Genomic DNA, 121,896 nt, shown 5'->3' with positions numbered 1-121,896 from the left:
CGATCTTCCGACTCAAATGCCATCACCATGGCCAGTACCCGAGCTTTCACAAGACTCTGCAGCAGGAGCTTGTCAGGTAACCCTCTCAGGAATCCACCGTGGATCATTTTCGTTTTCTGGGAAAACACAAACTGATCCTCACCCCCATATAAGGACAGGATCTGGGCCTTGCCACTGACCAGTCAAGGGATCCTTCCACATCATGTAACCCTTCTGCTTCTGAGACGGATTCCAATGACGATCTGCAGCAGACCATCCTTCAGCATCCAATATTAGAAAATTTAAGATAGGGCCTGGTGGCGTGGCCTAGTGGCTAAAGTCCTCGCCTTGAACGCCCCGGGATCCCATATGGGCGCCTGTTCTAATCCCGGCAGCTCCACTTCCCATCCAGCTCCCTGCTTGTGACCTGGGAAACCAGTCGAGGACGACCCCAGGCTTTGGGACCCTGCACCCGCGTGGGAGACCCGGAAGAGGTTCCAGGTTCCTGGCTTCAGATCGGCGCGCATCGGCCGTTGCGGCTCACTTGGGGAGTGAGTCATCGGACAGAAGATCTTCCTCTCTCTCTCTCCTCCTCTCTGTATATCTGACTTTGTAATAAAATGAATAAATCTTTTTAAAAAAAAAAGAAAAAAAAGAAAATTTAAGATAAATAATACAAGGTTCAAATGATCTCAGGGAGTGCTCTACTCCCCCTTTTTTGTTTTAATAAGATAATCCTTAATAGTACGGTTGGCATGTTCCACAATACCTTGTCCTTGAGGTTTATAAGGAATACCTGTAATTAGTTGTATATGGTAGGGGGCAGCAAAATCACGAAACTTACTGCTAATATAGCAAGGGCCATTATCAGTTTTGATAACTTTGGGAGTTCCCAAGATGGAAAAACGTGCATAGCAATGGGCTAGAGCATGTCTAACTTATACCCCTGTCTGAGGAGTAGCTAGAATAAATCCAGAACACGTATGGATAGTAACATGCACATACTTTAGTGTCCTAAACTCGGGGATGTGTGTCACGTTCATTTGCCAGACATGATTAGGCAACAATCCTCGGGGATTTATACCATAATGGGAAACAGGCAGAACTTGAGGGCACACTGAGCATTGCTTCACAATCATTCTGGCTTGTTCCTTGGTCAAGCTAAAGCACAAACGAAGGGTGTCAGAATTCAGGTGACACATAGCATGTGTCTTTTGTGCTTCCTCAAGGGCCGAGACTACCAATTTAGTGGCAGTGTCTGCAGCCGCATTTCCTGATGTCAAGGACCCAGGCAAACCTGAATGGGCTCGAATATGAGTCACAAAGAATTTATCTTTGCAGGCCCAAATACAGGCTTAAATTTTTGCAAATAGAGATGCTGCCGCAGAGTGGGAAGAAGTCTGGCCTGCAGTCTCCAGCACGGGAAGGGAATGGGCAACATACCCACTATCAGAATACAAATTAAAGGGCTGCATGGAAAATGTTTGAAAGGTTGCAAGAATTGCCACCAATTAAACAACCTGTGCAGAGACAAAAGACGTGTGGGTGGTGGTAACCTGGCCATCTATTACAAAAGCTGCCTGACCATTAGACGACCCATCAGTGAAAACAGTTAAAGCTTCTGGCAGTGGTTGAAGAGTGTCACAAGTGGAAAAACAACAGGGTGCAAAATTAAAAACTGTACAATGGGGTCCTTGGGATAGTGGTTGTCAAAATTAACATTTAAAGTGCTCAAAAGTATTGCTCATGTTTCTTCCATATTTGGCAACCACAAAAGCCACTTCTGAGCGTATGGAATGATAATGGTATCTGGGGCCTTCTCAAAATGTCTTAGGCTGCTCTTTGTGGCCTTCTGTATCAACTCTGCTATGACCAAATAGTAAGGCACAATTGTCTTAGCAGGAGAAATGTGAAAATGTTCCCACAATATAGGCCCCTGTTGATAAAATACCCCCATAGACATATATGAGGATGCTATAACAATAAATAAAAGCGGGGCACTGTAATCAATCCTGGTCAGATGGACTTGTTCAATAGCCATCTCAGCCTGGCGTAGGGTCTGACATCTCTCCACAGTCAGCGCCCTAGGGGATGCTGGAGAGGAGTCACCTTTTAAGATATCAAACAAAGTTTTCAAATCTGCATTAGTTTCAAACTGGGTCTCGTCCAATTAATGTCCCCTAACAATTTTTGAAAATCATTAAGAGTTTGCAACTTTTCTGTGGCTATGGAAATTCGGGGAGGTTTAATACAATTCTGAAAAAGTTGAAATCCCAAATAATTAAACGGAGAAATAAGTTGTATTTTGTCTGGGGCTGTAGCTAATCTTGCCTCAGCTGAAGAGAGAGACGCTGAAGTTGCACCTGTAAATCTTTCACAGCTGCGCCCAGATTTGATGGCGCCGATGGCACAGGCAGCGCACAGGGCTCCATACCTGGTCAAAAGAGATTTTTGGTCGGCACATGCTCTATGAGCACATGCTCTACCGGTGGAGGATCCTCGGAAGACTCACTTCCATTCTCTTCCCCTTCCTGCTCCTCAGAAGAGAACCGCGAATATTCTTCATGTAGTTTCTCCAGACTTAGTCTGGTCTGGGGTTCCTTTTTTATGCTGGTTTGCGGTTCCCTTCCCCTTCTTATGGATAATTTTTCAAGGAATGGTTGCACCTCCGCTTGAGGGGATGACAAAGTATTTTTTACTAAGTGCCAGAGGAAAAAAGGTGGCTACAAGGAGAGCAAACCATGGGGATACGTCGCAGACAGTTTCAACAAACCAATTCCCCTGTCCCGGGCTGAACCCATTCCTCACCATAAGTGGGCCCCATGACCTGAGTCAAGCTACCCGAGCCCTGTCAGATCCCCCATCCCTGGGACTCACATGCCCAGTCCCCACTGGGTCCAGGCTGGCATGACTCTCCTCACCTCAGCATCTGCAGTCTCGTTGCACAGCCTGGCCTACTCTAGTCTGCCCTCTGTTCCAGCTCCTGCTGGTGGGTGCTGCAGCCTATCCCTGCCCAGCCTGATTGCTGTCCCAGTCCTAATGTGAACTGGCTGGTGTTGAGGCCCGATCTGGCTCCTCCTGCTCCCTGCTCTGGTTCTCAGATCTGCCGGTGGGTGCTATGTGCTGGCCTAGACTGGTCTGTCCCCAGACCCGACCCACATGTATTCTGGCACGTAATGTAATCTGCCGTTGTCTGGACTGCTCCTTGTCTTGCTTCCTATGCTCACCTTTATGGACTGTGTCCCAAGAAGGAGTTTCCCAAGCTCCTCTATTGAGTCTCCTCCCAGTGGCAGTTCTCATGCACACCAGTGAGTTGTTGGTCCAGGATGACTTTGTCCACCTCTTGTTCTGACAAGAACAGTGGCCTTGCTCAACCAGCCACATCCATTCTGGTTCCCTTTGTTGGTTGTGCCCAGTGCTATTTTACCTGGTCCATGCCCAGACACATAGATTGCAGTTCCACAGGGGTGAGCCCACATTGCCCCCACAGATTCTGCTATCAGACCCACTTCTCTCACTCTTGTTCTCCCCTCCTAACCAATTTGCGATCAGCTCTTTACTTACATACACATGTCGTGGACTTGTCTATGGAAATCCCTCAGCTGTAATTCCTAACCTGGGCATAAAAACCACAGGTCATCTCCCATTGCCACCTGTGTAATCCTGTTTTCCCCCTGTACATCAAGACCCTCTAACCATGAGGGTGCACCTCCAGGTGGCCTGAGAGGCTTTGCCCAGCACTTTTGGTGCCCAGGCTGCCAGGCTACAGGGACCCGTGTAGATTAAAAAAATCTAACCTCCAGGATAGGGTGGTCCAGGAAGCTCGCTGAACATCCCTTTCCCCAAGAGATCCAGTGTGCTCAGCTATATGTACCTGTGCTGGGTTTGAAAAGCCTCCAGGCAGGGGGTCTTGTAGGCCCACTTCATGTGCTCCAAACTTTTTCTGTTAGAGCAGATCCTGGGAGGCCATTATCACAGTTCAAGTAACTGAAACCCTGAACTGAGGGAGACCTGCACTGACCTGCAGGCTCCTGGCTTCAGCCAGATCCCATCTTCATAACTCCAGGGACTGGGGAGTGTGAACCAGCGAATGACAGTTCTCTTTCTCTCTGGAATAAACAAGTTAAACATTTTTTAAGGTTTTTTAAAATTTATCGTATAATTTTGTATCGTCTGGGATTCCCCTCCCCCCACATTTCACCCCCTGACTGATTTTTCCCATAATATCACAACTCTTCATAAGGAGTTGCAATTCCATCAATCTGCTATTTAAGTGTGCCCTGACCTTGCTGGTACAGACAATGAAATTAAACATTTTTAAAAAAAGAGGCTAACAGGGCCCTGCGCGATAGCGTAGTGGTTAAAGTCCTCGCCTTGCACGCGCCGGGATCCCATATGGGCGCCGTTTCTAATCCCGGAGGCCCCACTTCCCATCCAGCTCCCTGCTTGTGACCTGGGAAAGCAGTCAAGGATGGCCCAAAGCCTTGGGATCCTGCACCCACGTGGGAGACCTGGAAGAGTTCCTGGCTCCTGGCTTCAGATTGGCTCAGCTCCAGCCATTGTGGCAGCTTGGGGAGTGAACCATCGGACGGAAGATCTTCCTCTCTGTCTCCTCCTCTCTGTATATCCGCCTTTCCAGTAAAAAAAATAAATAAATAAATCTTTAAACAACAAAGAAAAAATAAAATAAGCAACAGGATTCAGAGAAAATGTTTATACAAAATAAATGATAGGACCAGTGCGATAACTCAATGGCTAAATTCCTACAAGCACAGGCATTCCATATGGGTCCCAGTTCATGTCCCAGCTGCTCCACTTCCCATTCAGCTCCCTGATTGTGGCCTGGGAATGCAGTAGAGGATGGCCTAATGCCTTGCAAGCCTGCACCCAAGTGGGAGACCCAGAAGAGGTTCCTGACTTCAGATTGACACAGCTCCAGCCATTGAAGCCACTTGGGGAGTGAACTGGCAGATGAAAGATCTTCCTCTGTCTCTCCTCTTTGTGTATCCGACTTTCCAATAGAAATAAAATTAAAAATGTTAAAAAAAAAAAAAAGCTAGAAGGAGAAGAGCCATGTAATGTTTTGTCATTGCACTTAAGCTGTAGGAGACAGACCAGCCTGTGGCCAGGCATGGGGTTTCCCTTGGCAGGAAGTAGATACTGCTGCTGCCAATCAGCCTGAGATCTGCATCTCCAGACGGGATACGGGAGATTGAAAAAAGAGAGGTCAGGCTGAGGGAAAAGATGATTTACTTTAGGCCTCCCCCATTTGGACCTGGACATGCAGATTTTAATGTGTGGGAAGGAGAGTCCCCAATTGTCCACCCAGTTGGAAGAAAAAGATATCTGCCCCTGTGGGGAGATTGGAAACTAGGTCAAGCTTTTATCACCAACACTCTGACATTTCTTCGTGGCTTAGAAACACTAGCATGTATTTGTCTCAAGCATTGGATGGGTTCACAGATCTAGATTGGATTCAGCCAGGCCAGGTCTGAACCCACGCTTCAGGTTGGGGTGTCGTCTATGCCACATCTAATTCTAGGACCCAGGTTCATCAGGCATTAGCTGCTTGGGGATTCCAGAAACACTTGTGATATCCTTTTTATAAGATTGCCCTACCCGGAACCAACTGGCACGCTGTCACTTCTGCCTACATCCCATTGGACAAAATGAATCATATGGGCAAACCCACCATCAATGAGATGGAGCCTGTGAACTCACAAATCCATGTGCTACATACTTTTAAATTATTTATTTATTTTTAAAAATTAATTTACTTTTATTGGAAAGGCAGATTTGCAGAGAGAAGGAGAGACAGCATGAAAGATCTTCTATCTGCTGTTTCACTTCCCAAATGGCCGCAATGACTGGAGATGAGCCAATCTGAAGCCAGGAGCTAATTCCTGGTCTCCCACGTGGGTGCAGGGTTCCAAGACTTTAGGTCATCCTTTGTCGCTTTCCCAGGTCACAAGCAGGGAGTTGGATGGGAAGTGAAGCAGCCAGAACATGAAACAGCACCATATGGGATCCTGGCTGTTGCAAGAGGAGGATTAGCTAACTGAGCCATAACGCCAGGCCCAAATTATTGTTAATAGTAATCAGATTGCTTTTAGCTTCAAGTCTCAAAGAACTTAAGTCAAATAGCTTATACATCACATAACTACCTTTTTATCTTATAAATGATAAATAGCTCTTTCCTAGAGTAATTCTGCAGAGAAAAGGTGTCTTCAAAGACAGATACTCATTAGGGATCAACATTTCATGATTAAAATGCTGCTTGGGATGCCTTTATCTTATATGGGAGCCCTTGGGTTTGAGTCTGGTAGTAAAGTCTAGTAGTACCTTAGGAGGCAGCAGATAATGGCTCAGGTAGGTTCTGTGGCCCTGCCACTCATGTGGGAGATTCAGAAGTTCCTGGCTCCTGGCTTCAGCCTGGCAAAACCCCAGCCACTGCAGACATTTTAGGGAGTAAATAGATGGATGGAACATCTCTCTCTAGGTCTGCCTCTCAAGCAAATACAACTAAATGCATACATATACACATAAAAAATAAATAAACAAAACTTTAAAAGATTTGCTTATTGGAAAGGCATATATACAGAAAGAAGGAGAAACAGAGAAACAGATCTTTCACCCACTGGTTCACTTCCCAAGTGGCCGCAACAGCTGGAGCTGGGCCAGTCTGAAGCCAGGAGCCAGGAACTTCCTCTGGGTCTCCCATGCTGGTACAGGGTCCTTGACTACTTTCTCAGGCCACAAGCAGGGAGCTGCAAGGGAAGTGGAGCAACCAGGATAAGAACCAGCACCCTTATGTGGTCCTGACACATGCAAGACTGGGATTTAACCACTAGAATATTGCACTGGGCCCAACAAACAAAAAAAAAATTTTTTAAAGACACTGGATAATTCCTCCTTTCCATGCCACTCTCCTTGGGTTTGCTTTCTCATATTTGTCGCCAAGGATGATAAAACACACACTGGACACATACCAGCTGCTAAGGAAAATATTTTTTCTCTGTGTCTCTTTTCATCAACAAGTCAAACATGTCTCCAGGAAACGTCCCATCATATTGCACTGATATCACCTGATCAGATAAATCTTCTTAAATCATTAACCAGCAAAACAAGATAGCCTAGAGCAGGGTCAGTCGCCACTTAGGGCTTTTCAAATCCACCCTATGGCCTATTCCTATTCATCCCAGGAACTAAGAATATTTTAGTGTGTCTTTTTCTTTTTAACATTTTAAAAGTACTTTAGGGACTGGAATTATGGAATAGTAGATAAGCTGCCAATGTCAACGTGATGCCAACATATCATAAGGGCTTTTGAGTCCAAGAGCCTGGGCCCTTGCCTCCATGTGGGAGGCCTGGTAGAAGCTCCTTGCTTCTGATTTCAGCCCAGCACATCTCCAGCTATACAAACCATGGCGGGCATTTAAGGAGTAAACCAGCACATGGAAGATCTCTCTGTCTCTATAACTCTTTCAAATAAGTAAATAAACAAATAAAATACCTCTAAAATAGACCATAGAAGTCAAGCAGCAGGGTTTGGGCCTTGGGTTTGGGGGCAAGTGCCGCTCCTCACAGTGTGGCGGCTGTGGGGGGGTGTGCCTGCCGGGTCGGACCCAATGCTGGGGGCTCACGCCAAAGACACTGCCGCAAGGCAGTGAACGGGTCCTCGGCCTCCCCCAGGGCGGCCAGTGCCAAATATGGCACCAGGCTCTGCCTGCTGGCCACCTGGCCGGGAGCTCTAGGGTACTGGTTGTCTGAATCGCTGCTTAGGTAGCTCCAGGTTGATCCCACTGTGCTTCTGGGATCTCAGTCAATCCTTAACATTCCCAATGGCGGTAACTCCACCTTTGAAGAAATTGGTAACGGAACAGAATGTATTGGGCAGGACTGAGCAAACCTTAGCCTACTAGCAAAACTAGAAACCAGCATGGAGCACAGGTCATGCGGAGCCATGCTCTTGCACCTACTGGTCTACTTGAGTCAAGGACACTAAGCCACACTGTCTAAGGCAGAGGCCAGGACAAGTGAGGGACTGAGACTAGCTGAGTCAAAGCAACCACTGGCAGGCGCATGATCTACGGCTAGGAACAGGCCCAGTTGGGGAGGTAAGGGGACACCTTAACCGGGTTGAGGTTCCCACCAAGGGGCGCGTGTGCTGGAATCGGGTTGCGTTCTATCTAGGAAACAGTTGCAATCTCATGAGGCACTAGTGTGGGCTGGGAATGGATGCACCAGGCCAGGCCAGACCCCAACATCATCTGGTGTCCTGGAGAACCAGGGTGGATGTGGGATTGACTAGGCTGGGTCTCAACCCCCTACTGAGCCATGTGTGAGCTATATATGGGTATGGACGAGCCATGGCTGGGCTGAAACATCTAACAACAAGAACCAGAACGGGGTGAAAGCAAGCCAGGAAAAGCCACTGTTCCTGCTAAGACAGGAGGTGAACTGAGTAGGGCTGGCTCAAGGACCCCCTGGTATGCGCAAAATCTGGCATTGGGAGAGGTTCTGATGGAGGAGCCTGGGCAACTCCTCTGGCAGGACACAGTTCCTGCAGGTAAGCGCAAGAAGCATGATAGGAAACAGTCCAGAATAGGCCATGGAAAGTTTCCCACTGGCATACATTTGGCATGGGTCAGGGGCAGACCAGGCTGAATCAGTTCATGTCATACACTGGTAAATCTGAACACCAGAACAGAGTGTGGGATGAGCCGGGACTGGTCGCGACAAAACTAGTGCACACTATGGAACGCTAGGGTGAGGTTGCCTGTACTGGATTTGACTGCAGCACCCAACCAGCACACGTGAGATCCAGGAAGGGAGAGGCAGAGCCGGTGGGGGGGATTAAGGGGCTGGTTCCCTCGCCAGACAGCTACTCCCACTGGAGAGCTTGGGCTGGGATGGGGACAGACCAGACTAAGCAAGGCTGCAACACCTGTGCGCTGCATGTGGACTAGATCAGGGAAAAGCCAGGCTAGGCGGATTATTCCCGCTGGTGCAAGCATAAATTAGAGTGGGTGAGGGATGTTTGGGCTTAGCCACAGCATCAACTGGCAGAAGCTGGCACTGGGGACTAATTCTGTCAAGTCAAATCACAGAACCACCCAAAGAGTGCATAAACCGGGACTGAGAGAGACCTGGGAGGGAAATAGTGGGTTCCCCCCTCTTGGGTCACTACTCCCATGGGAGGGCATGAAAACTAAGACGGGGGCTGGGGTGGCTAGACAGAGAGGCACTCAACAACATCCGTGAGGGCTGGATGGTTGAGTTGGTTAGATGGAACTAAGCTTTAATACCCACTGACAAGTACAAGAGCCAAATAGGATGTGGGACAGACTTGGACTAGTCTGCTACACATGCTGGCAAACCAGGGTAGGGGGCGGGCCTGGTGGGGGTTATTGTGGATCGCCCCGACTAGGCTGCAGCTCTCACTGGTTGATGCAAGGGCCGAGTATGTGCTGGGCAGAACCAGGCTGGACTGCAACACCCATTGGTTCCAGTGGAAGTCAGGACTGAAAACAGAACCAACCCAGCAATTGAAACCACCAGCTGATGGGGTGACGGACTGTGCCGGGCCCTGTGCTTGCTAGAACATACAAGAATCTGCTCTGGGAATACCTCAAAGTTTCTTTGGAGATCTCCCCAATTGAACTGCTGGACTCAGAACCCTAGCCAAGAAAAGACAGAAGACAGAGCAAGTCAATCAACCACCTCAGCTATATGTTGGCAGCAAAATACTGGGCAAATGAAGACTCTATGATGGACTGTGTCAATCAGTGGATGACCTCATCGAGTGAAACTGGCAGCGATTCATAACTGGAGAACTATTAAAACCATTTGAGCAAGGATCTCAGAGCATGCCCCACATCCGGGACTTGGGGTGGGTGGGAAACTGGGTGGGGCTTCTCCCTCAATATCCCCCTTTACCTCAGATACATGATGGAAACAATATGGACATAATACTATTACCCACTTCCCTATACCCCCTGAACCTTTTTTTTTTTTTTACCGTAATTAACTATGTAAAGATTGTCAACAAAAATACAATAAAAAAAACTTTGAAGGAAAAAAAAAAACTTAAGTTCTAAAATGTTTCTCCTCTAACATATTTTAAGGCCTGTCTTTCATCACTTTCTTTTTGCTCACTCCAAATGCAACAATACCATTGCTTAACCAACTTAATTTATGCATCTGATTACAACATAAAAGTTCCAAAAGAGCACTTGAGAAACTATGATGTATACTTAATGTGTTACAGGTGGCTTCTTAGAAGAAACGCTTATTTGTTGTGTCATTAAAATGATACATCTCTAAAAAAAAAGCAAAAAAAACAAAAACAACAACAAAAAAATAAGTCAAGCAGCAGCAGCATACAGATGCCATATGCGAACTAAAAATCTAAAGTGTTCATTATTTGGCCCTTTGTAGATCCCAGCCCAGCGCAGTCATGCTTCACCATGAGGCCTGATGAAACATCCTGCTTTCGTCACATCAGCTTCATATATACAATGTCCTTGGCCACTTATCATTGTCAAAGTCAGTTAAGGAGAGGTTATTGTGCAGACATGTCAGGGTGCTATTACAGGATGTTGTTGCAGGCAGACAGTAGAGGTTTTTGAATAATCCCCAAAGGGAAAGTATATCCTTTTTTTTTTTCCATACAGTTCACATTAGGACCAGGACTGGGGCTGAACTAGATTGTAGTACCCACCATCATGAGCTGGAACTTGAGGCAGAGCCAGGCTGCAACACTCGCTGGTGGACGCTGAGGAGAGGCAGGCCATGCCAGACTGGACCACAGCATCCACCAACACATATAAGATCCAGTGGTGAGGGAGGACAATGAGACCAGAAGGAGGGCTCTGAGGACCCCACTGCTGGGTCATGAGAGCTGGTGACATGAGAGCTGGGACTGGAGGCAGACCAGACTGGGCAGAACTACAGAGCCCATGGCCTGCATGTGAGCTGGATTAGGGGGAAAGCCAGGCTGAGCTAAGCAATCATGTCCACTGGTACAGACATGAGCCAGCGTAGGTGCAGGCTGGTTGCATTTTGCACTTTGCCTCATCATCAGGTGGCAGGTGCTGGGACAGGCACCAAGTCCTGTCAGGCTAGACCACAGAACCATCTGGAAAGTGCAAGATATGAGGCTGGGAGTGGGCCTAGCAGGAAAATTGTGGGCACCCCTCTGATGGGCTATAACTCTCACCGGTGAGCATGAGAAACAGGGCTGCAGTTCCTGCCGGCATCTGTGAGGGCCAAGCATGTGCTGAGCAGGAATGGGCTGGACCACAGCATCCATGAGATGGGGCTGGGGACAGAACTGGCCAAGTAACTACAGCCACTAGTTTGTGTAGAGGCTGATGTGGGTGATGAACTAAGCCGGACCCACACTGGCTGACACACAGCAGTCAGATCCAGGGTCACCTCTGGTGAAGTTTCTTTGAGGATTTCCCAACTGGATCACTGGAATCAGAACTCTAATCATGGGGAAAAAGATCAGTGGTCTAACCATGGAGTGTATGTGTCAGAACCGGGTCTACTTGGTTGTCGAAGCTTGTACAACAGACAGCATGCCTAGATGCACATGGAGGACATGACAAGTAGGTCACTGAGGCCTGCAGAGGACGTCTAGTACCATGGAGGGCAGGACAAACTGGACAGCTCTCCCAGAAGCTTTGACAGCAAGTATCTGGGCAAGTGCAAAGTCTAAGGTGGACTGTGTCAGCCAACAGATCTTGGAAGGATTTCCTCAGCCTTGGAGCAACAAAATCAACAGCTTCTCAGAACCATCTAAATCACTTAAGCAGTAGTACCCTCAGAACATGCTCCACAACTGGGACCCTGGGATAACACTGGGCAGTTGTCCGCCCATCCCTAGGTACTGATGCAGTTTGGCTGCTGGGAATGGTCCCCTCCCCCTTTCTCCCCGCTTTTCCCAGATACTGGAAGAAAAAAGGAGATTGGAGGCAGTTGTCTGATTCACTTTTCTTCATTCCTTGACCCTTCTCACCCTAATTGGCAGTCTACATGGGCATGAATCCTTCTCAACCACGTAAACATCATCCAAAATAAAATAATTATTGAAAAATATTGAATTGATTTGTTTCTGGAAAGGCCGATTCACAGAGAGGAGAGACAATCAGAAAGATCGTCCATTGATAGGCTTTGGCCCGTCCTCTACTGCTTTCTCTGGCCTTAAATAGGGAGTTGGATGGGAAGCAGAACAGTTGAGACACAAACTTGCACCCATATGGGATCCTAGGGCTTGCAAGATGAAGACTTGGCTGATTGAGCCATCATGCTAGGCCTGGAAAAGTGCCTTGAGCCATCGTACAGTAAGATCCAGGCACCTTTCTTCTACTACAATGTCCCTCCTTTGTCTTCCGTATTGGACAGCTTATTTTAATTCCTCTGAACCTAATACCTTTTTTTTCTCCCACTGGTTGTCTTTAAAAGTATAAATTATCTTTGGTTTTCAACAGTTTTGATAATATGTGTTTATAATGTGTCTGTATTTCATCGTTTTAAACTTTTTTTTTTATATTCTCTGGATATGTGGTTTGGTATCTTTTAAAAGTTGTTATATCACCATTAATTAGTTTTGTTTGATTTAGAACTTCATGTACATAAAATCTTTGTTATTTTCTTTAGTTTCTTTCATTCAATGTTTTTGAGATTCATTCATTTTGCTTCAGGGATCTATAGCTTTTGCCTTTATAACACTGGACAGTATCTTATTGAATAAATAGGCCAAAATTTGTTTATACATTTTCCAGATGATGGATGTTTGGGTTGTTTTCAGCAGGGGCTACTGAACATAAAACATCTATAACATTTTAAAAGAGAGTACATATGAACGTAATGATTTTTAAATAAAGATTTGTTTATTTTTATTGGAAAGTCAGAATTACAAGTGGCTATAATAGCTGGAGCTCCTCCTGCAGCTCCTCCTCCTCCTGTAGGGCTGTCTCATCCGTCTGAAGCCAGGAGCCAGGAGCTTCTTCTGGGTCTCCTGCATGACTGCAGGGTCCATAGGCTTTTGGGCCATTTTCTCTTACTTTCCCAGGCCATAAGCAGGGAGCTGAATGTGAAGTGGAGCAGATGGATATCAGCCTATGCCCATATGGGTTTCTGGAGCCTTAAAGGGGGAGGATTAGCCAATTGATTCACACGCTGGGCCCCAAACAATTATATTTTTAGTAAGTTTCATTTTTATGCTCAGTACACACTTCAGCAGTTCTGTTCACACAATTATAACAGAAAATTTGAAGTAGGAAAAGTTTCTGCCTGATGGGCGTCAAAACGTTTCAGCCTACAAAAGCTGCAGACAAGAGAAGAGGTTTTTAAGCAAATTGCCAACTTGTGGGATCAAGAATGTGGTCTTTGAAGAATCTGTAACATGACTTGATCAGTACTGTCCTGAAGATAAAGCACAATCAAAGCAGTGGTTACTGATTGGCAGCCGTGATCCAGTAAAAAGAAAAAAAAAAAAAAAGCCAAAGTGGGCTAGTTTTAGGAGGCTCAAAGCATTTTGTTTATTGACCCTAAGAAGGAGAGCCATATCTGCTTATTACAGACAGTGCTTAGATAAAGCCAGACAAAGCCTCAGCATAAAAACCATGCCTGGGAAAGCTTCCCCAGAGAGTGACCATTCCTGGTCCTGCCTCCCATTAAATAAATCCAGTGTGATGAGAGTTTTTAATGGCAACTCCTTAGGCATACATCTTACAGTCCTGTTTTGGCTCCTTCCAGCTTCTTTTTGCTTTCTAATATTAGAAAAATCTTTAAAGAGCATAGTTGCTTCAATAAATAATATGAAAAACCCTTATCATAATATGATTAAACTACTAAGACCCCAGGATGGACTAACTGGTGTTATGGCTTACAAAAATGTCTTGAAATTGATGGTGCATGAGTTATTTATTGTTACATTTTAGTTACATTCCCCACCCCCATACTTTTTGAAAGCCCCTTGCTGCAGTCCTAGCTTCTGGTTATGTATGGCTCTGGCCCAGCTTCAACCATCACAGCATTTGGGGAGTGAACTGTCAGATAGGAGCTCTGTTTGACTTTTCCTCTCTGTCTCTGTATTTCCTCAACTCCTAAAGAAAGAAAAACAATTGGTTGAGTTCAGAATCCAAGAGATAGGACAAGTTTGAAAACTCTTTCTAGAAAGCACTTTAAGTATGGTTACTGTGTACCTGAAGCAGTCTAGAAACAGATATTTTTGGATATTCGATGGGGTTATGTTAAAATATAAGATATAAACAAAACAAAACAAAACACACTGAGGACCTGGCATACAGATTTCCTCCATTATGTAAGCCTAGAGCATTCCCAAAGATGGAATATGCTCAACATCCAGTCAACTTGTGTGCCATTTCCTCCTTATCTGTGGTTTCACTTTCCACAGTTTCAATTATTTATGGTCAACCACAGTCTAAAAATATTGCATTGAATTTTTTAAAAATAAACAATTCTAGAGTTTTAAACCATACGCTATCCTGAGTAGTATGATGACATCTTGCTTCAGCCAGCTTGGCACAGCCCAGGATAAAATCATCCCTTGTCTACTATTCATGCCCAATCATCAGTCATGGGCTATCTCAGTGATCAGATCTACTATCATCATATTATATTGATTGTGCTCAAATAAACCATATGTTATTCCATAGCGGCCCCAAAGCACAAAAGTAGTGCTGTTGACAATTCAGACATACCAAACACAAGCTATAAAGTGCTTCCTTCAGGTGAAGAGATAAAAGTTCTCAAATAAGTAAAGGAAAAAGTTGGGTCCAGTGTGATGGCTCTATGGTCTAATCCTTCATCTCCAAATGTTGGCATCCCATATGAGCACTGGTTTGTATCCTGGCTATTCTGTTTTCCACCCAGCCCCTTGCAAGTAGCCAGGTATCCTTAGAGGAGGATAGCTCAAGGCCTGGGAACCTGCACTCATGTTGGAGACCCAGAAAAAGCTCTTGACTCCTGACTTCAGACTGGCCCAGCCCTGTCCATTGCAGCTACTTGGGGAGTGAACCAGAGGATGGAAGATCTTTCTCTGTCTCTCCTTCTTTCTTTACATTTGCCTTTCCAATAAAAATAAATGGAATCTTTTTTTTTAAAGAAATATAGTAAAGATGCTAAGAGTTACATAATAGTATTTTCAGAGAGACCACATCGTTTTTATTACAATACATACAGTTGTTCTACTCCATTATTAGGTATTGTGATCAATTATTACTGTGCCTAATGAATAAGTTGTTATAGATAAGTACACCAGGAAAAGAACATAATATACAGGTCCATAAGGTTAGTTACCTTTGGTGGTTTCAGTCATCTTGGACACTCTGCTGAGAGGGCCACATTTGGACCCACAGAATACAATGAACACAGGAAACTGTCTCAAAGAGCAGAATCAAGGTATAGCCCTGAAATTGTATTCTATCAACAGGGCAGGGCACAGTGGGTATTTCCAATTATTGTCCAGGATCGTGCCATTGCTATGGAATAATCACTGCTGTTTATTTCCCGGTCTTCCTTTTCTGAGTTTTATTGTGGTTGTGCCACTGTTGCTTTGTCTTATATGTACAGACATGGAGGATAGCATTTGTTTTATGTCCCTGGACCATGAAAAGCCACATCCTAATGTGACAGGATTGTGCATTACCAGACATCCTGGATTTTGAGCTGACGTAGAACATTTAAATTAAAATTGCAGGAGGTCATCGCTTGGGACTAAGCTCCAAAAGATCCAGCTGAAATAATGGAGTCACTCACGCTAAATTTCCATGTCACTAAACTGATACTAAGTTATTTATCTGACCTTCTGAGAAATCAGAATTAGATAATAAGCGAACTTCACAAAGAGGTCAGTTTCCATTGACACGAAGAAATTTTCTCTGCTTTAAACTTTCATGAAAAAGATAAGCTACAGCAACTTAACGCTAACCAATAATTCATTTTTTGATTTTTCTATCTCTCCTTTGAAATTGACTGCATTTTGGTTTCTTGTTTTTGCTTCATTCAGCCCTATTTTATGATTATAAAACCTATCTGTTTTCCTCAGCTAATTGGAGATGTATTTTGCTTTATAAAATAGTGTTGCCAGTTCTGGAATTGAAAATAAAGCAAAATAAATCTAGTTTAATCATTAAGCTAGGTTTTTCTAATTCCATTCTCAGACACAACTGAACTCTTTTTCTTAGGGAGGGAGTATACTGTTCTGCAAAGAGCACAAAGTTCCAAACTTGCTATTATTAGGCTTTTTTGTTTTTTGGCCAGTGGAATGAGCTCTGATTTGATGTAGGCGATTTCTACCTCCTTTTCCTTTTTCAAAAAAAATTTATTTTATGTATGTTGGAAAGCCAGAGTTTCGGACAGAAGGGGACAGACAGAGAGAGAGAGAGAGTTTCCATTTTCTGGTTCACTCCCCAATGGCTGCAATGGTCAGAGTTGATCTGGTCCAAAACTGGGAGCCAGGAGCTTCCTCCGGGCCTTTCATATCCTCTGCTGGATAGGAAGTGGAGTAACCAGGACACGGACAGATGCCCATATAGGATGCTGGTGCCAGCAGAGGGAGGATTAACATATTAGGCTAACATAATAGCCCCTGTAACTTATTTTCTTTCTTTCTTTTTTTTTTTTAAAGATTTATTTATTTTTGTTGGAAAGTCGGATTTACAGCGTGAAGCAGACATAGAGAGAAAGATTCTCCAACCCTTGGTTCACTCCCCAAGTAGCCTCAACTGTCGGAGCTGAGCTGATTCAAAGTCAGGAGCTGGGAGCATTTTCTGCGTTTCCTGGGTGGGTGCAGGGTCCCAAGGCTTTGGGCCGTCCTCTACTGCTTTTTCCAGGCCAAAAGCAGGGAGCTGGAAGGGAAGCAGAGCAGCCAGCATACAAACCGGCACCCATATGGGATCCTGGGTGTGCAAAGCAAGTTCTTTAGCCACTAGGCTACCTTTCCGGGCCCTACTTCATCTTCTTAAAAGAAATTTCTTTTTCTGTATTTCACATTTCTCCTCTGTAACAGAGGAAACATACAATTTATCACATCTAAAGATGGCCTTTACAGCCAAGACTGTAAGAAATTGCATTCTTAGGGATATGTTCCATGGCTTAGCCTCTGCCTGCAGTGCCAGCATCCCATATGGGCATTAGGTCTGGCTGCTCCACTTCCAATCTAGTACCATGCTCATGGCGTAGGAAAGCCATAGGCCTCTGCAAATCCTGGGTCCCTGCACCCATGCGGGAGATGCAGAGGAAGCTCTTGGCTCCTGGTTTCAGATCAGCTTAGCTCTGGTAATTGTGGACATTTGAGGAGTAAGCCAGCACAAGGAAATCCTCTCTCTCTGTAATTCTACCTTTCAAATAAAATAAAAGAAATAAAGAGAAATTGCATTCTTAGGTCTTTCTATTAGGAGAGCAAAATGATAAGAAAAGCTATTTCTGCAGTAACAATTCTGTAAGTTCTACCAAAATTCTAAGCAAGTCTCCTTTCGGTGTCTTTCTGGGAATGCGTTTGGTGTGTACATTAGTGTATATAAAATGACGCATGAGAAAGGTTATTCATTACAGCATTGACTGATCAAAAATAAAGAAAAGTGAGTGTTTGTTCTAGCAGCTGAGATCCTCATAACCCCTTTTGGAGCTCCTGGGTTTGATGTTGGGGTCCCTGCTCCTGACTCCAGCAGATTCTGGGAGGTAGCAGGTATCTCATGTAATTAGATACGTGCTCACGTGGGGAAGACCTGGGTTGTGTTCCCGACTCTGGTTTCGAACCTGACTTTGGTTCCAGATGGGAGCTATTGCAGATATCCGAGGAGTGAACTAAGAGGTTGGAGCTCACTCTGTCCTCTCTCCTTTTCTTGAAAACAACAATAATATCTCACTCCCCCAACTTAAGTGTCTTATAGTAATTAATAAGTCAATTTTGCCATACCTTCAGTATGTATTGCTTTCCAAGCTGTGCAATGAATGACTTTTTAAATTGGACTAACATGGCAAGATCTTCAGAAAAAGTGAAAAATGAAATAAAACAATACAAAAAAGCAAGCAAGAACAAAAATGCAACACAAACGAGAACAGAACCATGAAAATGTTATTTTCTATGAGCCGGAGACACACAACTTTCCATTTATTTGCTTGTATTTGCACAAACTTTATAGGGATACAAGACCAATGAAATGTCATCACCTACAAAGGGCGAGTGAACATATTATTAGTCGCTCAGGTAGAACTGCTTACAGATTGAAGGTGGGTGTAAGTACCGCTGCACATCAGACAATTTCAAGACAAGTATCTGCTTGTGATGAAGTGGGAAATAGAAATAACTCTTAACAGCGCAACCCGGAGCAGAGCGAAGAAGTACTTCTTTTACTCACCGAGCCCTCAGTGGAGATGCACAAGCCACGCTCTCCCTTCAAGTTCATCAGCCAATCCCAAGTCGGAGCGTGAGAGCCAGGCCCGGGGGAGGGGCCTCGGGCGTAGGTGTCACTCAATCCCGAGGGCGGAGACAGCCCAGCCAGCCCCCTCCGCGACGCTCTGGCCCACACAGGCGCCACTCTGTGGTGTGTCGGGTTCTCTCTGGCCGTTCCTGGAGGACCGTACTCGTTTTATTTTCAGGCTGTAAGGGGCTCCCAGCAGCCCCGGCTGAGGTGGAGGAAAGATGGCGGCAGCCGTGCGCCAGGATTTGGCTCAGCTCATGAATTCCAGCGGCTCTCATAAAGATTTGGCCGGCAAGTGAGTGTTTCCCGGGAGCACGAGAGTAGAGAGCTGGCGGGAAGGAAGCCACAGACTTGTTCTTGGGTTGACCGCGGCGCTCGTGTGTGAGGCCGGCAGCTGGCCCGACCGCCAAGGGGGCGGGCCTGAAGTCAGCCGGCGAGGCGAAGGTTGCGAGCCGGAATACTGGAGGAGACCTTGTGCTGAGGCTAAGCTTGCTAGGGGTCGGGGATGGCTGTCGACTTGTTCAGTCCTCCGTGGCATCCTTAACTGGCTGCTTTGAAAATTCTGGAAATGTAGCCAGCGAGACCACGGCTCCCTGGGCCTCCGCACCTGTGTCCCTTGCTCTAGCGGCCTGGCCTCCTCCAACCACGCTGACCTCTCTTTGGGACTCTTTTCCACTTATGATTGAGGGGGAGATTTATATGCTGGGACCTCGATTATCTGATCCAGAATTGTTCGTGGAGACGGGGAGGGACGGAGGAGGTATGGACTCTCTCATGTGGGCCAGAGCCACTCCAGACCATCCTCGGTGGATGCATGTGTCTTGGCTGCTTTTGTCTGTGTGCAGAATAGTGCAATCTTTTCAGAGAACTGCATTGTTTAGGGATTTGGTCCAAGTTTTTGTAGAATACGTAGATGGCATCCCTGGTTAAAATTTGACACCTGTGCTTGGCCGGCAGGTCATTGCTCAGCAGTGTTAGTTACAGGTGGGGAGCAAGGCAGGTGTCTGCCGCCCATGTTTTCCTTGTAGATTTACCAGCACTGGTCTTTGAGAAGCATGCTTTCATTTATAGAGGATGCTTCTGAAATTAGTCCTACTATTTACATCTTGACAGTTTAATCTCCATCAATGGGATACCCCTGACTTAACATTGAATTTTCTTCTGTTTTTAAAAGTGTAGGCTGTACTGTCTTTTCTCTGGCAAATGTAAAGGCAGCTGTGTGTAACACGTTTATTCCCTTTGTGCCTCATTTTCTTACCGGGGAAAGTGACATAATGGTAGGACTTCGCTCTGAAGTGGCCCAGGACAAAGATGAGTATGTGTGTATAGGAGGGAAAATGGAGTTTATGGAAATACAGAATGAAAGTATGAATTTATTTTGGTGCAAAAGTTTTTGGGTGAATGATTTTTGTTCATAATATGTGGAAAATGTGTGCTATAAAGATTGCATGGACTTCGAAAATATTTAGCGCCCAGATAGATTCATACTTTTAATTCCATTTTTCATGAACTTTTTGAAGTACCTTTGCATCTTTATTGTCCTGTTATCACTTGGGACAGTACTTGACCCAGAGGAAAGTGTCCTGGCATTGTTGTTCGTGTGTTAAGCAGTCACTGAGTAGGCCCTGACTTCCCCAAGGGTTGGACATAAGTCGAAGACAGCTTGCTGGCTAATTCCCTTTTTCCATTTGGCTTAAAGTCACAGAGCTTGTATTTCTCCCTGTGCTTGCTTTAGTTTTGATTTTGTTGAATAAAAAGTAAGTGTGTTTGTTATTAGAAGACAGAACTTTCTAAGTACTTGTTTAATTCTGGAACTTCCATGTTACTTCCTTGGTTTAGAACTGGGGATAACCAGCAAAACCTATCTTGTAAGGTGCTTCTGTCACTTGTCACTGAACGAGAGAAAGGGATGTTCATCAACTTACTGCTTCTCAAGATTCTATGTACTGACGAGGCTGTTTGCTGTCCTGGGCTTGTGTACGGACAGTCAGTTGGCAGCTCTGCTGCCACCCCACATATCTGGCTGTTGTCGGGATTTTCCTTTCTGCACACCTCTCATTCAGTGATTTAACTAAGGCTTTCTTTTATGACTTTGAGTGGAAGCCATAAACTCCTAGGGTTCCTGGGTAGTCTCACATTTATTCTGCTGTGCTGATCTTCTCGAGGAGGGAAATGAGTCTGCAACTACATCTTTTTTTTCCCCATTAATTAATGTATTTATTTTCATCTTATTTGAAGGACAGAGAGAGACAGAGACAAATATCTTTCATTTGTGTTTTGTTTGTGTTAAAGATTTATTTGTTTTTATTGGAAAGGCAGATGTAGAGAGAGAAGAAAAGTCAGACAGAAAGATCTTCATCTGCTGGTTCACTTCCCAAGTGGCAGTGGCTGGAGCTGAGCTGATCTAAAGACAGGAGCCAGGAGCCTCTTCCAGGTCTCCTGTGCAGGTGCAGGGTCCTAAGGCTTTGGACCATCTTGTACTGCTTTACCAAGCTACAAGCAGGGATCAGGATGGGATGTAGAGCAATCAAGACATGAATCAACACTCCTATGGATTCTCAGTGTTTGTAAGGTGAGGATTTAGCCTTTGAGCCATTGAGCCATTGTGTCAGGCCCTAGATCTTTTGCTTGTTTGTTTATTCACTCTCCAGATACCTGCAGTAACCAGGGCTGGGCCAGCTGTAGGCTGCAGCCAGAAGTTCAGAATTCCATCCAAATTTCCCACTGGGGTGGCGAGGACTCACATACTTGGGCCATCATAATCAGGCACTGCCTTACCAGGTGCCAGTGAAGAGAAATCTTCATCAGAAGTGGAGTAGCAGGGACTGAGCTCACACCAGGCCCTCTGGGAACGGGGTGAGAGCTACCCAAGCTGTCGCCTCAGCTGCTGGGCCGAATAGCCACCCCATGCTGCCACCTTTTTAAGGACAAAAGTTAGAAGTGTAAAGGGCCATGGACAGAGAAAGGTATGAAGCCATCACTTTAACATTCTACCATTTGGGCTTATGGGTGACTGAGAGCCATTACCGCCTTAAGTAGCAGCAATTTTCAGAAGTAGTTAGAGCTACTTTCTGAAAATAGTCTTGGCCTTGCCCTTAGCTATATCTGTTCCTGGCTGGGTAGGAAGGTGTCAGGATGTTTATCCTCAGAACAGAATAGTTCTGCCAGCGGTATGTTTTATGAAAGAAATACTTTTGGATTGTAGCAGTGATTATAGGGTTTCAGAGCTGGGTAACAAAGGCTGCTGTATTAAAGAATGGTGGAGTACACTAGTTTCCCAAAATATTGATACTGTATGTTCCTAGGGGTTGGCCAGATATCTGTAACTGTCATTTGGTGTTAGTTGAATCTGTGAATAGACAGGAGCAGAGCTTGGTTTTGAACCTAGGGTTGCTTTTTTGTCTGTATTACAAATGCTTTTCTATAGAATCAGCACAACTGCCTAAAGTTGATAAAATAAATTAGCTGGGCCCAATTAGCTCATCTGCCCCCTGCAAGTGAAATCAGTATGAAGAACACTCAAACAACTGAAAATCTGCACACCATATGATCCAGCAATAGCACTCCTAGGAATATATCCAAAACACCTGTTACATGAGAAACCAACATGCACCCCTGTGTTCATAGCGGCACAATCAATAATTGCAAAAACTGGGAAGCAGCCGAAATGCCCATCAACAGAAGACTGGATAAGAAAGCTGTGGTTCATTTACTCCATGGAATACTACTCAGCTATTAAAAAAAAAGAAATGCAATCTTTGTGGTCAAATGGGCCCAACTGGAAGCCATTATGCTAAGGGAAATGAGCCAATCCCAAAAGGTTAGATACCACGTTTGCCTTAATTTAAGATGAAATGAGGTCAATCTGAAAAATAATACCTGTAAATTGTAATATCATTTCAATCTCTAACAGCCTTACATGCAATAAGATATTGTGATGTAATCAATGAACCAACAATCAATGTGAGTGCTGGGATTCTATAATGGTGCCTGTTCAGGTCCTGGCTGCTCCACATCTGATTCAGTTCCCTGTTTGTGGCCTGGGAAAGCAGTTGAGGATGGCCCAGTGCCTTGGTAGCCTGCACATGCATGGGAGACCTGTAAGAAGCCCCTGGCTTCAGATCAGCTCATTTCCATTTGGGGAATGAACCAGAGGGTATAAGATCTTTGTCTCTCCTCTCTGTACATCTGTCTCCTCCGCCACACACCAGTTAAATAAATCTTTAAAAAAATTTAGCCATATGAGAAGAATTTTTGCAGATTTATAGGATGTTTTTTTCTTTATTTTTTCAATTTTTAAATTTGTAGAAAAGATTTATTTATTTACTTGAAAGAGTTCCAAGAAGATATTGCGAGACAGAGATCTCTCAGCTTCTGGTTCCCTTCCTGAATGGCTGCAGCAGTTAGAGGCTGGGCCAGGTTGGGGCCAGATTGGAGTCAGGAGCTTCTGGGTCTCGCATGTGGATGCTGGAGCCCAGCCCTTGGATTATCCCCTGTATTTTCCCAGATGCATTAACAAGAAGCTTGATAGAAACAGGACCCATATGGAGTGCTGGCATCACATGTGGCACCAATCTTGTTAAGCCATGGTGCCAGCCACTTTTCGTCTTTTAATGGAGTGAGAGAGTTGAGAGAGAGGGAGGGATGGAGAGAGAGAGAGTTTTCCATTCACGAGGCCAGCAGCCAATAATTCTCTGATTCTCCCATGTAGTTGACAGAGTCCCACCTTTTGAGTCCTCTGCCTCCCAGGAAGCATCAACTGGAAACTAGATTGGATACAGAGTAGCGGGGACTCAGATTGGCATTCCCATAGGCTGCTGTTTGTGCCTTTTATGCATGGTGTTGATTGTCCCATATAAAACTTCAGAGGGGGCCACAACAGCCAGAGCAGAGCTGGTCCAAAGCCGGGATCCAGGAGATTCTTCCAAGAATTCTATGTTGGTGCAAGAGCCCAAGGCCTTGGTGCATTTTCCACTGCTTTCCCTAGGCCTTTAGCGGGGAGCTGGATGGAAGTGAAGCATCAGGGACATGAACTAATATGCACTGGAGATGCTGGTGCTGCAGGCAAAGGATTAGCTTGCTGTGCCACTGTGTCAGCCCCAGATAAGAGCTTTTTAATAATAGAGTTGTAAAAAGTGGAGAATATATGTAGACACAATGGGAGATAGACTATGTAAGTTCAAAGACCCTTTCCTAATTAGATTTTCCAGTTCTGTGTTAGCCTTGCTCCTCCACCACCACCAATGTTAGTTGGTCTCACCTCCAGACTCAAAGCTAGCACACTGATACTTACAGTTTTAAACCCTTTAAGAAGTAGATGATGTTAGTTGCATTACATGAGAGAAGGAAGGACAGAGGTGAGCTTGCAGTTGGTAAAGCCAGAACACAGCCTGTGGCCTCTTGTCTCAGTGTCCTTCACTCTGTAAACACATCTGTCTTGGCAGCGATCTGTGCCACTTTTCAGCTCATAATTTTTTTTATCTAGACTGCCAGTTTTCCTCTTCCACTCTTTTCCATTATCACAAAATTTAAATGTTTAGAAAGTAAAGAGTGACTTCACTAAGGTGTGTTTTTTTTAAATTATTATAAATTTATTTTTGATGCTGTTTGCATAGTTAAGGATGCATGCCTGTGTGGACCACTCATTAGGGTGTGGAGTGTCAAGGAATGGAGCAAAGTGGATGAGACGTCTGCCTCCAATCTCCATTTTTCTTCCTGCATTTGGAGAAAATGGGGAGGAAAGGGGAGAGGGCCAATCCCAGCAGCCCAAATATGTCACTACCCTGAGATGGGGAAGGCCACCTGATGTCATCCCAGGGTCCCAGATATGGAGCATGTTCTGAGGGTAATGCTTAAGTGGCTTCAGTAGTTTTGGGATGCTGTTGATTTTGTTGTTCCAAGGTTGAGGAAATCTTTTTAAGGTCCGTTGGCTGACACAGTCCACCTTAGACTTTCCATTTGCCCAGATACTTGCTGTCAAAGTTTTTGGGAGAGCTGTCCAGTTTGTCCTGCCCTCCTTGGTACTAGACGTCCTCTGCAGGCCTCAGTGACCTACTTGTCATGTCCTCCATGTGCATCTAGGCATGCTGTCTGTTGTACAAACTTCAACAACCAAGTAGACCCAGTTCTGACACATGCACTCCATGGTTAGACCACAGATCCCGTGATTTTCCCTGTAGATGGAGTTTAGAGTCCAGTGGTCCAGACCCTGTCTGCCGGTGTGCCTGTGTCTGCCCTCACATGTCTTTAAAAATGAAAAAAAAAAAAAAAGGCAGCTGTGCTGGCACACTAGTACAGTTAACACAAATTTGGCATTAACCAGGCCTAGGATGCTCGCCAGCTACTAGCTGCTTTTCTCCCAGCAGTGTAACACTAGCCTAGGTACAACGCAACCCAGGCAGTTGCCTACAGCTGGGGTAAAAGATGTATTTTTCTCCCCAAAATTTTGTTAGCACTTTCATAATTTTTATGATTTTTGTCCTTAATTTTTTGCAGCTTTATTATGATGTGTCTGTGGATGTGTTTTTAATGATCTATGTCAGCTCTGAGAAACTATTTACAAACCTAGTGACTTATAACAATAGTTTTTTTTTATTTAAATGAAATTCTGTAGGTTGACTGAGTTCTTTTTTCTTTTTAAGAAAAGGTTTATTGACTTATTTTATTTGAAAGACAGAGTGACAGAAAGAAGAGATTTATTCCATCTGCTGCTTCACTCTTGAGATGCCCACAACATCTGGGGTTACCCTAGGCGAAAGCCAGGAATCAGAAACTCCATCTGGGTCTCCTATGTGAGTGGCAGGGGACCAAGCACTTGAGCCGTCATCTGCTGCCTCCCAGGCATGTTGGCAGAAAGAAGTATGTGGTAACTAGTATTTTAGTGGACTCTCCAGTATGGCATGTGGGCGTCCCAAGCAGAAATTTCACCTACTATGTCACAACAGCTACCGCCAATGATTCTTTTCTGTTCCACGTGGTCTTGACTCCAAATGGACTCATACGTGTCTCTGCAGTTGCCTTCAGGAGAGGTAGGCAGCTTGGCCTCTGTGGTTTGGCTGGCCTGTTGGCTGGGGCAGTGCAGGTAATTTGGCTACATAGCTTATTGGCCAGTAGGTTAGTCTGGCCAGTAAGTTCATGCCACTGTGCTGGCCCCAGAGAGATATCTTCCACCTGCTGGTTCCCTCCCCAAATGATCACAGTGGCTGGCACTGAACCAGCCTGAATCCAGGGGCTGTGAGCTGCCTCTGGGTCTCCCACATGGGTTTAGGATCCAGCAGAAAGCTGGATCAGCAGTGGAGCAACCAGGACTCAAACTGGCACCTATATAGGGTGCTAGCACTGCGGGCAGAGGCTTAATGTGCTCGCCACTGCGCCAGCCCCAATTTTAACTCTTAAATTTTATTTATGTGCAAGGCAGAGAGATCTCATTCACTAATGCACTTACAAGTTCCTGCAAGTTGGAACAGGACGAAGACAAAGTCTAGAGTCCACAATTCAGTTTGGGTCTCAAATACTTGAGGCATCGCCTGTTGTCTCATGATCTGCATTGGCAGGATGTTGCAGTTGAGAGCGGAGGAGGTACTCAAACCTTGGCACCTCTCCTGTGGCTTGTAGATGAGCTTACCTGCTGTACTAAACATACCCCTAAAATCTACCTTTTTTTTTTTTTTTAAGATTTGTTTATTTGAAAGACACAGAGATGCAGAAAGACGTCCCATTTACTGGTTCGCTCCCCAAATGGCCACAACAGCCAAGTTTGTATCAGGCTAAATCCAGAAACCAGGAACTTCATCCTGATTTCCCACACGAGTGGTAAAGGACCAGGCACTTGGTCCGTCTTTTGAAACTTTCCCAGGTGTATTAGCAGGGATGCTGACTTAAAAATGCGGCAGCCAGGACCTGAACTGATAGTTTCATTTGGGATGCCAACATTGCAAGCGGCAGCTTAATTTGATGTGCCAAAATGCTGGCCCCTAAACTCTACTACTTGATGTGAAAAGCTGTCATGTCATGTTTCAAAGGGACCTGGAGGCAGGCAGTGAGACTACTATGGCCATTTCTTATAAATACCCCATCACATTATCCTGAATGAGCTCCCCTACTTTCTTTTTTTTTTTTATTTCTTTCTTTTTTTTTTTTTTTTAAGATTTTATTATTGGAAAGCCGGATATACAGAGAGGAGGAGAGACAGAGAGGAAGATCTTCCATCCGTTGTTTCACTCCCCAAGTGAGCCGCAACGGGCCGGTGCTGCGCCGATCCGAAGCCGGGAACCTGGAACCTCTTCCGGGTCTCCCACGCGGGTGCAGGGTCCCAATGCATTGGGCCGTCCTCGACTGCTTTCCCAGGCCACAAGCAGGGAGCTGGATGGGAAGTGGAGCTGCCGGGATTAGAACCAGCGCCCATATGGGATCCCGGGGCTTTCAAGGCGAGGACTTTAGCCGCTAGGCCACGCCGCCGGGCCCTCCCCTACTTTCTTGTATTAATGGGTTGGATTCTTTCGTCTGTCCCAGGAAGTTTTCAGCAGTTTGTCTTTATTTTAATTTTTATTTAAATATTTATTTATTTGAAAGGCAGAATGACAGCTCTTCCATCCACTGGCTCACTCGCCATATGACCATAACAAACTAGGTCTGGGCCAGGCCAAAAGCAGGAGTTAAAAACTCCATTGTGGTTTCTTACTTGAATGACAGAGGCCCGAGTACTTGGGCCATCATCTACTGCCTTCTCACATGCATTGGTAGAAACCTGGGTTGGAAGTGGAACAGCCAGGGCTCCAACTTGGGATGCTAGCTTAACCTGCTGTGCCACAATACCAACTGATGTTTGGTCTTAGTATTTTGTATTTCTGTAATTGTAGTAGTTCTTTTTTCGTCTTTTTTTAAGATTTGTTTTTTATATGAAAGGCAGATTTGGCAGATTTACAGAGAGAAGGAAACACAGAGAGATCTTCCATCCATTGGTTCACTCCCCAAATGGCTGCAATGGCCAGAGCTGAGCTGATCAAAGCCATCAGTCAGGAGCTTCTTCTGAATCTCCTGTATGGGAGCAGGGGCACAAGGACTTGAGCCTTCCTGTGCTGCTGTTCAAGTTCATAAGCAGGGAGCTGGATGGGAAGTGGAGCAGCTGGAACTAGAACTGGTACACATACGGGAAGGTGACTGAAGATTGGTGTGCTAAGCCAACATGTCAGCTTGGTTCTGTATTTCAAACTAAGTTTTTTTACGGTTCCTAGTTTTTGCCGAATCTTAAAGTGTGTCTATCTCTGTGAACATACCAATCATAATTGTACCATAATCTTGTAACTCCAGTATCTGAAGTCCCAGATCAATGCTGTCATCTGTTGCTTTTGGTGATGCTAGCTCATATTGTCATGTGCCTTATTAGTTTGTTAGGTAAATTATTTGAACTACGTATTTAAAACGCAGTGGAGATCGGGGATGCTGTTCTCTCAGAGAGGGTTTTCATTTCCTTCTACCAGGTACCACAAGTGGTCTGGGACCAAGTTCTCAGTAGGTTCGGTTTGGCGAGGTGATCTGTAGAATAGAATCTGTAACCTTACCTCCAACGTGTTCCCTCCTTTGGCAGGCAAGAAACTTGACTCTCTTTAGACCAGCTGTATTGGTGAGAAGCTGCAACTTGTCTGTCAGTGTTTCTGGCAGATAGGAAGAGATGCTCCAACCAGAGCCCACTGCTCTTCCTTCCCTGAGTCCTCCCGTGCCTCACCTGCCTCTGTAGTTGGAAGCCGTGATTCATTCTGCTGTGCTCTTCACCATTTCACTTTCCTGTTGGGGTTTTATACTGTTTATAAAAATATTTACTTATTTGTGTTTGATGTGTAGGGCAGGTTTGGGACCACCGATGATTCACTCCCCAAGTGAGCCGCCGCAACGGCTGGTGCTGCGCCAATCCAATGCCGGGAACCAGGAACCTCTTCCAGGTCTCCCACGTGAGTGCAGGGTCCCAAGGCTTTGGGCTGTCCTCGACTGCTTTCCCAGGTCACAAGCAGGGAGCTGGATGGGAAGTGGAGCTGCCGGGATTAGAACCAGCGCCCACATGGGATCCCAGGGCATTCAAGGCGAGGACTTTAGCCGCTAGGCCACGCCGCCGGGCCCTGGGACCACCCACATTTCATATTCAAGTCCCAACACCTTTTTTTTGATGTATTTATTTTTATTAGAAAGGCAGATTTTTTCCCATTTTTTAATTAAATTTATTCATTAATTACATTGTGTTGTAATTTCATAGGAACTGGGATTCTCCCCACACTTCCCCACACCCTCCCCCATGGTGGGTTCCACCACCCTGTTGTGTAATCATAGTTCAAGTTCAGTTGAGATTCCCTCTTAGCAAGCATATGCCAAGCATAGAGTCCAGCAAATTATAGTCCAGTCAAGTCCAACTACTTATTGGGGAGACCCTCTCTGGTCTGAGGGCAGAGCCAGCAGAATATCATCCTGATCAAATAAAAGCACTAACATATTATCAGCAACAATTAACATCGTTATGGAATTAATTGACATAGTATTGAGCAACCAACATGTTAAAAATAAATGCGATTTCTTAACCACATTCTGTGACCACCCCATTCACAAAAGGCAGATTTTTACAGAGAGAAAGAGACAGAGAAAGATATCTTGTCCGGGCCCGGCGGCATGGCCTAGCGGCTAAAGTCCTTGCCTTGAACGCCCCAGGATCCCATATGGGCGCCGGTTCTAATCCCAGCAGCTCCACTTCCCATCCAGCTCCCTGCTTGTGGCCTGGGAAAGCAGTTGAGGACGGCCCAAAGCTTTGGGACACTGCACACGTGTGGGAGACCCGGAGGAGGTTCCAGGTTCCCGGCTTCGGATCGGCACAGCACCAGCCCATTGCGGCTCACTTGGGGAGTGAATCATCAGATGGAAGATCTTCCTCTCTGTCTCTCCTCCTCTGTGTATATCTGGCTGTAATAAAATGAATAAATCTTTAAAACAAAATTCACACCAATTGACCAAGATGCAAAACACGGGAAAAAAAAAAAAAGATATCCTGTCCGCTGGCTCACTCCCCAAGTGGCCGCAATGGCCAGAACTGAGCTAATCCAAAGCCAGGAGCCAGAAGCTTCTTCCGGGTCTCCCACCCAGTTGCAGGATCCCAAGGCTTTGGGCTGTCCTCTACTGTTTTCCCAAGCCACAAGCAGGGAGCTGGGTGTGAAGTGGAACAACTGGAATGTGGACCTGTGCCCATATGGGATCCCAGTGCTTGCAAGGAGAAAATTTAGCTGCTGAGCTGTTGTGTCAGGCCCTTTATTTTCATTTGAAAGGCAGGGTTAGAGAGAGAGAGAGAGAGAGAGACAGAAAGAGAAATCTGTCATCTGCTGGTTACTCCCCAAGTGACTGCAATGGCCAGAGCTGGGCTGTGCTAAAGTCAGGATTCTGGAACTCTGTCCATGTCTCCAAAGTCGATGACAGGGTCCACGCACTTGGGCCACCTTCTACTGCTTTTTTGATACATTTGCTGGATTAGAAGTGGAGCAGCTGAGACTTGAACCATGCTCAAAGGGTTACCAGCTTTCCAGCTGGTGGCTTAACCTACTGTGTGTGCTACAATACTGTGCTACAATTTTATGCTGTTGAATTTTTGTTGTGTTGATTTCAGCTTTTTATGTTGGTTATTTTAAAAGGATTTTTTTTTTCAGATTTATTTTTATTTGAAAGCTAAATTTTACAGAGAGAGGAAAGACAGAGCAGAGGTCTTCCGTCTGTTGGTTCACTCCCCAAATGGCCACAATGACCAGAGCTGAGCTGGTATTTGAAGCCAGGAACTAGAAGCTTCTTCTGGGTCTCCCACGTGGGTGCAGGGTCCCAAGGCCTTGGGCCATCACTTCTGCTTTTCCAGGCCATAAGTAGTGAGCTAGATTGAAGTGGAGTGGTTGGGTCACAAACTGGTGTCAATATGGGATGCTGGCACTAGCATGTGAAAGATTAATGTGCTGTGCCACTGTGGGGGCGCTTTAAATTTTTTTCTTTTTTTTTTTTTGATGGGGGGGAAGGGAGAGTTCATCTAGTCACCTATGCTGTAAGTGGAAGACCGTTTAATGTGTAGTTGTAGCCCTCATTTTGATCCTAATTAAGGAATGTGGTGTATTTTTTGTGTATCACATGAAATTTTGCTTTTGTATTTTATTTGCCAAGAAACCAGGAATTGAACCTTTGCTCATAGACATAATAGATGCTTAATAATTTGTTGATGCTAAATGAATACAAATGTAAGGTGATTTATAATGAAATTTATCCCCTATCCTATGCTTTTTAGTTTGTTGTTTTGAATCTTTTTTTTTTTTTTAAGATTATTTTTATTTGAGAGTTACAGAGAGGGAGAAACGCAGACAGAAATCTTGCATCTGCTGGCTCACTCTTCAAATGGTTGCTGCAGCCAGAGCTGTTCTAATCTGAAGCCAGGAGCTTCTTCTAGGTCTCCCACATGAGTGCAGGGACCCAAGACCTTGTGCTGTGTTTTGTTTACCGGGGTCATTAGCAGGGAGTTGGGTCAGCAGTGGAGTAGCCAAGACTTGAAATGGCACACATATGGGATGCTGGCACTAAAGGTGGAGGTTTAAGATACCACTGTGCAGCATCAGCCCAGCTATTTTAAATCTCACGTGGTCATGGGTATTAGGTCAGATACTGCTTAGAACTGAATGTAAATAAAGAGTAAGTAGGCTGATAGCGTAATGGGTGCCCTATTCATGCAAATGCTTTGCTGGAGTTTATTTTGTATGCTTGGACACATTCAATATCTAATATTTGATTTAATTCAATCTCTAGTGTTTGGTTTATTGCCTAGTCAACATTGTACTATTGTTAGTGACTATATTCATTAAGTTCACAAGAGGAAAAGGCTTTGGGTCATGTTAGGTAGTGGATTTCTGTGTTTGTATAATAAAAAGTCAAAGGGACTATAGTTTATCTTGTAAGACAGTAGAAAGGAAATTTACATTTTACTTTAAATGCAACACTAAAAGTTTAAAGAAAAAATGATACCGTATGTTTTACAACTTAGAGTTTGATCCATTCCTTTTTATGATGGATTTGAATACTTAAAATTTGGTAAACATAACTGAAATCTAGATGAAATAACATCTTAGAATTATAAATTTAATGGTTCTTATGGACTGGGAATTAATGTGTATGTATAATGTGTGTATTACATATATGTAATGAATCAGGATAAATAGACTTGAATAAATACAATCAAAGTTAGGGTTGAAAATGAGTAAGTGCACCTTAGTGTTTGCATTGGAAAATATAGTGCCCTCTGAACATTTTTTTTCAAGAATTTTGTTTTCATTTTTTTTTTCTTCATTTTTGACAATATTTACATAGTTAGGGCAAAAAGGTTCAAGGGCTAAAGGAAAGTGGGTAAACTATTATTTCCAAATTATTATTGTTTTTTTTCCTGTATCCGGGTGTTTTCATTTTCTTTGTAAGGGGGAGAGAGAGATGTTTGATTCTCTGTTCCAATCTCCAAGTGTTTGTAACAGCCCAGGGCTAGGCCAGGCTGAAGCCTCATGAACTCAGTTGAGGTTTCCTGTGTTGATGGTGGGAACCCAAGTACTTGAACTATTACCTGATGCTTCCTAGGGTGCATATTAGCAGGAAACTGGAATCAAATGGAACCAACTCAAACTCAGCTACTCTGGTATGGAATGTGTGTAACCCAAGCAAAGTCTCAATCACCATACCAGGTGCCCACACTGAACATTATTTTTATTTGGTATTGTTTTAGGTATCGTCAGATCCTGGAAAAAGCAATTCAGTTATCTGGGGCAGAACAACTAGAAGCCTTGAAAGCTTTTGTGGAAGCAAGTAAGTGGGATGGAAATTCCTTATTTTTTGCTATGTGCCAGCTACTGTCTAAAGTCTTTTATGTAATTTTACTGCATTTAAGGTTTAAATAGCCTTGTGAGATAAATGGTATTTTAATGTTACAGTTGAGGAAACTGAAGAACAGAGAAGATTGTGTATTTTTTTTTTTTTAAGATTCCTTTATGTATTTTGAAGGAATTGGAGAGACAGAGAAAGAGCTTTCATCTGCTCGTTCACTCCCCAGATGGCTGCTGTGGCCAGCACTGGAGCCAGGTGCTTCATCCTGGTCTCACAGGGCTAGCATGGGCCCAAACACTTGGGCATCTTCTGTTGTTTTTTCCTAGGTACACTAGGTGTTGCATCAGAAGTGGGACAACAAGGACACAAGCTGGCACCCATGTTTGGGTGCTGGTGTTGCAGGTGGTGGGTTTACCTGCTGTACCACAGCACCAATCTTCCTTCCCCTGTTTAAAAAGATTTATTTATTTGAAGTACTGTTGCATACAAGAGAAGGGGAGATATCTTCCATCTTCTGGCTCATTCCCTAAGAGACCAAAACACCAGGGCTGGCGCTGCCCAAAGTTAAAAGCCAGGGGCTTCCTCTGAGTCTCTCACATGAGTGGCCCAAGTACTTTGGTCATCTTGCAGGGCCCTTAGCAGGGAGCTAGATCAGAAGCAGAGATGTTGGGACACAAATCAGCACTCACATGGGATGCTGGCATGGCTTAATCCTCCCACCACACTGCTGGCCCCAAGTTTCTTGAACTGTGTAATTGGAAGTGGACTGTGTGACATTGGTGGTTTCTTTGTTAACCAAATATAGTTAATATCTCATAGGTGTCTATAATAATGCTAACATATCTAGTATTGATTCAAGTTCATGTTTTTCAAATGTGCTCACTTATTATATTCATTTATTTGAAAGGTAGAGATAGACTGGCTGACTCCTAAATTATCTAGAACAGCAAGGGCTGGCCTAGACAGAGGTCAGGAGCCTGAGATTCAGTTCAGCTCTCCCATGTGGCTGATAGAGACACAAGTCCTCGAGCCGTCATCTTCTACCTCCCTCCCAGGGCGTGAATTATAAATGTAGTTGAACTTGGGCCCGGCGACGTGGCCTAGCGGCTAAAGTCCTCGCCTTGAATGCCCCGGGATCCCATATGGGCGCCGGTTCTAATCCCGGCAGCTCCACTTCCCATCCAGCTCCCTGCTTGTGGCCTGGGAAAGCAGTCGAGGACGGCCCAATGTATTGGGACCCTGCACCCGCGTGGGAGACCCGGAAGAGGTTCCAGGTTCCCGGCATTGGATCGGCGCAGCACCGGCCCGTTGTGGCTCACTTGGGAGTGAAACATCGGATGGAAGATCTTCCTCTCTGTCTCTCCTCCTCTCTGTATATCCGGCTTTCCAATAATAAAAATAAAATCTTTAAGAAAAAAAAAAGAAATGTAGTTGCTGGGAATCAAACCAGCCGCTGGATATGAGACACAGGTTTCCCAACCAGCAACTTAACTGCTGTGCCGCACGTCTGCCCCTTTGTTTATCATTAGGAAAGTGCACATGGCACCAAGTGTGCTGGCACTGCGTGCTTTATTTAAATTTCATTAAAATTATATCACTATTTTCTTCTTTTACTTTTCTGAAGCTGGGTGGGATGTAAGTACATAAATAAGAATCCAGTGTTTCCATGCCTTCAAGTTGTGGAAAAGTAAGAGAAAGGAACAGTATAAAAATGTCAGCTGGTGAACACAAACTTTTCCCTGACATTTCTTTTGCTTAGAGAAGTCATGGCATTTTTGCTGTTTTGGTGCAGTCAAAATATAATCAAGTAGATCAACATAAGGAAGATTATGTGACAGTGTAAAATGATTGGGGTATGGAATTCTTGGAATGTTGCATTGAAGATTACGCTAATCCAGGTTGTTTCTAGTGTTAATTTTTAGGTGAGGATTGATTGCTTTGTGCAGTTTATGACTTGCTCATGTTTTCTGTGTCTTTCTGTGAAACAAGTGGTAAATGAGAACGTGAGCCTCGTGATCTCACGGCAGTTGCTGACGGATTTCTGCACACATCTGCCTAGCCTGCCTGATGGCACAGCCAAAGAAATCTATCACTTTACCTTGGAAAAGATCCAGCCCAGAGTCATTTCATTTGAGGAGCAGGTAACAATCTACAACTGTGTGGGTTTGTTGTTGTTATTATTTCCATGATACCATTTTGTAGGTATATGGATTCTCCCTTCCTCTTACTTCCTCCCACCATTTCCCTCTGTACGATTGCAATAGATAACCCTTAAGTAATAGTTATTTAGTTTGACATTCTGCTATTTAAGTGTGTCATGGTATTGCAGGTATAAGCTGTAGTAGAAAATCTGGTATCAAGGCATATTTAACAGTTTCATTGGGACTCCTCGTGTTATTTGGGAGTGGGGTGGAGATGCATGCCGCAACATATCTTCAATTCCTAGTGTGCTTGTCTCCATTATACAGTTCATCCATGAGAATATATGTATATACTTGTTTACCAATATGTATGTCTGTTTTGTATTTTGCATGGAGGTTTAATATCAGAGAATGTACTTGGGATAGCAGCAGTTGCTTGGAGAATCTGATACTATTAAATTCTTAATGGAGATAATTGTTCAGTTTCATTTTTGATGAATATGGCAACTAGAATTTAAAAAAAAATAATGATTTTGTTTTTTGAGCAGTAGAATTACACAGAGATGAGGGAGAAACAGAAAGAGATCTTCCGCTTGCTGACTTATTCCCCAAATGGCAGCAATGGCAGTGCTTAGGCTCGGGAGAGGCCAGGAGCCAGGAGCTTCATCTGGGTCTTCTACATAGGTGCAGGGGTCCGAGCACTTAGGCCATCTTCCACTGGTTTCCCGAACACATTAGTAAGCAGCCAAATTGGCGGTGGGATACAAGCCAGAGACCATACGAGATGCCATGTCATAGGTGGTAGCTTAGCGTAACACAGTGTGTTAATCATCATTTGACAGATAAAATGTATTAAACAGGAGGATGTTGGTAGCTCCACCTGACATTTGCTCATATATTAAAATTTTATTTTTCAAGTCAAATATTCTAAAAAGTTGTGTAAAGTAAGTATAGGGGCGGCATAGTGGTGCAGCAGACTACCTCTGCCTTGTAGCATTGGCATGTGTTATGGGTACTGGTCTGTGTTCTGGCTGCTCTCTGCTTATGGCTTGGGAAGGCTGAGTAGGATGACGATGGCCCAAGTCCCTGGGCTCGTGTACCAACGTGGGAGACTCAGTAAAGATTCCTGGCTCCCAGCTTTGTATCAGTTCAGTTCCAGCCATTGTGGCCCTTTGGGGTATGAGCCAGGAAGCTCTTCTGTCTCTCCTTCACTCTGTAAAATCTGCCTTTCAAATAGGTAAATCTTAAAAAAAAAAAAAAAAGTCATTATAAAAATTGTTAGACTAAAAACTAGGGAACTACAGCATCATGTTTGTAGAAACATAAAAGCAGAATTTTTAAACATTTTGAAGCATTTAAACTTAGATATTGCCATAACTCACATTGCAGAAATATGTTATCTGTTTACTGCTTTGATGCCATATGAATGCAAAATTCATAAAGAAGTTTGGTTCCTGATAAACTTTCATTTGGTAGTCTGTTGAAAGAGAACATTGTCACAATGAACTAATTTGTCCTCTGTTTTAATTAGGGAGTTCTTGTTGAGATATTTTAACACGTGTGCCTCCTATTGCAGGTTGCTTCCATAAGGCAGCATCTTGCGTCTATATATGAGAAAGAAGAAGATTGGAGAAACGCAGCCCAAGTGTTGGTGGGAATTCCTTTGGAAACAGGACAAAAGTATACTAAATAGTGAATATTGGATGAATATATAAATATAGGATTTATATATATACACACATATAATATTATTGCTTACTCCTATTTTTATTACATGGTAATGCAAGAAACAGATAAAGACGTTAATAAATAAGTTTTGTAGTATGATAGAAGTTGATAAGTGTGACAGAGTAAAGTAAGTGGGGAAAAAGAGAGGATACTGGTATATATCATTAGACTGAGTGGTAGGCTGGTTCTTTTTTTTTTTTTTTTTTTAAAGATTTTTTTATTATTATTGGAAAGCCGGATATACAGAGAGGAGGAGAGACAGAGAGGAAGATCTTCCGTCCGATGTTTCACTCCCCAAGTGAGCCGCAACGGGCCGGTACGCGCCAATCTGATGCCAGGACCAGGAACCTCTTCCGGGTCTCCCACATGGGTGCAGGGTCCCAAAGGCTTGGGCCGTCCTCAACTGCTCTCCCAGGCCACAAGCAGGGAGCTGGATGGGAAGTGGAGACTTGACAGCGGGGAAAGGAAGTGGCTGAGGGCTGTTTGAGGGAAGTGTCTCACCAGGTTCTCAGAGGGGCGGTTAGTACAAAGGCCTTGAGATGAGGGCATGCTTTGAATGTGGGGTTTTTTTTTTTTTGTAAGATTTATTTATTTTTATTGGAAAGTCAGAGTCACAGAGAGGAGAGAGAGAAAGATCTTCCATTTACTGGCTTACACTCCGAGTAGCCGCAGTGACTGGAGCTGAGCCGATCTGAAGCCAGGAGCCAGGAGCTTCTTTGGGGTCTCCTATGTGGATTCAGGGTCCCAAGGCTTTGGGCAGTCCTTGACTGCTTTCCCAGGCCACAAGCAGGGAGCTGGTTGGGAAGCAGGGTCGCTGGGATTAGAACTGGTGCCCATATAGGATTCCCGGCGTGTTCAAGGCAAGGACTTTAGCTGCTCGGCCACTACACCAGGCCTGCCCGCTACTTTTTTTTTTTTTTTTTAGTCTTATTCATGTATGTAAAAGGCAGAGCTATGGAGAGCAAGAGAGGGAGGGAGGGAGGGAGAGGGAAATTAAAAAAAAAAAACAAAAAAACAAAAAACAAAAGGGAGAGAAAGAGATCTTCCATCTGCTGGTTCATTCTTCAAATGGCTGCAGTGGCCAGGACTGGTCAAGACTGAAGCCAGAATCTAGAAGCTTCATCTGGATCTGCCACATGGCCAAAGTTGCCCAAGCACTAGGGCCATTTTCCTCTGCTTTTCCCAGGTCATTAACAGGGAGCTGGATCAGAAGTGGAAAAGCTGGGACTCAAACTCATGTGCATTTGTGATGCAGTGCCACTACACCACACTGATCCCTAGATGGGTTAATTCTTGTCATATCTCCTGTACACTGTCCAATGTTCAGTAGCATCCAGGTCCTCTGCTCCTTAAATACCAGTAATACATGCATGTCTTCTGTGACAGTCAAAATTGTATGTAGGGGCCTGGCACGGTGGCTCAATTGGCTAAGCTTCCCCCTTTAAGTGCTTGGATCCCATGTGGGTGCCAGTTTATGTCTCAGCTGCTCCACTTCCCTTTTAGCTCCCTGGTTGAGGCCTGGAAAGGCAGTAGAGGATGGTCCAAAGCCTTAGGACCCTGCACCTGTGTGTGAAACCAGAAGAAGCTCCTGACTTCAGATCGGCTCAACTCCAACTGCGGCAGCCATTTGGGGAGTGAACCTGTGGGTGGAAGATCTTTCCCTCTGTCTCTCCTTCTCTCTGTGAATCTGCCTTTCCAACAAAAATAAATAAATGCTTTAAAATGAGATCAATCAAGTTTGGTGGGTGTTTCCCCCATCAGAATTCAGCTACATGGATTGCAGAAAAGAATAAGATAAGTAGTTAGGGTTAGTAAGAGTTGCGATTTTGAGTGACAGCAAGAGAGACAAGCATGAATGAATAACTTAAAGATAGTTTCATATGTGGGGAGGGGTGGGGGGAATCCCAGTACCTATGAAACTGTGTCACATAATGCAATGTAATTAATGAATAAAAAAAAATAGTTTCATATGCATCATAACTCTCACCAGGTAAATGGGGGATTCTTGTCCATGTTTGTTAGTAATTGTGATGAGGCAGCTATTTCTTCAGTCATTTTGCCATTTGTGCATTATTTATGAAATTATATAGTGAAACTCCTTCAAAAAGCAACCAATTTATAAAAAAAGCCTTCATCTGTAGGTGTTGAATTTTATATTCCTAGGCAATTGACAATTCTTTCTATATTTTTATGATGGTAATTTGAAAAGGCTCTTTTTAAAGAGATGTATTATTGTTAATGTCTTTTATATTTGTAGATATAAAATATGTTTATATTTAAGACGTATTTATGTACCCTGTTTTTAGGGTAGCAGAGACAGGGATAGGGATATGGGGGAGAGAGCTCTTCTGTCTGCTATGTGCTCCTCCGTGGCCACAGTGGCCAGGCTGAGGGGTAGAAATGGCTAAGTTGGGATGTGGTTAATGATCAAATGAGAAAAAGTCAATGAGACTTATTTTGTTAGTTTTTCTATAATATGCTGGGCATATTTGAATTCCTTGTGTTAAGAGAAAGTACATGAGCAAAATACATAATTTCCATCGTTTTTCTGTATTTTTTGTTATACTCTAGACAGTACAATGTGGATTATAAACTGGAGACCTACCTGAAGATCGCTCGACTGTACCTGGAGGATGATGACCCCGTGCAGGCCGAGGCCTACATAAATCGAGCATCGCTGCTGCAGAATGAGTCGACCAATGAACAGCTACAGATACATTATAAGGTACCGGCGTGGCTGCCTTGGAACTCATTGTTTATTGGAGAATCATACAATTCTTTAGATAACCTGGGACATTAGCTAAATGCTGTCATACAAGTAATTTGGAATTTGCGTGTTCATTTTTCCTTGCTATTTTCTCCTTAATTAAAACATTCTCTTCCTGTAGGTATGCTATGCACGAGTTCTTGATTATAGGAGAAAGTTCATAGAAGCTGCACAAAGGTACAATGAGCTCTCTTACAAGACAATAGTCCATGAAAGTGAAAGACTAGAGGCCTTAAAGCATGCTTTGCACTGTACCATCCTCGCATCAGCAGGTAAGCCTGTCATGTATGCTTAAACCAACAGTTATCTTTGGTTTAATAACTTCATGTTGGCTAATATTAGAAAATCTAGCAAGAAACTGTCCTACAAGGGGTGTTGATATAAAATAGTGTTGACTACTCTGGTTCTTTGGAAAGGTCGTAGGGGCCTCTTTGAAGAACTGTTGTTTTAGAGTTTGATTTTTCAACCTCCTGTTTCCTTCTAGTTATTGTCTCTAACCTGTGCCTCCCACAAGAAACTGGGTTAGATTAGTTTTGCCTATTGCTTGCTTAAATTTACTTATAAATCTTTACTTTCTAATAAGATATTTATTGGGAGCTTCTTTTTTTTTTTATTCATTAATTTCATTGTATTATGTGACACCGGGAGCTTCTTTTAGCTTTGCCATGTGGATGGCAGGAGTGCACGCATTTGGACCATCTTCTGCTGTTTTCCCAGGCACTAGAGCAGAGAACTGAATTGGTAGTGCAGTAGCTGGACCCTGAACTGGCACATATATGCGGAAGCAGCATCAGGGTGGTGCTGAGCCTGCTGTAGTACAATGCAGTGTGTTTGTAGTTGTCTGCTGAACAAGGAGAACCAGTTTTGCATGGCATTTAGAATATCTATTTAGAATGAGTCTAGCATAGATTTCTGGCTTTTAAAATAAAGTGCCACTTTTTAGATATTTCAAGAAATTTTGTTAAAGACCCTTCATTCCAAATTTATGTGATATATGTTGTTTGCTTATCTCTTAATCATATACTTCTGGTGAATTGGAAATTACCCAAAGGTTAGATTAGATTCAGGATATAATTTTTCTTTCTTTCCTTCCTTCCTTTTTTTTTTTTTTTGAAGATTTATTTATTTTTATTAGAAAGGCACATTTTACCAAGAGAAGAACATACAGAAAGATGTTCCATCCACTGATTCACTCCCCAAATGACTGCAGTGGCCAGAACTGAACCAATCTGAACTCAGGAGCCAGGAGCTTCTTCCAGGTCTCCCACATGCAGGTGCAGGGTCTCAAGGCACTGAGCCGTCCTTGATTGCTTTCCCAGGCCACAAGTGGGGAGCCGGATGGGAAGTGGAGCAGGTGGGACACGAACCAGCACCCATATGTATGGGATGCTGGCACTTGCAGGTTGGAGGATCAGCTAGTAAAGTCAATGTGATATTTTTTTTTTTTTTTTTTTTTAAGATCTAAATGTTTGTGTGGCGGAGTTACATGGGAAGATTGGGAAAGATAGAGAGATCTTTCATCTATTGGTTTACTTCGGAAGTGAGTGGCTGCTATGGTCAGTGCCAGGAGCCATGAGTTTCATCTGGGCCTTCATGTGAGTGCAGGGATCCAAATGTTTGAGTCATTTTCCAGACTATTAACAGCAAACAGGCAGGATCATAATTGGTACAGATGGGACATGAGCTAGTGTCCGTTTAGGATGTTGGTGGCACAGGTGAAAGTTTAACCCACCATGCCACAACACTGACCCCAGAATAAAAATTTTCTGGGGTGAATATTTCATAATGAAGCCATGTACTTAGAGCGCATCACAGCAGAGGTGTGAGCACAGTAGTGGTGCAGTTTAGTCATCTGGTTATGATAGACTCCATGGAAAAGGGACATTTTCTTTTGGCATTTAGTAAATAATTTATGGGGTGCTGCTTGATACTCTGTAGGAATCTTGCTTTCCACCTCTTGTGTGTGACTTGTGTGAATCATTCATTGCCCTGTAAGTTGCAGAATGGTGATTAGTAATTTTGTCGTTGCGCGTGAACTGCTCTTTTTGTTTTTCTTGGTGTCACTATGTACTCTTTTCTGTGATTTTTCTGCACACATACCAAAACTTGATGAACACCTCTGCAGAACAAGCATCCAGAACAAGAAGCAATGTATTACTGCCACCCGAAGGCCTCCTTGTTTTGTTATTTTTTTTTTTTGAAAGATTTATTTTTATTTGAAAGACAGACATAGGGCTTCGCTGTTGACTCCTGTTACGTGCAGCTCCTGCCTTTGGGTGTTTACCTACTCGAGAGCCCCTCAGTAATCCTTCAGGCAGTACTTGCAGGGCTTTCACCAGCTGTTTGCAGACTTATACGGGGCAGCAAGTCATAATTACTGTGAATAACATGTATGGACTACGGTCTAAGGCAGAATTCGTGCCATCTGATAGATCATTTTCCATTGGAGGAACTTTGAAAATATTGGGTTCTCATTTGTTTCCCCTAGGACAGCAACGTTCTCGAATGCTCGCTACTCTTTTTAAGGATGAAAGGTGCCAGCAACTTGCTGCTTATGGAATCCTAGAGAAAATGTACCTGGATAGGATCATCAGAGGAAATCAACTTCAGGAGTTTGCTGCTATGCTGATGCCTCACCAGAAAGCAACCACAGCTGATGGTAATACCCAGGTCTTACCGGTGGTTCCGAACGTTTAGGTACAGACTATTGGAAAGCAGGTCACATTGGAAATGTATTGGTGTTTTTTTTTCTATGTAACACTCTCTGATGAAAAAAGAAGTGCTCACTGAAGTGATGTGCAGCATAAAAATAGTTCTATCAGACAACCTTTGTGAAAGAATGGATTTTTTGGAGACTAAGGGAAAAACATACTATACATATAATATCCTTTTTTCAAAATTCAAGCACAGTACAATTTACTAAATGTTAAGCATCAGATTATAGCTTCTAATTGTTCAATTATATTTTAGATAGAGCAAAATTTGCCATAATCATCTGTCCTGGGTTTCTGAGTGTAAAGTGTTGCCAATAAGAAAAACAGTTCTGCCAAGAAGGAAGTCCAAAAGTGTGGTGCTCAAAGCCGCTCAGCATCTGGTGGGGGCCTTCTTGTTGCATCACACATTGTTTGAAGGCATCTCATGACCTGACAGGGTTAACTGGTGTCAGAGTTTCTGAGCTTACACTTAGAACAAAGCCACTCCTCCTGGTAACTCTTGACTCATGATGGATTAGTCTGCCCACAGAGACACCACGGTCTTAATCCAAAGGTTCTACCTTTCAAATACTGTTACCAGAGATCTTTGAGGGATTAAGTTACAAAGATTTGAGTCCTAAGATTCACAGTACTAATAATAAATGCAAATCACAGCAATGCCTAGCAAAAATGGTACTATTGTAGCCCCTCCAGCACCTCTTTTTTAAAGGTTTGTCTTATTTGAAAGGCATAGTTACAGAGAAAAAGATCTTCAACCTATTGGTTCACTCCCCAAATGGCTGCAGCTGCCCTGCTTGGCCATTCCAAAGCCAGGAATCAAGAGCTTCATCTTGGTCCCCCATGTGGTCTGAGGAACTCTACTGTTTGCACTGTACTCTGGGAGCAATAACAGGGAGCTAGCTAGGCAGGGTTAGAGTAAGGTGTTTGTGGAGTGCCTGGAAGAAGAGGGACTTGATCAAGCTGCCAGAAGAAGCTGCATGGTAACTCTGCTGCTGAATGTCTGTGCTGGGGGCAGGAAGAGGGAAGGTAGTGAAGGAGACAGTCCACCGAGACAAAACCCCACCTCTGGGGTCAGACCATTCCCCTGGCAGGTCCTTGCCAAGCACTCATCTTGTAAATACGCTATTTTCATTTCATTAGATATTAATATCATGTAAAGCATTCTTATTTTTAAGATTTTGGTCACAGGAATAAACATGAATATGAGATGACATACCTAGATATTTTCAAGGAAAAGGTGCATCTTGTTGCATGTAAAACTAGTTTCAAACTTGAAACTGTTTTATTTGTACTTTGAAGGTTCTAGCATCTTGGACAGAGCTGTTATTGAGCACAATTTACTGTCTGCAAGCAAGTTATACAATAACATTACTTTTGAGGAGCTCGGAGCTCTTTTGGAGATCCCTGCAGCTAAGGTATTTTCTTTCTGTAAACAAAAAACGTTATTTATTAAACATGTCTTACCTCTTAGCCCTGTGAGCTCATGCTAAGGATTTTTTTTTCTTTTTATATATATATCAGTAAAAAGAAAGTTAAGAGACAAAGAGAAAACTGAGGATTACGTATAAACAGTCTTACTTTTTCCTAACTAGCAAACCTTAAATTCATTGTAGTCATTCTATATTTTTCTGGTACTGAAATTTTAATTTAACATCTTCTAACAGTTCTTCTATATGTACACATCCACTACACCTTAAAAGAGGTAGAACACTCTGGGGACTACAGCTTAAGTTACAATTAAAAGATTCTTTTTAGGCTTTGAGGTATGATCGGCACAGAAATTAAATGGATATATTTTTAGTGAACATATTTTTAACAATAAATGTTAGTCACAGTTTATTTAGAAGTAGTTTATGATTGACGGTGAAGGGCCTGGCGCAGTGGCCTAGCGGCTAAAATCCTCGCCTTGAATGTGCCGGGATCCCATAAGGTCGCTGGTTCCCATCCAGCTCCCTGCCTGTGGCCTGGGAAAGCAGTTGAGAACGGCCCAAAGCCTTGGGACCCTGCACCCGCGTGGGAGACCTGGAAGAACTCCTGGCTCCCAGCTTTGGATCAGCGCAGCACCGGCCATTGCGGTCACTTGGGGAGTGAATCATCAGATGAAAGATCTTTCTCTGTCTCTCCTCCTCTCTGTATATCTGACTTTTCAATAAAAATAAATAAATCTTTAAAAAATGTTAAAAAAAAAAGAAAAGATTGACAGTGAAGATGCCTAGAACTTATGAATGACCAGGTCACATTTTCATATTTTCTTAAAAATATTACTTAAAAGAGTTCTTTGAAGTGTGAAATAATGCAGACCATGAAATAAATACAATAGGAAAAACTAAAGTTTTTTTAAAGATTTATTTATTTTATTACAGCCAGATATACACAGAGGAGGAGAGACAGAGAGGAAGATCTTCCGTCCGATGATTCACTCCCCAAGTGAGCCACAACGGGCTGGTGCGCGCCAATCCGATGCTGGGACCAGGAACCTCCTTCAGGTCTCCCACACGGGTGCAGGGTCCCAATACATTGGACCGTCCTCGACTGCTTTCCCAGGCCACAAGCAGGGAGCTGGATGGGAAGTGGAGCTGCCGGGATTAGAACCAGCGCCCATATGGGATCCTGGGGCGTTCAAGGCGAGGACTTTAGCTACTAGGCCACGCTGCCGGGCCCAAGGTTTTTTTTTTTTAATACAGTTTTTCTTTTGGAGATATGGATCCAAAAGAATTGTTTCATTCTGAACAGAGCAGAAACTTGGTAAAAGAGCTAGATTAAAAAAAAAAAAATTTATTGATTTTTTTTTAAGATTTATTAATTGTTATTACAAAGTCAGATATACAGAGAGGCGAGGAGAGACAGAGAGGAAGATCCTCCATCTGATGATTCACTCCCCAAGTGACCACAACAGCTGGTGCTGTGCTGATCCGGAGCCAGGAGCCAGGAACTTCCTCCAGGTCTCCCACACGGGTGCAGGGTCCCAAGGCCCTGGGCCATTCTTGACTGCCTTCCCAGGCCTCAAGCAGGGAGCTGGATGGGAAGTGGAGCTGCCGGGATTAGAACCAGCACCCACATGGGATCCCAGCGTGTTTAGAGCGAGGACCCCAGCCGCCAGGCCACGGCGCCGAACCCTATTTTATTGATTTGAAAAGTAGAGTTGGGCTTGGCAGCGTGGCCTAGTGGCTAAGGTCCTTGCCTTGATCCCATATGGTCGCTGGTTCTAATCCCGGCAGCTCCACTTTCTCTCTATCTCTCCACCTCTCAGTATATCTGACTTTGTAATAAAAGTAAAAATAAATCTTTAAAAAAAAAAAAAAAAGTAGAGTTGAGGGATGCGGAGATAGAGACAGAGATCTTCAGCTCACTGGATCACTCCCCAGATGGGCACTGAATGGCCGGAGCTGGGCCAGACCAAAGCAAGAGCCAAGAACTTCATCCCCGTCTCCCGTGCAGATAGAGCAGCCCTGGTTTTGGCCATCATGCATTACTGTCCCAGGCCGAGGAGCTGGATCTTCACTGCACCGGCTGGGGTCTGAACTAGCGCTTCATATGGGATGCTGCACTGCAGAGGGCGGTCTCACCTGTGACTTCACAACACCAGCCCCAGGGCTGGATTCTTATCCACAGTCTCACAGTAAAATCAGCAAGTCCCAATTAACTTCATATAATGAGGTTGTGTCCAGGACAAAAATTGAGAAACAGGCGTATTTATAAGATGGATTCTTGTAATGAATGACAAATGAAGACAATTGTAAGTTAAAGTGAATTCTCTTATCAAATGTGAATAATTGTTATACAGTACTTACAATTTCTGAAAAAAAATTTTTTTTTTAGGCAGAAAAAATAGCATCTCAAATGATAACAGAAGGACGCATGAATGGATTTATTGATCAGATTGATGGAATAGTTCACTTTGAAAGTAAGAGGTTTTGTCTGTTGTAATGAAGTGGTTAGTGAATTATTGCATGTTTATGATTAAAATATGGATTGGTAAAGTATTTTGATGCGGAGTCTTAAAAATAACTGGAATACAATTTTTTTTCAAAAGAAATAGTTTGAAATAATTTTTAAGTTCATTCATCAGTTAATGCTGCATTTTCTGTGCTAAGAAAGTTTTGAAATTCAGATTGTTGCATCATTTCATTCATTTGCTCAGCAAACATTCATTGATCCCATACCACATACTGGGCATGTGCAATGGATGGTTTACTGCCCCCTTCACAACAGCTTGTTAAACTCATGAAGTCAGGCAGGTCAGTGGATTTCTTGACTCTCTCTTGGTCCAGTGTCTTCTCAGCTCCTTACTCCCGCTACCTGCACACCCTGGACCTTGTTGTGTCTAGGACTGTCCCACTTGCAGGTTTCACTTTGAAACATCTCACTCTGACCACCACCTTTTCCCGGTCCTTTAGCATCCTGTCTCAGTTACACCATTTCAGTGCTTTTCCTTGATCGCATTGGAGCTGTGCCCTCTTGATTCTTTAACGTCCGCTGGTCAGCCAACCCTTTAGGTCCTTTTGTTACGGATACCCTACAAACACTTAGCTGCCTGTTGACTTTGTTCCAGCTACTCTCCGAACTTCACCTTGAGTGAACCCGTGCTCTGTTGAGTAGTGCTGGAGAAGGGAAGACATGGGCCGACTACTGCTGGGAGTCCCAGCTCCTAGTGCTCAGCGCTGTGTGGGATAGGGTCGTTGACATAGTCCTGTAATCCGCTCGTTTCCTTCCTTTGGCGATGACTGTGTCATGTCAGATTTTATTTTTTTTAAGTTTCTGACTGTTCCTTCTGCAGAGAACCTTACTTTCTGTTTAACAACACCAGAAAAAAAAAATCATCCATCAGTGTAAAATGTTTTTAACTTCCTCACACGAATAAGCTTCTAAATTTAAGATATGTTTTATTTCTTCTTTTTACATTGGAGTTAATTTCCATCTCTCTATCCAGTCCTTGAACTTGATTCTCTAATCCCTGTCTCATCACCCTCATGAAAAACATATTTTTTTAAAGATTTATTTTTATTGGAAAGGTAGATTTACTGAGAGAAAGAGGAACAGAGAGAAAGATCTTCCACTACTCCCCAGTGGCTGCAAATATCCAGAGCTGAGCCAATCCAAATCCAGGAACAAGGGATTTCTGTGTCTCCTTTGAGACTGCAGGGGCCAAGTACTTAAGCCATCTTGCACTGTCCACAAGCAGGGAGTTGGATTAGAAGTAGAATAGCCTGGACTCGAACCAGTGTCCATTTAGGATTCCAGCACCACAAGCAGAGACTTAATGTGTTACTCCACAGCACTGGTCCCTAGCCTTAGTAGTTTTGTTCTGATTAGAAAACAAAAATAAAAAGAGATTTTCTTTAGAATTTATTTTTCTAAAAAGAAAAGTTGTATTTATTTGAGAGTTATAGAGGCTAGCATGATGGTATACCATACTAAGGCTAATTCCATATGGGAATTACTAGTTCCAGCTGTTCACTTCTGATCCAGCTCCCCACTTACAGTGTGGGAAAGCAGCAGAAGATGGCTCAGGTTCTTGGGCCCTGTACCCAGAAGAAACCTCCCACCTTTGGATCAGCCCAGTCCTGGCCGTTGTAATCATTTGGGCTGGTGAGTCACACATGGAGATCTCTTGTTCCCTCTCCCTTTCTTTCAAGAGAGTGAGAATGAGAGAGAGAGAGAGAGACAGACAGACAGACAGACTCTGGTTCACTCCCCAGATGGCTACAGTGGCCGAGGCTGGGCCAGACTAAGCCAGACTAATATGGACTTCATCCATATTTCTCTTGCGGGTGGCAGGGTCCCAAGTATCTAGGCCATCATCTGCTGCTTTCCCCAAGCCACTAACAACTAGTTCAGCAGTGGGACATTTGACACTCAAAGCAGTGCCCATATGGGAGACCACAGGTGTAGGCCATGGTTCTACATTGCTATGTCACAACATTGACCCTTGGAATTTCTTTATATTTTAGGCGGCAAGGACTGATATTTTAATAGTGTTTTTATATATTCAGAAAATTGACGAGTTTTCCTGGGTTTTTTGTTGTTTTTTGTTTGTTTACTTTGAAAGATTTAGTTAGGGCAAGACAGTTTCAAGAGCATTCTTAAGAGCATTCTTAAGAGCATTTCTTAAGAGCATTACTGGCTCACTCTGCAGATGGCTGCAATGGCTGCTCCTGTTACCAGTTGAAGCAGGGAACTTTGCCTGCTTCTCCTGCATGGGAACAGGCCTAAGAACTTGGGCTGTCTTCTTTTTTCAAAGAAACCTCACCAGAAGTGACCCCGGACCTGATTCCTGTGTGCCAGCCGATGCAAGGTCCAGCTCTGTTACCCACATCAGCTTATACACACACTAGTGGTTGCTGTCACCTGGTCAGTTAGGTCTCCAGCCTAATTTTATACACAAACCAGTGGGTGCCATGGCCCAGCCAATCCCTGCCCACCACACACTTGGCCTTCAAACACATAAGCAGAGAACTCCAGTCTAGTTTGGGGCGGCCCTCATTGACCCCCAGCAGGCACACTTCAGCCCTGTTTCCTGTCATGATGGTACAGTTCATCCTGCATCCCATTCGGCTCTCGTATATATCAGTGATGTTGGAGCCTAGCTCAGTCTGACCAACCCCACTGTCCACCCCACATTCATGCCAGTGCGTACCACTGCTTGTCCAGCCAGGTCTGCCCCAGCCCTGTTTCCATGTTCATGGGTGGGAGCTGTAGTCCATTAGAGAGGTGCCCACAATTTCCCTACTAGACCCATTCCTAGCCCTGGATCTTGCACTTTCCAGGTGGTTGGGCAGTCTTCTGTTGTTTTTCCCAGGAATATTAGTAGGAAACTGAATGAGAAGTGGAGCAGCCAGACACAAACTGGTGCCCATATGGGATGCCATTGTTGCAGGAGGTAGCTTTATGTGCCATACCACAACCGTTCCCCTAGTTTTTCTTCTCTAATCACATATTACTGGCATAGAGAAAAAAAAATAATGGGTCCAAGATGTATTCTGTTTTTATTCTTCTATGATTAACTGTTAGATTTATCCTTGAGAGTCAAGTAGAGACAACCTTGAATATGTAACTGGTCTTGCCAAGTGGGTGGCAAAGGCTGATGCATCAGTGTTGGTGCAAAGGACCATGAGGCTGTCTTTTTGTTGTGGTGGTTGAAGTTGGCTGATTAGTTCTTTCTATTAATAATAAAAACACATATCCCAGTGTGTGTATGTTTTTAGGCTTTGTGTCATATTGTTTTTTCAGTTTTTTGAGTCCTTAAGTTAGCTTAGCTTTGGGCCTGGCACGATGGCCTAGTAGCTGAATCCTTGCCTTGCATCCAAGGGTGCCGCTCTGTCCCGGCTTCTCCACTTCCCTTCCAGAATAGAGGTTGCAAGGCCCTCAACCCACGTGGGAGACCATGGAGAAGCTCCTGGCTCCTGGCTGCAGATAAGCTCAGCTCCGGCTGTTGCGGCTGCTTGGGAAGTAGGCCAGCAGATGGAAAATCTTTCTCTGTCTCTCCTTCTCTCTGTATGCCTGTCTTTCATGAAATGAAATGATCTTTAAAAAATTAACTTAGCTTTTTTAGCCAAGGGTTTCATAATAAACTGTAATTTGAAAAAATGCAACTGCTGTATTTTGCTTTTAGCTCATATTCTTAGGAATACAAAGAAACAGTGTCAATTTTGTGCATTATTTTCTTTTTTCTTTAGCCCGGGAAGCCCTGCCAACCTGGGACAAACAGATCCAGTCCCTGTGTTTCCAGGTGAATAACCTCTTGGAGAAGATCAGCCAGACAGCCCCGGAGTGGACAGCGCAGGCCATGGAGGCGCAGATGGCCCAGTGACTCCGCAGAGCGTCTGCATTGCACACTACACGTTCCTCCTCACGCAGGGCCATTTCATTCTCTCTCCAAAGCATTTGCATCGCAACCTTAGACATTTCAACCCCTTTTATGCTGGATTCCCTTTCCAGATGGTGTTAGAGCAGAACGTACAAGCATTGAAAACAACATAGTTTCCATGTATTCAGGGTCTCTGTGCATTAAAAACGGATGTTTTGAAGGTTTTTTTTTTTTTTTTTAATGGAGTGGGTGAAATACCTGTGGCTAGAAAGTTTGGGCTTTGTGATAACTTTGTAGTCATGTAAAATTCAAAGTGCTTTGTGCCTCTCCAAATGTGATTATTCTAATAAATCAAGAGATGAGCCAAATAAAAGTAGTACTTTTTTTAGTTTATTATTTTATTTTGATAATCTTTGCATAGTTGATTAGGGCACAGGGGTCAAGGGTTACAGGAAAGTGGGTAAAACCATTGTTTCCACATTTTTTGTGTTTATCTGGGGTAAGGAGGGAGATAAAGGGAGAAGCCCCATCCAAACTCCCACCCATCTCAGGGTCCCTGACATGGGGCATGCTCTGCGGGCATTGATCAAGTGATTTGGATAGTTCAACAAATCTGAATTGCTTCCAATCTCACCATGCCAAGCACGATGAAATGTATTCAGAATCCACTGGCTGACATAGTCCACCTTAGAGTCTCTGTCTGCCCAGATTTTCACTTCCAACACTTGGCTGGGGTATGTGATCGATTTGTTCTGTCCTCTGTTGTGGTACCAGGTATCCTCTGCAGGCTCCGATGGACTGCCATATCCTCCATGTGCACCTGGATATGCTGTCCACTGCTCTGTCTGAGCCACTGAGGAGGCTCAGCTTTGACACATGCACTCCATGGTCAGACTGTGGAACCTGCAACTCTTCATGATTGGAGTTGAGATCAGCAGTTCAGTTGGAGGGCTCCTCAAAGAAACTTTGTTTGAGGTGATCCCAGACCTGATTCTTGTGTGTGCATGCCAGTACAGGGTCCAGCACAGTCTGTCGCCCCAGTCAGCTTATGCATATGCTGGTGGTTGCAATTGCTGGGTCAGTTCTGTTTCCAGCTCTGTCTTCCACACGAAACAATAGGTATTGCACTCAAGGCTGATTCTGCCCACCTCACACTCAGCCCTCACACAAACCAGCTGCAGCCTAGTTGGGGCGACTCCCAAGAACTCCCACCAGGCCTGTCCCTTACCATGGTTCCTGTGCTTGCCACTATGCACAGCAGACTAGTCCAGTCTGTCCCACATCCTATTTAACTCTTACACATGTCAATGGGCATTGAAGCCTAGTTCAACCTGATCAGCCCTACTTTCCAGCCCACACACATGCTTGCGGGTGCCATTCTTTCTAGCCACCCGTGCCGCAGTCCTGATTTTCATGCTCACCAGTGGGAGTGGTAACCTTGGTAACTCAAGAGGGAGGTGTTCACTATTTCCCTGGTGGGCCACTCCCAAATCATGCACTCTCCAGGTGATTCTGCAGTTTAACTTGACAGAATTAGCCCCCAGTGCCAGCCTGTGCCAGCTGATGCTGCGGCAAAGTCCAACCAACCCTCACCCACTCTGATTTATGCTTGCACCAGTAGGAACAATCAACCCAGCCTTGCTTTTCCCTGATCTAGCTCACATGAGGCCCACAGGTGTAGCCCTGCCTGGTCTGGTCTGCCGCTATTCCAACTACCACTCTACAGTGGGAGTGGTGATCCAGCAGGGGAGCCCTCCACATTCCCCCTAGCTACTTTGCCTCCCCCCGCTCCCCGGTTCTCATGTATGCTGGTTGGGTGCTGAGGGCTACTCTAGCATGGCCCACCTCCCCGGCGCGGCCTGCCCCCCGCCCTTCCAATTTCCGCTGACGCTGGTGGGGGTTACAGCCTAGCCCAGCCCAGCAGGTCCCTCATCTCAGCTGTAATGTGTACTAGTATGTGTTACAACCAAACCTGGCCTCCCACACTCTGTTCTGGTGCTCCTATTCGCCAGTGTGTGATGTGAACTGGTTCAGCCTGGTCTGCCCCCGGTCTATGCCAAATGTATGCTTGTGGATACCTTTCCCTGGTCTGGTCTGGGCTGCTCACTGTCTTGGTTCTTGCGCTCACCTGCAGGGGCTGTGTCCTGACAGACATTTCCCAAGCTCCATCAGAACCTCTCCCAGTGTCAGATCTTGTGCATACTGGTGGGTCCATGGGCCAGCCCTGCTTAGTCCACCTCCTGTCCTGGCGGTAACAGTGGCCTTTCCTCACTGGCCTTCAATCCATTCCAGTTCTTCTTCTTCTTTTTTTTTTTAATTTTAATCCATTCCAATTCTTACTGTTGGATGTTACAGCCCAGCCAAGGCTCATCCATACCCAGACACAGCTCACACGTACTTCTGTAGGGGCAGAGACCTAGCCTAGTCCATCCTACACCTACCCTGGTTTTCATGAGTACCAGTTGGTGCTGGAGTCTAGCCCAGTTTGGTGCGCCCAGCCTCAGTCCACACTTGCACCAAGCGAGACTGCAGCCATATCCAGACGAGAACGCAGCCCCCACTCAGGCCCCCGCACTCACCAGTGGGAACCTCAACCCAGCCAGGGTGTCCTCTTAGCTCCCCAACCAGGCCTGTTCCCAGCCATAGATCACGTGCGTGCCAGTGGTTGCTCTGACCCAGCTTGGCATAGCTCCTCACCTGTCTCAGCCTTTGCCATTGGATGCTGTGGCCTAGCATCCCTGGCTCATGCAGACCAGTAGGTGTAAGAGCCTAGCTCAGCATTGCCTGTGCTCCAGCCTGATTTCTGTTTTTGCTGGTGAACTAAGGTTTGTTCGCCCCTGCCCGATCTGCCCCCTTCCTTAACCAGCGTACACATTAGCCAGCCATTGGAGCTACTCTGCCTAGCTTGCCCGATCCCCAGACCTGGACCATGTGAGCATCAGTGAGTTGTGACTCACTAGGGGAGTTTCCCAAGTTCCCCTACTTGACCCACTCCCAGACCCAGATCTCACACATGTCAGTGGGTGTTAGGCCAGTGCCCGGCATAGTCTGCCCTTGCATTTTGGCCTTTTTTGAGCTGGTGAGTGTTGCAGCCTGGTCCACTTCACATCCTGTTTTAGGAGGCACATTCGGGTGCTGCTGCGTTGACCTGACCAGACTGTTGTTGGTTCCTTTACCCTTGAGTGATGGCAGGTTCCATGGTCACACCTAGCTCAGCCCATCACCACCCCAACTTTTGAACTAACCAGCGGGACTTGTATTTCCAAAGGGTTGGGCCCACTTATCGCCCTCAGAATCTACCCCAAGACCTGGTTATCTTACATGTTGGTTAGTGTCATGACCCCGCCATACAGGTCTCCAGCCATACCTTTCATGTGGCAGTCAGAGATACTCTATGCTAAGACCCCATCTCAGGACTCCTATGTAGGCTGGTGAATCAGTCTGGCCCAAATAGATCTTACGGGCTCTCCCCTCCAAACCACCAGGTCTCAGTGCACTCACTTGCCAGCAAGTTCCGTGACTCCGTCTCTGGGAGTCATGCAGGATTCATCCCTCACCTACACTCACATTGGTCTTATACAAGGATGTCCCTAGCCAACAATTACATACCTTAAAAACCCTAGAGCTCACCGCCTGGCAGCCAGCAGGCAGGGCCTGGTGCCACTTAGCATGCTGGCCACCCAAAGCCGAGGACTTGTTTGCCATATGGCAGCAGTAACCATGACCTTAGTCCCCAGCATTGGGTCTGGCCTGGCTCAGATACCACCCCCCGTCTGCAGTCACCACATTGCAGAAGGCTCCTTTCGCCCCAGTCCCACAACCGAACACTACCCAGACTCCAGTACTTTGTTTTTAAATTAATGTATTGATACTTTCTCCTTCCATTCTGCAGGCACTGATTTACACCAAGGGCTAGAATTCTGAAGGTAGGTCATGCCTGTTCTCTAGGCATTTGGATTCCCAGAACCACATAACTGTAACTTTAGTTCTTCGAGTTGCACAAAGTACAAAAGTCCACAAGGAGGCGCTCTCATCCAGCAAAATTACGTTTCAATGCTATTCAATACTGTTTCAATACTATTTTTGCTATGTTTCGGGGGGGGTTGATATTTTTGTTTTTATTTTCATTCATTCAAGAAAAAAGTTTTTGTTTCTCTTATTAATTTCCTCACTGACTCATAGGTTGCACAATAACATCATTTGCTTCAGGATGGTCTGATTTTCTTTCAATGGCATGTTGAGTTAGGCTATCAAATGTACTAGTTTGCATGAGTCAGGGTTGGGAGCTGACTGGGCAGGGTCAGGCTGCAGCACTCACCAGCAAGGGTTGGGACTGGGGTTGGGGGAGGGGGCAGGTCAGGCCAGGTCCCAGCATCCAGTGGCAAAGGTCAAGATGAGGAATGGGCTATGCTGAGCTGAGTCAGAGCAACCACTGGCATGCCCAAGGTCTGGGGCTGGGAATGGGCCTGGTTGGGGAGCTAAGGGGACACCCTGGGTAGGTTGTGGTTTCCACTGGTGCACATGAGAGCCAGAATGGGGGCGGTGGTCTGGGTTGGACATAGCTGTGGTGTCCCTCAGTATGAGTGTGGACGGGGTCTGGAGGGTGTCAGATTGGGCTAGGCTCCAGCACCCACTGGTGCTCATGAAAGCCAGAGTGGGTATAGAATGGGCTTGGCAAGGTTTTGGCTCCCACTGGGCCATGTGAGAGCTGTGCCAGGGCATGGACTAGGCAAGGCTGGGCTGTAACACTCAACAGTAAGAACCAGATTGGCTGTGGGCCAGTTGGGCAAGGCCTCTGTTCCTGCCATGACAGGAGGTGGATAAGTAAGCCTGAGCCAAGGACCCACTGGTGTGCTAAGATCTGCCACTGGGAGGAGACCTGGTAGGGGAGCTTGGGGAACGCCTTTGTTAGGGTACAGTCCCTGCAGGTGAGTGCAAAAACCAAAGCAAGGAGTAGCCCAGCCCAGGCCAGGATACAGTATTTGTGGCTTGGGTCTGGGGGTGGGCCAGGCTGGGCCAGTTCATAATACCCATTTGCAGATCTGAGAACCAGGATGGGGTGCGGGACAGGCTGCAGCACCAGCCAGTTCACATTAGGGATGGGACTGGGGCTGACTGTGCTGGATTGAGCGGCAGCACCCATCAGCAAATGCCAAGGTGAGAAGGGCTATGCCAGACTGGGCCACAGCACCCACCAGCACACACGATTCTGGGGATGGGGGCAGCAGGGAGTGGTAGTGTGAGCCCAATAGGCGAGAAGTAGTGACTCTCCTGCTGGGTCACTGCTTCTGCTGGTGAGCATGAGAGCTGGGACTGGGAGCAGACCAGGCTGGGCAGGGAGTTGCAACACCTGGGGCCACATGTGAACTGGGTTAGGAAGAGAGCCAAGCTGGGCTATCAGGTTGTATCCACCGGTACAGGCATGAGCCGGAGTAAGTGTAGCTGGGTTGAGTTTTGCTGCAGCATTATCTGGCACGTGCTGAGACTGGGGCAAGTCCTATCAAGCTAGACTGTAGAGCCATTTGGAGAGTGCAAGATCTGGGTAGGGAGTGGGTGCAGTGGGGGAGGTTGTGGGCACCTCTAATGGGCTGCAACTCCTGCTAGCGAGCATGGGGGTGGGCCTAGCTGGATAGGCGGTGGCACCTGCTGGTATGAGTGTGGACTGTAAGGTGGAGTTGGTTGGGTTGGGTTAGGCTTTAATGCCTAATAATATATATGAGATCTGAATGAGATGTGGGGCAGATCAGAGCATATCACTGAATATGCTGGTAGGCACAGGAACCAGAGCTGGGGGCTGGCCCAGTCAGGGTTACAGGGAATCACTGTGACTGGGCTGCAGCTTCCCCTGGTGCAAGTGAGGGGCAAGTGTGTGGTGGGCAGGGCTGGGCTGGGTCGCAGCATCCTTTGGCTTGCAGAGGAAGGAGGCAGAATAAATTGATCAACTACCCCCAGTGAAGCTTGACAGCAAATTTCTAGGTGAATGGAGGCTGAGGTGGATTATGTCAGCCAATTGACCTTGGAAGGATTTCCTCATCTTTGGAGTGGTGATATCAACAGTATCTCAGAACTATCAAAACCACCTGAACGGAGCCCTTAGAACATGCTCCACATCTCCGGTTGCTGCAGCGATTGAGAGGCTGGGTGTGGTTTCTCCACTTGTATCCCTCCCTCCCCCAAATACAAGAAGAAGAATAAGAAAATGTGTAACAATGGTCTCACATACCTTCCCCTGATCTTTGACCCATCTCACTCTGATCAACTATGAAAACATTTCAAAAATAAAAATTAAAAAGTCATTTTATATGAAAGAGACAGAAAGAAGAGATGGATATCCTCCACTGGCTGGTTCACTCTATAAATGGTTAAATGGCTGGGGCTGGACCAGGCCAGTACCTGGTATCAGACATTGTCTGTGGTACTGAAAATACGTAAAATATAAAATGGGTCACTTATTGGAGGATTTGGGTGGTGTTTTGGTAATGGAAGTTGGTGTCTGGGGCATGGCACGGTAACCCAGTGGCTAAGCCCTTGTCTTGCATGCGTCAGGATCCCATATGGACGCTGGTTCTAACCCCGGTGGCTCTGCTTCCCATCCAGCTCCCTCCCTGAGGCCTGGGAAAGCAGTCGAGGCCGGCCCAAAGCCTTGGGACCCTGCATCCACGTGGGAGACCTGAAGAAGCTCCTAGCTACAAATTGATTCAGCTTTGGCTTTTTTGGCCACTGGAGGAGGGAATCAGCATATGGAAGATCTTTCTCTTTGCCTCTCCTCTCTGTACATTTGACTTTCCAATAAAAATAAATAAATGTTAGGAGCCACAGACTTATGGGCCTTAGATTTGACATGCCTGACAGCCTGTTGCATTGCCACAGCAAGCAGGGTATTCGGCCAGAACATCCTGTGTAAAACAAGCGGAACAGAACCTCCGCCCTTGTTCCTGTTCAAATAATTAGTTCCTCCCCTGTTTCAATATAGGTGATTTAGTTCTTCCTGTTTCAATAGATAATTAGTTCCTTCCCTGGTTCAATGAAGATAATTAGTTCCAGGAAACCCTTCCTCTTTCCCTCCTCCCCTAGAGAAGAAGGTATATATATATGAGAAGTAAAATAAAGAGAGAGGCCTTCTTTTTCACCAAGTACGTGTGTCCGTATGTTTCTTGGGCTAGCAGCCCGGGGGCTAGCAGCTCGGCATTCCCAGTCCACCCTCAGGGTTTGAGCGTCATGTCCTGCAGGTCAAGACAAATCTTTAAAAAAAAAAAAAGTTGATGTTTGAGTGTGAGGAAAAGCAGATGAGTGTGACGAGATCATGGAGGCCTCAATAACATCTAAATCTCTCCCCTTGAACAAGTGAGCAGGTGATGGTGGATCTGGTGTGTAGAGAAGACCCAGGGGACCTTCAGATGGAGTTATTTAGTAGTCAGTCAAAATCTATTGAGGATCAGTAGGAAGGCGGAAACGGAAGTGCTGATTTCAGAGGCCTCTCTGGCGTAGAGAAGGCATTTGAACCCATGGAAGTAGGTGATGCTATTTCACGAAACCCAGATGTGGTAGGAGTGGCCCTGGGGGAGAACCCCACAAATTTCTCACCTGTATGGGACAAGTGAAAGAAGGGATGGAGTATTCAAGCTGGCGGTGTGCTGTGGAGTGTTCAGGCTCGCAGCGTGCCTGCCAGGTTCTGGGTACTTGATCTCACTGAGATTTCACAACACATCTAGAAAGTCTGTAGTTTTGCCTTCCCCCGTCTCCACCCCTCCCCTCAAGAAAAAAGGAAATGGACTCTTCAAGCGTTGGAAGAGAACCCAGAATTAGGAAGTGAGGTTTCACCAGGACAAGATGTTGCAGCTGGACAAAAAAAGGACATGAAACATGAAAAATTATTTCACACATTCCAACTTCAACCCAAATTAAATCAGACTTGATTTGATCATTGGATTTTTATTGCTTGCTTTGATAATTCACATTCAAAAGGGAAGGAACAAGCCCCAGATGTGCCGCTGGGAAGCAAGCTACAGTGCGCTTTTTGTATGCAGTTGCAGCAGGAAGATGAACAAGTCCAAAAGGGTTAGCTAAAAGTACCATAATTACCTGGGAATAGTTATTTGTTCTTTGTTTCTTTCTTTTTTTAAAAGAAAATCCTTTGAAAAGCAGTGTGATATAAAGGTATGAGCAGGAAGGAGAGAGATCTTCCATCCATGAATTCACGCTCCAAATGCCCACAACAGCTCGAGCTGGGCCAGGCCAAAGCTAGGAGCTAGGAACTCATCCTGGTCTCTCACATGGACAGCAGGGGCCCAAGTACTTGAGCCATCTTCCACTGCTTTCCCAGACACATCGGCAGGCAGCTGGATCAGAAGTGGAGCAGCCAGGATGTGAACTGGTGTTCCAAAATGAGATGTTGGCACCATTGCAAGTGGTGGCTTAACTGGCTATGCCACAACTCTGAAAGTTCTTAAATGAAATAATTGAGTTGGTGTGGGCTAGAGTCTCCTGCTAAGGTACTGAAGTAGGAGAAATGATGACAAGGATATTCTGGGAAGAAGAGGGAGGCATCAGGAATCTTGTTAGTAAAATGCAATTTGGCTTATAGCTTTGCACTGGATCTTAGACCAAGAAGCAGTGGTTTATAGTTAAATGTCGTTAAAATTTTTTTTTAACCCAGAAAATGTGGTAATATGAAACCTAGAACAAACTAGGCTGGACCATTTGGCAAAACTCAGAGACAATCTCATTCAAAATAATTCAAAACTTGGTTTTTATGACATGAGTATGTTCAGTGAATTCATGCTATTTCAGATGTAAAAGGCACATTGTCCATGCTGAAGATGTTTGCAGAGTTCAGCTGCTTCAGTAGGAGCTCTTAACCTAAAAGAGACAGCCAAAAGAATAAACTTAAGTTTTTTCAATCTATTTTAAATTTTTTAAAAAAGATTTATTTATTTTCATTGGAAAGGCAGATTTACAGAGAGGAGGAGAGACAGAGGGAAAGATCCTCCATCTGCTGGGTTCAATCCCCAAGTGGCTGCAATGGCCACACTTCAGCTGATCTGAAGCTAGGAGCCAGGAGCTTCTGTCAGGTCTCCATGCAGATTCAGGGTCCCAAGGCTTTGGGCTGTCCTCTACTGCTTTCCCAGGACACAAGCAGGGAGCTGGGTGGGAAGTATAGTAGCCAGGATGTGAACCAGTGCCCATATGCTAGCACGTGTGGGTGGAGGATTAACCAATGAGCCATTGTGCCAGATCCTACTTTTTATTTTTATTTAGGTTTTTTTTAAAGTTTTTTTTTATTTATTAGAAAGTCAGATACAGAGAGGAGGAGAGGAAGATCCTCCATCTGTCAATTCACTCTCCAAGCAGCCACATCGGTCAGAGTCATGCCGATCCAAAGCCAGGAGCCAGGAGACTCCTCTGGGTCTCCCACATGGGTGGAGGTTCCAAGGCTTTGGGCTGTCCTTGACTGTTTTCCCAGGCCACAAGCAGGGAGCTGGATGGGAAGCAGGACCGCAGGGATTAGAAATGGCGTCCATATGGGGTCCTGGCACATGCAAGGTAAGGACTTTAGCACTATACTACCGTGCCAGGATGGCAATTTCATTTGGATTCACGGAAAAGCTGCAAAGGTATCTCCAAGAGTTCCCATATGCCTTGCACCCAGTCTTCTTGTTAGTTAACATCTCTCTCTCTTTTTTAAAATTTATATTATTTGTATTGCAAACACAGAATTTCAGAGAAATATAGAAAGTTTTCCACCCATTGGTTCATTCCACAAATGGCTGCAATGACTAGAGCTGAGCTGATCAGCAGCCAGGGGGCAGGAGCTTCCTTCAAGTCTTTCATGTGGCTGCAGGGACCCAAACACTTAGCAGGGAACTGGAGGGGAACTGGAGCAACTGGGTCATGAACTGGCACCTATATAGGATGCCAGCTTTGCAGGCAGAATCTTAGCATGCTTATGCCATGACACCAGACCCCTAGTTAGTTTCTTACTGTAGGTTTTGTCACATGGGATGAACCAAGGTTGATTCATTCACATTCGTGTGTCTTTGGCTGAGGTCCTTTTTCTATTGCAGGGTCCCACACAAGATAACGTGTTTCACTTGGTCCTGGCATGTTGTTGGACTTTGCTACACTGTGAAATGTTGTTGTTTTTTTTCCCCAGCAAAAAGTTTCTTTGTTTTTGAAGACCTTGGCAGTTATGGGGGGGACTGGATGGTGCTTTGTGGACTGTGCCTCTGTTGTGGCCTCAATTGTGACTGGACAGGATCTATGGGATTGGGGGAGCGTGACCATGAAGGGAAAGGGTCATCTGACTGGAAGAGTTTTTGAGATTGCTCCATTGCAGAGAAGTAGTTAAAAAAAATGGTTAGGGTGATGGAATCAGAAGCTAGTTATAGGAGTGGGTGTGGACTAAGCTGCTGCTCAGTAAGCCCACATCCTATATTGGATGCTTGACTTCTGACTCAGCTTCCTGCTAATACACACTCTGGGGGACACCCATGTGGGAGACACAGATGGGCTTCCTGGTTTCTGGATTCCACTTGATCCACCCAGCCTGGGATGTTGTGAGCATTTTGGGAGTAAATGAATGAAAGGAATGTCTCTCTTTCTCTGCCTCTCAAGCAGATGAAAATAAATAAACATTTAAAAAAGGACACATTTATTTTTTTAATGGATTAATGTTTTGAAACTCATGTATATAAAGGGTCTTCAAAAAAAGTTCATGGGGCCAGTCACAATAACCTAGTGGCTAAATCCTCGCCTTGTAAGGATCTGCCAGGATCCCATATGAGAGCTGGTCTGTATCCTGGCTGCTCTACTTCCCATCCTGCTTCTTGCTTGTAGCCAAGGGAAAGCAGTAGAGGATGGTCCAAGGCCTTGGGGGCCCTGTACCTGCGTGGGAAACCCAGAAGAAGCTCCTTGTGCCTGACTTTGGATCAGCTCAGCTCGACATTGTGGCCTCTTGGGGAGTGAACCAGCAGACGCAAACCTTTCTCTTTGTCTTTCCTTTTCTCTGTAAATCTGCCTTTCAAAAAAAAAATCTTAAAGAAATTAATGGATATGAATATTCTGAAAAAAAACTATGCATAGATTTAAAATAATTTTGGACCAACAAATTTACTTCAATTTTTTTTCTTTTTTTGGGGGAGCGGGGGAGGGAGACACACACACACACACACACACACACACACACACACACACACACAGAGCTCCTGTGTGCTGGTTTCCTCCCCAGATGCCTGCAGTGGCTGGGGCCAGGAGGAGGAGGCAGAAGTTGTGAGCCAGGAACTCAACCCAGGTCTTTCATGTCACGGCAGGAATCTGAAAGTTTAGCCATCCCCTGCTGCCTCCCGGGCCTATTCTCTGATGCGGAGAGCCGGGAGCTTTTCCAGGTCGCCCATGTGGCTGTTGAAGCCCATGGACCTGAGCCATCCTCCGCTGCTTTCCCAGGCCATAAGCAGGGAGCCAGGTCAGAAGTGGAGCAACCAGGACATGAACCAGTGCCCATGTGGAATACTGGTGCTTGCAGGCAGAGTATTAGCCTGTTTAGCCATAACACTGGCACCAACACACATCCTTAAAAAACAAAACAAAAAAACCCTCCACATTTTATGCAATCACATTCATTGGTATGGCCTCATACACGATTCATTGACACTTTGGATTATTATTCAATTCAGCCTCTCTTTCTGCCTCAAATTGTTCAGTTTGACCTGGGATGGCCTTCACACCAGGTCCTCTGTCCCTTTGTCTCCATCAACTTGAACAGAAATCATTGCTCCCTTGATGTTCTCATTTCAGATACGTTCACATCTCAAGTTTTACTGGCAAGGAGTCACATGGTGTCCTGGTTGGCGAACACGAAGGACAACCACCAAAACATTTTACTTCAAACCAAGTCAAAGACTCGGTGAGATCATTGCCCTGGGGTTTGGAAGAAACCAAGGAGGTGTGATGCCAGGACTCCTGATGATACAGATACTTCTGCCAGACCGTCTCCTGTGTTTGAGTAAACAGGGTTGGACCGTGGAGCTCTACCTCGTTTCCTCATCCCGTGAGCCCGTGCTGTGTCCCATGAACAGATGAACAGACAAACTATCTCCGAAGTGGACCCTCTTCATGTGCTCAAAGCCTCATCCGGTGGCATGCCACGGCTCCAACTCATCAACGATTTACTTCGCTCATTGTTCTTCTCCTCGGACCATACACTCTAGTCCAGTTGGCCCAGCGTCCAGAAAGACATTATTGTGGGCCCTGTCTCTGTCAGGTGTCGCTAATGCTACTGCTGATCAGAAGCAACGTTCCATGTCTAGTCATGGCCATCACATCTGGGGTCAGGGGCCCTCCGTGTGCCCCATGGGACCCACCATGCACGTTCTGCGTCTGCCCTCTGTCCACCTTGTAGGCCCTCGGGGGCTTGGCCTGTGTCCCAGAGCAATAATTTTTCTGCCCTCTGTCAAAGGCAAACCTAGGAGGACATCAGAAAATGACGTTGGGGGACATTTTCTCTAGACTTGGTACTGGGGGTTGCGCCAGGTCGCTCCTGGCCTTCCAGCCATGTGGGGATTCTCTTCCCCTTATGCGTCCTTTCCGTGGTTCTGTGCCTGGGACTTCAGTCCGAAATTCAGGTAGCAGCACCTCCCCTCTGTGGGTGGGGGGCCCCAGCGGCCCTACCACATGGCCCTTGCTGGCATGGTTCTGGCAATGCCCCCGCCATTTATTTCCCTGTGCCCTCCTGACTCCTTGGCAAGCAGCCTTCAGGAAATTCTTCGATTATCCCAGTTGGAGTTTCACCAAATTCTTGCTGTGAGTGGATGCCCATTTCCTCTTTAGAATTAGAAACTACTTCTCCCAAGATAACGTCACTCGTCCTTCTCACAAGATGGAATCTTTCTCCTTTGAACACAACATGGCGCTTGGTCTGGAGGCATTTGACAAGTGCTGCCTTTTATTGGGTGGAGGTATCTAGCCCCCTTTTTGCCAGTATATGGAGACCATTAGACAGGGGAAGCAGCCTTTCGACTTTTTGTCTTCTTTGGTCTCCAGTAGGGTCTTACATGGCAGTAGGTGCAGGATACATTATTTTGGAAGTTATTGACCTCTTGAAAAAGATGACCTCCAAAGCATCATTTGTGAACCATGAAGAGTTGTCACTTGGGAAGAAGGGAGGTGTGGTATTGCAAAATATGGAAAAATGAATGTTCTTGTCCCATACTTTAGAGAACTGATAAAAGCATGTTGAGTTCTACTTAACTACTTCTTCAAGTAGCTAATTCTGAGAACAAGTAGTTTAAATGATTTGGTTACATTTCAGTTCATGGGAGCTATTATTATGGTGTAGAGGGTAAAGCCTCCTCCTGTGATGCTAACATTCTGTATGGGTGGCAGTTCTGGTTCCAGCTGCTCCATTTGCAATCCAACTCCCTGCCCTTGTGCCTGAGAAAGCAGTAGAAGATAGTCCAAGTGTCTGGGCCGCTGCACCCACTGGGAGACCTGGATGAAGTTCCTGGCTTCAGCTTGGCTCATCCCTGGATGTCACAGCCATCTAGGCAGCAACCCAGTGGTTGGAAGATCTCTCTCTCTCTCTCTCTCTCTCTTCCTCTTTCTCTATAACTCTTTCAAATAAATAAACCCTTTAAATTTGCTTTTAGATAGTGAAATTTAATATAATACTGACAAATACTCTAACTTTTATATTCATTTTCTTTAGAAAGTCATTTTCCAGGACTTCTCTGTTTAAGCCAACCTCACTGTGATAGATGTTTTATGCTACAACCAATTCCAATATTACCTTTTCTTTGTTCAGTGTTTAAATTGGTTTGCTTGTTTTACCAGAGAGCATATTTGCTACTTCTGTCTTTCACCATGCTCTGGTATTTTGTAAGGGGTAACGACTTCATTAATAGGCTAACAGAAATCTGAGAAACAGAAAATTCATCATTTCTTTGCTTATCAAAATGTGGCTTTAAATCCTAAAGCTTTGTTTCTCAAAAAAATCAAAATCAATCCTTATAGTAAAATATCACGCTGGAAGTCTTAAGTTGTTTTATCAAATTATTATTCAAAACAAGAGTAAGGTATCAAGTACTTGTTATCTTCCTAGAAATTCTGATTCTGGGCACAATGTTGGCACGGACTCACCACCAGTTCTTCAGAAGGCGTTCATGGCTCTCCTTCGGTTGATGTCTCTCTTGATTTGGCAAACAGAGCAGTAAGGACAGCAGAGGGTCACCATGTAGTCATCACAAATAGACCCCTGTTTGAAAACAGAGAAGAAATAGAGATGTGAAATTCGCTTGTCTGGAATTTAGATTTGAATTTTCAGACATCTCGAAGAGAAGCACAAGGCATTGTCTTTCGTTTGGATGGGTGCGTTGAGAGAAGTGCCTTTTTTAATGACTTAGTAAGTGTCCCTAGACTCTCTAAGTCTGAAAATGTGCCATGAAGTTCAGCCCTAGTATCAAAGTGAGGGTGACAACTCAAGGAATTTCAGAATTCTCTTCTTCCAGACCCTCCTTATCTGAGGGAGCTATTAGAAGAGCTATTCCATCAAAATGTGTAAGTAAATCAGGAAAGAGGAAGGCAGCGCTTTCTTTAGTTTCATGTAAGAGAGTGGCCTCTGGAAGTTCCCTGGTCTTGGTGGCCACAGTCCTAGGGTGAGAGGTGGGCTCCAGAAATGAAAGATAATTAGTTCAAAAGGGCAGGAGATCCGAAGAGATTACACGAGGAAGACCTCTGCTAGGTGGAATCTTTGGGCGAATGATTTAGAAACTAGACAAGAATCTGGGGTAAAGTACTCATAAATAAGTGGAGGTAGATTATGGAAAAAGACTGGTAGCTATTAATAACAGGAAAAACAAAGTTTAGGAGGAAAAGCAATTGTATTTGCTATGTGACTCAACCCTGGACTTGGATATAATAAATATAAGCAAATACTGAGTATGTAATAGCCAAACACATATAATATTGGAAGGAGTGGGTGGGAGGAGGGGGGGTGTGTGTGTGAGAGAGAGAGTAGGTAGGTAGGTAGTTCAGAAGGGAAGAAACCAGAGCTAAATTTTCCTCTTACATGCTGGGAGAGCAGCAGAAAAATCAAAATTGGAGGATGTGGAAGAAAATGCCCAAGGACTCTGCTCTGGGGAAGGAGCCAGCAGGAGAGGTTCAGGGACTTCCTTAACAAACCTTGTGTAAAGAGATTACCATAAAGAAGTATTTACTTCAGGGTATTGATGCATTTCAAAAATGAAAGCTGATGTAGACAACAGGTATAACAGGCCAGAAATTTCGAAAAATTAGGGGGTGGGGTGGGATGCAAAATAGATAGCATGGTTGTGCTGGAGATGACAGGGGGAGCCAAGGAAACAAACTGAACCAATCAGAGGCAGGGCACCGGGTCAACCCTGGGCTCAGGCAGAGGGTAGCACCTGCTGAGGTGTGGGAGGTGAGGAGATCCCATAAAACTGCTGGAGGAGCAGGGCTGGCCGGGAGCTGGGCTTATGGCTTTGCTCCCCGGGTTCAGCAGGCAAGGATCTGGCCTACACTCAGCAGGGGAACCTCATGTGGAAAGAAGGCTGTGGTCAGAGCTGTCCCCCTAATGTGTAAGGCCTTCAGACTCCCTAAGGCGCATCGCAAACCCGGAGGAAAATGGCTGACAGGCCGAGTTGTTTCATCGTAGCAAGGGAACCTAAATTACTTGCATCCATGGGGAAGGCTTCCTTGGGTCACACTTGCTAATCACTGGGGTATTTTCCTCTGCTTTGTGTTGACTAGATCTTTCCTAGTTCGTTTTGTTCCCTTTTAGATGTTTCACTGTTTTTTATCTGAGTTTGATTACTTTTACATTTTTCTATCCAAAATGTATGCTCTTAATCTAGCAATGTCAATCAGAGAGTTCTTTAGAATACTACTAATCTTCTGTTTTAGTTTCCCACACTTTGTTAAAATCAGCTGAAGCTTTAGTTTCAAATGGTTATTAATTTTTCAAGTCCCTTAGAGCATTTGAGAAACAGGATTGGGCCTTTAAACATGTCATCTCTTTTACATTTACTAGTAATTTTATAATGGGGCTAGCCTTGGAGTACAGTAGGTTAAGTTGCCAGTTGCAACTCTGGCATCCCCTATCAGAGGGTCAGTCTGAGTTCCTGTTGCTCTGCTTCCAATCCAGCTCCCTGCTCGTGCCCCTGAGAAGGCAGTAAATGATGGTCCAAACACGTGGGCTCCTGTTATCATGTGGGAGACTGGGTCCAACCCCAGCTGTTATGGCCATTTGTGGAGTGAACTAAAGGATGGAAGATCGAGCTCTTTCTCCTCCTCTTCTTCCTCCATCTCTGTAACCCTGTCTTAATCTGACCAATAAAAATGAAAATAGGGCCCGGCGGCAGTGGCCTAGTGGCTAAAGTCCTCGCCTTGAAAGCCCCGGGATCCCATATGGGCGCCGGTTCTAATCCCGGCAGCTCCACTTCCCATCCAGCTCCCTGCTTGTGGCCTGGGAAAGCAGGAGAGGACGGCCCAGTGCATTGGGACCCTGCACCCGCGTGGGAGACCTGGAAGAGGTTCCTGGTTCCCGGCATCGGATCGGCGCGCACCGGCCCGTTGCGGCTCACTTGGGGAGTGAATCATTGGACGGAAGATCTTCCTCTCTGTCTCTCCTCCTCTGTGTATATCTGGCTGTAATAAAACGAATAAATCTTTAAAAAAAAAAAATGAAAATAAAGCAACGATTTTTGCCTGCGAAGATGAAAAGAAAAATATTTCCCATTATTGGCAAATTTACATAATGCGAGTAAATTTTGTGTTGTTACAAGCTTTTTGGAGGGATATATGGTAGTCTTTTTCCAAATTTTGAATGTGCATAACTTGTAATTCAGTATTTTAAAATTCAGGGTACTATTCTATAAAAATATCAGTGTATATAGGCATAATCATAAGTATACAACTATTGATACTGAAACATTATTTAACCTTCCATCAAAGAGGAAGTGATTAAATAAATTATGTTTTAGAATACTATACAGATTTTTAAAAAATCAATATTCAGACATAAAGGTACATGGAAATAACAAGTACAGCATCGATAATCCCATTTTTAAAAATCGGGAGAAAATGAGCTCCCTAAACCTATAGCCATGTTGTTGATATTCCTATCACTTTGGCCACCTATGATATATATTTACATGTTATAGGCATAGAAGGAAACCTAAAATAAGTTGTCCAAATTCTTATTTCAATTTATCACTGGGTACTGGAATTGCACATAAAGGGATTAGATTTTCATTTTAAAAACTTTTCTAAGTTTAGATGTTATAAAATTATAACTATTTTTATAGTTAAAAATGACAAACCTGTTAAATGAAAAAAAAGAAATAATTCAAATAAATAAGTTCTTAAAACATCCTATGTATTCATTTGTTCCCTGTGATGGTTAATTTTATGTGCTGGCTTGGGTAAGTTATGTAACCAGGTATTTGCTTATCATTGTTCTAGATGTTTCTGTGAAGATGTGTTTTAGATTTTGAGGAAAGAGGATTATCCTTCACCATGTGAGTGGTTCTTCTGCACTCTGTGGAGACCCTTAATAAAGAACAACACTGACTTCCCCTGAGCAAGAAGGAATTCTGCTTGTCGATCGTCTGGGCTAGCTGGCCTACCAGGCAAGCTTTGTATTTGCTGGCCTCCACGACTGCGTAGCCAGCTCCCCGACTGTTTCTATCTTCACTCATAGGTGATTTCACAACTTTTGCACTGAAGTAAACCTTTTTTTTTTTTTTTTTTGCACTTCGTGGCTTAACTGGCTGAGCCACAATGCCTTCCCCCAACTTACCTTTTAATTCCATTTTGCACAAGTCTTTTGATCTTTCTGTGTGTGTATGGGCATATTTAGAGACATACATGTATATTCACAGACAAATATAAATGTAGACATATGCTTCTCGTGCATATATACAGGTACATATGTGTTATGTCTGCATGTGTATAGGAACACACACATATCCACCCATCCTATTGGCTCTGGTTTTTTTGCAGACTCAAACCACTATACTGTTCTATTGCACAAAGAGAAGCAGGAAATGGAATGGAATGTGGGTAATGGAAAGTGCCGGAATCAAATCCTTGTACTCTGTCTCTCTACTACTAATGCATCTTGGGACAAATCACTCTGCCTCTTAAAAGTTGTAAGTCCTCATCTTTAACCTGTTGTAGACCTATTTCCTACACAACATGACCAAGTGAGGGTCATATTGTACCTCTGGGACTCGGCAGGTTCTACCGATTCCTCTTCCATTGTGTGATGTATGTGCAGACACAAGAGCTGCTTATTGTCTAGGGCTTTTAACAAACAAGCAGACAAACAACAACAAAAATGACAAAAACATACACAAAAGTCACAGAACCAGAGAATCTAATGCTACAGGAATTGAATATAGGATTGCACGATGGTGTCTATTGCCAAGTGGCCTCCGTAGGGATAATAGTGGTTGGGAAGACGGATGCATGTATGAATGATGCGCCGTCCTAACAAACTTACAGGGATGCCGTATCGGGTCCGGAAGAGGGTCCTCATGGCCACAGAGGTTCCACAAAGGCAGCACTCATTCATGTCAGATGCGACTTGGCAGCCCAGGCATGGGAAACAGAATGTGCCACACAGACCTGGACACACAAAACCAGGGATACAGGTGACTCAACTCTGTCTCACTGCAGCTGAAGGCTATGCCACATCCATGCAGTCCCGTCACGGCCTCAGCCCCATACCCATCCATCTTCAGCGCTCCTATTGGGCCTTGCATCAGCTTCTCCCTACTGACTCCCTAGTCACTTCTGGAATGACTGCACCTTGGAGAATTCATCATGCTTCTCCTGATGCTGCTGTCCTCCATGTGTTCACCAACCCACGGAACCCATGTTCCAGACATGATCCTTTATGCCCCTACTGTGTGCACTGTGGAGCCAGTAAGAAAAGTTCTCACACAGAAATCTGCGTAGGGAGGCCAGGGGTCGCCCACAGGACCCTGGGTAGAAAACGCTGATTGAACTGAATATTGAAGGATGAATAGGCGTTTTCAAGGTGGGAAGAGGGAAAGGAGCTCCCTCTGCCCAAGGACTTTGTTAATACATTAGATTCCCAGGGTCACAGCAAACGCACAATAGTGACAGCACAATTCTTATCAACTCTTCTGTTCAAATGACATCACAAAAAGAACATATTCCATGTAGTTTGTAATTTTATTTTTTAAAATGGATTTGTTTTTATTTATTTGAATGACAAGGAGAGAGAGAGAGAGAGAGAAATCTATCAGCTATCAGTTGGCTCACTTCTCAAATGGCTCTAATGGTCAGAGCTGGGACAGAATGAAGCCAGAAGCTAGGAGCCAAGCACCTTCTTCAGATCTCCCACGGGGTGCGGGGCCCAAATACTTGGATCATCTTTTGCTGCCTTTCCCAGGCCATTAGCAAGGAGCTGGACTGAAACTGGAGCAGCTGGAGATTGTATCAGCATCCATGTGGATGCTGGCAAGAATATAATACTTCCCTTCCTCTTACCATCTCTCTCTCTCTCTCTCTCTCTCCCTTTCTCCTCCTCATCCTTGCTCCCTCCCTTCCTCCCTTTCAAAAGCGTCTCTTTGAGATAACTTGGCTGAGGTCAAGGTTCATCCAGTGGCTGGAGCCCTGGGACAGGAAGGGGATGTGGCAGGTTGGGGGTAGATGACATAAAATTGATAATGATCTGAGTTTGGGGTGCAAGTCCAGTGGGACCCTAGACATAATTCAAGATCAGGAGAATGAGGTAGGCAGTTTTGCATTTAAGAAAGTCTGCTGTGAACCAATTAAGCTCACAGTTCACAGGCATCTATTCATTGAATTGGGTGACAACATTAGAAGTGGGACCATTAGTGCTTATTGGAGTTTTCCTGGTGTTGCCTCATTGTTATCTTGATGCTCAGATGTTAAATTAATGTCTCATGATCAGCCTGGATCACCTACTGAGACAATGAGCACCAATCAACAAACCCCATTTGCTAGATAACTTTAATGGGATTCAGTTAAAAGTTCAGCTGCACAGGCAAATGAAAGATTCATGTGGTTTTCTCTCCTGGTGTAAGAATTCCGTGACTTGAGATGTGTAAGGGGTTTTCAACTTTGTTGCAGGTGAGTGGGTTTGCTTTCTGGGTGATGGGGGAACTCCGCCCCTGTATCCTCCCTGCCACACCCTTGTTACCCTGAACGCCCTTCCCCCCCCACCCCCGAGGTTACTTAGATCGCACTCAGCAAGTTTCCAAAAAAGAACTCAAGCGCGGATAGAGAGGCCCTTTTTTACCCTCAGTGTGCGGAAAACTGGCCTGGGAACATGCCAACTAGTTCTGTTCTGAGCTGGTGCTGAAATCCATGGAAGCAAACAATCCCATGTAGACAGGACATTGTGCAATCACCAAATTGAAAGCTGAGTTTAAGTCATATGCCCTAGGAACTATTTTTTAAAATATATCTACATAAAATCAAATTAAAGTTGAAATGTATCTATAGTAATAAAAAGTCTACTTGCAAATCAAGAGGCCAGGCCTCTTGCTGGAATCAGAGCCCTTCTGCTGTGTTCATGCTGGGATTTCCTTGAGAAGGAAGACCAGTGCCTGAAGACTAGAGAAGAAGGCATTTCTGCTCCGTTAAGTCCCTGTGGCAGTAGGAGGGACATTTAGCATACGCTGGCAGAGGAAGCCAGGGAGCAGTTGTCCAGGGGCGAGCCATCTGCATGTCCTACCCAGGGCTGGTCTTTCCCGCACTTACACACTCCGCAGTCGCTAAAGCAGTCGCACATGCCGGTTTGCCAGTTGGAATTCTGCAGAGCTCGCACAGGTTGCTGGGTCACCACGACCACGGGCGGCCCCTGCGGCTGCATCTCCAGGCAGTGTCCCACAGGATCGGCTCTGTCAAGGAACAAGTGGCTGTCAGTAACGGGGGTCCTCCTCAGAGGCCCTGTTTGGAAGTTCTGGACGGTGTTGGCTCAGGAGGCAGCCCAGCTGCTCAACCCCACCCCTGGGAGGACAGAAGCTCCCCAGGGGCCGGAGGGGAGAGAATTCACTGGAATGGTAAAGGTGAACAGGTGTTTCACACTGGGTAATGGGGTGGAGCCGGGTTGCTCACCAACTATTTTTAGACAGACACCTTGCATTCACTCGAGACAGGCAAATCAATGGTTAAGCTGAGTTACTGGCTGGATGGAATGTTCTCTACACCTGTGTGCCTTACTGAACTTTTTGTCTACATTAACCTCCCCACACTGGCCCTGATGCCATGCTTTCTCTTGTCCTAGGCTTATTTCTTTTCTTTTAAAGACTTTTTTTTTAATTGGAAAGGTAGATTTACAGAGAGAGATAGATAGAGAGAGAGAGACAGATCTTCCATGAGCTGGTTCACTACTCAGGTGACCACAGTGGCTGGAGCTGAGCTGATCTGAAGCCAGGAGCCAGGAGTCTAGAGCTTCTTCCAGGTCTCCCATGCGGATGCAGGGTCCCAAGGCTTTGGGTTGTCCTTGACTGCTTTCCCAGGCCACAGGTGGGGAGCTGGATGGGCAGTGGAACCGTTGGGATGTGAACCGGCGTCCATATGGTGTCCAAGTGCTTGCTAGGTGAAGATTTAGTCCTGTGCCATCACCCTGGGCCCTTATACTCATTTCTTTTTAACGTTTATTTTAATTTACTTGAAAGGAAGAGACACAGAGAAAAGTAAAATTGAGAGATCTTCCATTGGCTGATTGATTCCCCCCAAGTCCATAACAGCAAGGACAGGGTCAGTTTGAAGCCAGGAGCTGGGAACTACATTTGGGTCTCTCCCACAGCTGCAGCAGGGACCTGGATCCTCGTGTGCAGCATGGGAGGCCCAAGAGAAGTTCCTGGCTCCTGGCTTCGGATCGGCACAGTTCAGACCATTGCGGTGACTTGGGAGTGAATCATTGCATGGAAGACCTTCCTGTCTCTCCTCCTCTCTGTATATCTGCGTTTCCAACAAAAATAAAAATATATGTATTACAAAAACGAAGACTCCTGGTTTGCATGTGGGACGCTGTTGTCACAAACTGCAGCTTTACTTTCTCTACCACAACACTGAGCCCTTTAAAATTGCTTTTTGAAGAATTATTTCTTTATTTGCTTGAAAGAGTTACAGAGAGGGGGTTGAGATAGAGTCGCTTTAATTGTGGGTATTGTATAGGGAAGGACAGGGTAGCTTTTCCTGTGTAAGGCATAAAGTAAACTGGAACTCCTATGTCTTATTAACAAACTCAAATTAAAAATAACAAGTAAAGGTTAAAGATATACCGAAAGATTATGAGGTATCAGAACCAAAATCCATGTAAGAAATAAAAACTGTCAACTTTGAGATGTTACTCCAGTTTAGTCCTAGGTGATATGTTTTCTGAATTGTTTGGAATAGGGAAATTTTGAGTAAATTATGAATCAGACCAACACCTGGGAAAAAGATGTTTGTAAATCTTCCAGTTACCGATATTGTATAAAATGCCCTGTAAAACCTATTAAATCAGGGCCTAGTGCAGTAGCCTAGTGGATGAGATCCTTGCCTTGCATGTGCTGGGATCCCATATGGGCGCCGGTTCTAGTCCCAGCGGCCCCGCTTCCCATCCAGCTTCCTGTTTGTGGCCTGGGAAAGTAGTCGAGGATGGCTCAAAACCTTGGGATCCTGCACCCACATGGGAGACCCAGAAGAAGCTCCTGGCTCCTGGCTTTAGATCAGTTTAGGTTCGACCATTGTGGCCACTTGGAGAGTGAATCATCAGATGGAGGATCTTCCTCTCTGTCTCTCCTCTCTGTATATCTGACTTTCCAACAAAAATAACTAAATCTTTTAAAAATCTATTAAATCAAGAGATGGATTTTATCCTTTTGGGTTTTTTTTGGTAATGTCTTTAAATGAACATTATATAGCTGTTAGGAACAAGAGATTCTACTTTGCTGATAACTGATCCTCCTCTCAAAGATATCAGGGGGTATATGAACATAGACAGGGACTGGCATTATGGTGCAGTAGGGATGTGTCCACTTCCGATTTCTGCATCCCACATCAGAACATAGGTTCAATATCCAGCTCCTCCACTTCTGGTCCAACTCCCTGGTGAAGGCAGAGATTGATGGCCCAGGTGCTGGGGCCCCTGCCACCCACTTGGCTGTTGCAGCCCTTTGGGCAGTAGACAAGCAGATAGAGGATTTCTCCTCTCTCTCTCTCTCTGTCTCTTTTTCCCTCTCTCACTCTACATTTCAAATAAAAAATTGTTAAACAAAATGAAACGTACATGCACCTGCTCACTTGTACAATAGGAATTGCAGGAAGAATAAACTAGAAACTGACAAAATATGTGCAGAGTGAATGAGAATGGAAATGGATGAATAACAATGGACTGACCCTTCTTAACATCTTTTCTTATACAGCTTTGACTCTTCCAACCGTGCTAATGTTTCGTATATAAAGCCAGCACATACACAAAGAACCACGGTGAACCAGGATGTGGAAGAAACCCAAATGAAATGCAAATTGTTGCAAGGGAACCCATGTGTATGATAATCAATATTCTAATTGCATTGAAGAGGGAAGTGAAGGAAAGGTAACTTAGAGAACTTTGGAAAATAGGACTTTGGCTGTTACAACATCAAGGACAAAATGAACCGAGGGAACAATCACACTCATTAGTAAATTTGAACAATTTTAACAATTCTGAAACACACCTGAACAAACACAAGGGTACTTAAAGAGTTTTCAGAACAATGAACCGAAAGAGAAGTTTCTTTTGATGAAAATTCTGAAACCGTGCATAGCTGTTTCATGTCACCTGTTTTCCATGAACTTTTTAAATGCCCTCTTGCATATTATACATGAGATCAAAGTTTTCCTCTGTCTGCAGAAGAAGTTACCAATGAGGGAAAGCAGGAGCTGGAATAAAACCATTGCTGTAGGATAAGAATCAAGGTATGTGATCACACACACACACACACACACACCTTTTACACAAGGAAGTATCAGTTTCCTCATGGAGTCTTCAAGGACCACTCTGACGTTGTTGTAAGAACTACATGCCAGATGCCTGGGGAACCGAAAGTATTTACAGGAGGCACTGCATATCCAGAGGACCACACAAGGTGCTGCAGCAGCCTGAAGCAAGGCCACGACACAGGGAGGGAGCAAGAGCCAAGACCCACAGGGCAGGTCTTAACTGAGAGTCATGGGTGAGGTGGCTTGTGGCATGCAGGAAGTGTTTTTGTTTGGTAATTGGAGTGTAACTCCATTAACATGGACAGGGTGAGATGGGAGTCTTTATGCAGCTTTTGAGAACAGATGTTGGAGGAAATGGGCAGGATGGCGAAGTCTCAATGAAGCATGTCAACGCACACATGGGGCCCCAGAGATGCATGGCAAAGAGGGGAAGCTCAAAATTAGCAGGGCAGGTGCAGTACCCAGCAAGCCATGGAGGCAGGACTTAAATTTTGTAGTACAAGCAAAACACAAAGATATATAGCCCACACACGAATACACATGAGTGTGTACGTAGATTTCCTAGCCCTGTCCATAGAGGGTTTAGAGGCAATGCAAACCCAAGGTTCAATAGCACATGTTGAGCCTTTCTAGGCAGATAGTGTAAGCCACTCACTGATTGTGTGGGACACTTTGCCCGCTGGTGGAGAGCAATCCCGGAAGCCTTTGGAGTTGATTGGTGGTGGTGTGTGAGCAGAGGAATTAACATTGGCTTTTCTAACACAGCTGGTAAAACTAGTAGGATTTGAAAACCTGATGAGAAATAAGTACTGGAGCAACTCTCATTATAGTATTTCTCCTAGAAGAATCTCAGGGATTATGAATGGAAAAATTGCAACCTCACAGTGAAGAAGACTGGCAGACACGGAGCCGAATGACCAAAGTCAATGTCACCAGTAGCCGGGCGTGCAAGTGCCTGTTACTGTGAATTAAAGGTGCAATATCACTTCTGTGTAATTCCTGCTCAAAAGACACAGAAGCTGTTCATCTGTTCGTACAGGGGTCAGCCGGGCCACCCTGTAGCTGTTTGGATTCTGCCCCACCTCAGCTTCCAGCCTTGCGCACCTGGCTTTTGATCAACCGCAATTGAATGAGTGTGTTTGTGCGCGAACCTTCTCCAAAGCCCTGCTGCTGTTTGGAGAAGCCCACATTGAGGTCCTTCCTACTATAACAGCAGTGGGGAGACTTGAGCACACCAGCTGGCCTGCGGTGATCTGACTGTCTTTTTCTTTCCCACAGCGTCCCGCTCAGGAGAGCTCATCCATGTCGGTGTTTTCCCATGGGCTCCTACTAGCTTTCCCAGCAGTACAAGCCACGAGCCTCCCCCGAGGGCGAGATCCAGTCTGGGGGGAGAGAATCTGCTCACTCTCCCACAAGCTGCTGCTTGCTTAATACCCCAACGCATGAATTTCTTTGAAAGTTGGCTCCCTCCGCGCAGCAGCTTCAACAGTTTTTAACTGTCAAAGCTGCGTGCTTCTGTTTCCTTCCATGACTTTCGACTTGCCCTTTTGCGTGTGGGAATCTGGAAGAACTCAGGTGCTTCTGAGAACCTTCGCAGCCAGGAACTGAAGCAGAGCGCCTGCGGTCTCCGGAGGTTTGGAACGCTGTTACAAGTTCCTTCCCCTGGCAACAGTCACTCTCAGCTCGGGGACGGGGAAGGCTGCTGTGCCCATAGATGCTTCTAGAGGGAACTAGAATACTGATTTATGTGTGCCACCTGTGATGGATTCCGGGAGGGGGTTATTGGTAACTTCTCATGGTGGACTAATTCCTTGATGAGCCACCTCCCTAATCCCCCGCAGGAGAGGGCCCAGTGCGGTAGCATGTGCCAGGATCCCATATGACCACTGGCTCGTATCCCGACTGCTCTAATTCCCTTCCAGTTTCTTGCCTGCGGCCTGAGAAAGCAGTGGCACCCTGCTTTCCTGGAGACCAGGAAGAAACAACTGGCTTCTGGTTTCGTACTGGCCCAGCTTTGGCTGTTGCAGCCGTTTATGGAGTGAACCAGCAGGAGGAAGATAGATCCATCTGTGTCTCTCTGTGTAACTCTGCTTTTCTAGTTAAAAAAAAAAATCTTTAAAAAATTCCAAAAATCTTGTAAATGACAGCCAAGTAGAAAGCAGAAATGAATGTAAAACAGCCCTAGCTACTGCTGTTCTTTTTTGCTTCAACCATTAAGTGTCCAGTAAAATTGAATCTGAGCCCTTCAAGGTAGAAGGTTAATGGAAAGCAGAAGGGAAAAATTGGGGGCGGAAATCTCTTAAGCTCTGGGTGATGCTGCTAAGGTTTCCTGGGTCCTCGTGGATAAGCCTGGTTCCTGAGTTCATTAGTTCCCCAAATTTACTGGATATAAAGTCTGCCCCGAGAGCTGGTTTCTGGAAACCGCCATGAACACCTGCGCTGCTGTTAACTCCTGAACCTCACCGTGCTATTTGAAAGGTCCTTCTGTGGAGGCACAGCTTGGTGAACACATGCTGCCTTGCTGAGAACTGCATCAACAGAATCCCTGCTTCCCAGCAGATGTTGCCATGCCAAGGTAGGCACTCTGGACCATCCGACCCTTCCTTAGCTGCCAACACAGCTGCAAGTCCTGCCTCCTGCAGGGTTCCAGCCAGAGGCCACGCAGAGCCCCCTTGGTCATCTGTAACTGCAGCCTTTCTCCTTTCACTGCTGCTACTAACAGCTGCAGACCCAATTCAACGCAGCAAATGCTTGGGGAGCACGCACTGTGTCGGAACCTTGGGCTAGATTTGAGAAGTGTTAAGGGGATGGCTGCTGTACCCCGTCCCTGCGTGACCACACCAAGACCCGTGGGAAGAAACAACCGAAGAACAAAAATCACAAGAAGTAGAAACTGAAGGTACAAGCTTTGAAGATTTGCCAGTACCTCGCTTCAGAATTTTTTTTTCCCTGTGGAATAATTTCTATGGCAGAAAATCTTGCAGAATTTAGCTCACATTTTAATTTTGTCCGTCAACCTTCATTAGAACCACCTACAAAGTCCTCTCTCTTTAGGACAGCTTTCTACCTTATCACAATTCATATGATCAGTATATTGTATTATAGTAATCATACTAATATCAACAAATATTATTAATATCAATTAATCCAGATTTAGTTCTCAAATATTTCTTTCTAATACTGATGTTTCATTTCTTTTTTTGCTTTAATTGACACATTTCCATCTCATAATCTCTTATTTTATAAATGATCAAACCTGAGCCATGAAAGATAACATAAAAAACACCACAACTGAATTCTACTCTGCTCCTAATGAGAATTCAACGACTCTTTTCTTAATTCATTAGCTAAATCTACAAATGCCATCTCGTTGTTTCTCAGTATTTTAAATGTATAAAATATTGGCAAAACACATAGAAATTAACCCAACATTATGAATGATTGCTAAAATAAGGAGTGAAATTAAACAACAGGTTAGTAAACGTGATAGATGATATGGATTTTCTGTCAACAGCAGTATTTGGTGAGCATTTAAGGCTGAAAATGCTCACTTTGAAAACCATGACAACTAGCAAAATGTTTAGCACATACTGCTGAACTCGACTAAATTGAACAGAATTAGATAAGGAAACAGGTTTTCAGCTGAACCTCAAAATGTGCCATGTTAAGAATGAAACAAGAAAACTAGATGACTTTTAAAACTAAACATTCCCTCCCCCCACCAGCAGCCCTATGATACATTTCTGAAGTTCTGATTTTCAGAGTACTTACAATGAAGCAAGAGTTTCAGCTCAGGAAGTCTTGTGGCCTGGAAGAGAATCTAACTAGAAATGAAATCTACTTGCTTGTACAAGAAGAGCTCTGACTCTGGGTAGTACAAAGGGCAGATCCGAGCTTCTCATTGGCCAGGCCTTCCAGGCCTATGTAGTTTCTCTGATCTTCAGGATAACAATATTGTTTGGCTAATAAAGTAAATTGTTTTTCCTATATTGTATTAAGTACACTCATAGATCCTCTAAGGAAATAAGAGTTGATTCACATATGGTCTTGCTGGTTTTTACATGCCTGGAGAGTTTACAGATTTTTTTTTCTCTTTGTTTTGCTGATTTGCAAGTACTTCTCCTTTAATATAATAAATAACTTTTTTTCCCCCATTAGTTAATCTGTTTCAAAGGCAGAGTGACAGACAGAGGCAGGGATGAGGGGGCTGGGGATAGTGGGAAGGACAAAGAAAGACATATTTTCTGCCTGCTGGTTTACTTCCCCAATGGCCACAATGGCCTAGCTAAAAGACATGTTGGCTATCCGGCCTTTGAAAGTGAACTCAACAATCTGAGCTGGTGTTCTCATTTCTAAAACTGAGCCTGGCTTGATGGTTCAATGCCTAAATGGTCACTTTGCAGGCATTAGAATCCCATATGAGCGCTGGTTCATGTCCTGGCTGCTCTACTTCCCGTCCAGCTCCCTGCTTGTGGCCTGGGAAAGCAATAAAGAATGTCCAAAAGTCTTAGGACCCTGTACCTGTATGGGAGATCTGGAAGAAGCTCCTGGTTCCTAGCTTCGGAATGGCTCAGCTTCAGCCATTACAGTCATTTGGGGAATAAACCAGCAGATGGAAGATCTTCCTCTGTCTCCTCTTCTCTCTGTAAATCTGCCTTTCCAATAAAAATAAATAAATCTTAAAATAAAAATAAATTAAATAAATTAAGTCTACCCAGGGACTGGTGTTGTGAGGCAGTGGTTAAGCTGCTACCGGTGACACTGGCTTCTCATAGGGCACTGGTTTGACTACCAATTGCTCTACTTCTGAGACAGAGATGTTGGGTCTAAACTTAGGCTTTTATAACAGCCTCTCACAAGAACCAAGAACCTGCTGCTGGGTCCCATCTGTCACAGATTCTATCATTTCTCAACTGTACCACCCTAGAGAGCAGGCTTTTGGGGGCCCATAGGGAACCTGCAATGCCCAAACCAATATCCCAACTATAGCATTTTATCCCTGGCTCCCCTGAAGTTTCACGTCCACCTTAAAATGCAAAATACCTTCAATACTTTCACCTAAGAGCCCCCAAATCTTAATGTTCCAGAGTTGCCTAAATGTACAAGTGCAGAGTCTCCCATATGAAACTCAAGGCAAACTCCCTTAACTGCCAGCATCTGTTAGAAAAAGAGCTACATGGTTGGGGCCGGTGCAGTGATGTTGCAAGTTAATTCTCCGTCTGTGATTCCAGCATCTCCTATGGGTACTCGTTCATGACCTGGTTGCCCCACTTCTGATACAGCTTCCTGCTTATGGCCTGGGGAAGTGGTGGAGGATGGCTTAAGTCCTGTGTCCCCTGTACTCATGTGGGAAACCTGGAAGGAGCTCCTGGCTCCTGGCTTAGGATTTGTTCAGCCACTGTGGCTGTTTGGGGAGCCAGCCAGTGGATGAAAGATTCTCTCTCTCTCTTTTGTTTCTCTCTCCTCCCAATTCTGTCTGTAAATCTGCCCTTTAAATAAAAATGATTAATAAAACTTAAAAAAAACTAAAATTAAAAACCCATTTGAATAAGAGTAAGATACAGTGGTGGGAAAGGCATAGGGTGCACATTGTCATTCCCAGATGAGAAAATGGAGAAACAGATGGGAGAAATAGTTGGCCTAAAGAAAGTCTGAGTCCCTTCAGGGAAAGCATTAGCTTCTAAAGCTCTGTGTTTTGCCTCCAGGGAACATAGTCACAGGGACAACCCTGCTCTTGTGGCTTCTCTCTGGGACTGTATGTAGACCCCCCTAGGCTCGCCAAGGCTGGAATGGCAGATTGCTGGTCACTCTTCTTTCCCAGGTTCTACGTCGGCTCTGTTCCCACAGCTCCCCTGCAACTCTGTCTAGCCTCCCACGCTTTAGGCCGGGATGTCAGTGGCAGCTACTAGGACACTGTAACTCTTGTGTTCTGCACACCTGTAAAACCAGCATCACATGGGCAGTTTCAAGGCCAACCAAGCTGCACCAGGGACCCTTGTGCCCTGGCTGCAGCTGTGGAGTGAACAAAATGTCATCTTGGGCAAACCTATGGGCCCTGCCCACAGAACAAATCTATCCTTTCATGCCTTTGGGCCTATGATGGGAGGAATAGCCTCAAAAAACTAGCTTATTTACCAACTTTTTCCCCCTTAATGATTTACTTATTTTTTTATTGAAAAGGTAGAGTTACAGAGAGACCAGGAGAGACAGAGAGAGATCCTTCAACTGCTGTTTCACTCCCTAAATGCTGTAACAGCCAGAAAGGAGCCAGGCAGAAGCCAGGAGCCACTTCTGGATCTCCCACTTAGATGCATGGGTCCAAACACTTGGGCCTCCCTCCACTGCTTTCCCAGGTATGTTAACAGGGAGCCAGATCAGAAGTGGAGCAACCAGAACTCAAACATTATTACTCTTACAGGATGCTAGTACTGCAAGGGCAGTTTGACCTGATACAGCAAAACACCAGCCACAAAATGATAGTTCTAAGATGCTGCTGAGGCCTTTCACGAAAATGTTCTGGAATTAGTGGTGGCACAACTCTGGGGCTATATGAATCCCCACTGGGTTGACTTGCAAGGGATGACTTTATGGGATGTAAATTCTATCTCTGTTTTAAAATTATTTGTCATTTAAAGCTTTTAAAAATTCTTATTCTTAAAACAAGTGGTGGACTTTAAGTTTACATTCAATGCAATTTTCTAATCACCATCTACAATTCCTGGAACTATGAGGGCCCGTTTCTTGTGAAATGATAATCACTCATTGTCCTTCTGACCAGAAAATGGACTGTAATTATTATAAATGCTTTCATGGAAAAGTTAAAGATTTCCAGATGTGAATGAGGGTAACACATTTCAATTCTTTGACTAACTTTGACCAGATCATGTGAAAACCAGTCTCCCTCTCCTTTGCTTGCTTAGTCCAGAAGGGTTTGGTACTAAAGGTTGTTTGGGCTTGCTTTCTCTGAGATTTCAGTGAAATCACACTAATCAAACATGTATCATTAAACCTAAAGAGAACAGAATAGAAGGCTAAAGAACGTGTGCTTCAGATGTTGCCAAGTGCACCTATTTCCCTAACCAAGTATTTTCTCGGGGGAGGAAGGAAGCTAAAGACCATATGATTTCCAACTCACTTGGCAAAGAAGACACATATTGCAAAAGTCGTATCATTGGAGGTTTATTTCTTCCTAAAATACAGGATCTTTCTTATGGAAACTGAAACCCACTTACCTGCTTCCTGGCCCTCTCCCAACTAATGAAATGAAAAGAAACATGAGTTGGATTTATCACCACTTTATCTGATCCCATTGGTTTCTAATTATACTGGCCCCTTACACTCATAAAATTATTTTACCTTTCATTGACTGTAGGAGGACATTGTGACCCTAGAAGATCAGTGAGCACAGGATTACAGTTGATTGGACAATATTTGTATGATAAACAACTGAATGGGTGTGACTGATTGGATATCCTTTGCATGAGAACTGAATGACTACCTTTTGTATACCTGATGAGATATCATTTGTATAAGAACAGTTGAGTGGAAAGTAATATACAAGAGAAAAGGACTTCCAAACAAAGACATAGAAACAGTTGATGGTTTTGTTGATGAACTAAGTATCTCTACCCTAATCCTGTATGACCCTCAGTGTATAAAGTCTGATGCCACTAATAAACTACGGCTTTTGACCATCAGTCAGGGTCCACGCGTGTTATTATCGGCTCCATGCACCAAGTCCATCGCTGCGGGACAGCGACAATTGACCAAAAAGCTGTGGGTTGACACAAGTGAATGGCTGCCAAGGACAGCAAAAGAGGGGAAGGAAGTGACTGATAATACAGAACTATTCTAGAATTAGTGGTGGCACAACTCTTTTATGGAAACTGAAACCACTTACCTGCTCCCTGGCCCTATCCCAATTAATGAAATGAAAAGAAACATGAGTTCAAGGGCAGGGAAAGAAATAGCTTTTAGAGATAATTAGAAACAGGAATTTGGACGAAGCTGGGACTCTTTTGTTTCCCAATGCTGGTTCTTTAAATTGCTGACTGGCTTTGTTAGACATAGGCAGTGACCACAGGGCTCTGAGTAGAGAAAAACCACGGAAGACAGCAGGTCATTTCTTCATAGGCTGGAGTAAAAGCTGTGAAGATCCAGCGTGTGACAGCATGGGCTTGTTGGCACTTGAGGGGAAGTGCTATGAAGAAGGTGCTCTTGCCCTGTGTATCCTTCAGTCATTGTCTGTTAGCTTGGCAAGAACCTGGGATTTTGTATGTGTGTATATCTTGTCTTGTCATTTTCTTCCTTCCTTTCTGTATTTTTCCTTCTTCCTTCCTTCTTTCCTTCCTTCCTTCCTTCTTCCTTCCTTCCTTCTTTCTTTCTCCTTTTTTTTCTTAAGCTTTTAAAAAATTTTGATGATCTTTACATAGTTGATTAGGGCTCAAAGGGTCAAGGGCTACAGGAAAGTGGGTAAGACCATTGTATTCACATTCTCTTTTTTCCATCCTGTATCTGGGGGAAGGGGAGAGACAAAGGGAGAAGCCACACCCATTCACCTAAAATCCCAGGTACCCAACGTGGGGCATGCTCTGAGGGTGCTGCTCAAGTGGTTCTGATAGTTCAACTTTTCTGAATTCCTTCTAACCTCATGATTCCAAGCATGATGAAATCTCTCCAGAATTCACTGGCTGACATAATCCACCTTAATGTCTCCTCCTGCCCAGATTTTCATTGCCAACACTTGGCTGAGCTAGTTGATCAATTTGTTTTGTCCTCTGTTGTGGCACCAGGTTTCCTCTGCAGGCTCCAATGTACTACAATATCCTCCATGTGTACCTGGATGTGCTATCCACTGCTCTGTCTGAGCCACTGAGGTGGTTCAATTTTGACACATGGACTCCATGGTCAGAACATTGAACCTGCAATTCTCTTCATGGATGGGGATCTGAGTTCAGTAGTTCGATTGGGGGGATCCCCAAAGAAACTTTGTCCTAAGTGATCCCAGACCAAATTCTTGGGTATGCTTGCCAGCACAGGATCCGGCATAGTACATCACCCCTATCAGCCTATGCATATGCTGGTGGTTGCAATTGCTGGGTTAGTTATGCCTCCAGCCCTGTCTTTTACACAAACCAATGGGTGTTGGAACCCATCCTAATCCTGCCTACCACACACCTCCCAAGTAAACCAGTGGGAGCTGCAGCCTAGTCAGAGCGACCTGCAATAACCCCACTAGGCCCAATCCCTGTCCTGGTTCGCATGCTTGCCAGTATGTACAGCAGACTGGTCTAGTCTGTCCCACATCCCATTCAGCTCACCTACATATCAATGGGCATTGACGCCTAGTTCAATCCAATCAGCCTCACTATTCAGCCCATACACCTGCTGACAGGTGCCACTCTCTGCTTAACCATGCCTGCCCCAGTCCCGATTCTCATGCTCACCAGATGGAGTAGCAATCCGGGAGGGAGGTGCCCACTGTTGCCCTACTAAGCACATTCCTACTCCCAGATCATGCATTCTCTAGGTGGCTTTGCAGTTTGGCTTGACAGAATTTGCCCCCATGACAGCATCTGTTAGCTGATGCTGCAGCAGAGCCCAAACAACCCTCACCCACTCTTATACTTGCACCAGTAGAAACAATTAACCCAGCCTGGCTTTACTCTGGTCCAGCTCACATGAGGTTAACAGGTGTTGTAGCTCTGCCTGGTGTGGTCTGCCCCCATTCCAACTACCACTCTCCAGTGGGAGTGGTGATCCAGCAGTGGAGCCCTCCACATCCCTCTACCGGCTTTGCCCCCTCTCGCCGGATCTTGTGTGTGCTGGTTGGGTGCCACGGCTCAGTCTGGCATGGCCTGCCTTACCTCAGCTTTTGCCAGTGGGTGCTGTGGCCTGACCGGGCCTGGCTCACCCCCAATTCCAGCTCAGGTTGGTGGGGTTACAGCCTAACCTAGCCCAGCAGGTGCCCCATCCCAGCTGTAATGTGTACTAGTATGTGTTGCAACCAAACCTGGCCTCCCACACTCTGTTCTGGTGCTCCTATTCGCTAGTGTGTGATGTGAACTGGTTCAGCCTGGTCTACCCCCGGCCTTTGCCAAATACTTGCCTGTGGGTATCTTTCTCTGGTCTGGTCTGGGCTGCTCCCTATCATGGTTCTTGAGCTCATCTGAAGGGACTGTGTCCTGACAGAGGAGTTTCCCAAGCTCCTCCATCAGAACCTCTCCCAATGCCAGATCTCACACACACAGCTGAGTCCTTGGGCCAGCCCAACTCAGTCCACCTCCTGACCTAGCAGCAACAGTGGCCTTTCCTGACTGGCCTTCAATCCATTCTGGTTATTATTGTTGGGTGTTACAGCCCAGTCTAGCCTGATCTACACCCAGACACAGCTCATGCCCAACTTTGCAGGGACAAAACCTAGCCTAGTCCATCCTACACCTACCCTGGTCCTCAAAATCACCAGTGGATGCTGGGGTCTAGCCCAGTCTGCTACACTCAGCCCCAGTCCACACTTGTGCCAAGGGACACTGTAGCCATGTCCAGATCAGAAGACAGCTCCCATTCCAGCCCTGTGCTTACCAGTGTGAACCACAACCCATCCAGGGCGTCCCCTTAGCTCTCCAACCAGGTCTGTTCCCAGCTATGGATCTTGTACATGGCAGTGGTTGCTCTGACCCAACTTGGCCTAGTCCTTCACCTGTAATGACCTTTGCCTTTGGATGCTGTAGCCTGGTCTGACCCAGCCTACCCCAGTCCCACTACTTGCTGGTAGGTGCTATAACCTGGCCCTGCTCTGTCTGCTCCCATCCCAGGCTCATGCAACCTGGTAGGTGTGACAGTCTAGCTGAGCTTGACCTGTGCTCCAGCCTGGTTTCTGCTCTTACTGGTGAGGTAAGTTTGGCTAGGCCCTGGCTGGTCAGCCTCCCTCGAAAACTACCCCACACATTAGCCAACAGTTAGAGTTACCCTGCCCAGGCTGCCCAACACCCAGGCCTGGAACACATAATCACCAGTGGTAGCTGTGACCCCAACAGGGGAGTGTCTCAGGTTCCCCCATTGACCCACTCCTTTCCCCAGATCTCACATGCTCCAGCAGGTGCGAGGCCCTTGCCTGACATTGCCTGCCACTCCATCTTGTCTTTTGTATGAGCTGGAGGACATTGTGGCCCAACCTGCCTCACATCCTGTTTTAGGATGCATGTGAGGGTGCTGCAGCCTGGACCTGTCCAGCCTGTTTCCAGTCCCAGCACCCGTGAGTGTTGGTGGATTCCATGGTTTCTCCTAACTCACACCATCCCCACCCCAACTATTAAGCTTACCAGTGGGACTTGTATTTCAGTAGGGTTGTATCCACCTACCACCCTCAGAATCTACCCCCAGACCTGATTCTTTTGTGTGCTGGTTAGTGTCATGACCCTACCTAATGTGACCCATCCCCTGTTCTGACAGTCAGGTACTGGGATCTAGCTCTACCAGGCAGGTCCCCAGCCATAGCTTTTGTGTTGGCTGGCATGTGTTGGTCAGAAATGTTCCATGCTAACAGCCCATCTCAGGACTCCCATGTGGGCTGGTGAATCAGTTTGACCCATACTCTCCCCTGCAGACCTCCAGGTCTCAGTCTCCATGCTTGCCTGCAAGTTCAGTGACCCCATCGCTAGGAGTCTCACGGGATTCATTCCTCGCCTACATGTACATTGGCATTACCCATGGATGTCCCTAAGCAGCAATTACATATCCCAAAAACCATAGAGTTCGCTGGTGGGTGGCCAGCAGGCAGGGTCTGGCACCACTTGGCATACTGGCCCTCCAAAGCCCAGGACTTGCTCACCACACGGCAGCAGTGGTCTTGGCCAGAGTCCCAAGCATTGAGTCTGACCTGCCATACTGCTGAGGGCTCCCTCCATCCAAGGCCCAGGGTCAAACCCCTTTGTTCTTCTTTTTAAAAATTTATTTATTTTTATTGGAAAGTCAGATATACAGAGAGGAGGAAAGACAAAACTCTTCTATCTGCTGATTTACTCCTTAAAGGACCACAATGGCTGGAGCTGAAACAATCTTAATGGAGCTTGGAGCTTCCGTGTTTCCCATGTGGGTGCAGGGTCCCAAGGCTTTGAGCTGTTCTTCACTGCTTTTCCAGGACACAGGCAGAAAGCTGGAAGCGAAGTGGGACTAGCAGGACAGGAACTGATACTCATATGGGATTCTGGTGCATGTAAGTCGAAGACTTTAGTGACTAGGCTACTGCATCATGTCCTTTATATTCTTTTAAAAAAATTCATTTATTCTTATTTGAAATACAGGAATCTTTCACCGGCTGGTTCACTTCCTAAATGGTCACAATGACCACAGTTGGGCTGATCCAAAGCCAGGAGCTAGAAGCTTCTTGTGGGTCTCCCACTTGGAGCTGAGGCCCAGAGACTTGGGCCCGTCTCTAGTACTTTCCTAGGCATATTAGCAGGAGCTGGATCAGAAGTAGAGCTGGATTGGAAGTGAACCGGCACCAGTATGAGATGTCAGCGCTTTAGATGAAAGCCTAGCCTACTGTACCACGGCCTTGGCCCCTCGTGTGTGTTTCTGATTTCACTGTCTTCACACCACAAGTACTATTGAACTCAACTCTGTTATAGGAACCTTGCCACCTCCAGAATTTTTAAATCTCCCCAGCGTCCACAAACACTGATTCTTCTTGGTCTCCACCCCATGCCAACAACGTAAGGAAAAGCATGCTAGAGGCAGAACATTAGCTTTCATGGAAGCTTCCAGAGGCTTCAGAAAACTTTAAACACTGCACAAATGTGACCAATGTTGGCCAAGGGAAGTAAAAACTTATAACTAAATAGGGAAATGCCATAGTTGAAGGCCCCTATGGAAAACTAGTAACTGGCTCTATCTTAAAGGTGAAAATAATTGCTTAACATGATAATCTGCTGCTCACATCACAGGAAAATGTAATCTTTAAGAAGCTGGGCTGGGGAGAGAGAGAGAAAGAGAGAGAGAGAGTGAGGGAGGGAGGGAGAGAGGAGAGAGGTAGAGAGAGACAGAGAGGGAGGGAGGGAGGGAGAGAGGAGGAGAGGGAGAGAGAGGCAGAAGGAGGGAGGGAGAGAGAGAGAGATCTTCCACCCACTGGTTCATGCTCCAAAGGCTTCAATAGTTGGCCTGGGGCAGTGAAGTCAGAAGCCAGGATCTCCGCCCTGGTCTCCCGTTTGCATGGCTGAGGCTCAAGTAAGTCAGCCATCGTTTTTTGCCTTCCTGGCTGGGAAGCAGAGCAGCCAGGACCTTAACCTACACTCCCATAGGGAATGTAGGCATCCCAAGTAGCAGGCTAACCCACTGTGTTACTACATCCTCCTCCTCTGTATTTTTGAGATTTGATATTTTGTAATGCTCTTACATCTTTTTGAAGTTAATAAATTTGCATCCTATTCTGCAACCACAACTAAGTAGCTTGTTTTTGCCTAGTGATTTAAATTAAGTGACTAAAAAGGTAATATTATCACTATTATGGCCATGTGTTTTTGGTTAGGGGCATAGAAAAGTTCACTTTCTTTTTTTTTTTTTTAAGATTTATTTATTTTATTACAAAGTCAGATATACAGAGAGGAGGAGAGACAGAGAGGAAGATCTTCCGTCCGATGATTCACTCCCCAAGTGACCGCAACGGCAGGTGCTGCACGCAGATCCGAAGCCGGGAACCAGGAACCTCTTCCAGGTCTCCCACACGGGTGCAGGGTCCCAAAGCTTTGGGCTGTCCTCAACTGCTTTCCCAGGCCACAAGCAGGGAGCTGGATGGGAAGTGGAGCTGCAGGGACCAGAATCGACGTCCATATGGGATCCTGGTGCATTCAAGGCAAGAACTTTAGCAGGCTAGGCCACGCCGCCGGGCCCAAGTTCACTGTCTTTAATCTACATGAAAAGCTTCTGTAGCCTTTACTAATTTTTGGACACTTTTCAAATCATGCTATAATTATTAACTAGTGGGATCCTCATAACAACCTATGAAGAAATGTTACATTTTATGTGTAGTTAAGCGTCCCTAAGCAACTTGAATAACTGCTCATAAAACAGAGTTGATAAGAAGTAACAGTAAATGCTGAGGTCAGGCAATCTTTATCTTCTCTGACTCACGCTGTCCCCTCAGCACTAGTTTCACAACTTTGGAATTATCTTCCCTGGATGTCCTGGCTCTCCTGCTACCTTTGGGAACATCTGTGGTTGGGGACCTGTTGTGCTACCATCCACCTGAAGCTGTTGTTTATTTCTCTCTGTAGTTTTCTAGCTTCCAAGCCATCTTCTTTGAAGGTTTGTTCTCTCATTTTGGTTGGATCCTATTTGAATGTGCCTTCCTAAGAGACATATGGGGCAATTTTTTGCATCCATCTGATGTCTAAAACTACTTTCACTCGTGCCTTTTACTTCCATAGCTTGATACAGAATTGCATGCTTAAAAAGAAATTTTTGGGAGCAAGCATTTAATGGTTAAGACATCCCCACTGCATACTGGAATACTTGGGTTTGAGTTCTGGTTCTAGCTCCTGATGCCAGCTTCTTACCCATGCAGATCCTGGAAGACAGTTGTGGTGGCTCAAGTTGTTGGGTTCTTGCCTCCCATGTGGAAGACCAGATCCTGGTTTGGGTATGGACTATACCCCGTCATTCCTGATATTCTGGGATGAGCCAGTTGGTGGAATTCCTGTTTTTGTTACTCTGCCCCTTAAATAAATAAATCTACATCAAAATTTCCCTAAAGAAGGGTGAAACAGAAGAGAGACTCAATCCTAAAGAAATCAAGAAAGTAGAGGATGAGGAATGAGATAGAATAGGAGATAAAAAGCAGGAAACAGCAAGATGACAGATTTTCAACCCTGTTATACTAGTACTTACATTAAATAAATCAGTTAACACAGTAAAATGATCGTATCAAATTTTAAAATTAAATATAGCTCCAGGTCTTATTAAGATTTGCTGGGAGCCCTGTGCAGTAGCTTACTGGTTAAAGTCATTGCCTTGCATGTGCCAAGATCCCATGTGGTCATTGGTTTGTGTCCTGGTTGCTCCACTTCTCATCCAGCTCCCTGCTTGTAGCCTAGGAGAGTAATGGAGGATGGCCCAAAGCCTTGGGACCCTACACTGGCGTGTGAGACATGGAAGAAGCTCCTGGCTTCTGGCTTTGGATCAGTTCAGCTCTGGCCATTGTAGCCACTTAGGAAATGAACCAGCAGATGGAAGATCTTTCTCTGTCTCTCCTCCTCTCTGTATATCTGACTTTCCAATAAAATAAATGAATATTTTTTTTAAAAAAAGATTTGTTGGACTATAACACACAAACTCTTTATAAGGTAAAGATGGGATAAAGTTCTCCCAGGCATCTAGCCAAAAGTAAGGTGATTATGATGAAGTAAACATTTAGATAAAAAATACAATGCAGTGGACATGAATGAACCTTGGCTCTCTGTATCAGCATGAGTAAGTTCAACAAATAATGAGTGGGGAAAAGCTTGATTATAAAAATTTTATATGATGAGTACATATGTAATAATACATTTAAAAATAAAATTATATTGGCCAGTAATACCTGCATACATGGTGACACAGTAAAGAAAACAAAGGAAAAAGGCAGGCAGGACTTAGGAGGGCTGCTTCCAGGGAGGGAGCAGATGAGTTTGGGGCAGGACCTTTAGCTGTGACACAGGTGCAAATGACATTATTCTCTTGTGGGTGTCTGTTTTATCCTCATTTTAAAGTCTTGCTTATATGTTATTTGGAATTGTCCATAGATTTCGCTTAGCATTTTGAACACATTGCTTGATGGTCTCCCATCATCTGATGTGGCCAGTGAGAAGTCAATCAAATTTTCATTCCTTTGGGAAGCTTTAAGGATTTCCTTTTTTTCCCCATATGTTTGTTTCTGAAGTTTCACAATGAGGTGTCAATGAAGAGTTTTCAAAAAGTTCATGGGAATGCATGCTTTGAAAAAAAATGATGTTTCAAATTTTTTTCTTTTGTGTTAAAATAAGCATATTTTAATTCTAGTTTTCTTGTAGTTACACATAATTTCTCTTTCATTGTGCTGGGTCTTGCATGAATGCTTCATTCCAAGATGCATGTCCTTTAGTGATAGTAAAGAAAACAAACAAAACTTCTTTTTTCCAATTGTTGTATCTCATTTCAGTGTGTGTGTTAATCCATCTGATTCCAAAAAATGTCTTAACCTATCTTCTGTTAACTTTCTGTGTTCATGTAACAAGAGTGTGCAGGCATTATAGGAAGGGGCTTGGCTTCAGAATCTATTGATCTTTGTAGCCAAGGACAACTGTTTCAGAACAACTAAGTGACCTTTTTATTTTACTTTTAAAACCAGTGGGTTAAGTTGCCATCTGTAATGACAACATCCCATATGAGCACTCACTTGAGTGCTATTTGCTCTGCTTCTTATCCAATGCCCTGTTAATGATCCTAGGAAGACAGTGGAAGATGACCCAAGTGCTTGGGCCCCTGCACCCATGTGGGAAACCCAGATGAGGTTCCTGACTCCTGGCTTTTACCTGGTTCAGTTTTGGCTGTTGTGACCATTTAGGGAGTAAATCAGCAGATGGAAGACTTTTCTCTCTCTCTTTCTCTCTTTGTAACTCTATCTTTTGAATAAATATGTGAATCTTAAAAAGTAAAATAATGGTAATAATACTAATAATAAACCTTCATCTTTTTGTGTCTCACTGAATCTGCCCTTAGCTGCCCACGGCACATGTAATCCCACTACAATGTTGGTTCTGAAATAAATCCATTTTTTTTTGGAGAATTTCCCTCCATTTTAGGGTGTTTTAGGGTGACAATTTCTTTCTAAGAATTTAGAATTTTCTGCTTGATTACTCTTCCTATGTGAGAAACTACATAATTTTCATTTAAGAGTGAAAGAAAGAAGAAACATCCATTTGATTAAAAAAAATAAATCAATTCAATGTTTTGGCTTTTTAAAATCTCATTTTGTGACACAGTTTCATAGGCTCTGGGATTCCACCAACCTCTCCCCATGCCCTCCCCCCATGTTGGATCCCTCCACATTGTTGCAGTAGTACAATTAATATCCAGTCATGATTCCCTCATTGCGAGCATGTACCATGCATAGAGTCCAGCATCTTATTGTCCAGATAAATTCAACAGTTTCATTGGGAGACCATCCTTGGTCTGAAAATAGAGCTGGCGGAATATCATCCCCTTCAATGAAAGCTCACAATATAACATCAACAACAATTTACAACATTATGGAGTTAATTGATATTTTATTGAATGACTAATATGTTAGAAAATGCAAGTTCTTAACCTCATCCTGTGACTACTTCATTGACATTTGAAGTTTAGTTCATACAGAGCCAGCTGCTCTATACTTTAAAATGGTTATAGGGTACTATTCAGCTGCCCATCAACAGAAGACTGGATAAGAAAGCTATGGTTCATCTACTCCATGGAATACTATTCAGCTATTAAAAAAAAATGAAACACAGTTCTTTGTAGCCAAATGGGCCCAACTGGAAACCATTATGCTAAGGGAAATGAGTCAATCCCAAAAGGTTAGATACCATGTTTGCCTTAATTTAAGATGAAATGATGTCAATCAATTCCATGTTAAAGACCATATTGATTGGGACCTGTGATGTGGTGCAATGGGTTAAGTCACTGTTTCTGACACTGGCATCTCATGTCTGAGCACCACATAGAGTCCCAGCTGCTCTACCTCTAATCCAGTGGGAGATGGCCCTCATGCCTGAGCCTCTGCCACCCATGAACCTCTGTATGGAATGCTTATCTTGTGTCTTCAATTTGGCCCTAGTCATTGTAGGTTCTGACCTCTTTTGTCATGTTCTCTTTGTTTTGTCATTATTTTAATTGCTTATTCTACTCCATTCTGCCTCCTTCTTGCCTTCATGCTTACTAATAACCCATCTTTTGGGTTATTTGTAGCCAGGGAGTCCAACCAAGCCCATATGGTAAAAGTCTACTGTACCATGTGGTGATAGAAAATTTTGCTCGTTACATGTATCTTCACTTCTGCAATTACTGAAGGAAATTAACCTTCTTTGTTCCCCTGTGGCTTTCACTTAGGGAAAAATTTATGTGAGTAATTTTGGGTCATGACTTTTTAGCTTTTATCACTTCTAGGCTAACGTCTTCCATTACTGGAGTGGGAGTACTCTGCCTTGCTCTTGATGTATTGCTTTAAGGCACTGGTGTTAGGAGGTTGGTATCTTACTGCAGTGCAACCAGACCTATATTTACCAAGTAAAATGCAGAATATACCCTGAAAACTCTGCAAATAATTTCTGCTTATGTAATTATGGTTTGAACTTACCACCTGTTATTCACTTAGCGTGACATCATGTAAGTATATTTATTTAGATTTACTCTCTATTTTATTAGAAAGACAATTGAGAGAGAGAGAGAGAGAGAAAAAAAAAGAGGAAGACAGTGAGAGTGAGAGAGAGAATCAGGTTATAATCTTAGGAACTTTTGAATGGTGAGATTATGAGTGACATAGCTTTCACAGAATGCTTTTTTTCCCCATTGTTACAGCAGTTTTGCTTCTAGCCTAACAGAGTAAGCATGTGTGGCAAAGAATGAGCAAATAAACAGTAATGTTAAAAAATCCTCTCTAGGAATGGACTTCAGACTGGAGATGGTTAGTTTTCTATTTTTCCCTTATATATAATCCCTGATCCTTTAACACATTCACATAGTACTTTTGCTCTCCACTTCTTAATGTATGATCTATTCTTTATTCCCTTTATCTTTTAAACCTTCATTAAATCAACTTTTATTGAATACACATCATATACTATGAGGAAGAACTAAACGTTCTTTTTTTTCAAGATTTATTTATTTTTCTTGGAAAGGCGGATTTGGAGAAAGCAGAGACAGAGAGAAAGATCTTCCATCTGCTTGTTCACTCCCCAAGTGGCTGCAACGTTCGGAGCTGGGCTGATCCAAAGCCAGAAGCCAGGTGCTTCTTCCAGGCCTCCTATGCAAGTGCAGGGTCATAAGGCTTTGGGCCATCCTCTGCTGCTGTCTCAGGCCACAGGCGGGGAGCTGGATGGTAAGTGGAGCAGCCGGGATACAAAATGGTGCCCATCAAATGGAGACTCTAAGGTGGACGATGTCAATCAGTGGATTCTGCAGCAACTTCATTGTGCTTGGAATGGCGGGATTGGCAGGAATTCAGAACTGTTAATCTATCTAAACCACTTGAGCAAGATCCTCGGAGCATGCCACACATCAGGGACCTGGGATGGGTGGGAGACTGGGTGGGGCTTCTCCCTTTATCTCCCACTTTACCCCAGATACAGGAAAAAAATGTGGAAATAATAGTCTTATCCACTTTCCTGTAAGCCTTGAACCTTTTTGCCCTAATTAACTGTGTAAAGATTGTCAAAAATAAAGAAAAACAAACAAAACAAAACAAAATGGTGCCCATATGTGGGATCCCAGCATATTTAAGGTGAGGCCTTCAGCCACTAGGCTACTAGACTAAATGTTCTTAATCAGTAAGGAACTCCTTACTTTTCTGTTCCCATAGGTCTGTGAGCAGAGACAGGTGGCAAAGGTTCTTGACTTCACACAAGAAAGAATTCAGATGTAAGCCAGGGAGGGATGGTAAAATAGCAAGGCTTAACTGAGTAGAGCATCCAACAGATGGACACCTGTCTGGGTGGACTTGGAGAGAGAGGATGCCCAGTGACTGAGTCTGGGCAAAGCCAGGAGCCATGGCTCATTCATGGAGAGCAATCTGGCAGGCCAGGCATGTGGCTTGGGAAAGAGTCGAGAGCTGTGTTTGTCCCAGTGCCTGAAAGGGGATAGGGCTCAGCATCTACTACCATTTCTCCTGCTTTCTGCCCGGGGATCCAGGAATCGGGACTGCCTGAGTGTGGATCTAGCAAAATGCCTCCCAAGGTTTCATTCCTCAGGTTGTCAGATGGGCTGGGCTGACCAGGCAGAGGAGCTTCCCCAGGGGAGGCCTTCTCTGGGGCAGGATGGGAGGGTGCATGCTGCATGTTAGCAGGCTGGGCAACCCACCGGGTGCTAAGCAGAGAGAATTTTCCTGGGGGAATGTTCCTTGGTGGGGAAGGCTGGGGCCACCTGTAGTGTCATTGGAGTCTGGGCAGGACTGTACTGTAGAACACCAGGCTGTGTCCATGGTGAGCTTCCCATAAGCCCCTTCACACACCCAAGCTAATCCCAACCTCCTAACTATGTCTTTTATGCCACATAATTTACAGAGGGATAAAACCCTCTGTATTACTTGTTGGGTGGTTTCTGGGAAACCTATAGATGCAAGTTGGCTCTAAGTTTGATAGGGAGGGAGAGGGAATATATAGAGAGATGTAAATAGATTCTTCTTTCTTTTTTTTTTTCTTTTCTTAAAGATTCATTTTTATCAGCAAGGCAGAGTTGCAGAGAGGAGAGACAGAACCTTGCATCCACTGGGTCACTCACCAAATGGCTGAAACAGCTGGAGCAGAGCCGATTTGAAGCCAGGAGCAAGGAGCTTCCTTTGGGTCTCCCCCATGAAGGTGCAGGAGCCAAAGGACTTGAGCCATCGTCCACTACCTTCTCAGGCCATACACAGGAAGCTGGGTAGAAGTGGAGCAGCCAGGACATAAGCTGGCACCCACATGGGATGCTGATGCTGTAGGAGAGGCTTAGCTTGCAATGCTATGGCTCCACTCCCTGAGAATGCATTCTTGTTTCACAGTGGGATGTCAAAAGCTACAGACTAGTAGCAGGCTTAGGTTAATGAAACACTCAAATTATGTGACTGCAACAGCTTCAAGGAGGATGGATGCTGGAAATGAAGATTCCATGTTCACCCTTCTGTTTGGTTAAAGGGAGCTGATACTTGACTTGTTGAAAAGCTGTTAAGAGCACCATTTGCATCTGGGGTGAGTAAATGCTTGCCTGTGGTCTGTGGCTGCAAGCACATACTCACAGGAAGAAACATTGACCAACTGCGAAAGACCCTATAGTTAGCATAAACTGGAGACCATATTTTAGCATTTAGGTGTTCTGTGCCCTAAAACCTTTCTGGTTCCTGGTATCTGGAACTGCAGGGAGGAGATCAAAACCCTGAAATGCACAAGTAGGAGACCAGCAAATGCCCCAACACATGGTAGAGGGTCACAGCGGCTGTCTCCTCTCTTTCCCCTGCAGAGGCTGTGGCCCTGGCCTACACGATCTTGGCTGTCTCCATGCAGGGAGAGGCAGATTGAAGATGCCGCATGGGGTAGAAGCCCCTTGAAAGTTTGAATGGACGTGAAAGGGAGGCAAAGCGGACAGTCTGAGTTACACAAGTCAGGCCTTGCCATGGTGGGCTGCTTTAAAGTTCTGATTGCAGGAAATCAAGATGGCGGAATAGGGTAAGGACACGTTTATACAGAGGGAAAAACATTTAATCAGGATGAAGCAGAGAGGACATATTTCAGGTTGTAGGAAAGGACAGAACAACAGCAGAGGGGTACCTGGAGACTGACAGACACAGGAAAGCAGCAGACACAATGATGTGGTGTTGCAGAGACTGATACTCCAGCACGGCGATCTGAACTCCACAGCAGTCAAAACTCCACCAGCAACCAGGTGGGAAGGGACTTTCACTGGGAGCTTGGGAGGTGAACCCAGACAAAGAACTGTCCGTTCTGCTGATCCGTTTGATTTGACCAGGAGCAGAGACAGAGCAGCAGATCTCAGACGGGCAGTACGAGAACAGAGTGGATTTCACAGTCCAGTCAGCCCCCTAGAGCTGAATTGGGTGCCATTTTGCATAAAGAGAAAAGGGCAAGGGAAGGGACTGAGCATGCGCTGAGCTGGGAGTGAGCTCATTTCTGTCTCAGTGAACTGCAACAACGTGGCATTCCACGGGTTCCACCCAGGGCAGGTCTGGAATAGCCCTCGGATCTGACGGCCAGCAAATCAAGAACCTTAGTGGTTGTACATCAGGCGCCATTTTGGGCACTGTGGCAATAGCTTTGGGAATGCAGGGGACAATAGTGAACTGCGCATGTGCTGATCTCGTGAGAACTTGCTGAGGTCCGTGATTGCACTGGTCCCGCAGGAAAATAATACCGACTGTGGCATCGTACCAGCCAAAATAGGTCCGTGTGGCACACAGACCTAACATCCAACAGGTTCTGAAAAGATCAGCACCACCAACAACCTAATTATATAGGACACCTTGTGTCTCTCTAATCCTGGGACCTGCTCCACATGAAAGTGGGAGAAAGGTTGCAGAGACAACGGTGAAGCCTTAGCACGGTATCACAGGAGGAGGAGAGTGGTGAGCCAAGAGCTGGGGCTGTGGAGATCACGGTGGAAACCTGACATAAGAACCCAGACCTGGAACTCGCTGGAGGTTGTGGCACAAGTGGCTGCAAGGAAAAAGGTGTGTACCAACTGCAATAAGTAAAATCGCATTGTAGACCTGTGGGTGACACAGCTTAGAAACCTGAGCGAAGGAGAAGACTCTGCTAACCAGAAGTACAATGATCAAGAGCAAAAGAAGAGACAAAGGCACAATGAATATTCCCAAAAACTCCCCTGCAAAGGAGCAAAACCCATTGCCAACCTCAGAGTTCACTGAGGAAGACATCAAAAAAATGGGGCACACAGAATCCATAAGACTCATTGTAAAGATTCTGATCAACAATGAGAAGCTCATGCAAGAGTTCAAAGAATTTAAGGAAACAATAAAGCAAATCAAGGCTGGTATATCAGAAATTAAGAACACAGTGGAGCAAATTAAGAGTACAGTGGAGAGTCTCCAAAACAGATGAAGCAAGCAGAAGAAAGAATCTCAGAATTGGAAGGTATTTCCTGTCACCAGGGGGAAGCAAACAAAAAGCTGGGAGCAGAGCTGGATCAGGCCAAAAAAAGAATTCAAGAATTGAAAGACACTATTAAGAGGCCAAATCTAAGAGTTATGGGAGTCCCAGAAGGTGCAGAAAGAGAAGCTGAGTTTGCAAATGTATTTAATGAAATAATAAAGGAAAATTTCCCTAATCTAGAGGAAGAATTAGGAAACATGTTCCAGGAGGGGCACAGAACTCCCAAAAGGCTTGACCAAAAGCGATCTTCACCACGACATACGATCTTCAAGCTCTCTTCAATTGAACATAAGGAAAAGATCCTTAAATGTGCACGTGAAAAAAATCAATTGACATATAAAGGAATGCCAATTAAGCTCACAGGAGATCTCTCACAGGAAACTCTACAGGCAAGAAGAGAATGGAGTGACATATTCCAGATTCTAAAAGAAAAAAATTGTCAGCCCAGGATAACATGCAGCAAAGCTTTCTTTCGTCTTTGAAAATGAAATAAAATTCTTCCACAGTAAAGAAAAGCTAAAGGAATTTGCCTCTTTCAAACCTGCCCTACAAATGATACTTCAAGATGTTCTCTTGACAGAGAAGAGGAATAGCACCTACCAAAACCAAAGGCAAAGGTGAAGAACATCCCAGTAAAATGACAACAGAAGACTAAACCAGTGAACAACCCATTCCTAAAATGACAGGACCAATGTACCACCCATACATATTAAACCCTGAATGTAAATGGCTTAAGCTCAATCAAACTTCATAGATTAATACACTGGATTAAAAATCAAAACCCATCTGTTTATTGTCTGGAGGAGACTCACTTCAACAAAGATCAGCAGAAACTATATCACATGGGTTTTGTTGTTTTCTGTCAGTTTCATCTCTTCAAAACACTTCCTTCTGATTAAATCATTCAATGACTCGTAGATTATGCAGTGGCATCATTTTCTTCAAGAAGTTTCTTGATTTTCACTTCCTCAGCTGCACATTAGTCATTTAATAGCATGTTATTTAACTTCTTGGTGTTGTTAATTTTTTTTTGCTCCCGGATGTTGATTTTGTTTTGTGGCTTTTCATTTAAGGGGATGTATAGTAGCTGTGTAATGGAGACTGTCATATCTAGTAACATATCATTTAACTTCAGGCATTGTAAATTTCTATTTTTCTTTTCATTGTTGATTTTGTATTACGACTTTTCATTTAAGGGGATGTACAGTAGTTGTGTGATGGAGACTGTCATATCTAGTAACATGTCATTTAACTTCATGGCATTGTAAATTTCTACTTTTCTTTCTATTGTTGATTTTGAATAATGACTTTTCATTTAAGGGGACGTACAGTAGCTGCGAAATGGAGACTAACATTCAGATGTGAGGATGTAGTGTGGTATGCATTTCTGCTTCCAGACAAAGATGGACTTACAATGAAACTGTTTACTATATCTTGACAATAGGATTCTGGACTCTCTGCCATTGTCCATGCCCACAATGATGGACATATGACTGTGTATGAAGAACTATATGTTAGTAATGATATAGAGGAATGGGGGGGAGGGAACTAGGGAGGGGATAAGGGAATATGAAACTGTACTATAAAATAACAACAACAATAATAAAATGTATTAAAAAAACAATAAAACCTCAAAAAAAATTTAAAAAAAAAGAGTTCTGATTGCAGGTGGAAGAACAGAGGCGTGCTCTCCAGCGACAGACCTGTGTAATGTACGCCGAGGAGATGTGCCATAGACATCATCTTATATGACTTCCTTATGACACTTGAGAACACGGATGCCACCAAATGTCTAGTGACTTCTCAGAGCGTCATCAAGTGAAGAATTTACCACACTGTTTATAGAAGCAGAGTCCAGCTGAGCACCCTCTCTTTAAACCATTTTGGAGTCATAAAGTCTCACCCCACTCCCTATGTACATTGCTGCATATATGACTGTGAGGGCATTTCAGATGTTCATGGAGAAATGGAATGGAAGGGGCCCAGCGCAATAGCCTAGTGGCTAAATCCTCATCTTGCATCTGCCAGGATCCCATATGGGGAGCCAGTTCGTGTCCCAGCTGCTGCACTCCCCTTCCAGCTCCGTGCTTGTAGCCTGGAGAAGCAATAAAGCCTTGGGACCCCACATCCATGTGGGAGACCTGGAAGAAGCTCCTGTCTCCTGGCTTCAGATTGGCTAGCTGTGCTCGTTGCGGCCACTTGGAGAGTAAGCCAGTGAATGGAAGATCTCTCTTTCCTTCTCTCTATAAATCTGATTTTGCAATAAAAAGAAATCTTAACAAACATGAAGTAAAAAGACAAGTTTCTTTTGGTGTAAAACAACGCATAGTTTTGCATTGTTCATGAAACTTTTTAAATACACATTTATTTGAAAGTCAAAGAGACAGAAAGGAGAGAAAGAGAGAGAGATCAATCTTCTATTACTGATTTACTCCCCAAGTGGTCACAACAGCTGGGGTTGGACCAGGACACAGCCAAGAGCCAGGAGCCAGGAGTTCCATCTATGTCCCCCACGTGCACGCAGAGGCCCAAGCACTTGGACCATTCTATGTGTTTCCCAGGCCATTACTAGGGAGCTGGGTCAGAAATGGAGCACATAGGAGTTGAACAGGTTCCACACAGAATACTGCACTGCAGATGGTAGCCTAACTTGCTACAACAAAGCACTAGCCCCTTTATGAACTTTTAAAGGCCCTCGGGTACTACACTTTGCATACAAGAGTCTTCAAAAAGTTCCTAGGAAATAGAAAATTATGTATTAATTTCAATTCTTTTAGTTCTTGCACTTGCACCAAAACAAAATTTTCATTCAATGTTTCCACAAACTCACTGGTATGCCCTCAGTTATGACCACTTGACATATAGTTTCAGTGGGTCTGTGGTCCAATCTTGAAGTTGAGAACCCTGTGTGTTATGTACATAAGAGTAAGGAATTTTGGGGCCCAGCACGGTAGCCTAGAGACTGAAGCCCTAGTCTTGCATGCACCAGGATCCCATATGGGAGCAGGTTCTAATCCTGGCAGCTCCGCATCCCTTCCAGCTCCCTGCTTTGTGGGGTGGGAAAGCAGTTGAGGATGGCCCAGAGCTTTGGGATTCTGCACCCGGGTGGGAGACCTGGAAGAGAATCCGGGCTCCTGACTTTGGATCGGCTCAGCACCAGTTGCTGTGGCCACTTGGAGAGTCAATCAGTGGATAGAAGATCTTCCTTTCTGTCTCTCCTCTCTGTATATCTGACTTTCCAATTAAGAAAAAATCTTAAAAAAACAAGAGTAAGGACTTTTATTAAGAGAAGCAGGGGTTTCTGAGAGACCATGTGATTGACTGAGCAAGCCCAGGAGAAATGAAACCAGACCAATTAACCCTGGCCTTGACCTGGAAAAAGAGATGAATCACCTTCTAAGTACAAACAGTAATAAAAGTTATTTATTGGGAATTTATGACTTGCCATGCCCTGTGTATTATCTCACACAACTCTGACTCCTGCACCAATGGAGGGAGGATCATTTCCTTGTTATCAGCGAGAGCTAAAGCTTAACAAGGCTGATAAATTGCTCTCTGTCACATGGTAGCAGGGCTTTCCAGCCCACAGTGAAAGCTAAAATAGTTCTCTCTGTGTTCTGTGAGGTGTGAAAGTTTCTAACCCTTATTTGTGTTCTATTGTTATGTTCTTCTATCACCTTTCCTCCCCCACTCACTCAAGTTTTGCATCTTCCATCACTTGCCATTTCTGGAACATTCCACACAAGCTGTGCTTCGACACCTTGACATGGCTCTAGCACTTTGCCCACCACCACCCCTCCCCCAGACTTCTCTCAGAGGGGTCACTCACTTACCCTTGACCTCTGTATTATATTAGGATACGTCAGCAGTTTTAGTTCCTCTTCCTTGCTTTGGTTTTGCTCTAGTTCTCATCATCACCCTAGACATTATGCCTTCACGGAGTGGTTGCCTTCCAGGGCCTACAGATCACTGACAATCATCAGGGTGATAAGCCAGTCATGCCTCAGTGGGTATGATAGCTAGAAGGAGAAAGTGAATAAGGAATACGAGGTTCACAACTCCCCATTCTGATGGGAAGATATCAACTTTATAATGGAGATGATCTTAAACAAGGTTATCAAAATTTGCCCATAGTGCTTCTCCTGGGATGGGATGAGCTGATGTCCTGTGGACTTCACTATCATCTACACTATAACCATAGTGTCATAATGTCACTTTTGGGGAGTTTCTGCCCAGAAAGTGTAATCCTAATCTGATTCTGAGGGAACAGTTGTCAAAACAAACAGAGGGAAGTTCTGTACCACCATTGAGCTATATTCCTGAAAAAGTTTATGGTCATGAAAGACAAGAAAAAGATGGAGAATGAATCTGCGTCATAGGGAATTAAAGAAGTATCTGTTAGATGTAGTCTATGATCACAGGTGGATTTTTCTCCCATGTAAATGATGCCATTAATATAATGATAGCTATTCAATCTAATCTATAAATGTCAGCTACTAGCACTGCATAATGCCAGATTCCTGTTTTTGAGAGTTATATTGTGGTTATGTAAGAGGATGTCCTCATTTTCAGGAAATACACACATTGCCGTATTTAGGGCTAACTGCAAATTCAGTTTGTGACCTACTCTTAAGCAACTTAGACAAAAATAGAACAGATAGCCAGAAGGGAAAAATAGATCAGATATATAGAGGAAAGAAAAAAAAATAGAGCAAATGTGGCAAAATTACAATATTTGGAGATTTCAGGTGCAAGGTATTCAGGGATTCTTGTACCCGCCCCCCCCCCCGCCCCATTTTGGGCAACTTTTCTTTTGATCTGAAGTTAAGTGAAAGTAAAAATTTAGCAAAAGAAAAAAATGTAAACTCCACAAAGAGAGAGATTTGGGCACGCTCTGCTCATTGCTGTATCTGGCATATGGAAGAGTCCCTGGCATGTTCTATGAACCCAAATGCTCCTTCTTGTGTAAAGGAGTTCTGGCTTGAGAAACTGACCTACAAGGCAAATGTGCCACCTCTGAGTGATCCATCTCTGAGGTGATCTGCCACATGCCCGTTTTTGCCCAAGTCAGTCTAGGAAATTGTCACTGCATCTGACTCCAAGGAAAGTCAAGGGAGGTTGAAGGGCCCTGCACTGGTCTTTTACTCACCTACTCACCTCAGAGACACATCTGCTGAATTAATTGCTAAAAGCTTTTATTACATAGACCGCCTCACACACTACAGGCAGTCACATGAACCCTGTGAATCACTTTAAGATGTTAGGACGTTAGCAGCCCAAAGTTTAACATTAAATCTAGGAGGGCAATTAGGAAGGTCCAATCAGCCACAGGAGGTGTCCCAGTGTCCCAGGTGTCTGTGTTGTGCTCAACAGAGATGCCTACATGACTCGATGGGAAGCCACAGCAGGTCTGATACAGGATCTTTTAGGCATATTGGGTCTACACAGGCAGTTTTCACTAAAGTCAGAGGCAATCCTACATCAAAGGCCCAGTGAAAAGGGGTCCTGAAGAAACCTGGGTGTAATGAAACCATGCAGAGGAATTGATGGTCATGCATTTTGAGCAAATCAAACTGTTTTCAACCGAGGTGGGCACTGTGCACAGTGGGTTAAGCTGCCTCTTAGGGCTCCCACATTGAGTCCTTGGCTCCTTTAGTTCCAGTCCTGCTATGGTAAAGCCAGGAAGGCAGCAGGTGATGGTCCCCATACTTGGATTCCTGTCACATTCATGGGAGACGCAGCAGAGTTCCTGGCTGTTGACTGTTTCCTGAAACAGCTCCGGCTGTTTGTGACAATATAGGGAGTGAACCAGTGAATGGAAAATCTCTCTGTGTTTCATTCTGCCTTTCAGATAAATAAATAAGTAAAAAAAAAGTGTGTGTGTGTGTGTACTCTTTTTGGAAACAGAGTGAGCATTCTGAAGACTGTTGTCTTTTGATTCTGTGTGTAGTTTGGGAGTTGGGGAAAAGGGACAAGGCAGGTGGAATTGCAAAAGTCCCGTTTTGACAATTTTAGCGTGTCCATACTCTTGTTCCCCATTGTTTATCACTGTGGGTCACACTGTGAAGGAAGTTTGTGGTGTCCAGATGGCAGAGAAGCCTCTTGCTAATTATGGGAAAGGTTTTCCTTTGTTTTTTCCTTCAGAGTGAGAAACTGCTAGCTGGAGAACTCATCAGGGCTCACAGTGAGAAAAGCAATTGACCATTGGTGATTATTTGGGGGGAAATAATTGAATCCTATTGTTATGAGATAGGAGCAAATGGAAGAGACACCAGCCTCAAAGGCTTACAACCCTCACTGCAATTAAAGGAGACGTCTGTGACATTAACAGGGACTGAAGAAAGCAACAACAACTTCTCACCTCTGTCCTGAGTACAAATTTCCTTGAAAAAGCTCGAGGGCAGACCTTTATTTTTTTTTAAGGATTTATTTATTTTTATTGGAAAGTCAGATATACAGAGAGGAAGAGAGACAGCGAGGAAGATCTTCTGTCCAATGGTTCACTCTCCAAGTGGCTACGATGGCCAAAGCTGAGCCGATCCAAAACTGTCTTTGGGCTCTTGCACTCATGTGGGAGACCATGAAGGAGCTCCTGGCTCCTAGCTTTGGATCGGCTCAGCTCCTCTTCTTCTGCTGTTTTCTCAGGTCACAAACAGGGAGCTGGATCGGAAGTGGAGTACCTGGGACTCAAATTGGCAACCACTCCAGGTGGAGGGTTAGACTGCTATGCTACCATGCTGGCCTCTTATCTGTACCCTACATAAGATGTGGAACTTCACAGTTTTCTTTTTTATTTTCTTTATTGATTGCCTTTAAGTAGAAAGCACTTTCCAATGAACCTGGAATTCCCATTATGTACCCAAGGAAAAGGCAATTCTTTCTCAAACTTGTGGATGAGTGTCACAGAGTATTTTCAGCTCTTGTGGTTACAAGGACCTGAAATACAGAATTGCCCACAAAGGCATGGTTAGTAGGAAATAAGAAGACAGAATTGCAAATAAGTTTCTGAAAAATGCAAGGCTTCTTGAAATGGAACAAAAGTCATAAGCAGGAAAATAATCAGAGTCAGGACTGTGGAAAACAAAAGCAAATAAATAGAAGAAAAAGATGTGCTGATTAAGAGATGATTAAATGGTCCCTACATGGTAGCCTAGCAGCTAAAATTCTAGCCTTGCATATACTGGTATCACATGGACACCAGTTCTAATCCCTGCAGCTCTGAGTCTCACTCAGCTCCCTACTTGTAGCCTGGGAAAGCAGTCAAGGATGGCCCAAAGCCTTGGGATCCTAAACTCATGTAGAAGACTAGGAAGAAGCTCTTGCCTCCTGGCTTCAGATTGGATCAGCTCTGGCCTTTGCAGCCATTTGGAAAGTAAACCAGTGTGTGGAATGTGTGGAAGATCTTTCTCTCTGTCTCTCCTTCTCTGCATATCTGTTTTTCCAATAAAAATAAAATAAATCTTTAAAAAAAAAAAAGAGGTGGCAAAATGTGCAAAGAGGTGACCAAACTGCAACAGGACCATAAGCTCAAAACCTGGCAGGCAGACCAAATTAGTGAAATAGGTTGGAAAGCTGTCAAACTGAACTTCTGTGGATGTGAACATGCCACCCTGTGGAAGGGACGCCCATGCTCATGAGGTTGTCACCTCTCAATGTGCGGGTGCACATCACCATTGTATTTCCAAATTTCCCAGTCTGTCAAGAGAAGAGTGAAATCTAGATCGCAGAACTGGATTTTTACATGGAAACTCTATGGAATCTTATATGGAGTGTTCATGAGCTACCTGACAAGCAAAGTTGTCAGAGAGGGCTGAATCTATGCATGGGCCCCTGGTTGGTGACTTTTGAGTTATAGGCTAGAGCTTGGAGCTTAAGGAGAGGATAAGTAATTTTTTATTATGCCAGTCAGCTATAATTCTTTCTTTTTTTTTTCTTTCCTTTCTTTGAAGTCTTCTGTTTTTTTAATAAATTTTTTTTGTAATGATTACATGGTGGATAATAATGGGAAGGATTGAGGTTTAGGGAAAATTGGGTGAACTAATTGCTTCCAAATTTGCTATTTTTTTCTTGTTGTTTATGGGGGAAGGGGAGAGACAAAGGGGGAAACCACTCATGACTTTCCACATGTCCCAGTACCCAGGGATAAGGAACCACCACCTCATATCAACTCAGAGTCTCAATGTGTACATATTCTGAGGGTTCTGTCCAAGTGGCTTGGATGGTTCTGAAATGCTGCCATTTTCACTGATCCGAAGGTCATGTCACCCTCCCAATGTTCATTGGCACCATTCACTGAGATTTTTTGCTGTCATTGTTTGTTTGGGGTAGTTGTCCAGTTAGTTCTGTTCTTATTCTGTTAAAGTACCAAATGAGCTGCCATATTCTCCTTTTACAACAGGGCCTGTGTCCACTGCTCTACCTTTTTCATTAAAAAGGACATGTTCTTGGCCTGGCAGCGTGGCCTAGCGGCTAAAGTCTTTGCCTTGAATGCACCAGGATCCCATATGGGCACCGGTTCTAATCCCGGCAGCTCCACTTCCCATCCAGCTCCCTGCTTGTGGCCTGGGAAAGCAGTCAAGGACGGCCCAAAGCTTTGGGACCCTGCACCCGCGTGGGAGACCCGGAAGAGGTTCCTGGTTCCCGGCTTCGGATTGGTGCAGCACCGGCCGTTGCGGCTCACTTGGGGAGTGAATCATCAGATGGAAGATCTTCCTCTTTGTCTCTCCTCTTCTTTGTATATCTGACTTTGTAATAAAAATAAATAAATCTTTTTTTCTTTTTTCTTTTTTAAAGGACATGTTCTTGCAGGCAAGTCCAAGAACCCAGGCCAGGCAACCCAAGCATCACTGGGTTCCCCCACCACTGGGGCTCATGAGCCCAACATTCACCTAGTAGTCGGGTCCCAGGACCCAGACCAGGAGACCCAAGCCCTGCTGGATCCCCTACTACTGGGGCTCATGAACCTGACACCCACTTCACAGGCATGTCCCAGGACCTGTGCCAGGCAACCCAAGCCCACTGGATCCCCCCCACCCGCGGGAGTCACAAACCTGACACCCACCTAAAAAGCAGGCCCCAGGATTTGGGCCATGCGTCCCAAGCCCCACCAGTTCTCCCATCCATGCAGGCGGACCCCAGGACCTGAGCCAAACTACCCAAATTCTGTCAGATCCCCCATGGCTGGGACTCACGAACCCGGCCCCACTGGACCCAGGCTGGCATGACTCTCCTTACCTCAGCATCTGCAGTGTCATCGCACAGCTTGGCCTACTCTAGTCTGCCCCTGTTCCAGCTCCTGCTGGTGGGTGCTGCAGCCTATCCCAACCTTGCCTGATTGCTGTCCCAGTCCTAATATGAACTGGCTGGTGTTGCACCTGATCTGGCTCCTCCTGCTCCCTGCTCTGGTTTTCAGATCAGCCAGTGGGTGTTACATACTGGCCTAGACTGGTCTATCCCCAGATCTGACTCACGTGTATGCTGGTGGGTACTGTAACTGGCGTTGTCTGGACTGCTCCTTGCCTTGCTTCTTCTTCTTATTATTATTACTTTTAAAATGATTTTTATTTATTTTTATTGGAAAGCATATATACAGAGGAAGAAAGACAGAGAGGAAGATCTTCCATCCGATGATTCACTCCCCAAGTGGCTGCAATGACCAGAGCTGCGCCGATCTGAAGCCAGGAGCCCAGATTCTCTTCCAGGTCTCCCAGGCAGGTGCAGGGTCCCAAGGCTTTGGGCTGTCCTCGACTGCTTTCCCAGGCCACAAGCAGGGAACTGGATGGGAAGTGAGGCTGCTGGGATTAGAACTGGCGCCTATATAGGATCCTGGTACATTCAAAGCAAGGACTTTAATTGTTAGGCTACCATGCTGAGCCTTGCCTTGCTTCTTGCGCTTACCTGCAGGGACTGTGTCCCAGTGAATGAATTTCCCAAGCTCCTCCATCGAGCCTTCTCTCAGCGACAGTTCTCCTGCATTTCAGTGGGTCATTGGCCCAGGTTGATTTTATCTGCCTCCTGCCTGGCAAAAACAGTGGCCTTGCTCAGCCAGCCACACCCATTTGGTTCTTATAGTTGGTTGTTGCAGCTCAGTACTACCTGGTTCATGCCCAGACTCAGGTTTCACATAATTCAGTGGGAGTGAAGAACTAGTCTGGCCTGTTCTGTACCCAACCTGGCTCTCATGAGTACCAGTGAGGGCTGGAGGCCAATGTAACCTGATGCTCCACAGTCCCAGGGCACACCTGTGCAGGTGCAGGCTGTAGCTGCTCCCAATCCTACTCTTGTCCTCACCAGTGGGAACCCCAACCCAGCTGAGGTGCCCCCTTACCTCCCCAGCAAGCCCCGACTCCAGCTGCAGTTCTTGGGCGAGCCAGCACAGATTGCAGTTCCACAGGGGTGAGCCCACATTGTCCCCACAGATTTTGCTATCAGACCCACTTCTCTCACTCTTGTTCTCCCCTCCAAACCAACTTGCGGTCAGCTCTTTACTTACATACACATGTCGTGGACTTGTCTATGGAAATCCCCCAGCTGTAATTCCTAACCTGGGCATAAAAACCACAGGTCATCTGTCACTACCACCTGTGAGAGCCCATTAGCCCCCTGTAAATCAAGGCCCTTCAAACTGAGTGAGTCGCCAAGCACCCCGTTAGGCTTTGCCCAGCACCTATGGTGCCTGGGCTGCCCGAGCTCTTAGGTGGGGAGACACACAGCTTGGCTACAGGCACCCATGCGGGCCAAAAAAAAAAAATACGAAGAACTTCCAGGACGGGGTGGTCCAGGAAGATCGCTGAGCATCCTTCCCCTCAGGCAGCCAGTGTGCGCAGTTGTACGTACCCGTGCCGGTTTGAAAAACTTCCAATTGGGGGCGTGTGAGTGCCCCTCCATCAAGGCAGTTATATGGCCCAACTACAGGTACCTGTGCGGGTCAAAAAAAAAAAGTAACAAAGCTGCAATTATTTCAAGAGAGCATTAGCGACATGCATACCTACTTGTGTCCTAGCCTGTTAGTTGCTGGGCTAGGTGCTTGTTCCTACAAAGAGGATTGAAACGCATAAATCCTCAAGATGAATTAGCACATGAGTTGGAATTTGAATGCATTGATTTAATTTATTTTTAATAGTAAAATAGATACATGCATTTATTTTTTATTTATTTGAAAGGCAAAATGTCAAGAGTTAGAAAGAGATATTTTATCTGCTGATTCACTTTCCAAATGGTTATAATAGCTGGGGTTGGGCCAGGCTGAAGGCAGGAGCCCAGAACTCCATCTGGGACTCCCATTTGGGTGGCAGGAGCCCAAGTACTGAGTAAGCTGTCTTCTGCTGCCTTCTCAGGCACATTAGCAGCTGACTGGATCAGAGCACAGGGGCCAGGACTCGAACATATGCTCCCATATGGGATGCTGAAGGCTCAGTCTGCTGTGTCACTATGCCACAAGTTGAAGCAAGGTCATTTTGTACAAACCCAACTCCTGTCATTCTGTAAGTTTGGTAAGAAGTATGGCAGATGTTTAATATAGAGCAGAAAAAACTCTAACAATTACAATGATCTTAATTTTCCTATAAAATTGTCACAATGACAACTGGCACTTGTGACCCATGTCATCATCCTTGGCACAATTATTAATGGCATACTAATAACTAGAGTCTTAGCAGAAGATCTGGGCTGCTCTGTCAAATGATGAACTTCCTTTGATACAACTGTCAGGCCAGGATCTGAAGAAACAAACATCAAGCCCCCACCCGTGCCAGAAACCAAGCTCTGCCAAGCCCCCAGGAAATAGTGGTTCTAACCAGAGGATGCCTGCACTTCTCAGATCTCATGCAGCAGTCAACTGGCATAGACCCCTTGCCAGTCAGATCTTCAAGAGACACTGTGTTTGATTTTCCAACAGTTGATCAAATTTAATCATCATGCTGTGTGCATGTGTGTGGTAAGCAGCCTTTCTCCCTGTGCACTTGACTGTACTTCTTCAGCAAGGACTGCGTCCCTCCAGTTGGCTACCTTCAGTCCCCCACGTTACTGGGAAGGGTCCCAAGCATGAGTGTGCATTTAGTTCTGCTGGAGTGATTGCTTAAGGATACACAGCGACTTGGACTGGTAGGGGACTGGGAGTGTGGGCTTGTGGGCATACTGGGGAATGGGGATGATGCCAGCAGGGGGCATGTAGGAATCTGGGGGCTCACACTCAGGCAAGTAGAGTGTGCATGGGAATTTCCCCACTTGCTTGACCCTGGGCTAGGGATGGAGGGAGCAGAGTCCTGGATTAGCATGCTGGGGTGGAGGACTGGTGGACTAGGCTGGGGAACCTATGTGATTCTGGGTGTGATGACTATGGATTGATCAGGGAAAGGGATAAGGGGATGTGGGGGAGGAAGGACTGCTGAAGGAGTATGTTGCAGCTAAGGAATGACTTCTGAGGGACTCTTATCCACAGGGTCACAGTACTTTCAGGTAAGTAAGGGGTCTGAGACAGAGCAGTTTGGAGGGGGAAAGCTGCAGGACTTTTATGGTGTACCAGCTGAATGGGAGACCTGAGCTGGGCTAATTAGCCTGGATTACAGCTGAGCACCACTTACAGGCCTACACTCAAGCTAGGGTTAGGGGTTTGTACTGGCAAGGCTAGACTACAGTATATTCCAGTAAGAGTTAGAACAGGGGTGGGTAATGTTAGGCTGGGCCATGACGCCAACCAGCACAAGACAGAACTAGTCTGGGAGCAGATTCTGTGAAGGCTATGTGGGCCCCTCCCCTGTGGAATTGCAATTTCCACTGGTTTGCTTAACAACTGGGGGGTGGTGATGGGTTGAGTTAGGAATAACCATGGAATCCTCTGACACTGATAGGTACTGAACTGGGTAGGGGGAGAGCCAGGCTGGGTTAACTGATGGTACTCACTGGTGCATTAAAAAGGCAGAGTAAGTGCAGGCTGGTTGGGCTTTGCCACAGCATCAGTTGACAAGTGCTGGGGGGCAAATCCTATCAAGCTAGACTACAGAACCACTGGGAAAGTGCAAGATTTGGGACTGGGAGTGAGCCCAGAAGGGAAACTGTGGGCATCTCTCTGATGGGCTACAGTTCCCACCAGTGAGTATAAGAACCAAGGCTAAGGCCTGACTAGACAGGCAGTGACACCTGCCAGCATGAATGTGGGCTGGATAGTGGGGGTGGTTGGGCTGAGCTAGGCTTCAATGCCCATTGATGTGTACAAGAGCTGAATGGAATCTGGAGCAGACTGGACAGACCGGAGCAGGCCACTGCACATACTGGCAGGCACAGGAACCAAGACTGGTAGTAGGCCTAGTTGGGGCTGCTGGGGATACCTCCAACTAGGCTGCAGCTCCCACTGGAGTATGTGAAGGCCAAGTGTATAGTGGGCAGGGTCAAACTGGGCCGCAATATCCATTGCTTTATGTGAGATGGGCTTAGAGACAGAATTGATCCAGCAATTGCAACTGCCAGTTTGTGTGTTGGCTGATGTGGGTGACAGACAGATATGGATCCCATCCTGGCAAGCACACACAAAAGTCAGATCTGGGATTACTTCGGAAGAGATTTCTTTGGGGACATCCCCAAATGAACTGCTGGACTTAGAACTCCAACTATGGGGAGAATCATAGGATCTATGATCAGAGTGCTTGTGTCAGAACTGGGCCTCCTCAGTGGGTTAGACAGAGCAGTGGATGGTATGCCCAGATGCAAATGGAAGATTTGGCAGTTCATTGGAGCCTGAAGAAGATACCTGGCATAATAGCAGAGGAAGGAGGGCAGAACAAATTGGTCAACTACTTCAGTCAAGCATGAGAGCAAATTTCAGCCAAGCATGACAGTGGATGGAAACTCTAAGGAGGACTATGTCAATCAATGAGCCTTGGAAGGGTTTCTTCCTCCTTGGAGTGACAAGATCAACAGCATTTCAGTACCATTGAAAGCACTTGAGCAGAACCTTTGGAGCATGCTCCACTTTGGGGACCCCGGGTTGAAACTGGGTGGTCATTCCCCATGCCTGTGTACTGAGGCAGTTGGGAGGCAGCGTATGGCTTCTCCCCTTATCTCTCCCAGATACAGGCAGGAGAAAAAGAAAATTTTGAAATGATGGTTTCATCCACTTTCCCCTAAACTTCAACCCTTCCCACCCTAAGCAACTATGTAAACATCATCAAAACTAAAATTGAAAAAAAAAAAGAGAGAGAGAAAGCGACACAGGGGCATGCCATTGAGAAGCGCTGCTTGAGCTTGGGCTGCCTGTATGCCATAGTGGAGTGCCTGGTTCTGGTTCTGGCTCCATTTCTGATTCTGGTTTCCTGCCATTGCACACTTTGCAAGGCAGCAGGGGTGGGTGAGTGGATAGATCCCCATGTGGGAGATCCTGATTGAGTTCTGGACTTCTGGCTTTAGCATGTCCCAGTCCTGGTTGTTGTGGGAAACTGGAGAATGATTCAGTGGATGAATGATCTCACTCCATCTCTCTGTTTCTCTTGCAAATACAATGGAAATAAATAAAAAGAGAATCCAGATACATGACTCTGATTTAACAGCCTTGAGTGAATGCTAGATGTGTAAAAGTATTAAGAGGTGATGGTGACACAGCCAGCTTGGCAATGTACTATTCTAAGGGACGTTTCACCATTTCTGGGTTTCAGGGCTTTCCTATCAGCCTTCCTAGTTTGCCACCTAGTCCTGTTCTTAGTGCTGCATCCTGTCAACTCTGAGGTCTGGGGGCAGTTTTCAGTTGACTTTCAGCCTCATGAAGAAAAGTGGAAGTTCTACAGCTAGTCAGAGTCAAGCAACTTTGAACTGCACTGGGAAGTTGCCTCTAACATTTGTGCCAAGATCATGCTTTGGGGCACAAAGGGAACATAACTCAGGTTAAGAAGGCTGTATAACCACAGTTAAGTCACTCCAGAAGCAGTGTTTGAAACTGCGAGGTGTGGACAGATATTTAACTAGAACCTGAAGATCTTTCTCCTCTTGAATTAATTGGGAGCTATTGATGCTTAAGTTAACATTGCAGGAAAGCCTAGAACCGACAGGCGAAGGTAGTAAGAAGTTTGACCAGTGGATCTTAAAATAGTGCCTGGCACACAGTGGGCATGCAAAAGGACTATGGAAAGAAGGGGTCCATAAGAGAAGTTTTGGGAAAAGCCATGAGCATGGATAATGCTACTTTGTAAGCAATGGAATAAGGCCATTTGGGGTTTTTGAATACTAGGAGTGTTCTATAGTTTTAATTGCATTGGCATTTTAAAATTTGATTTCTTTGAAAGGCAAGGACAGAAAGACAGAAAAAACCTTCCATTTGTAGGTTTACTACCCCCTAAATGCTTGCAACTGGTTGAGCTGGGCCAGGCCAAAAGCCAGAGGCCTGGGACTCCTTCAGTGTCTTCCATGTGGGTGTTAGGGACCTGAGTTATTGAGCTATCCTAGCATGCATCTTAGCAGAAAATTGGAATTCAGAGTAGTGTCTCTGACCAGCAGAACCAAAGAAGCCAGGACTTGGGTGCATCAGAGTGCTTGCAGAGGTGAGGATTCCCTTAGACACGGGCGTCAGCATTAACAGTCCATCTTGGGGGGAGAATTTCCTCAGTGGTTACAGTGCTGCTCAGGGCACCAATCCCCTAATTCAGAACATTTGGCTTGAATTTGGCTGCTCCACTTCCCATTCAGCTCTCTGCTTGTGGTCTGGGAAAGCAGTGGAAGATGGCCCAAGTTCTTGGGACCCTGCACCCATGTGGAGCCCCAGAAGAAGCTCCAGGCTCTTGACTTCAGTTCTGCTCAGCTCTGGCTGTTTGGGATTTGAACCAGTGCCTGTATGAAATGCCAGTGTTACAGGCAGAGGCTTCACCTACCATGCCGGGGCACTGATCCTGACAGCAGCCAAAGCAGATTTATTCATCAAGAGAACAATAAGGTTGTAGGGCAAATAGGTGGCAAAGGGCAAGCTTACAGGCCGGGTTTGCACAGCATACACCAATTAAGGGCCATAGAAGAGGCATTGGGGGCTTTTTTTCTGTTTTCTTCTGGGGGGGGTTGAGCTGGCAGGAAGCTTGGGGAGGGTGAATTTTGGGTATTTGGAGAAGGTAGAGGAGAGGAGTATCTCATGGGGTGGGAGTCGGAAAACGTACTGAGGTCTGGGTTTCAGGCCTCACTCTAAGCTGGGGTTTGCAGACACTACCAACCCCCAAGGGGTTAGAGATGTCTTTTTCAGTTTCCTGATTTAGGCTAAATATTTGCTAAAAACAAAACTGTAAGGAAATAAGAGTGTGAGAGAGGAGACAAAAGACAAATTCAGAGTCAGAGTAAGCAGTTTTATTGCAAAAGGGGGAAAAAATGTCCAAGCGAGGCTGGCTGCTGGCACGCACATAGAGCAAACCCGGGACAGAGTGCGCAAATTCAGTTGCAGACTGGGTTTGCATGGCCCAAGGCAGCTAAGGGCTCAGAGCTGGAGGGGGGTCTCTGAGCCAGTTCATATTGGCACTTTCCTAGCGGAAGCTGAGCTGGATGAAGGAAAATAGTAAGCTGGGTGAGCTTTGGATATTTGGAGAAGATAGCAGGAGCTGAGGTTGGCTTCTTTGCTGGAGTTAGCTGCTGTTTGAGGAGGAGTTCATGGGCCGTGGTCTCCTGACTGGGGGCAGGTTACAAGGGATCCCCCAGGCAGGGGGTCACGTAGTCAGAGGGCTGAAATGAAGACTTTTGTCCTTGCGCCAGCAAAACTTGTACCCAAAACTAATTTTTTTTCACATTAAAGATCTTTATCCATGATAAGACATAAATTGAGACCCCTGTCAGTACTTTGTTTTTAAGGATTTATTTAAATTTTTTTATTTGAATGACAAAGTTACAGGGAAGAGAGAGAGAGAAAGAGAGAGGGAGAGAGAGAGAGAGAATATCTTCCATCCATCCACTGGTTCACTCCCCAAATAGCTGCAATGGCCAGAGCTGAGTTGATCCAAAGCCAGGAACTTCCTCCAAGTCTCCCACACAAATGCAGAATCCCAAGACTTTGGACTGTCCTCCACTGATTTCCCAGGCCACAAGCAGAGAACTGGATGGGAGCTGGAACAGTTGGGACACGAACCAGTGCCCATGTGGGATGTCAGCACCATAGGTGAAGGTTTAGCCTACTGTACCACAGCACTGTCCTCCGCACTGTCCATGTTCTTAATAGTTCATGGAAAGAAACTTTTTTGACATCTTCCAGCAGAAAGTGAAAGGGGTTTATCGCACAAATTATTTGCTTTGAGGTGGGGAAAGTCAAACAAGACAAATTGGCTCCTTTGATGCCTCCACTATCTCGTCATCACCAGCCCCTCCAGGGACCTAACTTGCCAGGCTTCCTCTCTGCCTTCTTTTTCTTCCAATATTTGAGAGACAGACACAGAAGCAGGGAGTACCCATGTATTGGCTCACTCCACCAAGTTTCTGCAAACCACCCAGTGTCTGGGAACTGGGCATTCGTTCTAGGTCTCACATGTGACAGGCAGGGATCCAATGATTTAAGCCATCGCTACTGCTGCCTCCCCGAGTCTGCACTGGTGGGAAGCTGGAGTCACGAGCTGGAGCTAGGATTCAGACTGAAGGAATCCCGTAAGGGATATAGGTGAGTTAACTGACATTGTGACCTCTAGGCTAATCAGCCATCACGTTTCTGTTCTACGTTTGTCCTACAGTACCCTGGTCCTCGACATGCGAGGCATACATGATTTAGGGGGAAGACTGCCTTCTCCCCACCACCCTCACCCTTTGAGACTGTTCTCTGTAGCTCTTTACTGCACAATCTTCCATTCTTTACATTTCTGCATCCTTACTTCCTTCCCATTACTGCTCTGCAAGGGTTCCCTTCATACTCTTTCTGCTGCTATTCCCTGCCTCCCTTTCCACCTGTTAAAGACTCTTCTCAAATGCCACCTCCTGCATAAAGCCCTTGCTAAGCCTCCAAGCTGAATTTTCCGCCACCTCCTCTACACTTTCTGAACACTTTCCAGATGAGGCAGAGAGTCCACTGGATGTGAGGGTCAGGAGGCTGGGCCCCCATTAGTGCATCGAAACTTGGCTATCTCCGTTCCTCTCTCTAATGGCAGTAACAATGTCTTTACTTCCTTCTTCCCAGGATCGCTTAAAAAGAAAAGCAGAAAGCAAAGAAACCCACAGGAAGCTGTACTAACATCAACCGTGAGGTCTAGATGTACACTCCCTAAACACCTATGTTTTTCTTGTTGAGTTATCTGCAGGGTGTTTCCTACTGAGGATCACAGCCCTCTGGCGCTTGGCAGCCCACAGTGCCAGAGACCTCAGCCCCCATAAGAAGTGGGGACCCCCCCTCCCACCATGCTGGAGTGATTCCAACTCAAAGGACACCCAGCCACCATCTGGTATCTGCCAGTTTTTCCAGCTGACTTGGACCCTCCCCAGCAACCATCCCCCTTCCCCAGACTTCATGACATGGAAACATTGGCTTTCCGCCCTTTTCCTGGAGACTCAGGGGAGCCAAGCTCCAGGCTTGTGCATCCCCTCTGCCTCCAGTCCCCCTGGGAGGGTGGGCAGAGGGGTCCATCCCGATCTTGAGAGGTGCCCACCCTGTCCCTTCAGTCAGGCTGAGAAGGATCCAGTCAGCTCTTCCCTCTCTCCAGGTTGCTTTTCTTTCCCATTACAGTTCATTTTTTGCTGCCCTCTACCCTGCCCCCACCTCAGAAGCCATTTTATGAATTGTCATGTGCCACCTGAGCCTCTAGTAAAAACAAAAATAGGTGTCCTCTAAGGAGAGTGGCCCATACACACTAAAAAAAAAAAAAAAAAAAAGTGCTAGTGCTCACTACTGGTCTGTCTATTCCTCCGTGCCAGGGATCTTCAACCAGGGATGATTTTGGTCCCACCAGGAGACATTTGGCAATGGCTGTTGGCAGTCTGATTTGCCACAACTTGAATACAGATGGCAGTTGGCTATGAGCAATGAGCGAGTAGGGGCCAAGGATGCAGAGGACAGCTCTGCCTTCCCCAAGACCCACCAGAAATTACTCATCCCCAAAATATCAAGGTTTAGAAACTGTAATGTATACCTTCATCCTGTGTTTTTGGTGAAAAACAAACAAAAGATTTATTTATCTGAAAGGCAGAGTGAGAGAGATAGAGAGAGAGAGAAGCAGAGGAAGGGAGAGGTCTTCTATCCCTGGTTCATGCTCAACATGGTCCCAATGGCTGGAGTTGAGCCAGGCTGAAGTTGAGAGCCAGGAGCTTCTTCTAAGGCTCCAACATGGCTGATAGAGTCTCAAGTACTTGGGCCACCTTCCATTGCTTTTTGAGGTACATTAGCAGGGAGTTGGATTGGAAGTAGAGCAATTGGGACTTGAACTGATGGTGCTGCAAGCAGTGGCTTAACCTGCTAATGCCACAATGCTGGCTCCCACTGTGTTCTTAAGATTTGGGAAAAAAATCCTTACATTTGTAACAGGACGCAACATGAAAATGAAGAAATCAGGAGTAGAGAAAATAAGGCATGCACAAGTTTAGTGCATGCACGTGGTGCTGGCATGAGCTGCAAACTAGAGTCTATGCTTCTTATCAGATAAAGCAAAGGGGAAAAACAGATATTTCATAGGTTGGCCATGCCTATATGTAAAAGCAAATGTAGACGTAAGGGAATTTCTTAAAGAAAAATTAAAGTCTTCAATGGTAGGTCTACAACAAATAGAAGAGACAGTCCCCATGGTACGCTCACAGAGTATAATCTCTGAAGGTAATGGAGAAGCTAGAATGATTCCATCTAAACACTCACCTTTCTGGAATAAAATAGAAAAGCATCTCTTTTTTTAGGAACATATAAATACACATGCTTTGACAATCCTCATGAGTTACATCTTTGATAAAAGTTGGGCCATAGTGAGACTGAGTTGCAAGTCTTATTTTTTTCAATTATGCATTTTTATTGGAAAGTCAGATATTCAGAGAGGAGGAGAGACAGAGAGGAAGATCTTCTGACTGATGATTCACTCCTCAAGTGGCTGCAACAACCAGAGCTGAGCTGATCCGAAGCCAAGAACCAGGAGCCCGGAGCCTCCTTTTGGTCTCCCATGTGGGTGCAGGGTCCCAAGTGGTTTCCCAGGCCACAAGTAGGGAGCTGGATGGGAAGTGGGGCTGCTGGGACATGAACTGCTGCCTATAAGGGGTCCCAACACATACAAGGCGAGAACTTGGAACAGCGCCGGGCCCTGAGTTGCAAGTCTTTAACAAGAACCCTACTTCAGCTCTCCAAGGAGACAGACAGGAGTTATAGATCAGGCAGAGGTACACACAGGGAAGACTACTAATGTGAGTCAGCTTTTTCATCACTGCAATGAAATACCTGAGTAGGTGGGTTAACACTATCAAGAAAAGAGGTTTATTTTGGCTTATGCTTCCAAGGGTCCAGGTCTAAAAGCTCGCTTTGGCAGTGGCCTTCTTGCTGGCAGAGTCTGGGCTTGGAATCGATTATTTACACAGCCAGAAATAGGGAGTGTTTCTCTCTCTCTCTGTACATACCCCCACTCTGCTCTGATGGCTTTATTTAATCAAATCACTTCCTTGAAGGCCCCCACCCCTACACACCATGGCTAGATTAAGTTTCAGTTTCAGTTTCCACATCTTAATACCATGGATGGCTTTGATGACCAAAATCCTGTACAACAACTTCAAATGGAAAACTATTCACATCATAGCAACACCCTGGTGTACCAAGTTGGTGAGCTAAAGGCCTCATGCTTCTGGGAAAGCCTGGTTAAACTCAGAAAGCAACGCTGGACAGTTCAGCAGGTGATCACGTGGTGGATGATTGTCCGACATTCTGTTGCTTACAACTCGGGAAACTTTGATATTGATAATGCCAACTCCCTCTCTTGTGGCAATAAAAGAATCCAGGAAGTCACCATGGAGTAAAATTTTAACTAATTTACTTTCCTTGCCAGTGATATAGAGACAAGAGAATTGCATTTTGGGACCTTAGACAATGTAAGGAGCTGACCTTCTAAAAATACAACTTGGCCCTCATCTGATATGGACCCAGCTGGTGGAATGGGAGAGTTGTGGCTGGAATCAATACTTTTTTGTTAAGGCTTCCCAAAGTGTAGCCAGGTTAAGAATCACCATTTTAACCGAAGTCTACATGAAGTGATGATTTGAGTACTGAAAAGACTGATTTCAAAGTGGTTTTTTTTTTGCACAATAAAAAACAAACACATTTCTTCCCAGTATCGAATTTCCCCTACCATTTAAAATTTGACGCAAACACATGTAATTTAAATAGCTAAGTGAAAATATTATACTCAAGGAAAAAATTTCAAAATCAGAAAAACAACCGAAGAAAAGGGTGGGGAAGGGTAACATTCTCTACCTGTTCCATTTTGTTTTGAGCCTCAAAAGACTGTCTCTCTGGTCCTGGGTATGTTTTAAGGTACCCTCGCCTCTACCAGAACTTGAGATAATTCATCTTTTAAAAATATTTTCTGGGCCCGGCATGACAGCCTAGTGGCAAAAGTCCTCGCTTTGCATGTACCAGGATCCCGAGTGGGCGCTGGTTTGTATCCCAGCTGCTCTGCTTCCCGTCCAGCTCCCTGCTTGTGGCCTGGGAAAGCAGTAGAGGATGGCCCAAAGCCTTGGGACCCCGCACCCACATGATAGTAGCAGGATTCTTCTCTCCCTAGTTAGGAGAGAATGATCTTTCTAAGTCTATGATTGGCTTTTGGGGAGAGGGCTACCAGCTTCTGTGACCTTGGGTTAGGGTTCTGGTTTCTAACTCACTTCTGGGTCAGGGAAGGGGAGTTGTGTAGGAGAGGAGGGCAGGAGGAGGATAGAGTAACATTGCTCCCTAAGACCTTCCAATCACTTTGGTTCCAAGCCCCCAGGATGCCAAAATATCACACTTGGGGATTTGGTGTCCTAAGCCGCCATATTAGGTTATTAGGCCTGACATTCTAGGCTAGGCTCAGGGAGTGAAGACCTGGGGCAGACATGTGGGGGAATGGGTTGTTGTTGGGGCAGAGCAGGGCTATGGTCCTTGACATTTTGAAGCAAGTGCAGGTGTGGAGCCTGTGTTCCAGAAGGCAAGACTGATAGCGAAAGGATGGCAGGAGCAACTGTACAGCAAGTAGAACTTGCGGACAAGCTGGGCAGGCCCCGGAAACAAGGGCCCCTTCAGAGGGAAGCTGGGGTGGGGTGGGGAGAGTGATGATTCTCACGCCTGGGTGCACAAACAACAGAAGAAATGAGTCACTTCCTGAATCACTAGCAATTCAGAATACATAGTATCACACGTGAAAATGTCAGTCTTCCCTGAGCTTGTGACTATGAATCTGGGAGTTTCACAGATTGCAGAGTCTTTCCCTTCTACTGGTGTGAACCAAACAGGTTGTCTTTTCCTTTCCTGAGGACTGGACATGAAACCGCAACAACTTGCAACACAAAAACCCTGCTTTGCTTTGAAGTGGGCTCCTAATCTTGGCAGACGCATGGGAGAGGGACACATTGCTACTTGACTTCTGAGACTTATTAGCTTGGTCTGTTAACCTTCATACATGCCGCTGAGTGGAGAGCTCAGAATCAATGGAATCAGTACCGTCTTCTTTCCCGGGACTAGTGTGCAGTAACCACTTGGTAACAACTCCTCTCCACATGGCCCATCAAATCAGAAAGGGTGGGAGACACTGTCTCTGCCCTGGAAGAGCCCGTGGCCTGGGACAAACCAGACAGCATGCATGGAAAAATCCACTTAGGGTCTGACAAAATGGAGGCCATCACAAGCTAGGCCACTTACCACATGGACTTCTCAGTTGAAGCAGCCTATGACCTACTGAGCACTTAGCAGTGTGTAGTAATTTCATTTTGAGGCATGTGTTCATAGACAGCTTTACCATTTGATGCAGCACTCCAGATATCATTCTTATTCCTGTGATTAGCAAATTGAGCCCAGAGAAGACACTGCACTGTGAAATACACAGACACACATTATGGTGTTTGTCCCAGTTCTGGCTTGCTACTATGCCAGTCGTAAAATCCTTGAAGTACTCAAAGTTGATAAGGACTTGACTAGAAGCTCAAAGCTTCAGGCTAGAGTCTGGTGGCAGGTAAGAACAAGGTAAGGTTAGACTGTTGGGATTTCTCAGTCCCAGGCAAAAGGGACTGAATGTTTCTAGGAACTTCTTGACCTGCCTGTGTGTGGGGGAGGTAGCAGGCATACAGTACTACTGCAGGTTTCTGATTTGCAAGGTATCCAACTGGTGTTATTCTAAGAAAGTAGAAAAGCAAAAGAAAAGCATTATTTGGACCCAACCCCCAAGTAAATGTACAAGCAAGTGAAGAAGCAATGGAACAGTGTTCAAAGAGCTTGGAGGAAATCCCAGCAAGGGGCTGGGATTCTGAATAAGGGAAGTGGGACGTGGGGGTCATGGTAGGGTGAGCAGGAGAGGTCTTCCCAAAGCAGAGACCCAGAGCATGAGCAAGCGCTGGTGTGTGGAGGCCGCTGGCAGTATCGAGGGAGAATGCTTGTGTCCCAATGTGAGCTCAGTAGTTTAGAGGAAAGAAAGGGGTCTATCATAAGATGGACAGTAAGTATCTGTGGGATAACATTAGAGTAGGGGTAGAAAAGGTGGTGGAAACATGTTACATGGCAATTGGGTGAAGACTCCATGAAGAGTTGCAGTTTTGAGCCCACAAGTTGGCATACTAAAGTAATCATGCCTGCATGTGTGAATGCACATATATGTGTGATTTCCTGCTGGGAAATCACCAGGCCATTTGCTTTCCTGTTTGTAACCAGGAAATATGACTTGACCAAGTCTAGAAGGTGTTGCTCCTTTCTTTGTGAATACGGTTAAACAAGTTTGTGGGCTGAGAATACCAAAGATTGAGTAGTTGATGACTGATTGCCTAAAAAGAATAAGCAGGATGAATGTATCTAACGCCCGACACTGGCTAGACTGCTGCAGGGTCATTGCCATTTTCAGGAAGGACTGAGTGGCCAGGTGGACCAATACCTCATAGGGATATTGACCGGATCAGGTTCTGCAGGGATCACCCTTGGCATCAGCCATTTAGGGGGAGCTCATCTGGACAGGAAGGCAGAGTGGTGCTCCATGCGGCTCAGGAGGTGCCATGCTGATGGCTCACTGTGTGGCCTTGGATGAGTTAATCACCATCTCTGTGCTTCAGGGTCCTCAGAGGGTTGCTATCATGTCCACATGGCTTAGTATAACCTGGAAGAACATAGGAAGTAGTCAGCAAGTGGTCATTTCGCCATTGCAAAACAGAATCAGAATGTAAATAAATTAGGGAAGTAGGATTTACATACTTGCCACACAAGATGTGGACAGTGAAGGAGACAGAAGAATTGAAACCAGTTCCTGCATTTGTTACCTGGGGCTTGTCCACACTTCTATCAGGACTTTCTCTGATGCCAGTCACAGAATATTAAGGAAAACAGGAACGTTTTGGCTCATCTAAGGCCTGGGGATCGCCAGTCAGGGGACACCCTGGTCCCAGGGGCTCAGCCCTCTTTCCTTTGGCTCTGCCGACTTCATTCCTTCTAAGCTCCATGTTCTCTGTAGTATCAAATAGATCCAGATTCATTCTCTCTGATCCTTGAAAAAAAAATGGTCTTGGCAGTTAACACTCAGATTTGCTTAGCCTGTCATTGACCCTGTTCTAAGTCTTCACAGATCTCGGTGTGCAATTTTTAAAATAAGGCTAGCTATCATCTTGCATGACCATAGCCATCTTGGATATAACTGCCACCTTACCCTCCATCTTGCCCTTTAGCTCACCCTTGAGGACACCCCAAGTCCTACTAGCTGAATAGAGACTGCTTTTACCTGAGACTTCTGATGTCTAGAATGTCTTTTATGCATGTTAACATGTCCTGAGAAACTACAGGTAAAGTTCCGATAGTTGTGGGTCCATTTGGCCTGTGAAGCCATTTCACCTTCTTTTTTTGGCACAGCCTCATTGTCTCATGACAGCCTAAATCCATACTTTCGACCTTACATCCCCACCATTAATGACACTTTGAGCAATCTTGGATTTGTCCTCTTTGGCCTCGTGACACTTTCTGCTTTGAAATGCATTTCTCATAAACTGGGATTCTCTGAAACAAATACAATCAAATCTTTAAAAAGGGTCTATTTATGTTTATTTGAACATCAAAATGACAGAGAAGAACAAAAAGAGAGAATATATTCAAACAATTTAATGTAGTATGCATAGGACTTCTTATATTCCACAAACAGCGGAATTCTTCTGATCTACTTTCCACCCATCAACCCCACAAAACTACAAAGTTGTGTGAAAGTTTTTCACGTTTGGCCAAAAGAAACCTTCAAAAATATGTTTATTTACCATTTAAAATTTTTAAAAATTTAATTGTGTATGTTTTATTTTTGATATTTTTTTACATATTTGATCAGGATAAAAAGACTCAAGGGCTAGAGGAAAGTGGGTGAGACATTTATTTTCACATTCTCTTTTTTCTTCCCTGTATCTGGGGGAAGGCCAGAGATAAGAAGAGAAGCCACACCCAGCCTCCCAACCATCCCAGGGTCCCTGATGAGGGTTGGTTGGACTTTGTC

General features: G+C 45.0%; 2 protein-coding genes across 3 annotated transcripts; one reads left to right on the top strand and one right to left on the bottom strand.

Moving 5' to 3' along the window:
• The first annotated feature begins 18,485 nt into the window (after nucleotides 1–18,485).
• COPS4 (COP9 signalosome subunit 4) lies at nucleotides 18,486–49,850 on the top strand. 2 transcript variants are annotated; one of them, XM_004590602.4, is made up of 10 exons: nucleotides 18,486–18,732; nucleotides 32,203–32,282; nucleotides 34,290–34,441; nucleotides 36,018–36,121; nucleotides 38,741–38,894; nucleotides 39,058–39,208; nucleotides 41,425–41,595; nucleotides 42,950–43,065; nucleotides 45,470–45,554; nucleotides 49,327–49,850. In XM_004590602.4, the coding sequence occupies exons 1-10, from the start codon at nucleotides 18,659–18,661 to the stop codon at nucleotides 49,458–49,460; spliced, it is 1,221 nt and encodes a 406-aa protein (XP_004590659.1). In that variant the 5' UTR covers nucleotides 18,486–18,658; the 3' UTR covers nucleotides 49,461–49,850. The 2 variants fall into 2 exon arrangements, with proteins under 2 accessions (XP_004590659.1, XP_004590660.1); XM_004590603.3 differs by lacking the exon at nucleotides 45,470–45,554 and having other exon boundaries at nucleotides 18,576–18,732.
• Nucleotides 49,851–57,567: 7,717 nt separating this feature from the next.
• Nucleotides 57,568–77,356, bottom strand: PLAC8 (placenta associated 8). Its single transcript, XM_012928534.2, has 5 exons — nucleotides 77,214–77,356; nucleotides 70,230–70,369; nucleotides 67,975–68,099; nucleotides 63,591–63,705; nucleotides 57,568–58,316 (listed from the first exon to the last, which is right to left on the bottom strand). The coding sequence occupies exons 2-4, from the start codon at nucleotides 70,339–70,341 to the stop codon at nucleotides 63,601–63,603; spliced, it is 342 nt and encodes a 113-aa protein (XP_012783988.1). The 5' UTR covers nucleotides 70,342–70,369; nucleotides 77,214–77,356; the 3' UTR covers nucleotides 57,568–58,316; nucleotides 63,591–63,600.
• Nucleotides 77,357–121,896: the final 44,540 nt, after the last annotated feature.

Source organism: Ochotona princeps, chromosome 7 (genome assembly GCF_030435755.1).
Source record: "Ochotona princeps isolate mOchPri1 chromosome 7, mOchPri1.hap1, whole genome shotgun sequence".
Classification (NCBI taxonomy): Eukaryota; Metazoa; Chordata; class Mammalia; order Lagomorpha; family Ochotonidae; genus Ochotona; species Ochotona princeps.
Note: the sequence above shows the minus strand (reverse complement) of the source record. Positions and strands in the feature narration are given on the sequence as shown.

Coding starts and splice junctions, on each gene's coding strand:
- COPS4 (XM_004590602.4), top strand. CDS start 18,659: ATGGCGGCAGCCGTGCGCCAGGATTTGGCTCAGCTCATGAATTCCAGC. Junction 18,733..32,202: donor CATAAAGATTTGGCCGGCAA/GTGAGTGTTTCC, acceptor GTATTGTTTTAG/GTATCGTCAGATCCTGGAAA. Junction 32,283..34,289: donor GAAAGCTTTTGTGGAAGCAA/GTAAGTGGGATG, acceptor CTGTGAAACAAG/TGGTAAATGAGAACGTGAGC.
- PLAC8 (XM_012928534.2), bottom strand. CDS start 70,341: ATGCAGCCGCAGGGGCCGCCCGTGGTCGTGGTGACCCAGCAACCTGTG. Junction 68,100..70,229: donor CTTTAGCGACTGCGGAGTGT/GTAAGTGCGGGA, acceptor TTGTGTGTCCAG/GTCTGTGTGGCACATTCTGT. Junction 63,706..67,974: donor GGACCCGATACGGCATCCCT/GTAAGTTTGTTA, acceptor GTTTTCAAACAG/GGGTCTATTTGTGATGACTA.